General features: G+C 32.0%; 1 protein-coding gene and 3 long non-coding RNA genes across 4 annotated transcripts in view; 3 read left to right on the forward strand and 1 right to left on the reverse strand.

Moving 5' to 3' along the window:
- The first annotated feature begins 31,240 nt into the window (after window positions 1-31,240).
- LOC123689959 lies at window positions 31,241-72,466 on the forward strand. The gene is made up of 3 exons (XR_006750808.1): window positions 31,241-31,297; window positions 68,300-68,369; window positions 72,406-72,466. It is a non-coding gene; the product is annotated as an uncharacterized LOC123689959 (long non-coding RNA).
- Window positions 72,467-81,650: 9,184 nt separating this feature from the next.
- Window positions 81,651-106,765, forward strand: LOC111000027 (Down syndrome cell adhesion molecule-like protein 1). Its single transcript, XM_045632058.1, has 31 exons — window positions 81,651-81,699; window positions 83,416-83,501; window positions 84,641-84,732; window positions 85,035-85,189; window positions 85,639-85,729; window positions 87,713-87,931; window positions 88,334-88,502; window positions 88,670-88,805; window positions 89,750-89,869; window positions 90,099-90,275; window positions 90,557-90,701; window positions 91,678-91,826; window positions 92,144-92,309; window positions 93,271-93,410; window positions 94,057-94,209; window positions 94,962-95,052; window positions 95,740-95,822; window positions 96,510-96,638; window positions 97,010-97,162; window positions 97,651-97,780; window positions 98,146-98,324; window positions 98,645-98,824; window positions 99,126-99,317; window positions 99,751-99,948; window positions 100,545-100,705; window positions 101,576-101,741; window positions 102,942-103,059; window positions 103,842-103,996; window positions 104,684-104,797; window positions 105,747-105,827; window positions 106,253-106,765. Exons 1-31 carry the CDS (start codon window positions 81,651-81,653, stop codon window positions 106,279-106,281), a joined length of 4,206 nt encoding a protein of 1,401 aa, XP_045488014.1. The 3' UTR covers window positions 106,282-106,765.
- Window positions 106,766-126,361: 19,596 nt separating this feature from the next.
- On the reverse strand, window positions 126,362-128,178 carry LOC123689962. Its single transcript, XR_006750810.1, has 3 exons — window positions 128,149-128,178; window positions 127,638-127,744; window positions 126,362-127,106 (listed from the first exon to the last, which is right to left on the reverse strand). It is a non-coding gene; the product is annotated as an uncharacterized LOC123689962 (long non-coding RNA).
- An 8,641-nt stretch (window positions 128,179-136,819) lies between these two features.
- The window catches only part of LOC123689979, a 25,110-nt gene continuing 17,750 nt past the window's right edge, over window positions 136,820-144,179 (forward strand). The window contains exon 1 of the long non-coding RNA XR_006750824.1: window positions 136,820-136,906. This is a non-coding gene — a long non-coding RNA (uncharacterized LOC123689979). The remainder of the gene's footprint in view (window positions 136,907-144,179) is intronic.

Here is a 144,179-nt window from a genome sequence, read left to right on the forward strand (position 1 = left end):
GGAATCTGAGTTGCATTCAAGCAAAACCGTAGCGCAAACTTGCTTAAGAATATAACGTACTTTAGTTATTCAGATGGTGTGGCTTCATTGATGACGGTTTTTAAGCTAAAATATGGTTTGAAATGGGATTGATTTGCTCCAGTTTAAACAATTTGTATTAAAATCTTGGCGATTGAAAAGAGTGGCGGAAAGTTTCTTGCCAGTTTTTACCCGCTCTACGCCCTTGACTTGAACTGGTTGTAAATGTAAATTTACATTTTTTTTGACGTTCATAAGTGTATATGTTTACCTATATGAATAAAGATATTTTTAAGTTTTGAAGATATCAGTTTTTAGTTTTACCTATTATTGTAGTTTTAACTATTTTTCTATATCATCGTTGACAGTATTTATTGATAGATTTCTGTTAATAATTACTACATATGAGACAATTTCCTATATTATATTACTCGCTATCACTCGCACTGCAAACACTAAAACTTGGTCATTCTTAGAATACTCAAGAGAACACTTATGTATTAAGATTTCAGCTGAATATAGAAACTATGTGCTAACTTTCTAACATTATACACACTTGTTGAAGTTGAGAAATAATAACATTATTTTAAACAATTTAACTTATGCGATATAAAACATTCCTAACGAATTTTACAACTTTTTTGACCTTATGTAAGTATCATGTATATATCTTATGTGAATCCTGAGTCATCAGGGTGCTTTTGACGATTTTTTTCAGTATATATAAAACACTGGCCGCAAATAAAGGAATATAGGAGAAATAAGGAAATGGTAATTGATATGTAACGAATGAATGCAATGTAACTTGCAGTTGAAGAGAGTGCCTATTTTTGGCTATACTCTCGGGGCGTATTTCCGACGATTTAGAAAATCTCCACGCTTATAAAACTGAGAAAGTTAAAAAACTTGCCTTAGCGAGTAAAATATATAGCCTTGGATGGTACACGTTGAATATTAAGCATAAAATAATTATTTGCAAATTCTGTTACGCAGATATTATAACACAACAATTTCTCAACACAAATTACGCTAAAGGCCGTGTGCTCCTGAAAAAAAACTTTTAACAGATAGATCATTCCTAAACCAGTTCCTTGCTTTATAACGATATGTTTATATATTAATCCTCATTTTATGAATTAAATATATTCCAATAGGACATGTTGATACACTTATGTAACTGTTACTATATTTTTTCTTAGTTATTCTGAAAACAAAATCACAGACAAACAGATTGGTATTTTGTTCTCACTTCTTTGATTTATTAAGATATATTCAGCTATTAATGCAGTAACAACATTCCATTGAGAGATAGGGTAGACATATCTGTTCATTATTTTTAAATAAATCCTACGGGAAACTAAATCCCTGGCAAATCTTTCGTTACTTAAAACGTTGCCTAATTATCCACGTCACGGTATTCACTAACATCAAAGTCCACTTAGCACGCTTAAAGCAAGACTATACCAGCTTAAAAGGCTTCAAATAATCGATAATATTATACGGAAAAAGTGTCCATTCCTCTTTCATTAAAATTACAATACGGTGTGAATAAAACAGGTGTTTTGAAAATATTTAATATATGAGTAACATGGCATACATCCTAAAAAATAATGCTACGTTTACTGCCAGTTTTTGAAACAATGGCGCATGAGGAAGAGAAGAATTGGCTACGATACTCTTTCGTTTTTGCCAAGTTGTTTCTTTGTTGTAACGTAACTACTCTCTGGATACCTTTAATTAATATTTGTATTAACACAATTATTTGTTATATAAATCCAGCTTTGGCCAAAATTCTGTTAATTAATTATTTATTTCAATAGAATTACATTCGTTACTGTTTAAGCAAATAATTCTTAATCCTTTCATATAAGTGTTATTTCTGTAGTGTTATTTTTATGTCTACTAAGTATGTGTACTATCTTAGTAATTGTTCATATTCGACTATATTCAAACAGACTAATGAATGAACCATCAATTAAAATGCAAATCAAAGCTTTAGGCGCAGCACTTTAGTCATAATAGTACCATTAGTGGTACGAAGTCTGTAAACAATGCCTATTTGTACCAACTTCTGTCCCTTTACACAATATGACTCCTACTTCATACTGCACAGAGCAGGACCAATACAGATCTTTAATTCATTTTTCCCAAATATACTGACATATTCACTGATTGAATTTACTTCAAATGAAAGTTTAACAAATAGTTTTGACGATGTTAGCTTTTTGATAACTGTTTTTGGTAACACTTGTAACTAAATTATGTTTAAAATTTGCTTCTTAGGATACATTTTATTAGTCAGACTTAAATTTACTTAATTTCTTCTTTTGTCTTGCGCACCCTCAATACTATGGGGTGAGACTAATATAATATATTTAGTTGCACACTGTCAATTCACGAGAATTTTTAAGTCGTTATAAAAAGGATTAGGTTTTATGTTTAATGTTCTAAGTTTAAATTTATTACTAAGAAGGTTATATTGTATTAAGTTTCTATATGAATATAAAATAAATAAATATTGACTTTCTAAAAATATTTTTTTATAAATTCATTGTAAAAGACAAACGTTCATATTATTATTACTCTGTGATAGTCATTCATTTTAAGTCTCTTTGCGAATAACATTACTGTTCAAACAGCAAACCACAGTGCAATTAATGGCGGAATAACTTCTTATAATTTATGGATTTGTTAATTGTTTATTGTGAAATAAAAAGAGACAGTTGCTACCTGTAACTGTGTTTCATATTTATGTTTAATTAAGCTATTATACGATAATTAGCTGTAGGAATACTATCTTTTTTAGTTTAGTATAGATTTACTCAACTCAAACTCAAATCTTTATTGCATTGCTCATGTTTATATTTAAGTTCGATGTTGTATTTTAATTGTTTATATTATTTATGTTTGGGTTGTCTGGAAGAAACTGCTTTTAGCAGTCAGACCGCTGATGGTTTGTGTAATGTTATTATTATTAAAAATCATATATATATATGTGTGTTATTATTATTAAAAATCAAATACTAAGTAATCATTGCTACTCGCTAAGTCCCTAAGTCCCGATAAGTCCCGAGCAAGTAGCTTCTGCCGGTTTTATTCAAAACTTTTCGTTTAATTACAATTCATATAGGTACTTTTTTTATTTCAAAAGTACGTATATGAACTGTATTTAAACAAAAAAGTTGACTAGAATTATTTAAAATTAATAATGTTTATGTGCTGCAGAACTAAAAAATATTAAAAATTTTAAAACTAAAACAGCATATCTGTTTAGTGTGCGTATTGTAATATAAACGGGGTTTATCAAGGGAGCGAAGAGATGAGACAATGGGATGTTGTTCGTTACGATAAACACTATCCGATATATTCGGTCGCTTTATGTTCTATTTGTTAAGGATTATACATAAGAAACCATACAGCTAACAAAACACAGTTATGCGAAGTATCTACATATGGAATGCACTAAATTTTGAGTCTAATAAATAAATTGGCTAGTAACAAATTAAACAAAGATTGCACACCTTCAAAACTTATAATAGACACCAAAGAGTTAACTCAAACAACCGATATTTGTGCAGCTTTTAATACATACTTTTCTACCATAGGGCTGAAACTAGCTAATGAAATACCAACACAATTTCACACTAATTTTACATTAGCACTTCCTCAAAGTCTTAATGCTGAATTATCTAACTTCAGTCCATGCACAACACTTGAAATAACAAATATAATAAAAACACTAGACACAAATTGCAGTACTGGAATAGATGGAATCAATACTAAAACCATAAAATGCATTATCAATGATCTCTCTGAATATCTCTCGGTCTGCTTTAATAAGCTGCTGCAAAAAGGTGAATTTCCGGATTCTCTAAAGAAAGCCAAAGTTACTCCTATTTATAAATCAGGCAATAAAACTGACCCCGGCAATTACAGACCAATATCCATTCTACCTTCAATTTCAAAAATATTAGAAAAAATTATTTATTCAAGACTTGATACTTACTTACAAACTAACAATTTTATTTTTAAACGCCAATATGGTTTTAGATCAAAAAGCAGCACTTTATCAGCCACAGTCGATCTTATCAGTCATATAAAGGAAAACATTGACTCTAAAAAAATGGCGCTGGGTGTCTTTATAGATTTGAAAAAAGCGTTTGATACCGTAAGCCACAATCTATTGCTTAAAAAATTAGATCGTATAGGAATAAAAGGTTGTGCGCTAAAATTATTCAAATCTTATCTATCAAACAGAACCCAGATAGTCAAAATAGGTAATGCTCAAAGCTCAGAAATACCAGTAACATGCGGCGTCCCACAAGGGTCTATACTGGGTCCACTGTTATTTTTAATATATATTAATAACATTCACGAGCTCGGTTTACATGGCCAAATCACTCTCTACGCTGATGACACCTGCTTATTTTATTTCGGTATAAATATCCAGACTATGGTTGCTCGAGCTCAGTCAGACCTAAATTCTCTATATTCTTGGTTTCAACAAAATCTGCTAACCATAAATATCTCAAAAACATCTTATGTAATATTCAGAGCAAAAAATAAAATCATTCCTATGTTTCAACCGTTAAAAGTTCAAGACATTGAAATCACTAACAAAAAATGGGAAAAATATCTGGGTCTTAGAATAGATACATATTTAAAGTGGAACTTTCATATATCACACATAATTACCAAACTAAAATCACTTATAGGCAGATTTTGGTCAATATCAAAATGTATTCCTCAATCCGTACGTCATTTAATTTATAATTGTTTAGTCAAGCCACATTTCATATATCTAATTGAAATATGGGGTACGGCATGTAAAAACATAATTTCTAACTTACAAACACTACAAAATAAATTAATAAAATCATTATTTAGATACAATTTTTTAACACCGACTAATAAAATCTACCAAGAAACCAAAATTATGACAATTAAACAACTGTATGTATATAGCACCTGTATTTTGATAAAAAAAAATTTAAATAACTCTATCCATAGCTGCTTGTCGTTTAAAAAAATCAAACACACAACGACACGCAATACTCGTCGAGCGAGTTTGCTTATCTTACCGAAGCCGCGTACAAATTATTTGAAGAAATCTATTAGGTATGAGGGTGTGCAATTATTTAACCAATTACCATCTCAAATTCGCAATATTGGAGTGTTTGACAAATTCAAAAAGGCATTAAAGATGCATGTTAGAATGAACATAGCTGACTAAAATTGTTACGGCTAATGGCGACGTGTATCTCGCTCGTATATACTATATACAAATTAATATTAAGTTTCTCATGTAAATAAAATATTTCTGTTTTTGTAATGAGAAATAAAGTTCTTTAAACATAAATTTACAAAAGGGTTTTTTTTTTTATTAAAACACTTAAAAGGCATAACAAATATAGAACATATATAATTCGAGTTTTGTGTAAGTCATGGTATGTATGTGGGGTGTGCTCATGATGCAGTAATTAAGGACTATGACTATTATATTCAAATTCAAATTTAAAATCATTAATTCATTACACAATGTACACTTATGAACGTCAAAAACATAAGTGTGTATGAAATGCTTCTAATTTTATATTTACTGCCAGTTTTCTAATGGGCGTAGAACGAAAGACAAGAACTGGCATACGAAAGGCAAGAATATAATATTAATTTGATAACGTTTACATATTTTAATAATGTGATGATGTAGGTAGGTATAAAAAAATGACTATAATTATATTACTCATACGGTAATTACATATATAAATTCTATTTAAAATATTTTAAAAAAAATTTGCTCGCTATGTTTGGCTATGCGAACTTTAGATTGGACCGCCATAACATTTTTTTTATTATTACGATATCTATTAAAAACCATATTATAAACTAAAGAGTTTGGTAGCAGCGCTTATCACAGAGTGTAATCAGATTAAAGCATCCAAATTTAAGCTAATGAAACCGCATAGATAGTGCTACTAATATAACTGGAGTTTCGTTAATATCCAGATTTTCCGATCAAGTATCAAACAAGTAACTAACTGTAACTTTCCAACTGTCGGATACGTTGCGGTAACTTGACGTAGAATCGATAAACTAAGCGAGACGAACAGCTAATATTGATGTTTTTCAATTTACAACAGCTTAGCACTAGTAACTTTGTAATCTATGAACGGGACGTCTGGTCATAGATTTTTTAATACCCACGGATTTGGTATAATTTTTTTTTCGTTTATTTACTTAACATCAACAATGATTTTGTGGCAGATAAAACCACCTTCCTTATATAAGGTTTTTTAATTTGATTTTTATAGCTGTTTTGTAATGTCTTCGGTAGCACATTTAAAATAAATACATAAGCATTAATATATTTATTTAATTTAAAAAAAATATAAACATTTGTGTAAAGGTAAAATACAAATTAATCACAATTTCTTCGTCCATCGAAGCGTTAACATTGATTACAATAATATTATTATTATTGGTTCTCAATGTTACTTTTCAATGACGTATTGCTACCATAACTGGTGATCATAGCCGATACGTACTAAATTGTACTAATTTAATCTTCTGTGGCTGAATCTGAATCTATTATATAGTATTAATAGCTGAATGCTTTCACCCCTAACTGCATATATATGGTATAAAGTTTTTTTTTATAGAACAGGGGGCAAACGGGCAGGATGCTCACCTGATGGACACTCTCAATGCAAGAGGCCTTTTAAGAATTGATATGGTCTTCTTGAAAGACCCTAAGTTGAATTGGTTAGGAAATACTTCAGTGGGCAGCTGGTTCCACAAAGTGGTGGTGCAAACTTGTATTTTCAAATCCTCAATAATGAGTATAGGCATTTTTTTTTAATATTTAAAATGCACGATAAGTAGGTATGTATAAATCATAAGAATACGAGGATTAATGATATTAAAGCAAAATCTGTTACTTAAATTTTTTTATGTAATATGGGCCATAGACAATTACATTGCCAGACGCCATAGACAATCACGTCCATTGCTGGCCTTTTAAGAAAAGATTCTAGCTCGGCAAAAGCTGCCTTAAAAAGCGCGCAGTTGTGGAACTACGGACGTCGATGTGATACGGATGGAATTTCGTATTCTGCCTTGACGTCCGATGATGAAACAAATCGAGAATTATCGATTGAAGGTTTCACTTTTATATTTGATCGTTGTTTTAAATATTATTCAGAATTTCTTGTATGTATAGAGTAATTGTATAAGTTATTGAAATATTGTAAATACTATATTGAAATACGAGGTAAAACAAAAATGATTAGGTCTGTGAGATCAACTTGTAATTCAGTTCGACAATGATTGATTTTCCATTCTCGTATTGTCGATATGAATGTCTGGAAAAGCCTATATTTTATTTAAAGACTAAAGAAATATTTAAAGGAATCATAGGATTATAACATATATAAAGTAGTTCACTCAGGCTCTCAAACAAGTGGCGCTACAACCACTTTAGGTCTAGGCCTCAGATTTTTAAATCTAATAGGATATCGGCTTCCTGTGCATGACCCACGCCGAGATTTTATGTCTAAGGCATGCCAGTTTCCACACGATGTTTTCCTTCACCATATGAGCAAGTGTTAAATGCGAACTTAGAAAGAAAGTGGTGCACAGCTGGGTATCAATCCTACGACCTCAGATATGAGAGTCGCACGTTGGAGCCACAAGGCCAACAGTGCTCTTACTATTTATGTGTAGATGCTATAAACATATAGTTGTTTATTCGTCATAATTTTGGTTTCTCAGTAGATTTTATTAGTGTGTGTTAAAAAATTGTATCTAAATAGTGCTTTTATCAATTTATGTTTATAGTATTTGTAAGATAGAATTTTTTTTAATGGAACAACATATGAAATGTATTTTAGGCTACAGAACCCATCTAGTTTTTTTATACAAACAGTAATCCATAAACACCGCTACATCAGAAATCTCCATAATACCGGATCGTAATTTTCGATAAATAGGCTTCGCACTCACGGAATTTAATGCAAAATTAGTATTTGAATAATCCCCGTGTGATGTTGAATTACTGATTCCGGCATTATTTTGATATTATGGTACGATGTGCTATAAAGATAACAGAATACTGTTTACTTGTAGATTAAATAAATATATATATGTCGGCGGTAGTTGGTACAAATGGGACAGCGTTATCTACCTAGTACTAGTAGTAGTAGTAGTAGTAGTAGCAGTGTACCTAATGTCTTGCCCCACACGTTTTGTGTGTATAAAAACCCGCTTCGCCGCTGTACATTAAAAAAACTAAAGAAAACTGAAATTCAACATTTGACACAAGAAATAATACTTACAATTTCAAATTAATACTTAAACAAAATCTGAGTCTTCGCTTCTTCAAGTTAACATCTTCTTTTTTAGGCGGAAAAGATCAATATCCTGATAATTGGTGTATGTTGGTTAAAAAAGCTAGTAGCGAATCAATATTTGGTCCTGTTCTCAGTTTATGATATTACGAGAATGTAAGTGTGTGCTCCTATTTCACCATGGCTTCTGCTGATATAGGACAAATCTTTTTTTATTATTGAAAACTTTTAATTACTTAAGATATTAGACATAAATCAAGAATTGATAAATAAAAACAAAATGTTATAATTTTTGTTTCAAAATTGTTGAAAATGTGCACTTTGTGCACTATTAAAAATGTATAACAGTGTATGTATTGTATGTGTGAAAAATTTGTTTATACAATTATTCAAATGTATAACAAAACAGGAAAACTTTTTGAATTAAACTCGTAAAGCGATACTTTCTTCAAATACTTTATCCAATTTATAAATGACAGTTTTAAAGTATCGTCATAAAATATCCGCGTTATCCGAGGAATTGTAGACGCAAGATTAATTTTGTCGCGTTTTGCCTTTCAAATGTTGGGGATCGCGCTTGCGATGTTCAGAATATCAATTTCATATACAATTATGTATACAAGTGTTGCGATTAATAATCATAATTTTAAAATGTATTACGATGGTTTCTTTAAGTTGTATAAACGGGGAGCTGTGTTAGCTCAGTACCTTAGGGTAGTGCGTTCAAGTCCCGGCTGTGAGAATCTGTGTATATGTGTGTATATAAGAAATAAGGGGACTGAGAAAAATTGGTATGCTTTAGACGTAGAAGGCTAACCTGCGTGTCTATAAACGGAAATTTGAGAAACAAATTTAGTTTCATACTAGACTTATATTAGGGCAGAAAAGTTCGTAGGCTAACGAAGATTTTTTTTTTAATTTTAGTTTTTTATTTTATTTAGTTGAGTTATACGTTATTTCCATACTATTTGTACAGTACAATTTGTCTTTACTCTCAAAATAGTAATGTCGCACAACTGGATGATTATTATTGTATAAACAAATGAATTAATTTGAATATAAATTTTATACTTAAACACTTAGTAAAAGTAGAATTACATAAAATATCTACGTACTACACTTCGGTTTACTTATTTAAACTTCGTTACTTTAAAATAATTTTTTTTTAATAATTTTATAAATAAAATTAATTTTAAAAAATGCAACCAAAAAAAAAAAGAAAGAAAATTACAACTGAAATGTTTACGCTGTTAATTATATTTTTTATAAATATGGAAATAACTCAACATCTATGAAATTTAGTTAGAATATATTGTCACTTTAAAGATAGAAACTGATCGCATAAATTCAAACTGGAACGCAACAAACTATTAGCAAATTGCGACTGTTTGTGAATTCTGAAAACCCCCGGGAAAACTCAAGTTGTCGCCGAGTTGCGACAATTTATACCAATTCAAATGGATAAGTAAATTGTAACTGGCATTTCCGGAGCTGTGAATGGGTGTTAGGTAGGTAACGGAAACAGCTTTTCAGGCTTAGTTGGTAAAAAAAAATTCAAAATTCGAGCGTAGACCCTTAAACGCACACGCACGCACTAAAAATGGGTGTCTATGGTCTGCGACGACTGTCTTTTTGGGCATCTCGCAGGCTCGTTTGCCCCCCTATGATATAAAAAAAGAAAGATTATAAATAATTTATTTACTTCTATGCAAAAAAATATTCGAGCCGAAATCACAACACAGTGGAAACCGTGTGTTGTGCGTTGGGTAATGAGACTATTCGTAAAAAGACTATCGTGAACAATGTAGGGCTGTTGCAACATCTAACAACAACAACTACAAACAACAAAAACATATACGTAAACAAGTACAATTATGAATGTCAAAAAAAATTAAATTAATTGTAAATTTACATTTACTACCAGTTCGCAAGTCAAGGGACGTTGACAAGAACGTAGACAAGAAACGATGAACCGGCAGGCATCTTGAATGGAGACCATGGCAGAACAAAAGACCGCGCGGACACCGAGTAAGTGGAATGATCGTTATCGTCAAGACGGTTGTCTCCCAGTGCATGAAGACCAGTGGAGTGTACTGGCTGGAGAAGGTCTAAGTCCAGAAAAGCCTAAAGACTGAGCTGCCTGGCAATATTACTTCAAAAGTTTTATAATCCCGGTCACTCTTCGATTGCAACTTCCAGCTCAATAAAGTTGTAAGCATCTATGGCGCAAACTTTTTATTAACTTTAACAGTTCAACTCACAAAAGCTTGTAAATAATATTTTAGAAAGATATCTCATTTCTTTGCTTTACAACTTACATATAATTTGTCACTGAGTAGAAGAACTCAGTTTTATATATAAACTAGCTGACCTGGCAAACGTCTTTTTGCCATGTATATCATTTATAATAAAAAATAGGGGTTGATCGTAGAGGGCTGAAAATTTAGGGTTGTATGTATTTTTTAATGCTGTTGATAGAGTTGGTAAAAAAATAAAAATTTATCTAAAAATTAAAAAAATTATATTTAGGGGTGGGATGAAAAATAAATGTTGTCCGATTCTCAGACATACCCAATATGGACACAAAATTTCATGAGAATCGGTCAAACCCTTTTGGAGGTGTTTAACCACAAACTCCGCGACACGAGAATTTCATATATAAGATTAGTGTTAAAAATTACATTTACATTTCTTACGGGGATTTAAATAAATTCGCAAAAGAAACTCATTAGAAAGCAAAATGAAACTTAATAGTAGTCTTATATTAATTATAGTATGTTCTACAACTTTTAAACGATTTCCAGTTCAGGTTAAATACATCTTTGAATTAAGTTTAATTTTTTTTTTCTTTCAGAACCTACGGCAAAAGTTGGAACTTCAGCGCTTAGGTTCACCCGAAAAATTCTCGAAATTTTACAACCTAGTGCTTTCTTAAATACTTAATAAGTCGCTATATTTATTTTATACTTTGAGCATCATAAAGACCTATTCCTAAAATATGAGATAATTTAATTAACGAATCTGAGTATCAGTCAATTAATTATCGCACTAAAGGTATGCCTCCAATGAAGTACAAGATTCATTTAATTTTTGTATTAGCAGTATCTGTCTTACATACAAAATGAGATTCTAAGGGCCTGTTTCACAGATAAGTTCCAAATAAGCTATTTATTACTTATTGGTAGGATAAATAGTATTTTTGCGTTTCACGACTGTTAGATAGTTAAATAGCGCTATACGTCATGAAATGCGAAGTATCTTATTGGGAACTTTTATCTTACAAATAATTTATGTGATGCATAGCTATTTGGCACTTTAACCATACATTGTGAAACAGGCCCTTAGTATAAATATAAATAAGATGAGCTAAAAAGAAAAGCGATTTGAAACCTAAAGTGCCTCGACAACAGTAAGTTAGATTTGTTATTTAAGAATTTTATTATTTCGCTACAAACTTAAAACGAGTTTTCAGTAGGACTTTAACACTCTGAAATCTTTTATTTCGTTTTCATAATACTGTATGTGTGTATGAGAGGTGTGTATGTGTTAGTTTGTATGTACCTGTGAAACTATTATTTTCATGGCAAGCACATGGCATAGATAAAAGAAAAAGATTTTGGTTAAACTGTTAGTAAGGTTTTAAACATTCATTTGTTTACAGATAAACTTTATTCAGTCCAGATTTTACTTTTTCGGTCGCAAGTTTTATAAAAATAAAATGGAATATTGTATTGGGAAATTGAAATATTTAGCTTTTACAAACACTGCCTGGTTTGGACAGCTATCACCGAATAGTTTAAACAGTTGGCATCTTAAACAATATTATTCATTTCATTTAATGACATTATGAAAAGTTACCAATAAAAACAACTCATTTGGGTCAAAAGATATGACGTATTTAAAACATAAATAAAATTATTATCGTAATGGTGGGTTCTTCAGGAGTATCTGTATTGTTTTTTCTTTCTAATGTCTTTGGAATTAGAGAAAAAAATAATTATAAACAAGCTTTATATCATTTATAAGCTATGTATCATCTATATATAATATAGTGTTAAACATAATGACTTTATATAACTTGATTTTATTTAGTAATCCTGCAGCTAACATAAAAATCTACAATACTAGATAGCCAAAGATGGAATACATAAAATATAGAAAAAAATCAAATTTTTACTAAATGTAAAAAATATATAATATTTTTAAATAAAACTAAGTGATACATATTAAATATTAGTACTGCTTTCTATTGTTATTTAAGAAATTTATATTCTAAGTAATTAACAGTTTGATATAAACAATTATTAAGTTTTGTACCACAAACTGTTTAGTGGTTATTTTCCATAGTGCAGAACGTACATATTAATTAATTTAATACGATTCTAAATTACATCAAAAACCTCTCAGTACCTTATCGCTTGTCAACTATTGAATTCAAACCTGTGGCCACTGATTCAACATCACGTCCAAATGCCATTGAATTTGTGATGTGTTCAAAACTGCAAGTGCTATTTGTAAATATTGGGAGCCGTTTAACAACAAATCTTTTTACTATATAAGGTATTGCCGTATTTCGGTAATCAAGCAAGCCTGCCTAGTAGATGCGGTCAGCCATTTTTGGAGAGACCGCCTTATTTGTCGAGGCCAGAGTTAATATGTTGGCTTGTAGATTTGCTCCTTGTAGTAAACAACTGAAAATCACCCTTTTCAATGCGTTATGTCAAAACTCTTAAACAACTGACTACAGGGTGGGACTCTCATCCCTGAGGTCGTAGGTTCGATCCCCGGCTGTGTAACAATAGTTTTTCTTTACATTTTACATTCGCTCGAACAGTGAAGGAAAACATCGTGAGGAAACCGGCTTGCCTTAGACCCAAAAAGCCGGCGTGTGTCCGGCACTATAGGCCGATCACCTACTTGAATATTAAATTAACTGATTATGTAACAGATACAAAAATCTGAGGCCCGAACCTAAAAATGTTGTAGCATCACTGATTTGTTTTATTTATTTTATTTGTGTTTTAGTAAATTGTGTAATTCCTCAAATATAAATACTTTTGTGATAAAATAAATTTTACTGTAAAAACAGTTCATATGACGGAGTTCGACTGGTGACAGAGGCCAGACCATTGCAATGATTGAAAAAAGCCCGCTATAAAAACGCGTCACAATTTATGAACAGCAGACATTTTTAAAGTGATTTAAAAAGCAATCTGAGATAGCTCTCGGGACGTGTAATCAGAAACCTTGTAAATATTTGATTTACAGCTAAATGACGTCTCCCGCAGTTTGGTATTAACTTAATGATATTTCAGAAATGACAAAATTATAAAACATGCTATGAATTCAAACAATATCATTAGTCAAATATATTTTGAAAGATTATCTGTTCTATATTGAAAACGGACTTAAATACTATTTTATTATTTTTCCGTCGTGTAACAATTAATGTAGTTGCACAATTATTATTATTATGTTTCTGGACAGCGACCGTTATTAGGTAAAAATATGTATCTAAATAAAAAAAAATCAATGGTCAACCTTTTTAGATCTAGGCCTCAGATATCTGTTTCATGATTTTTTGTCAATCGAATAGGCAAGCAGGTGATCAATGTCCGTTGCCTGATTACAGGCCGTACACTTTTTGGATGTGGAAATAAATACATAGAAAGTCTATTGGTACTCAGCAGGGGATGAAACCTATGACCTCAGAGATTAGGGTCGCACGCTGAAGCCTATTAGTATGAAGTATGAATAATATAAAGCGAAACATTATCCTTCATCATTAAAAGCCTCGAAAAGCCCGCAAAACTTTCGATTCGTAATTCATGAAATCATTTAAAACTTTCCGTCAAACTTAAATCGACTTGCCTTGTACCACGTACCAAACTTCTATTGCTCTCATAAAGTTTTATCTAACCTAAAATGAGTTTTATACCTTGAAAAATAAGGTTGATATTATTGTGACTTATATTTTGGTGAAACTGTATTATTGTGTGGACCATGTTCTGTTCTGGCAGGATTTAGCGAGTAATGATTTGTAAAACCACTGTGCATTAGTAAAATTGACTGTACATTTGTCGGGGATTTAAGATAAATTTGATATAGTTATGTACTATTACATGTCCAAAACCTGTAAGAACAAAAATTTAAACTTAAAATTTAGACTTTTGTATACTTGTTTAATAATTAAGGTTACAAAAAATTTACTCTAAATACTAAATTGATTTCACAACTGTAAATATAATATACATATAAAAATGAGCTCATGAGATTTGAGATACATACATAGATATTTATATATTAAACTTAATATTTTTTAGAAATAAAAAATATATTTACTGAATCCTAGATGTTAATGAAACGCGCTGTTTTACTATTTTGTGATGATATGCTGTGCTGAAATAAATATAAAACCTTATACAACATGTACACTGCTTGTGACATAGTTATTTTCATTGATCTGTATAGGGTTATAATATCTTGTATATAATGGTTCTATAACTGTCCAGGCAAATAGCTTTTTCTATATCAACATCAGACGAAAAGCTAGCATTGTTTAGCGATCGTAGCAAGAATCGTAGCCCTGTAGAGTCAACTCTACGCCAGTGACGCGCAAACCGTTGCATAGGGTAGTTGTGTTTCTAACGACTACTGTGCGCGGGAAAAGTGTTATCTCGATCGTATAATAGTTTAATTTGTGTTAATTTGGAATGATATGTTATAGTTTAAGTTAATTTTGGTAAGTAGGGTAGTTTTTATATTAATTAATTGTTTAGTTTAAAATTTTTTTAGAGTGGAAAAATGAAACATCTTAGTATTATTTTTCGATTAAAAAGAGTGGCGGAGAGTTTATTGCCAGTTCTTTTCTTGATTTGAGAACTGACAGTAAATGTAAAATTAGAAGCATTTAATGTATATTAGAAGCATATAATTTTTGACGTTCACAAGTGTATATTATGTTACCTACATGAATAAATGATTTTTGAATTTGAATTTGTTAACTTAAAGCTTAAAGAACAAACCGATTAAAGTACTTCTGTTTCGGTATTTTGACATTTATTTAATGAAAATCATTATTTATTATCGAATAATCTAAATAATATTAAACAAATACATATAAGCTACCATTTTGAATAATCTATTTGTATTTGTGTGTATGTGTAGTTTAATCAATATATTAAGGACTATCATTATTGCCAATTATTATCCTTGAAAAGCTAAATTAAACCTTATACAACTAATACAGTAAGTTCTAAAGAGCTCGAATTTAATGTCTAAAGCATTCAGACAAAGGCAGCTGATTGGATAATTGTGATGACGACTTTATAGATTGGCAGAACTTCAGCTTCAGCAAATGTTGAACAGTCTCTAGAGATTAGAATGTCAAATCTTAATGGAATGTATATATAATAGATAATAATATTATTGATTAACATAGTAATATTTAGTTTGTAATAAACAGTAAAAGCTCTTTGATGTCCTCCCCTTACACTTAAAGTTGATTTTGTTTAGGTGTTGCAATTTTTTTTTGTTTTTTTTTATATTGGGAGACGAAATCATAAACTAGAAAAGTCGGAAAATAGGCTATAGTTTAAGTAGCTAAACACGGATTAATAACGAAATTTTTTTAATTTGATTATCAATCGTATAAAATAAACTAAATTTTAATACAATATATGTATATATTTATGGTAAATAATTAAATTGATTAAAGTACATGAATAATTTAACTTTCCGACGTATTAAGATCTATTATATATATATCGTACACTTGTATAAAAAAATTGTTTAAGTGTACGCTTACACATGCAGCGACTACAAGTTACAAGTTCGAACATGTCACAAATAACAAATGAAATTATACATTTTCTTAGAACTCACGTTCAATAGAGCCTTTTCTTAGTAAAATGATTTATACTACACTCCCGGGGTTTCAACGAATAATACTATTTTGATGAAATTGCTATTGTATGCCATTTGTATAAAATTATTGGAATATGTTTGTTATGATTTAAATATAGTACCTGGATGGCCGATATTTTTATTTTTTTATAAATTGTGTTTTTTGGAAATTATATTTAAGTACGAATTACATACTAATAAAATGATGAAATATGAACAGTATAGAATATATATGCTGAATTGCTTTAGTGTTGTTGTGTCGTTAAAGCAATTTAAACAAAAAATAGTATTATTATTCGCCGATAGATGTCAGGAAGATACATTTTTCAGTTTAAATTGGGACTACTCAAACACCACCTTTTTGTTATTTTCTATCATTTATTCCGTGGAAATCGTTGGAGCGAATCCCGAGATTCCAATTATAATATATATATATATACAAGAATTGCTCGTTTTAAGATATAAGATTAATATGGTACGAGAAATGTAGACAAAAGTAGCTTAAATCCTTGAGAATGTGCAACATAATGTTACGACTTGCAAACACTGCAAAATTTCCAACGTATGACTGATCGGCTTGATTCTCTCTCTTTACGCAGAGCCGGCTTCCACAATCTGCTTTACAAGACACTATCGTTTGCGAACTGTAGGATCGGCCCCTGGTGGGGATCTTTAATGAGTGAAACTACTTTCTTTAACAAGCAAGACTATAAGTAAGAGTATACTCCTCACTTAAAAGCAGTCAACGTACCCCAAAAAATTGGTGTCCATAGGCTGCAATGACTGTAGTTTTTGGGCATCCCGAATGCTATTGTAAATTAATAATAAATTTTTTTGACGTTCATAAGTCTACTTATTTACCTATAATCATCAATATATATTGAGTTTGAATTATTTGCTACCCATTTTTATAAAAAAGAAACAATATTTGGCTAAGTTTACACACGAGTACTTAATTACGTAATATAACGATTAATATTTAGTATATTAAATTTAAATAAGTTTTTAAATAAGACAAAGTTAAAGGCCGTAACTATAGTTCTACGTATTATACATATAGACTGAATTCCAAGATTGGGTCCGATTGTTCGATGCACCAATAAAGCTATTGTAGCGCTGAATTATGGTATTCTCTTATATTTTAAGATGGACGTAAAGCGCTGTAATATACTTGAATTGAAATGATAGTACAATATACCAAATCTGACATTTTTAACAAAACTTCTCACTTTAATGTAGACCTTTTGTCTGTGGATAATTTAGTAGTATTATATTCTGTGGCATTAGTTACTGTAGCAACCGATTGTATTATCTCAAAACAATGAACAATTTTAGCGACGTTAATGTATTTCTGTCAAATTTCTGACAAGGGTTTGACAATGTACATTATAAGTACGTGTCGTCTTTAATTACGTCACAACAGGAAAAGCGAAAGATAATTTGTGTATTATGTTAATACATGTTTAGAATTGTACGAAATAATAATATTTATTTATTAAAACCATTTTGATATTAAATAGTTTATTTATAATGTAGAATAAGCTCTTTCGTCAAAGATTGGTTGGGTACTTATTTTATTTGACAAATAATTAATCATTATTTAGGCTACATAGGCTACCAGTATAAATATTGTTATAGAAATATTTATCTAATATATACTGAACTAATCTTACTATACAACTACTTTTGATACTAGGCACTGGCTTTGAGCCCTTTAAAAAAACCTTCGTATAGACTTTCTCTGTATATATGCATTCTGCATATATCATTCGCTCGTACAGTAAAGGAAGGAAGGGAAACATTGTAAGGAAATCGGCTTGCCTTTGACCCAACATGTCTATGGCGTGTGTCAGGCCCAAGAGGCTAACCACCTGCTTGCCTCTATGATTGAAAAAGGATTATGAACCACACTGCTTTTTACTTACATTATACCTTAAACTAAATTTAAAACTAAAAGTAAAAAACTTTCATTCATCTCCAAGCCTTCCCAAACCTGCCAAACTGAGAAAACGGTTGGCTTAAGTAGCAGAACTATATACGTAATTGGCAATTGCTGGTGTAGGACGATTGAGAATAGAAATATTTCTAATGAACAAAAATTATTTATTTAACCTTCCATTTTATGAAATGTATTTGAATTCTGCGATAAAGACTTTAAAGATGTCAAAATTTGACACTCTATCTGTCAAAGAAATGACAAGGGTTGACATTTTACGAGATGTGCTCTTTTATTATTTCACTACATCTTCACTGAGATAGGTTGACGCTGATTAAAGTATAGCTGGATTGAAAAGAAATTTTATTGGACCGAAAGTAATCGCAAAGTGAGAATGGCAATACTTTGTAATGCTGGGAATAATGCACTGCAATATTTCCATCACAAGAATTTGCTTTGATGATAGCAAAATAATTTATTACATTTCTTATTATATTAAAAACATCTCGACTAAATAAGAAATACAATTGGGGTCAAAATTTACGATTACATCAGAAATAATTGTATCAATGATTTAGTAAATAGATAAACTTAAAAAACAGATGCAGTTCACTGTGGATTTTTTTAATACTAATATTGGAATTTTTATAAGTACTGGTGATTAGTACCGCAGCTCTTGGGCGAGGTTCCAGTGGCTTTATAAGTAACATCCTTGAAACGTCATGGCGAAGAACGGCCCGCAGTTCCTGTATGTTATAGGACTATAACAAACCATCAGACTACGACGAATATAACGCGGAAAAAACCACGAGGAAAAACTGGTGTTAGCTATAAAAACACGGATAAATAAATATAATAAGCGAGGATAGAGGCTTCTATAATTTATCCAACGCTATCGGTTTATGGAGACAATATTAAAACCAGCTTCAATAAATCATGTTCCGTACACTCTTAGCGCCAATAATTTCCCCAGGGCCAAACGGCCAGTTTATCTTGACCCCTCGATACTAACGCAGTTTACACAGGATATCTCGTATATTTTAAAGTATGCACTTGTTTGAACATCTTTACTATCGATAAAAATAGTTCCTTATAAAAAATATATAACAGAGACTTTTAAATACAAGTGCGGACTAACTATTCATAACAATAGGAAAATAATAGGGTAAGATGTAATATATCTCTAACTCCAAGTCATGCGTTTGAATCACGTCCACAAAAACACTCGCTCGTATGGTGAAGGAAAACATTAGGAGGCATCACACCTTATATCGAAACTAATTATGGACGTTGCTTGTTAAATCGATGCTTAAATATATAATAAATAATGTATATATATTTAAATATTTATACGCTTTAAAACAATCTGTTTGCTAGAAAATACAAGAAAATGTGACATCACAAATTGTATATCACATACATTATATTAGAACATAAATAATCTATCACAGGAAAAAATCAAAACAAACAAATACAAAAAACAAAATATCACAACTTAATAAAAACTAAAACTAAAAACATAAATAACAAAATTAAAATAAGAATAATAACTTAAACTAAATGGAAAATTTAAACTAATTATTAAGGGCATATTAAACAAGGTATAACTTGGCAGACTTTGTAAAACACATCTACGACCATACGAAATAAAAAAAAATCTTCTCTTAAAGTATTTCTCGGACCACAGCTCTTCTTAAATTGTCCAGTGTTAATACATTATACGTGTGAAAAGGCAGTAAGTTTTGTTTTTATAAACTTTCCTACATAAAGATGTTTAAGCAATATTTATGAGGGGCGATGTTATTAAATAGACAACAAAGTTTTGAAGTATTTTCTTAAAACCGAGGCCTCGTGAACAAGGCCGTTTTGGTGTTTATTAACTGAGATTAACAGACTGAATTTGTACTGAGCAATGTTATAAAGAATCTCATGATATTCTATAAATTAGAATCTTATATATAACATTCTCGTGTCGCGATGTTTGTGGTTAAACTCCTCCGAAACGGCTTGACCAATTCTCATTACATTTTCTGTGCATATTGCGTATGTCTAAGAATCGGACAACATCTATTTTTCATCCTAAATGTTAAGGGTAGTCCACCTTTTTTATTATAAATGATATACATGGCAAAACGACGTTTGCCAACTCAGCTAGTTATTCTATATATTTCCTACAACCATCTTTATATAATTCTACTGTATGTGTATGTCTGTGTTGTGTTGTGGCTATGTGCACTACTCTTTAACGTCCAGTCTGAGTTTTGGTGGCGACCCGAATGGTTTAGATTTACAAATCAGCCCGGTAGATGGCACTGCAGTCAGTACTTACATACTTTGTTTAATATCATTATCATTTGAAATATCTTGCAGGACAATATTTTGAAAGAGAAATGAAATTTTCGTCCGTCGTCAACCAGTATATAATAAAAAATTCCGTCTTAAAAGATTAATTTAAAAAATAAATGCTGGTTTGTCAGCGCAAAGTCATGCGATCTTTAAGATTTTGATGTCTGGAGAGTGTTCGAATTGGGATACTTTCTAACCTACTATTAAAAAGTCTCTCTCTAAACTAACCAGAGCTAATGGATCGATCGAAAAGCAAAAAAATGCTTTACGTTCTAAAAATGATATAGCCCCGTATGATGACATGTTGTCATCTGAGATGCACATCGGTTGCCTAACTTTTATATTTAATAAAAAAGTAAATTCCGCCCACACGGAAAACTGGATTTATTATTTGTATCCCATGTTATAGCTGGCCAATTAGCTATATGGTATGCCTGGGGCATAGCGGCTAAAATAACACGAATGATATTTTAGCTACGCTCAGGTATTGCAATATTATTGTAGTTCGTCGGTGGCAAAATTAAAATGGAATTCGAATTTCGAATTAGATTTTGTTACATCGTTATTTCAATGATTTGATAGAAGCAAGTAGATGATCAGCTAACAGTGTCAAACACAGTTTGTCCATGTTTTTTAAGACGTTCCTTATTGATTGATATTGATTAGTGATATCACCGCCGCCCATAGACACTTACGTTTTCTTTCAAATGCATTGCCAGCCTTTTAAGGATTAGTAAAGTCTATTCTTGAAGGACTTTTAGTTGAATTAGTTCAGAAATACCTTAGTGGGCAGCTGGTTTCACATAGTTGTGGTGTGCGGCAAATGCTGCTTCACAAACGTCCAGTTTTGGAACGACATGATACGGGAGGAATCTGCCTTGACGTTCTATGATGAAACACAGCTGCAGGTAATTAATCAATGAACACCTATAAACATTCTCCATGGTAAATACAGTGGCAGATGCCGAGTAAACCTACATCTCTACGCAATTACAAGGAATCAAGCCGCTCGAAAAGTGACGTCATATAGCAGATGGAGCTGGTACTGGGAACTCCCACCCAGAGGTGAGAACAGTACTCCATGTGGGGCCGAATTGGCAAGTTGCAAGCGGTGACCCGGAGTGAAGTACCATCTCGCCTTGCTGAACCAAGCTTATGTGTCATTCGATATGTCAATGCAAAGTATTTATAGGAGTTGCGCAAAAAGTTGCGTTAACAAATTTCAATAGGCGTTAGCGCGAACAGCTACTATGCAGAAATGGTACGAAGACTTAGCTGATCCAATAGCGGGGCGTAGAACGGTGAAGGCTATTCGTCTAGTACTTGTTGACTGTGGTAAAGTGGTACCCTTACCTTTCGTCTTGTGCAGGTATTGACAGGACATGGATGTTTTGGGCGATACCTGCATGACATAGTGCGGCTGGAACCAACAACTTGCTTCTTGGACTGTGGCGCAAATGATGACACTGAAGAGGCGTTAGTTAGTTACTAACTATATTTTTTGTCAAAAATTAAAAAATATCACAAAACAAAGTGTGTATTGATATTTAAAAATATCTTCGTAAAAGCGAGTGTTTACCTTAATAAGTTTTAATAAAAAATCTAGTTATAAAAATATGTTATATTTACAAGCTCAATTTCGGTAGTAAACAGTTTGCCATAATGAAAACGCAATTTCGCTTGAGTAATTAATGCTTCCACGGGGAAAACCCGCATTGAATTCTTTCCCTGCTAATTAGTTCTTGTTGGTTAACGTTATGTACTTGATGAGGTTTCGGAGCTTTTTATATATTCATTTATATACCTAAACCGTAAATATTGCAATCATTTTAGTTATTATATACAATAATATAAGGCAAATCTAGGAAAGATTTTGATAATGTTATTTTTTTCTATATAATTTTCATTATATTATAATGTCTTTATTCTTCTATTTTAACGAAGAACACAAAAAGCCGCGCAATCTTTAGTAATGTAATATTATAATGATAATACTGGTCGTGCGTGACGCGAGCTGTGTGCGAGTGAGACGATGATATTATTTCCATCTCGTTTTGTTTAATCATACGTCTGTTTCGTTAAAAATGTTGTTTATATTTGTCCTGTACATATAGTATTGGAGAATATTGTTTAATCCTTGCGTAAAACTGACGATAAAGCGATATTTTTTTTTTTCTGAAGTGTGACTTTTGTCTGTCATGATGTATTTGTATTTAAACCTTTTATGATTTTTCTACTTAGCCTCTCATTTTAGATGCTACATACCAACATATGAAGCATTTGGTTATGTTTTCCCATAAAGACTATTCGCTTTTACGTATCATACTACAACACATATAGCTAAAAATTATAATCGTACATAGTATTTTAGATTCAAAGAAAAAATATAAACAGTTTTAGAGCCAGTGGATTATTACGCCTAGCATAAAACCACATCAAATATTTACTAAGGAATCGAAGCATTAAAGATCAAACCCGAAAACATGCACAACTCCGACACGATTAAATTGATTCGCAATCGCACTTGTCCCGAATATCAATCGGGGAATGATCGAAAAACAAGTCCATACTGCAACATGTTTTGACCTAAATGTGTCGGAAGGCAACGTCAACAAAACGCTTAAATTTTTAAAATTCAATTTTTGTGCTAACTGTACCTGAGTGTTGAAATTTTAATGTATGCACTGTTAATCTAAAAACTTTTTGAAATCACTATTGTACGAATTTTTAATGTTTCAAAAACCGGGTTATATAGTTAGAGACTAATGTGTTTTTTATTCGTTGCGTCGAAATATTTTAGTTCTTTTTAATTACATGCCGTTTGCCTAATATAATTAAAGCATTATTCTCTGACGGAAGTTTTGCATGCCTGCACTAGTTTATATTAAATTAATTATTTATTGAGAAACTAGTGCCAGATATTATTCAGGAACATATAATATTTCGATAAAAGAATTGAAAATATACTAATAGCAATATTATAAAGAGGAAATAATTTTTGTTAACTATTATTATGAATAAAACAAAAGAATAATAATTATAAATAAATCTGTTATTAAGTATAAGCCTCCTCCAATATACTCCATCTCCCTGTCTTGAGCAAGTTTCTCCCAATTCTCTCCCCCAACTTCCTTAAGATCGTTAGCGGTTTGAGAGGAATTTAATTGTATATTTTCATGTTTGTAGCTCAAACTTGTCGTAAAATCCTTTCACCTTTACAATTTATCAGTTTTATTTATTTTACAAATATGGAGTATTTCCAGTATTCTGAACCTATATACATACATCAGTGGCACTACAACCTCTATAGGTCTTGGCCTCAGATTTCTGAATCTGTTTCATGATCATTTTTAAATCTAATAGGCAAGTAGGTGATCAGCCTCCAGCGCCCGACACAAGTCGTCGACTTTATAAGACATGTCGGTTTCCTCACGATGTTTTCCTTCACCGTTCGACCTAATGTTTAATGCGCATATAGAAAGAAAGTGTTTTGGTGCACAGCCCGGGATCTAACCTACGACCTCAGGTATGAGATTCGCACGCTGAAGCCACTAGGCCAACACTACAGTAATAATAATAGGGCGATTCCGCTATAGACGATTTTTGACATGAATTTCTAAATCACGCTATTTGTTACTTTTTTTTATATCGGTACAAAGAAAAAGGTATAAATTTATTAAAACATTTTTTATTTTTTATTTTACTTCATATTTAAATTTTTGGCGCGCTTGGAAACATTATCATTCGAAGAATTGGCTGAATCTGCAAAATCACAACGTGGCAACACTGGCACGAAAGAGCTGTTACCGACAGTTTCAGTTTATGTTCTACCGGCTAAATGTGTAGTGAAAATATTGTTTTATTCTTATGTGCAAAAAAATGTAAGTACTTGTTGTTATTTTTTAAGCATTATTGAATATAAAAAGTCACTGTTAGCTTGTTGCACCCGCGATACAAAAGATATAAAAGTTTGTGTTTTTCACAGAAATGAAATCCTATAGTTTTCAAACTTTGTAAAAGTAAAAAAAAATCAAAGGCAAACGTATTTAAATCGTTTTTAGGAGTATAATGTTAGTTGGATTGAAATTTACTTAAACTTAAATTGGTTGCACCCGCGATCGTGATGTTAGGATCGCGGGTGCAACTCTTTGACAAGTAACCGTATTGCCTGATTTATCACATATTTTATTTTTTTGTTATGCTTTAAATATCTAGGATGAATCAAGCCCGGCCATTCTAATTAAAAGTCATGATTCCTTCACTAAATTGTCTTAATTGTTATTACTACTACTAATTTGTTTGTTTATCATTGCTTAGTAAGTTACTTGATCAATTTTTGTTTTTATATACTGAATCACACGTTATTTCCACAATGATTAATATATTTTATCAAAATGTAAACAGAATTCGTAGCAAGTTAACTCAATTTTCTTTAAATCTGTTAAATTCTAACTTCGATATTATTTGCTTGACGGAAACGAACTTAAATATGAGTGTTTTCGATGGCGAAGTTGTTGACGCCCGTTACAATCTCTTCAGACGAGATCGTGCGGATTCCTCCAGTGCTAAAACCGAGGGAGGTGGAGTTTTACTCGCCGTCCATAAAAAATACCAGGTCATCCGTCAAGCATCGTGGGATAGTGATATGGAGGATGTCTGGGTTACTCTTATTCCTGAAGCACGTGACACTTCTCGCATAAATTTATGTGTTTGCTATTTGCCTCCTGATATTAGAATTAACAAGCTTGAACTCTTTTATAGCCATTGCCAAAATTTACTTCTTAATCGTTTCCCTTTGGATAATTTCTTATTAATTGGTGATTTTAACACACCTGATTACTCTGATTCGATTAATCCCTCTCTGTCAATTTCCCCTAACCCGAGTAAGAAGCTCCTTCTACTAAATGAATTAATGTCACTGTGTAATCTAAAACAGCATAACTTTATCACAAATGCAAACGCTCGCTTGTTGGATTTGGTGCTTTCTAATATAGATTGTATAAGTGTCAATGAAACACTTGCATTAAGTTTGTTAGATAAAAATCATCCCGCAATTTTGATTACTCTTTCTCCGATTCAGATTTCTAAAGGGCTTCAACGCGCTAACATTAAACGGCTTAATTTTGCTAAATGTAATTTTGAAAACATTAAATCTGAACTCCAGTCTGTGAACTGGTCCGAAATCTTATCGTCCCCTTGTATTGATGAGTGCACCGAAGCTTTTTATGAGCTTTTATTTGAAATAATATCAAGAAATACACCAAGTTGTTGTAGCAAATTCTCATCTTATCCAGTCTGGTACAGCAAATCCTTAATTAAATGTAATAAAGAAAAAAACTTATATCATAAACGGTTTAAGAGGTTTGGGAATCCCCGCGATTACGACGTTTTCTCTTTGCTGAGGGAGAGATGCAAATTTCTTACCAAGATTTGTTACGACAAGTATATCGCATCCATCGAGGACTCGTTGGTCAAGGACATAAAATCATTTTGGAGATTTGTGAATAATCGTAAAGGCCATATTTCAGTGCCTCACACCATGACACTTGAAAATACTTCTGAGACAGACGGTCAGGGGATATGTGACCTTTTTTCGCGATACTTTGGTTCAGTTTTTGACGATAAAACTAATAAAACTATATACACTGACCAATCTGGTGCTGTAAATAACACGTATTTTAATATATTATCTGGCTTTTCTATTACGGTAACAGATATCAAACGTAAAATAGATAGTTTGGATATTAACAAAGGGGCGGGTCCTGACCTTCTGCCTCCTATTTTCATAAAAAGTTGCGGAAAGGAGTTGTCCATTCCATTATGTGTTCTCTTTAATAAATCGTTAACTAGTGGTGTGTTTCCTAAGCGCTGGAAAACTGCCCACATAATACCTATTTATAAAAGTGGTGATAAGTCCAATTGTAAAAACTATAGACCGATAAGTATTTTATCTTGCGCTGCTAAATTATTTGAGTCAGTGATGTATACTCATCTGTTCAGTCATTTTAAGCCTGTTCTTTCAGACAAGCAACATGGTTTTGTTAGAAACAGGTCTACGGTCACTAACCTTCTGGAATACAAAAACTATCTCTGTCAAGTGTTTGCCACAGGTGGCCAAGTTGACTCTGTTTACACTGACTTCTCTAAGGCTTTTGACAAAGTAAATCACCATCTGCTCTGTCATAAGTTAGCGTCACATGGTATCCACGGCAGTTTATATAGATGGATCTGCTCATACCTAGACTCTAGAACTCAGTTGGTTGCGTTAAAGGGCTTCATCTCTGCACCTATCGCAGTTACATCGGGAGTACCTCAGGGTTCCCACTTAGGGCCATTATTCTTCGTAGTTTTTATTAATGACCTTATTCAACAACTGTCCTGCAATTGTCTCTTATATGCAGATGACTTAAAAATATTTACTTCTATTACTAATTTAGATGACTGCTTAACATTACAGCGTGATATCAATACCGTATCACAATGGTGCAAGACGAACTACATGTATTTAAATATAGACAAGTGTTTTGTCATATCGTTTACTAATAAACGAAACAAAATCGTATGGAACTACGTCATAGATGGTCAATTAGTTAACAGATCAGATGTTGCAAAAGACCTAGGTATCCTGTTAGATGACAAGCTTTCATTCCGTGCCCACTATAGTCACATCACGTCTAAAGCAAACCATCTACTGGGTTTTATTCTTAGATCCACAAAAGGTTTTAAAAATCCTCGTAGCACCTTGTACTTATACTTCAGCCTCGTAAGAAGTATATTAGAATACGGTAGTCCTATATGGTCGCCGAATTATAAGGTGCACATTGACGATATTGAACGAATTCAGAGGAAATTTCTCAGAATTTTATGTTATCGTATAAAACCTGGCCGGTCTAACTTAAATTATTGCGATAGACTCCTGAAATTTAAAGTTCAACCATTAGAATCCAGACGCATAGTCTTCGACTTAGTTTACCTTTACAAAATCACCCACTCCATTATAGACTCTCCCGAACTACTAGCTCACATTAGCCTTAACATTAGATTTAGTGCCCGTAGAGCTAACGAAGTCAATTTATTTTCCCTTCAAACTTATAAGAATAACATCTCTTTTTACAACCCTTTGACCAGGATGGCTCGTCAATATAACGAGATGGCAAAGAGCAACCACTTACTTGTGGACATATTCTGTCGCAACATCAATAAATTCATTAGTGTCGTTAAAGACATCCTCCATCGTAGGTTAAGTGCTGACCCTTGTGGTCCTGGTTAACGTTACGTTAAATTGGTGTCGAGGAACTTATTATTATTATTATTATTGTTTTTTTTTTACTATGTTACCTTTGTTAGTTATGAGCCTTTTATTGATGTAACATTAATTTTGCAGTGTGCACATGGTTTTACATTAGAATCCTGTTCATAACTATTAGTTTTAAGTTTATTTTTGTAAAGATTATAATGTGTTTTGTGCACCAAATAAATAAAAATAAAATAATAATAATATGGTGTGCATGATTGGTGACAAATATGTAATGTGTGGTTATATTATATTCCGTATTTTTTTACAGATTTGGCACGCAGTCTGTCTAAAAACATTTTCTTTATATTCGTAGCAAAAGAAGAAGTTAAAGAAAAGATGGCCATGTTGGATGCTAAATGAGAAGCACTGAAAAATATTCCAGGCATTCAATAAAAACATTTCTTCCAACCTGAAGTTGGGAATGATAGTATTTCCGTGGCGCGAACTTCACTGTCTCATCTCATATGCAGACTAGTTTTGAAATCTCCGAAAACCACTACTGAAACAAAAAGTGATTGGGATGACGATGACTTGGAACCACTTACAAATAAAATACAAGAAGGAAATCTCTGTCCTTCAGTATCAGATCAGAGTAAATCTTTTGTCCCACTTAAAACAAAATTGCGCATTTCAGATGTTTTCAGACGACGAATATCCTCTTCAACCCTCAAAAATACTCGCAGAAGCATGCCCTGAAACTGGTTCTGCCTGTGCTGATGTCTTACCAAGAGATATTAGCGCTGGTTTTTACGTGCTCGTGTAATTGCTCTGTAAGTCTGGCAAAAAAAGTACTCAATACCGCTATGTAGGGGTGTGTCAGAGCGATATGGACGAAGATGGAGAGGTTAGAGTACAATTCCTGACGACGGTTTATGGCAAGCATTTCACTGAAATTGTTAATGACATAGCAGACGTACGATTTTAAGATATTATCGCGAAGTTGGAAGCGCCAAAGAAAAAGATTGACGGAAAAAATACGTTTGTAGAATATTCGGCGAATATAGACGTATTTGAAATGAAATAATTAATATAAGTGACAAAGAAGTGTTCTGATTAGTAATAAACATTGATTGATATCTTATTTTATTCCTGTAAAGGTTTTATTGATGTTTGTATTCACTTAAATTAGACGGGTTGCACCCGCGATAATTTGATGTTGCACCCGCGATTGCTTTAAAAGTGAATAATTCTGTGTTTATTTTTGTTTCCTATAAAAAAATATATTTGTTTACTTGGTTAGTTTAACGCCTTACGAAATACGAAGGCATAACATAATAAAAGTTTCACAATTAACAGACTTTTGTGTTTTTGTTTAATGATCTAGAAAGACTCGGCCAACTTTGTTGCACCCGCGATAGGACTTTGAACCTCATTCCTGACTATATTAATTATTTCAATAAAATTCTTTTTTCGAAATATAAAGTGAACTTGTTGAAACGTAGCACTTACAAGAAGATGTTTATTTAAAATATTTTTGGTTTTATTATTATGAAACTTAACATGCGTCAAAATGTTGCACCCGCGATAATGGAATCACCCAATAGTATAAATAATAGGTGGAGATGACACACTTATATTTATATAACATTAGTTTGAAACATACATAACTTGTATGAAATCTCAAAAGCCTAGAGTAGCGCGAGCAAAATAAAATTAATTAGAAAAAATATTCTACTGCAACTAGAACAAAAGACAAGAGTTCATTACCCCACCCTAAATGTATAAAACTTATAAAAGTCCTAGCATTTAAATGTTCTTTAAACTTTTTTACGTACAAAACTTTTTTGAACCTACGACCTCAGGTATGTGAGTCGCACGCTGGAGCCACTAGGCCAACACTGCTGTGAACCTATACAATGTAATTAAAAATGGTGAATTAGAAAATTTAATCAGATTTAAAAAGATTGTTGTGTGGCTGTGTCTCTTACGAATGTGTATCTTTAATTTCCTCGCGAAATTGCGATACTTATTCGTTCATTATTAGAATTACATTAATAAAAATAATAACCCGTACGAAGCTGGCAAAGGTCGCGAGGATTTAATAAAAAAACTATGAAAATGTCAATAAACTACTTTGATTCCTCGTTTATTTGTTGAAGTGTTTCCTATGAACATCTTTCCAACAGTAAGCTACAGTAAGCTAGAGATGTCTACGTACAGTAAAATAAACAGACCGAACCATAAACACAATAATAAAACCACAGGCTCTATCCGAATACGATCAGCGGCTCATGAATAAATTTGCAAGAGTTTTCCGACTGATAACGCTCTGTAATGTCTTTGGCTGACAGTCGGGTGGCTGCGATTTATGTAAAACTAGGACAAACGATAAGTTCCGTGGAAGTTTTAAAGAATGATAAATTTCAGAAACAGGATGGAATTGGAATTTTGTGAAAAAAGATATGAACAATGTTAGGATTGCTTTTAGAGTTTAATTTTGGGATGTGAATACGCAGTATGCGTTCTGTCCCACTCTAACGCGTATTCGCCGAACCTATATTGCGTCATCGTGTGTTAGGTTTTTATTTTCGTTACAGAATTTCTTGATTTGGTCGCCGCGCTCAAAGCCCGCGATAAAATCTATGCTTTGAAAAAAATTTGCGCGCTTTGCTAATTCAATCTTTAGCTTTGCTAATTCTTTAGTAGTTTCGATGATTAAGTCACCGTCCCCTTCCAGTCCAGTTTCTTCCTGTTGCTTCCATCCTTCCTTGACCCCTCAGGTCTTCTCAGAAGCCTATGGCGGACTGAAGACTTTTAACGGTTAGCGAATATGATTGTCACCCTTTGGAGAACAGTAGGCGATTAGGGCGTATTGACCTCGGCTGGTGAAAAGCCTCTGAATTATTAAGTTTTTTAGTTTCGTTATCATTCTCTTAGATACTGAGTGAAAATGTAGAATAAAAAGAAATTTGTATTCAAAGAGCGGAAATGGGCTTTTGTTAGAAGAATATTTTGGAGGAATATTTTGTACATTATTTACTCTTGATAACTTTCAACTATTTCTGATAATATGAAAGAGCTGAATTGGCCTATTGGTTTCGAATTACGGCCGTAAATTTGAATCAGGGCTCTCCAATAAACTTAGTATGTTTAACACTCGTTTATAAAAATCTAATGGAGAAAAGTGAAGCCGAAGAGGAGCTGGTGATATATGAGTAAAATCATTAGCATTAAGGCCTAATATTCTACATACTTGTGTTATATTTAATTCATAATGATATTTTGTAATAATAATAAGAAGATATTATTTCATAATAAGATATTATTATTATTAATTTAGATCAAGGAGAACATCGTCAGGAAAGTGGCAGCCAAAAATCGAGTGCGTTTGTCAGGCACACTTGACAGACTTGTCAATTGTTTAATGAATTGATTATTCTTGTCTTTTCAGGTAGACATCTACAATGAAAGCTGTAAGCGTCGTGGTCCTAATATCAGTTCTTCAGAATGGTAAGTATTAATACTTAATAACTGCATTCATCTCTCGGCCTACACCCTCTGTCTTCTTTGGCGATGAGTAGGGATGCCTACAGCTTCGAATTTAATGACGTTGAATAAGTGATACCTGGATGATCTTATGTTCCAAAATAAACGTATTTTTTTATTTTTTATTTCACTTTGCAGCAATCAATTACTTTTTTACTTCTATCGGGTCTAATATGTACAATTATGTATTTTATATTATAGAGCCATATACCGATGTATTTCTGCTGTATTGCGAAAAGTTTATTGGGAAATGATGATAATTTAGCTTTTAAATTGTAATCTTTAAAATAATCTCATAAAAGATATAAAATTGGTTTTGAATATAATATAATAAGGCTGTAACATTATTGTCGCTTAACACAACAATACAATACTTCTACAGTAATAATTATAAATAAATCGGTGGCGCTACAGCCTACTTAGGTTTTGGCCTCAGATTTCTGAATCTGTTTCTAGATCATTTTTTAAATCTAATAAGCAAGTAGGTGATCAGCCTCCAGTGCCTGACACACGCCGTCAACTTTTTGGGTCTAAGACATGTCGGTTTCCTCACGATGTTTTCCTTCACCGTTCGAGCAAATGTTAAATGCGCACATAGAAAGAAAGTGTATTGGTGCACAGCCCGGGACCGAACCTACGACCTCAGTATGAGATTCGCACGCTGAAGCCACTAGGTCAACACTACAGTAATAATAATAGTATAAATAATATGTGGAGATGACACACTTATATTTATATAACATTAGTTTGAAACATACCTTACATAACTTGTATAAAATCTCAAAAGCCTAAAGTAGCGCTAGCAAAATAAAATTAATTAGAAAAAATATTCTACTGCAACTAGAACAAAAGACAAGAGTTCATTAACCCACCCTAAGTGTATAAAACTTATAAAAGTCCTAGCATTTAAATGTTCTTTAAACTTATTACGTACAAAACTTTTTTTAAACAGCCTCAAAGAATGAAAAGCTTTAAATATCGGGTTGGAAAAATCCTTGAAGATGTCTCAGTTTTTAATGAATAGAAATTGCAACTGAATTTCTGCATAATACTTAGTTTAAATTTCAGCGGGAATTAGCCTAATTATAAAGGGAATAAATAATACTTCCAAGTTTTACTATGACGTTTAAGGCAATGTTATTGTATTTGGGATATATTCGCGTTAATTCGTTAGATAGTGGTATTTGGGATGTTCAAATAAATTAAACTCATTGGTGAAAGTTAATTGCAACTGTTTTAAATCGTTTTAAACAAGGGCTTAATATAAAATTAGGGTTAGTGGTTTTGCTGGACCAACCAAGTACTGTAATTTATTTATGGGTTCTTAAAACTAAGTGACACATCTGTTACCTATATAGATCGATTTGAATCTATTGTACACGTATTGTACGAGTATGTTATATTTCAATTTATGAATGACCTGTCGATCTTCGTTCCGCCTAATAATATAGTGTTAATTTTAGTTAAACTTAATTTAGGATTCCATTAAGGTTAATAATATGAATACAACAAGCGAAAGTACTTGCGATACTGGATATGAAGCACTTTCTGATATACAACATTTTTTGATGAGGTAAAACAATATGTCTTCGGCTTGTTTTGAATGTCCTCATTCAGATATCGGTCCGGCCGATCTTGAGTGATAAGTGGTGTAACTAACACGGCTTTGTTTTATATATTTAGGTGAAAAACTAAAGGGATGATTTATCAAAACCAAAACCGACGTTATACAATTTATTGGCTGCAAGTTTAAGACGATTGTTAACATTTCGTTGGCGCTTTTTAATAGTTATTATAAAGTAAGTATATGTAACTTTACTAATTCATGACCATGTATAATGTGTATTTATTTGGAAACAAAACAGATACATCCTTACAATAAAATAAAGTTAAAAATAAAATAAACACGGATGTATCCACGATAGGTTTCACTAATATAGGTTAATGTTAGGACATTAACAGTTGTTTTTTTTTAATAAAGCAGTAGAGGAGTGCGAAAAAGGGTCGATGTTTTTGATAGAATCTAAAGAAGAAAAAGATTTTATATAAACCTAATACCGTAATAGGTATACCTGTTTGTTATTTACGCTTACTTTATATTCTGACAAGAAAAATCGTTGTTACTCAAATGCAACATTTCTTTGTGTTCTAGAATAATGATATGTATTAACAAAAAATACTTCGTTAGTCTAGCGAAGCCCGAGCTCATTACTGCTTCAAATGAACAAAGAACAACTTGTGAATAATGCGTGAACGAATGAATGAACAGCACCTCGATTATTCCGACATGTTATATGATTTTTTTGTCTACTTTTGTTTGAGTTATATGAACCGATTCGTGTTCGGTTTTTCCATCGGTTTTATAGGTATCGAATTCGATAACATTCTTTATGTTACAGCATAGTAAAAATGCTAAGCTTTTCTTTTTTTAAACTAATACCTAGTTCCAGTATTTGTTTTATTCACACTATATTGTATGTGAACTAGTTTTTCAAATAAATATCAAATAAAACTAATTTTGTATGGGATTGCTTTGTTTCCTTGTTTTTAACGATCTATTTATATATAAAATATAAATAGATCGTTAAATTTTACTTTTGATAGTGGATTCTATGGAAGCTTTTCCCATGAACTTTTCTCTAATATTTTTAATGTCAACATCTAGTAGCGTAGAAGTAGCAACCCAAATTTTGTGTTTACTGTTTCGGTAATATCGTCGACGGTTTTTATGCGTCAGTTTTAAAACCGGTTTAAACTACTTTGTGTCATATGACGTAGATTTTGAATTGTTACATGAGTTTAAATATGTGGTTTCATTTGCATTGCTTGTTTAAGTTTCCCTTCGTAATGTTTTACGGGTTTTTGCTTTGCAATGTTTTTTATATGCAATGTGTTGTTGGAAAAAGTTTCCGCGTTAAATAAAGGTTTTGGTTCTTTATTAAAGCTTAATTTATGATTGATGGGATTGCGATTAATTTATGCTTTTCAGTATTAACTAGTTGAGTGTTTATTGTTCATAATTTTTAATCGATTAACCCACGATCTTATTCACAAACGTGGTGGTTATTAGTTAAGAAATATTTTTCAGCAGTTTAACATATTTGTTATGAAACTGTAGGCACTTTGTTGGACAGTTAAATGCGAAATTCAAAATCATTTATTCATATTGATAACACTTATGAACGTCAAACAAAGAAATATATATATATATATGTTACAGTTAACACTAGTTTTTAGTTAAAACTCGTTTTCCCTAGTTAAAAATAGTTTTTACTAAATGCCTTTGTCAAAACTAGAAATAACAAGTGAAAACTAGAATTTACCACTGATATAATTCATTTTCTGATAAAACTAGTTGTCACTCCGAGCTTTAGTTACAACTAGCACTAGAGAAACTAATTTGAATTTTGGGATTGAAAACAAGATAATGTTTTAAAAATATTTATTAAAAAGATCTAGGGTATATAAACATAGTACCGTACCTAGTAAAAAAAACTTACACTAAAGGAGCATTTTAGGGAACATCAGCATAAAGTAGTTGCCAAGGTGACAACATTAATTAAAAGTAAATAAAATAATCAAACAAATCAACAGAATACAACCATAAAATTTATAAAAGGAACATTATAATAATAAAATAAATGGTAAATTTGTATTCGGAACGTCTTCTTCATGCAAAAATTTTTCTTTGCACTTGTCGAATTCTGACCTGTAAAGCAATTTTTAAATAGTTAGCTTTTACCTAAAGGCAATATAATTATATGATAACACAATTAAGCAACACATAGGTAGGTACATACCTGCAATATAATTTGTCGAGCATTCCATATTTCGTTATTCGACCAATCAGAATAAAGTAGCCTTGGTCGGAACAGTTTTAACTGACTAACTTCGAAAAAACGCGTTTTGTCTAGTAATAACTAGTTTTAACTGATATTCAATTGTGAGCATTAGTTAATTCTAGTTTTAACAAAGGCGTTTAGTAAAAACGCGTTCTAACTAGGAATAACGCGTTCTATCTAAAAACCGGTTTTAACTGTAACATATAATAATAACTTACTATATGCGATGTATATATATATATATACATCGCATATAGTAAGTTATTATATATGCGATGTATATATATATATATACATCGCATATAGTAAGTTACGTTTAACGAAACTTTGATAGGTAGTTGAACTCAGTAGTTGACTTCAAAGTTACGCGTAACTGTAAACCCAACCCCATCCCTAAAGACCAACGAACGGCGAGTTTGAAACTGCTAATACTAAGAAAATTATTTAATTAGGCTATAATTTCATCGGTTACTAATACACAGCTATTGTATAAAGGAACTTTAATATAAGTGTCAACGAAGTCAAAAATAATTTATTACCTATTAAATTGCTACCTTATAAAAGTTTATTTAACGCGTTTATGTTAATGTAATTCAATAAAGTTTTTTTTCAATGTATCGCGTATTATTTAATAACTGTCAAGTAGTAAAATTTTGAAACTGTACTATTAAATTTTATTCATTAGACATTAGATTAGTGAAATATCTTTAACTTTTGGTATTTCAACTGGTCAAGTAATTGGGCCATGTGTAAGTGACGGCATATACCAAGATCCTTACCGAACTGACAACCTGGTGTCAAGAAAACCCCCAGTTGACTGCGTTGGTGAGATGGAGTTGTCAAGGACCTCGAAATAATAGGGGTTCGAAGTAGGCAAAAGGGGCGAAATAGATAGCAATGATTATTAATTGTCACATTTTATTTGGAAAGCGTAAATATTTCTAGTTTATCATAAAAAGCACAAAAACTTGGTATATTGATTTAATTCAACGTTTAAAAATTGATGAATCAGTAGTGTTAGCCTAGTGGCTTCAGCGTGCGACTCTCTTCCCAGAGGTCGTAGGTTCGATCCCCGACTGTGCACCAATGGACTTTCTTTCAATGTGCGCATTAAACATTTTGCTCGAACGGTGAAGGAAAACATCGTGAGGAAACCGACATGTCTTAAACCCAAAAAGTCGACGACTTCTGTCAGGCACTGGAGGCTGATCACCTACTTGCCTATTAGATTTCAAAATGATCATGAAACAGATTCAGAAATCTGAGGTCAATACGTAAAGAGGTTGTACCGCCACTGTTTTTTAATTGTTTAAGATTATAAAATAATTAGGAATACGAATTATTCTCTCAATTTCCTGAAGATTTTCATTCTGAACGAGATTCAAGAAATGAACGGATACAATAGAACGAAACACAATTAAGACCTCTTTCTTAAATCTTTAAACAGTTCTTATTAAGTTTAGTTAAAAAGTTTAAAAGAAAACTCACAGTCTTTATTAAAAATGGTTTGAAATAAGATTATTATTAGACCCGAGTTAACATTTACTAGCGGGCTTCGCACAGCTGTTCTTTTTAATAACTTGGATAAATCTTGTATCATATATAAGAATATTTTAAGCATATATGTGGGTATAGGACTTAGAAATAAGTTCGATACCTAAGGCTAAATGAAAGATTCAGGCTTAGGTCGTGTCACAAAGTTGCCTAAAGAAGTTCTAGCCTTTTCTTTACTTACTCTGTTAATTTTTTATTATTCTTTAATATTTCTTTTGCGTCTGTGGCGAACTCTATCTGCTGTCGTCTCCTGTAGAATGACGTTAAGTTATACTAGTAGTATAGTGCTCTATGTATGCATAATATATAACTTTTATATAACTGGGGGCAAACGGGCACCACTCACCTGATGTTAAGTGATACCACCGCTCATGGACACTCTACATGCTAGAGGGCTCGCGAGTGCGTTGCCGGCCTTTTAAAATTTTTTAACGCTCCTTTATTGAATGACCCTAAGTCCAATTGGTTCTGTTTTGTGGTTTATGCGATAAAAGCTGCAGAGAATCTCTCACATCTCTCACACTCTCGCTCTCACTCAACGCCAAGGGATCAACTGCTCGGAAAGTGGTCGTCGACGATTCTAATACTACGTTAAAAAACATAGTTATAGTACCATTGCATCAAGGCATGGTTGAATATTTTTCAACTGTCGAAAATCATTTGGAAGATTAACAATTGCTGATAAAGTCTGTTCATACAGCATCCAATTTCGAAAGTCTAATGGAATACGTTTTTACATAAAAGGCACGTATTTAGGACTCTGAACATGAATGGTGCTAGTTAGGCATTCGTTAAGCTATATTGTGACGAGTAGAAGCTATTTTTAAATTGCGTATAAGCCTAAACTACTATAAAAAGATTTAAGCTGCTGTAACAAAATTTAATTCACATTTTTTATATGTACTCAACTTGCATAATTTGATATACAGATTGAGCATTGGTTTTGCTATCGATAATTGTCTCTAATACAAATTATATTCATTTTGACTGAGAAAGCAGGAACAATAGCAATATATAGGTCCTTAGATATGAAATTGGCGTTTTGAATGGGAGGATCAGATTTTAGCACATCGGTGCTACGCATATTATGAAGATCACAAAAAAATTGCAAACAAAATCTTACTAATACTATCTGATCAAATTACGTATGAAGTTAAGAGAGTAAGTAGAAAGTGGTATAGAAAGAGCGCTGGTTGCATAAAAGTGTTGATAAAAATGTTTTAAAATGATACTCATAGTTAATATACAGATTTCCTCTCAATTTTCGTTTTACCCTACTAAATGAAAATCTATTGAAGCAGCGTTTCCTGTCATTTATAAGTCTGTACGGATAGATCAAGATACGACACGTTTAGCGAAGTGGCTGCAAGTGAACGTGCATTAATGAAGCGACAGGAATAAGTATAGGTTTATCAAGATTTGTATTATGCATTGTTTGTATTTATTAACAGAATATGTACCAATAACTATAATATATAAACTAAGTTATGTACTGTTCAGAGGAGTTGTTTGGATTACCTAAAGCAGAGTTTCTGGAACTAGCTGCCCACTGAAGTATTTCCGAACCAATTCGACTTAGGGCCCTTCAAGAAAAGAGCGTACCAATTCTTAAAAGGCTAGCAACGCACTCGCGAGCCCTCTGGCATTGAAAGTGTCCATGGGTGGTGGTATCACTTAACACCAGGTGAGCCGCCGCCCGTTTGCCCCTGCTCTATAAAAAAAATACGAAATTCCAACTGTATCACCTGGATGTCCGTCAATGAAGCGTTTTTATGACGATATTATTAATGGTTTAAAAATGGATTTTAATGTTTATAACACAAAGATGAAATAAAACTTTTTATTCGAGTGAATAAAATCGCCGGGCAGTTCTAATTAGTTCATAGCTAACTGAAATCCATTCGAGAAAACTATGAGAAAGTAATTGAATAGTTCTAAACTCATAGTTTCCGGCCACGTAGTGATGAAAAATAATATGGCGATTTAGTAGATGTTTCTACGAAATACCAGCGTGGTCAAAGTATATTTGTATATAGAATATCTATCAAAAGGTTAAAAAGTCATAGATTCACTTTCACAGAAATGGATGTTATGGTATACAATAAAGTAGAAACAAGACGGGACTTGCAGTTTTTATCTACTTAATGTCTTGTGCGGGGCGGTAAGCCAAAGTCAAATAATATATTTCAGCTATACCTTTTGAAATATAGTTGCCCTTTCAAAAAGGTAGTTTCATATGGTGAAGTATGGATATATATTATACAATACCATATTTACTCTTTCAAAATTTAGCTTTTACAATATATATGTGAAGACCGCATAAGAAAAAGAAAGGCATACTGTCAAACAGTGTAAGAGCAATCCAAGTATTCTTCAAGAACTCAGTTTCTTTGAAGCTAGGGAATATATGTGATGGCAAAGGTACGATGTTGTGTACATGGTAAAGGTGTTGTGATACCAAGGACCAGAACCTGGCTATTGCCCTGACACTCTTTATTAACAAACATTTACCGACATCTATATAATATTATGTTGGCAGAGAGTTGACAGTAGTTATCTACTGTATTTTATGTATTTAATTATTATTTGAACATTACTATATTGGCTTTGTATTTATTGTAAGGATAGTGTATCTATGATTTAAAAAATAAATAAAATCTATTGTAATCAGTTCTCAGAGAAAAATCATTATTAAAACTTCCTTTCATTCATACAAGTTAAATCAGTCCAATTGCACTCTTTACTAGAGAACTCTTTTGTCTTTTGTAAAATATGTGTTTAAGATGTGATGAAAAGAGATATATATACCGATAATTTATGAGGAGGTTAGTTATTGTTTACCACTGTAGATTGTATACACTGTAACCAGACAACGTTGTTAGTTCATACTTTTATGCAATATTCAGCGATAGAAGTTCAATTTTATTTTCATAATTGGGATAGGGATAACAAGCATAACGCATAGGAACGTTCGTCAAGTTTTTAAATATTCTGCTGGAATTTGGAGTAATATTTTGGAAATTTTAGAGATTTTTCTTTACTTAAAATCATTTATTTATTATATTTTCCTTGTAGGAATAAAATGAAATAATTAACGAGAACAGCGTCACACAATACGTGTTGTTACATTGATGCAACCTACATGCAATTTTATATAAAATATTGTACATCATGTTAGCAACTAATAATTTTATTTCATTTTTTATTTTTAAATAGTTTCATAACTTTAAACTAAAATTTATCACTCTATTTCAATGTAAGTCTTTGAGAAATAAAGTATCTTTGAACCGAAAACATCGTGAGGCAAAAGGTTAAAAGTGAGTTGAAAGACGGGGTGTATCCGACAGGGCTGATCACCTACAACATATAGTCAAAAAAGAGATACAGGCTTTGAGGCTCAGAACTAAAAAGGTTGTAGCGCTGGCGTATTAATATTAGAATCGGTTGTTTAAAACAACAAAGTACTATCTGACCCATCAATTGTTTAACCGGGCATATAAACACTTGACCAAATTTAAAGTAGCGTTGTATAATAACCACGGCCTCAATAACTCACAGCATATTGGTTTAGTCAAATTACTATGTGCCGAGCTTATCTTGTTTAATCAATGCATGGCCTGCAGCCAAATTATTAGCCTATACTATATAATTATAATTATTAATTAACATATAGATAATTCTGTATTATGCTAATGTATAATTAACGTTAGATTTATATGATTTTGTTTACAGGTACATATTTGCATTATCAATGAATTAAAAAATACAGTGGCGTTTTTATTGTCTTTGTTCTTTCATATTAGGTTTACAAACTGTCACCCGTCAGTAAATTTGTTTATAAGAATATGCCTTTCCCACTTATTGGGCCAGAGAAGTTATTTTAAAATGCACCATGTACCATGGATTAATTCTAATCTATACTCTAAATTTTTAGTTCCCTATAATTCTGACAGCTATCATTGTTTGACATGTCAGACACTTTCTTGGCCGAGGACATTTTTCAATTTCAAAACAAGTCTGAACATGTGACTCTATACATCCATTTTATGTTGTATTTCTAGTTTGGGGACTAGCGATAGATATATCATAATCAGAAGTTCCTGTCATGAATAAAGAATTTATTCATTATTAAAAAAGACAAAGATCCCATCCTTGACTAATAACAGTTATGCAAATAGAAATAGTCGCTATTTTTACTGTAAAGTAGCGTTCCAAATTTGAAAAAAACCATAGCGTGTTCGAAATTTAAATATTTCTTTTGTATTACTGACTGCCTACAATGGTAAAAGGACTACAATTCGAAGTCCTTAGTAATATGACGTATGTCAAAATCGGAGTTAAGATACAGAGGTCACAGTTTCGCCTCTGAATCTTATCCTTAAATCTTTTTGATTTTTTAAATTGATCTTCCACATAAAAGTGCATTTAAGTAAAATGCAAATATCGGTTTACAAGGCACTCGACACTGCTAAATATGTATGGCGCACCGAGACGCATCCAGGATCTTGTTTAAGCGGTGCCCGACTAACTTTGCACTAATGACTTGAATACTCAAACAGTTTATATTTTACCGTATTTATATAGGAGGTAGAATTTTATTTACACAGAACATGAAGTCGAGTTTAAACGGAATGAAATTATTTAGCGTTTACTATCGTTTTTGGTGTTCGCCAGTTTTGAAGGAACTTTATGATCTAACCTAAGGCTAAATTAATTGAACTCTAACCTAATTTACTAATAAGGATTTTTAACATAAGAAAGTGTCCAATAACTTTTAGTCGCTATTGAAGGAAAGGCACTTTGTTCTTGTGTTCTATTTCACTCACTGTTTAGCACTAACGTGCACTAACACTAATTCACTGGTTCAAATGGTTTGTCCTTTTCAGCCTCGTCACTAGGACTGTGGTGTCAAAGAGTCGAATAGCCATGATATTCACGTGATTGTAAAGCCTTTGTTCGTGGATCCAGTAGTTTGTATTCCTCCTGAGTTCTCTACATTAAGATCCCGTAGAAGGTCCTTATTGCGTATGTACGAGGGATCGTAAAACATACTTAGAGATACTGAATACCTATAATTACGAATAACGTATAATTGCTTCCCTGGAAGACTAATAATAATTATTTTTTCGGCATCACGGGAGACCGAAGAGCTGGCAGCTATCTCGGACAATGAAAGTCTAGCTATTCAAAGGGGGAACGCTGTATCTTCGGAACATCTCTTAAAGGGTGGGAATGTTATATTGATATATATTTCTGACGTTCATAAGTGTACATTGTGTTACCAATATGAATAAATTATTTAAAAAAATACTTTAAATTAATTGTTCGTAAATAAAAAATGAAGTTAGGTGGCCATATAAGTATGGAGAATTTATTATATATATAACAACTTTGTTATTAGCTATTGGAAAAGTAATGTCCATATTATGGCGTTAGTCTGTATTTAAAATATATTTTAATTAAAATTATGGTACAAAACAACGTAGAATCTAGAGAAATCTCCAATTTCCACATCAAGAATCGATAACATTCCAAGCCCATTAAAACTTTTCAGTTTTATCATGTGCAAAAACCGAAGTACCGGAAAAATTTATTCGAACCACGGAAAGTGATTTGCGAGATTTACGCCTGACTTGCATTAATTTGTATTGTAAAATCTCATTGCGTACATTTAGAGTACACATTATAATCGTAGGAAAACGCCTCGAAGGCTCGTTTTTTAAACACTCGTATCACTATTATATTCAAGGCAGTTTTTGCCGAACGCACTTTATGGAAACAGCGGCCCACTGAAATATTCCGAACCAATTCTACTTAGGGTTCTTCAAGAAAAGAGCGTACTAATTCTTTAAAGGTTGGCAACGCACGCGCGAGACCATGCCCGGCGGTATCACTTAACATCAGGTGAGCCTCCTGTCCGTCTGCCCCTTGTTCTATAAAAACAGCATAACATTAAAATATATAGTATTTACAATTTTATTAACCTATAGTAATAATAAAAAATAAAATTAATACATATTTAAAAAGTTTGGTCCGTGTGTACCTTTAACGCTGGCAACATTTCAACTTCATCATTAGTTTTGGAGTTTACTCTGATGCCACTTAAACCCGACAGACGCTTTCAGCTCAGTAACTGTGGGGACAGTTAGCAGCTAAATCCTACATGACGCATCCTATTCATGAGGGAATAACTTCAGAACAGGACCATTTCCACGAAGCAGCTCTTGTTATAGCAGTTAATCAAATATGCCAGCAAAATACTTGTTTACCAAACTTTGATACTACATTACCTGTGATGATTAGTGTTTGATATATACATATTGGTATTGTGTTTTGTACTAATCAAATGTTCCTAAATTTTGTTATCAAACCTTTTTATACCTTTGTTTATCTATTACATTGATTCTTTATAGATAGCTTCCCAAATTTTAATTTTCTTACGATATACCAGCTGCCCACTGAAGCATTTCCGAACCAATTCCACTTAGGGTCCTTCAAGAAAAGAGCGTACCAAGTCTAAAAATATCCGCAATTCATTTGCGAGCCTTCTAGCTATATGAGTGTTCATGGGCGGCGCTATCACTGGTCATATCATACATATCTGGTGAGCAAATATGCATGCAGGGTTGATGCGCAAACGAAATCCTCACACAAATTATTTTAAATAAATAAAATTCGAAAGCCTTTCGAAAACCAGTCTAAAATTCACAAAATCTTTACAACTAATTACTTCAAAAGCTCTCAAATTACTAGAAAAACGAACAATAAAAGCTTTTTGGCTTCGTGATTCCAATTAACCGTTTCTTTGTTATTCGAGCGCTACATTAATTGCGCGCTTTATTAAATTACCTAAAATGTTTCATAATTTAGACACACTTAATGCTAGACAAGTGGTGTATAAATACAATAATTTTAAATTCTAATAAAATATTGCAATTAATTAAATTAACAAGCGGAAAAGTGTTTTTTATACGTCTAAGTGAATCTTTTATGTGTACCTATTGATATTTTCCACATCACCAAAGATGTGAGGAAGTATTTGACGAGGCGGGCATACTTACCTGTCTGAGCACCGCATTTGACATTCGCTCTAACGGTGAAGGAAAACATCGTGAGGAAACCGGTATGCCGTGGACCCAAAAAAGTCGACAGCTTTTGTCAGGAGCCTGATCACCCACTTGCCTTTACATTAACTGATCATGACACAGAAATCTGAGGTCTATACCTGAAAAGGTAGCTCCTCTGATTTATTTTAATTTTTTAGTATAACAGTAAAGAAAACATGAAAAAACCTTCGTGCCTCAGGATTGTACTTTCTTGTTTAACTAAACAATTGATAACGCAATACAATTAATATAAATGACGAAATGAAGTCATTAAAACACAGAGAAAATAAATATTTTTCTACCTTACATACTATTACACTATTAGGTCAAGCACTCAATTCGTTTTTATTACAATTTTCGAGTGTTATTTTAAGAATCCGGCTGTCTAACATTCAATCCAAGAACTCTTACGCATTGAATGTTAGACAGCCGAAAAAGATTTCCGTGCGAAGCGAGTATTGAACTTGTTCATGGATTGGCATTATCCACAGAGTCTTAATAATCTAAGGTAATTAATGTATTGGATTTTATTTAAACTTTGTTATGCTTATAGACATAGGTTGTCTAGAATAAATCGCTCGAAAGCGATAAGATCGCCAGTTGCTTTTCTTTAAATTATGTTCAATTTTTTTTCTTTTTAATAAATAAATAAATACATAATTATTGATTTAAATTAATTAGCGTTGTAAATATAAGTTAACAACAAGTTAAATCCGGGTGTGATAGCTAGATTTCGGTATTGGATGTGTTTAAATATTACAACAACGCATTTCGACTTGAAACACGTTCTGATAAAGGATGACTGGCGTTCAATGAGGGTCGGTCGGTGAGCATAAATTCTGATACAATTTAGAAACAATTAACTCCATTTGTGTAAAAATCAAATCAAATCAAAATATCTTTATTCATATAGGTAAACATGTACACTTATGAACGTCAAGAAAAAGAAATTAAATTAATTGTCAATTTACATTTACAACCAGTTCGCAAATGAAGGGCGTAGAGCGGGTAAGAAGAACTGGCAAGACACTTTCCGCCACTCTTTTCAATCGCCAAGTTTTTAATACAAATTGTTTGAACTGGAGCAAATCAATCCCAAGGATTAGGGTCATTTAAGTATTCGTCACATTTATAAACAAACAAAACATCACCTGTATTACTAAAATGCGCCTGCGTTATTTATAATCGAATTTAGTTAATTGATACGTAATTATTTATTGCACGCAAGAGGGTTGGTTACTTACATATTTCTATCGTTGTAATTAATACCGTATAAGGTCGAAATCAGTCGTTTCACAACTAAGTGTTTTTTAATGCAGTTTTGACTCGCACTATCACACTGTAGAAAGCTGCCCACTGAAGTATTTCCGAACCAATTCGACTTCGGGTCCTTCAAGATAGCGTACCAATTCTCAAAAGGCTGGCGACGCACTTTTGAGCCTTTGATATTGATAATGTTCATGGGGTATATCACTTAACATCAGATGAGCCTCCTGCACAGTTGCACCTAATTACAGAAAAAATATATATATGTCGGAGCAGTGGCAGCTGACAATACACCATTGCTTCAACATAAATAATAAAGACTAATTGAATTACTACATACTATCAAACAGCCTGTAAATTTGTCCATCTATTAATATTATATGAACCATATTATAACTAATTTGAACTATTTGACTTTGAAGTTACTAAATAATGAAAATGGCAGCTGATACCAGCGCCTTTGCTGCGACACATATAAAATATATGTCTCTCTTTCTATAATAAAACCAACACTGCAACCTTTTTTATGTACAATCTATTTTATTTCTGTATCTATTTCATTATCATAAGTGCAATAGGCAAGTAGGTGATTAGCCTCCTGACAAAAGACGTTTCCTCACAATGTTTTCCTTCACCGTTCGAGCGAATGTGAAATGTGCACATAGAAACTTATAATATTTATTTGTGTGTAGTTCATTATTATTGACTTAATACATCCTATGGTTAACGGATCACTCAATAGTAATAAAGTTTAATGATTTTTTCATAAACCCTCTTCCTATATATATGTATTTACGTGATAAAAGAAATTGGTCTCGTATATAAATAAAACATTCCGATATGAAACACAAGACAATCACGTACAGCATCAAACGATGCATCAATCGCGAAACTTAAGAACACCCTACTGAGTTCAAAATGAACTGGGTCCTATCGGTGTAATGGGGCAAATAGCTGCCGGCAAATCCTTTGTCGACTATAATTCGTGGCCACCCTAACCATAGTCGGTTGTTTGTCCCTTTCAATTCATACTTTTGATGTTAGGAGTGATTAATTTTTGAATAGATCGTTTTACGTACTGTGTAATGGAGAGGAATGGTATAAGCATTGTCTAGAGCCCGGGTTTCTATCACCCGTAATTATAACGAGTCGTAGATCAAACGGCCTGTTTGCCGCCTAGTTTTATAAAAAAAAGGAATCGCTTACATAATATGGCTTTACGAGACTTTGGAAAAATTCGCTAAAAAGTTTTTTTAGAAACAAATAGAATATTTAAACCAACGACAAAAGGTTGGACAGAAGGAGAACCTCGCTTAGTTTTTGCTTCATCATCACCAAATTATCTTGGCTCATACAAACACAGTTTAGTCAATGTCACGCGCAACAGCTAGTTTAGTTTTGGATTTTATTGAAAATAAACTTACAAATATTTCATTATGTTATATTTAAGAGTTAGTATATTTGATAGATTTATTAATCTATTAAATATACTAACAGTTTAATCCATTTGATGAAAAAATCACATCATCTGCCCATGGGCAGCCACAATGATGATTCTTTTTTTGAAATGAAAAAAATCACTTAAAACGATAATAACTAACGTAACCTCAAAACAGTGGCTTAAGAAAATAAATTATTCAAATAAGTAATTTGGAAACTTAATTAAAAATTCAAAGTCTTGTCAAATGAATTAACGAAAAAGCAGGTTCATTAATATTTTCAGAGAGCTCTTTGTCTGGTTAAAGTTGGTAAACTTCAGAATTAACTTCACTTGTTTGATTAGCTATTCGTTACACAAAGTTAATGTAACCGCAATATTTTCTTGGGGTAAGATTTCAGCAATTATACGTCCATTTTTATCATACAATCTCTGATGATTCTATGAAAATGAGGATTCTCTCATAGGTACCCATACGAACAGCGGCTTAAAAAATTTAATATGCTTTCACTGTATGATCGGAGGACTTTAGCCGGTGTTACTTTTTTACATAAATTGCTGCATAATCATATACAGAGCAGTGACCTCTTACAGGGTATTAAAATTGTAGTCCCATTCGTTCCCTAGGTCTAAAATCATCAATATTTTCCAAGTTCCTTCTGCCAAAACCAACCTAGGAGTTCAGGCACCTCTCGTTCGAATTCTTCGCAACTATAACGGATTGAACACAGCTTATCCGGAGCTGGATATATTCGGTAGTGGGCTGATCGGTTTCAGAAAAAGCATTGTTGGGTGCCTTTCTCAAACCCGTAGGTACGCTAACTAGCTACGTACGTAATTCGCTGTTTTGCTGATGATTTTTCTTTTTCTCTATTTTAAGTTCCAACCTTCTTTGTTATTTTATTTTATTGTGTAATTATCTTATCTTGTTTATGTTTTTAATTTTTTTTAGCATAACTTATGTTTACATGTATTGTCATACATATTAGATATAAGATTTTATAAAATTATCAGTAGATTTAGTAATATGTATGATGTTGTAGACTTAATAAATAAATAAATACAATGCGCAGAGTCGATGAGTACTTGGAGAAACTGATAGTATTAACACCGATGACTTATCATCCCGAAACTGTACACTGTTAAAGAGAGGCGTTGGCCAGATACTGATGGTGCGCTGCAGATGTTTCCTAGCTGACCACGACGGAGTGCGGAGGCAGTGGAATGAAGAGAGATACTTCTTTATAGTCCGTTTTGCACGGGTATAAAGAAGTATAGGTATACAGAGAAATACTCTATACCTTATTGATACTTTAATAAGTATATTATGTAGATGATAATACACCTTTTAAGGAAGTGGTACATACAATAATATGTAAGTGAAAGTATTGAGTACATTTCCAATTTCAAAATTTTGTTTAAAATTCAAACCCAGCCGTCAAAATTTTATTCGTCTTACGAAAGATGGTTGACATCGAGGGACATATATTCGTCACAGCATAAAAAAAATAAACAATGCATACAATTCTCTTTGGACCTATCGTGATGTTTCTTGAGTTGGCTTTAGGGAACTGGTTGTAAATAAATTTAAAACCTAAATTAAAACCTCGATACTAAAAATCGAAGCGATCGCCATCCTACAGTTTTTTTGAAGTCGGTAATTAAATAGTCAACGATCGCCAACGAGATGTCTCACATACGAATTATTTTGTTAAATAATATAACGATTACGACAGGAACTAAATGGCTTTAAAACAAAATATTACGATCTTTCTGGAATATTTGAATTAAAAAATTTATTTCAAATTGGCAACTCAATTATTTTAACCAGGAGAATAAAATAGTGTAACTCGTGTGAGGTGTGTCATTCCATACGTAAGGTTATATTGATCATAAATAATAAATACCTGCACTTTCTGAATTAATTAAAAAAAGTTTCACCTTTATAATATTATGAATAGATTTTCTTTGTCATATTGGAAATGTAGGATTTCTAAGAACGCATAGTTAGCGATGGAATATGCAAGGAATTGCAAACTTCGGCTCATAATACCGATGTCTGAGATCGTATTATTGGAAATAATTAAAGCGGAATTTGCATTGCATTCTTTATGTATACGAAAGTTTGTTAAATAAATATTAAAACAAAGATAATATGTAAATATTTTATATGTTAAAAAAGCAGAACATGTGACTTTTCAAATTCAAATCCAAAAATCATTTATTCATGTAGGTAACATAATGTACACTTATAAACGTCAAAAAAAGGAATATACATTAAATATAATTTATAATTATATATTATAAATTATATTTAATGTATATTATATATTATATTATATATTATAATTTTACATTTACTGCCAGTTCTCAAATCAAGCGGTAGAACGGAAGAGAAGAACTGGTAATAATAACTCTCCGCCACTCTTTCAAGTTTTTTCTTTTACACAACGTTTCTAAGGATCTGCCACCATTACACCATGTTCCATATGAGATCTTAAGCATAATAAAATAAATTAAAAACAAAGATTTGTCCTCTATCAGCAGGAGGCATGGTGACATCTTTGGATTAGATTTCTGTTCATAAAATGCTTACACATTTAATGAATATATTTATTTATTTTATTATTTCTTATTTTTACAGCATCTTAATACTAATACAATAGAAATCTTAAAATTATAAAAATTAAACTAAGAACATAATAATCAAAACAAGAAAAGATCTAAACCTAAATTATTATTTCTTTCTTTATTTCTTTCTTTATTGTATAAATAATCTTAAATTGTAGTAGTTTGTGTGGTGGAAACATAAACTGGACACAGTTTTATAACTAATTATATTAATGCAATGCAGATTGTGGGAGATGATATAAATCACGCTTAGTCAATATATACGAATTCAAGTTTATAAAAAACCAGTCGTTACAGTGTTAGCGTATTGTATCTCTTACATTTGAGAGTCTTTTGTATTAATAATATTCTGTATACGAAAGCATAGTAAACAATAAACGCACAAAGCTAACTGCTTGATATATTATAGTCACTGCCAGAGCGATGTTTGTGACAAGCAATTTGACGTGACGCCGGAAACGCGTAGCACGTATGGATAGTCTAAGAGCTGTTGACTGACTTTTTGTTATTTTGTTAATGCCTAAATAGAATTGGTCACCCAGCCCAACATTTAGGCGAATACAAGTTCCATCAAATACATTTGCTGGGGCATCATCAGATCGGGCTGTGAAGGAAGCTCAAGTATTAAGTCGTCCTAATGGTCGGAGACCAAAAGTATGGTAAAACTGAATAGATTCAGTATAGGAGCTGCTACAGCCTAATGCCAGCAATCGACTGGAGGTAGCACAGGACAGAGAGCGCATCTCGACAGCCGTCGTTCTAGAATTGAGAGTTTTTAAAGACACTTTATGAAACTAAAGTTTTTCCAAACCAATTCGACTTAGACCAACAAAAGAGAGTACCATTATTAAAAGGATGGCAAGCCAGATGAGCTTACGTTATTACAAAATACCAATTATAATTTTAATTAATTAGACACTTAAATAGATATATTTTAGAAATTAGGCTCTTAAACTACGCAGTTATGTCACTCTAGCAATATGGCGTAGGGTTTAAACCTTTCAGTGTTAAATGGCGTCAAGTGACGTCATATTTCTATACATTTTGCGTTATACACCAGTGTGGTGTATAACGCTGATATAGCGAATGTACTTGCTGTATTTGGGAATAGGAATTTTGTTATTTATGCATTTGAATAAATACGAATTCATACACAAAAATTACTGGGTGTTACTTAATACTGTATCGTTCAAAAGTCAACGAGATCTTTTGTTTTTATAGAACAGGGGGCAAACGGGCAAGAGGCTCACCGGATGTTAAGTGATACCACCATTCATGGACTGGGACGTGGACACATTGTCAGAAGGCTTTTTGTTGCCAGCCTTTTAAATTTAAGACTCTTAGTCGAATTAGTTCGGAAATACTTCAGTAGGCAGCTAATTCCACATAGTGGTTGTGCTCGGCAAGAACTTAAAAACTTAGCCTGATAAAACTTAGTTGTAGAGATATAATCAATTAACTAAGACATAGTTTATATCATAATAAAATAATGTCTAGTATACGTATGTATTAAATACTCATAAACAAGTTCTTAAACGGTTGATGTCATTGAACAAAACCAAATTTATCGTGGATTCAGTTTTCACATTTACGTTTGGCTATCTTTAGACGTTTCCTAGGCAGGCAGGCTTCAGGGAGCTCACTACTCCGGGGATTTCTGCATCCCAGGACTACGTGGGTGACACCGCTGCGCTGCTGTCTATCTGTACTGTCTTTCGTGCCAAGAAATACTTATTTAGGAGACAGTAGGCTGTCATTTTCCCTATCAAATTGTATAAGTAACAAAAGGTTAAAAACATATTGGAAGATGTTGTAAACAGTTTAAAAGAAATCTAAATTGTAATTGAAAAAATAATATTGCATTATTATACCTAAAGAAGAATAACAGTTTATTTTTATTTATTTATTATAAATAATAATATTACGTACTAGTAAAATTTTCAAACAAAAGGTTTGTTTTACGCCAACTTTAAAACCTTACTTTAAACATATTTTATTTGTAAATTCAATACAGGTTTTGCTTAACTAACGTAAGGTAAGCAAAACACCGAGGTGAACTCATTATGTCTGACCTGGATTTAAATTCAATCTTAAATACATAATAAGTGTAAAACTTTTTTAATTAAATCCATGATCATCTATTTTCTTTGTACAATTTTAGAAAATATAAATTCTCGATACTGATTTGACGTTTTCAAGACTTATTCTTAAAATGTGTGTGTGTGAGTGATGGCACAGATTACTGTAGACGTGTTCGCTAACGTACTGTAATATCTATTTAATATTGATAGTGAGAGGCACAGACAAAAATTCAAATTATTTGTATGATAAAAGGTATTTCGACCACTGACTGGCCTAAAGCTTCAATAAGGTTGAGATGTAGATAATATATCATCAGCGCTTGGAATAAATTTACTAGCGCATTTCATAGCTACGTCATCGCTGTGATTGTAGCTATAGGTATTGTTACAAATACGGATGTGAAAGAAACCAGAGTAGACGAAATAAGATAGGAACGGGGAAAGGTTGGAAAATAGTAGCTTTGTAATAGCTAATAAGTTTCTTTAATAATTCAAACCTAACTAAAAAGTTTACTTAAGTGTCAATGTGAGTATCATGTATTTACATAATAATTTAGTTATGTACTGCATTGTTTTTATAACACCATGTGCATTTTTATGTAGTTCTTCTTCTATATAATTATAAAATTTTAAGGTTAGTTATTAGATATATTTTTAGTTGTAATGAATTTATGATTGTAATAAAATTGTCCTATTATAAAATTGATGTTGTATACGATAATCTTTATTAACTATACATTAAAAATAATACCACATTGTTTATTAACATCGTAAAAAACTATTTTTTAACATGGAGTTTCTGGCCCATTATTGCTCATAGCTTTATTACAACTATCTCTATCGATTTCTTTCTTCATTCACTTCCTGCTACTGCTTTTTATACTTCTATGCCCCTTTTAAACAGACATTGTTGGAAAATCTGGAGGAGGCCCGTGAAGGGGTTCCTGACCCCTTTTCCTGTTCCTGGGGGGTACTCAAGGTAGCTGGGATAAATTATAACAATATATTTAATCAATGAAAATGAACGTGCTTTTCTGAGAATTATTTTAAAATAAATTTTATTAAATAAACAATGAAATGAAATAAAAAATAAATAAAATACGCGAAAATGGTTTAGAAATAACCGGTTAAATCGAGCTCTTGAAAATCGTGTCAAGCTTACGTCCCGTTTGATTGAACAAATGAAATTGGGTTAAAACTTCGCTCTGGTTGTGAACAATACTGTAATTTTATTCCATTAAAGCTTTATTATATTTTAATTATGGAGAGAGATTTTTCACTTGCTTTTTTCGGGATATGAAAACAAACACAAATTACATTGAATTAGCTGAATATATGTTGATGTAAACGAAAAGCACGTATTTTTGTATTGTCTTATAGAAGAGGGGGCAAACGGGCAGGAGGCTCACCTGATACCGCCGCCCATGGACACTCTAAATGCCAGAGGGCTCACAACGTTGCCGGCTTTTAAGAATTGGTACGCTCTTTTCTTCAAGGCCCCTATGTTGGTTCGGAAATACTTCAGTGGGCAGCTGGTTCCACGAAGCGGTGGTCCGCGGCAATATTGTCTTGTCAAATTGAACATGTAGTGGTCTATGATTTTCAGAAGATAGAAGACAACGTGTTTTAGAAGGCCCGATCATATCGAGGGAGGGAGGGTTTTCACGTTAATAGTTATAAGTACTATACTTATTAATTGTTACTTTTTTACTGTTAGTTAAAAGAGGACGTAATGACAAGGATGCGAAAGATAGAGAAAGAACAAAGAGGGTTAGAGTTTTGTTTTGGATAAATAAATGTTATTTATCCATCTACATCTCTTATACATCTTAATAACTCGAGAACGACTGGACAGAATGTCATGGTTTTGAGTAATGTTGGAAAAAAAATAAAAGAAAAATGATCCAATACAAAATGTTTATGGCTTTCTTAACTATTAAATAATAAATATTTATTCCGATGCGGTTAACTCTCAAATTATCAACGTATTTAAAAAAGGTTTTTAATCGATAAGATATAAAAAACTTTTTATTTTTTATCTATAAACTATCAATTATATATATATATAATCTGTAACATTCATTGACTGTTTGGTTGTACGAAGTTTGTCAGGTCAGCTACTCGAATATAAACAAAAGTATTCATCTTCCGTTTTCAATTCTGAGTAAATAGACCATTATTATATAAATATTTAAATAAGTTCTCGTGGAAGTATTTTCATAGATGATACACGACAAATCTGTTAGGTACCATGATTTATACATAAAACATTTTACAAAACACAAATGCAATGTAAATACTCTTATGGAAGTATTGTATATATGTAAATACAATAATTTAATTATATAACCACAAAATATAACGACTATGCAGATAATAAATCAAAATATGCAGAATGTGCAGCATAATTTCCCAGTGCTCTGTGAGGCAAAACCGCACGCTGTGAAACTTTTGATGTTAGTATTTATAATATGCTTAGATAGTCATTTTCTGTCAGCAATTTAATACTTGTGCGATATGTGAAAATTCTCATCTACTAGCTGTTTTTTTTAATGGAATCTGTTTGCTAGCATCGCCTTGATACCTCGATTTGTGGGTATCTCAGCCGAAATGTCTAGAACGTCACCATATTCTAGAGCCAGAAGACCGGCAGTAGGTCTAAGGCGTCTACGCAGTAGACGAGTAGATGACTTCAATGGGAAGCCCCTTCAAATGACAGCACCACAGCACTAGCTCAGGCAGACGTCTTCATTAAAATAGAGTTGCATATAGTTCTGCAATAACTTTTAGAAGCGTGTTAAATTAATTAGCAAAAGTAAAAAAAAAATCATTAATGAATGAAAAAAAAATTATGAGGATATTTAGTTAAAAAAGACAGTCTACTAGCCACTCAAGGAAGCCCTGTGTCGTGGGCAGCTAGTCTATTCCTTTTGATATATTAGCGATACTTGCGCCATAATAATTTCTATGTAACTTACAATTTTATAATTTAACTCTTGTTGCACTAGAAAAAAACTTTTCGCCATTAGACAGGTTGAGAAGAATTATTTAAGTTTAACCAATAGAAATACATTTTTTAAGTTATACTTCTTTAGACACATTGTAAATGTATACGATGCGCACGCACAAAAAATCGACACTCTGAAGTGTCGGTTTTTTGTGACGATTAGACTTCTACATATATGTATTTATAGTCAACATTTAAGTTTTTCCTATTGTTTCGCCAAAGAAGAACTTCTAACGCGTGTACATACAAGTACACACACGTGGTCAAATCAGTCTTGTAACCAATAAACCCATCTATATAATATGTATGTGACAGTACCCATTAACAAAATAAGTACAAAAACGAGGGTAATTAAGTCATAAGCAATGTTATTCGAAACCGAAATTTTAATTACGCGGAAGCTCCGGAAATGAAACATTAATTATGCAACAAAACCGAGTGTCGGAATTGTTTCCAAATTATGCAACGCCATTTTCAATTCAAACTTGTATCTAAACAGGTTAACTATATCGGGTTCGCGGTAATTACCTACTCGTTTTGAAAACTAATTTCAAACTAAATTTGTACCTACACTTCAAATTTGTCCGTAAGCATGGATAATTTTTTATTTTCAATATTTCCCTAATGGGAAAGGCAAAGGACTTTAGTCCATACAGCCAAGTCTTATTTTATCACAGGTAAACAATCAATAACAAGCATTAGTGGCATTCGCTGATCCATACTCACTATTTGTCTCATTATTATATGGTCAATATTACCCTATATTCTTGGATCGTTTAACAAACATGGATGACTTTTGATGTTTCGCGGGTAAACTATCAATGGCATGCGTCGAGAATATATACTTTAATTCAATTATTATGTAGTTGAGTAACGTCGGATCACAATTTGTAGTATGATAAGTATTCTCAGTAGAAATATCATAGTTAAAACTGCAGGCAACATCTATGTAAAATATAGCTTCCGTTATAATTAGTTTCCAATAATTGAATTTCAATACCGCATATTACCTTGTCATTTGCCGGCGCTGTATTTATTATATTAATTTTCAATATGCATGAGAATATTGGCCACGTTCGTTCTAACGCTAAACTTTATTCAAGCTTTTATAAGTTTTTTTACAACAGTTGAATATATTTTTAAAGTGATATCTTTTCAAGTATACTGAATAATGTAAATAATAATAAAAGATTATTAGAGAATTTGAAACTGACGAAACTAAATCGTTTGTTCAATTTTGGGGGCAAATCGTCGTGGTTCATGTAACATTCCTCCCTCGCTAGGGGGATGCCTAAGCCCATTCGGGGCATATGCCCCCATCGGGTAGTGTATGGATTTGCACCCTGCTGATACTGGGCCGTACGGGGGCGGGCAATATAGTCTTTTGTAGGGGCTGCAGCGCGCGAGGAGGCATAGGCTCGCTACGCGCAGCCGATGGGGACAAAGTGATGTGGCGTCTTTTATAAAGCAACATCACCATTTTAACTTGCCCCAAAACGTCTGGGTCTACGTATCATACATGAAGACTAATCACCTCCTTTTTTGAAATCAGTGAAAACAAGTTGGATTATTAAATGTAAATATTAGTAACGCTAAATTATTACATTGCTAAACGCGAGAAACATTGGGGCGGATTAAATTAATAAATGAATTTTAATTTGGTTAAAATGTTCTTTTAAAAGAATTTGTATCTAAAAGCAACTCAAGGGAAATGTAACCAAGCTGGCCCTTTAAGATCTATTTTCGTCATTACTTCGTCACTCAAAATTAAATGGTTTAACTGGAGTAGAGAGAATTCGTTCTCAAGTGGTTTCAGTAATAAAACGAGCTATTATACTAAGGAAGCAAGAGCGGTTTGAGATGCCAAATTATACACGAGGAAAGTATGTTGGATTAATGAAATAATGACGTAATAAGAGAAAGTTTTAAATTTCGAATAAAGTTGTTCTTTTGTATTAGTTACTTTTTTGTTTTATTTATTCATTTGTTTTAGTTATGTTTTTATATTAGTTATGCTTTTGTTTCAGTTATTTTTGGTTGGTTTGTACAAAGCCTTCCTTTAGAAGCGTGGCATCGAAAATTAAAGTAGCCATGATGATCGCCAACCTTCGAAATGAGAAGGCATAAGAAATAAGAAGTTATTTTTTGTTTTAGTAATTTATTTGAGTTATTATTATGTTTTAGTTATAGTTTGTCACGTCAAAGTGTAATATCGTGTACTGTTAACGAAGCTATCTCATAAAACAGAGTGTAATTTCAAGTAATTGTAACCTTGTTACACAATGAAAACAATTCCCTCGTAATGACACCAAAGAAGTAGATGGAAGGATAACCGAAAAGCCACCACTGCAAAAATAACAAGGAATTTTTACTAGTCTTTTTCGTATTTTCCTAAATAAACTAGAAGTTTGTAACAATGCGAACCTAAGGAAAGTACTTAGCAACAAAAAGGCTGTGCGGGCGAAATGGTTTGAAACGAAAGATCGACCCACGGTACGAAGATAAGGTTGCGGTTATAAAGAACATGTTTAGTTTTAGGTAAAGAATTATTTATGGAAATGTTTCCTTAACATTTGCTGTAAATAAAAATAAATCATTTGAAGCAGCTGCTTACAATATAAAAATCACATAAACCGAATTCATTATATTAGTTTAAAGCTTCAGCTAGTTCATGTATGTCGGTGCATTCAAAAGTTGTGGTTTTTTAAGCTATTGTGTGCATATAACTGTTGTCTGCGTTCCTATGGATAGACCCAAAAATTAGTTTTTCTTAATAATAACCAAAGGAACCCTATAACTATTGTGTGTGCTGCCAGAACTCTATTTTTTTTGTGCTCTGCTGGTAAGTGCTCTGATAACGCTACCGGGACCAAACTTTTAAAATCTACTTTAATGTATGTTAAGAGAATTGTAAATACTTGTGGCGACACAACCTCTTTAGATCTTGGCCTCAGATTTCTGAATCTGTTACTAATCATTTTTAAATCTAACAAGCAACTAGGTGATCAGCCTCCAGTGTCTGACACACGCCGTCGACTTTTTGGGTCTAAGACATGTCGGTTTCCTCACGATGTTTTCCTTCACCGTTCCAACAAATGTTAAATGCGCACATAGAAAGAAACTCCATTGTTGCACAGCCGGGGATCGAACCTACGACCTCAGATATGAGAGTCGCACGCTGAAGCCACTAGGCCAACACTGCTTATAATTCAAAGTTCATTCAACAATTAAGAAACGTCTGTTAATCGTCGAATTTCATTATTTTTAAGGCATTATTTGTGGCCTTTTGAAAACATTTAAACGAATAAATTGTATATACTTAGAAATAAAAAAAAGGCGTGATGCTCACAGACTTACTCTGCGGATAGCCACCGGTCTAATGAACATCTTCCATTAGACGAGATTTTACCATTCCAGCACGTCCCGTTCTAATCTACCTGATACCGCTCGCTTTTGATAAAAGTTAATTAAACACCTGCTTATTAAGCCTTGACCGTAATACTAAATAGAGAAATGAGTCCGGGGATAAATCAATAATTATAATAAAGGCCGTTTATTTTTCTTCAGTTTAGTGGTGTGATTCAATTTATATTGATGTTTTCGTAAATTTTTGAACCTTTTGTATATTTTACTAACTGACCCAGCTAACTTTGTTCCGCCTAACAGTCTAATAATATCGTGTTAAAATCAGATAAACTTAATTCAGGATTTCATTAAGGTAACTTGTCTATATCGCCAATATTGCGATATTGCATGTTAAAGCACTTTCTTACATACAATTTTTTTTATGACGTATCTTCGATCAAGATCAAAGCCTGGTTATACATCTCTTAATTCACCTCAAGATCTTGAACTGACACATATTCAATGTAAAATGATGGTACCATATGCCTTTTGCATTCATAAAATTATTTATTTTATTGACTGTTATTCGATAACTTATCCGATATTTTATTACTTTTTCTGCTATTCGGTGAGAAGAATCCACCCAAAAAACGATAACTAACATTGGTTCAGCCAATCTTGAGTGGTGTAACTAACACGGCTTTGTTTTATATATTAAAATATAGTATTAATTTAACAAAATAAATAAATAGATTAACGGCTTAGAATTATCAACTAATATATACACATACATTTACACCAGTTTATTTGTACGATTCACCGGCTATTCCAATGGACATCAATAATCTGAAGACAAAAGATGACATTCAGAACATAAAATATTTCTAATACATATATACGAAAAGATATACATAATAATGTATCAATAACCTGAGTAGCCTAAACACGTTGCAAAACTTGATTCACGATTCAAAGTTATTGTTTTCAGTTAGCAATTAATTACAGTCAAAGTTAAATACCTTTGTATCTGGGATTCAAGTTTAGCTATAAAATTATTCATGGCTATTAGTTTGGTTAAATTAAAGTCCGCATTAATACATATATAATTCAGTCGAATATTTTTTTAATTAGTATTTGACATCTTTGTCGCTACTCCCCTTTTTAATTTACTCTTCTTAAAGCCCCAGGTAGCATCGGAATACTGGGCGTTTACATATCAAATGTCAATGGGCCCCACTGCTCACATGGAGTATTGCTCTAACCTCGCACCACCACTATTGAAACCCAGTCGTACAAACAAAAGAGCGTAGCAATCATAAACTACGGAATTAATTCTACATGACATATTCCTGAGTTAGTTAGTTATAGATTTTTTTTATCATTGTTATTAAGCAAAAGCGTAAGTTTATATATGTTATTAAAAATTAATTATTTATTACCGTAACCAAGAACCAGGGAATATATTCATGATACGAATTCTTAATAGGCCGGCAGCGCGCTTGCGAGCCTAGCAGACCAAATAAGATTGAACGATAAGTATACAAAGTTCTTTAACACTCCAGTGTCCATTGGCGGCCGTATCACTTAGCATCAGATGAGCCTTCTGCCCGTCTGCCTCAAAAAAATAAAATAAAACGTAATAAATAACTTTTAAATTTCATTTTACAGATGCAAAAATAGATCGCTATATTTAACTAACAAGACAACGCCTCTACTCTCAACTCGCTTAAACTGTTTAACTTTTGTCTAATTATATAAAAAAAATAGATTTATTTTTAATTAAAGTAGATTTCCAAAGCGTAACAATTTAAAACTTCGACATACTGTTTCAATGAAATTTTCCGGTTCCACTCAGTCGTAGTTATGTGGAACCAGCTGCCCTCTGAAGTATTTTCGAACCAATTCGATTGATGTTCCTTTAAGAAAAGAGCATACTAATTTATATAAGCAATCCCTCCGGCAACGTGCCAATGGAGTGAAATGTCCCTTAAAATCAGGAGCATTCTGTCAGTATGCCCCGTGTCAAAAAGCAATAAGGTCATTTTTGCGGTTGCTATAGTTAGAAATATATACGATAGCAATAGTTATGACAGCAATACTTACTATGACTACTGCTATTGTCTATTTATTCATTTATAATGGAAAACACAGAATACAAAACAAAGTAAAGGAAATCAAAACATGAACACGTCAGTGTAGTTATGTGTGCGATTTAAAGAAAACTCCATTAGATTCCAAGTTGGATTGGAAGTTGCATATCTTCAGAGTTCAAGAAATAAGCTTTAGTTATTTCTTTTTTAGTTAAAATGCCTAGCTGTATTCTAACGATTGTAAAAAAATCCTTTATAATGATTGTCATGCAAACTCTAAACTTAGTGGCTTAGTTATGTCTCCAAGCGTCTAAAAGTGTGGCCACCTTAAAGTTGAATACAACTTGTTACCGGGTACGAAAATTGAAAATTCAGTTTTCAATGTTGAATTCAGACCGCTGAATGATGCCTCATTAAACGAGATGCCAGCGCAAATTGCGCTTTATTGTTAACGAAACTGTCGGCTGAAACTTTTATAAATTTATCCGCGTTAAATTATGGTCAACGCTTTACTAAGTATAATTTGTGTAATTAAATGGTCGTTATAATTACGCCTGCTGAAATGTGCCTTGATATTACTGAATATTGAAGCCTAGTTTGTTGTATGTTTGGTAGAACTGATACCTAGCGAAAATAAATAATACATTAAATTTGCCGAAGATTGACATAATTTATGAGTTTTTACTTAGTTTGACTTAATGTTCTATAAACCCAAATGAGAAAGATGGTGTTTTTAGTAAGTTTCCATCGCTTTCGTTTTGAGTCTCATATTTCACATCCCTCCGAGTCTTCCCGGCTCTTTTTGCCTCATCTACAAATGTAATAGGCAATGTATGTTTCATGATCATTTGCTAATGTAACAGGCAAGTAGGTGATCAGTCTCCTGTGCCGCCACGCCATTGACATTTTTGTTCTAAGCAAACCCGTTTCCTTTAACGTTCTAGCGAATGTTAAATGCGCACATAGAAAGTCCATACCACAGCCGGGGATTAAACCTACGACCTCGGGTATGTGAGTCGGACGCTGAAGCCATTAGGCCAACACTGATTTTTAAATGGCATAATTGATATTTGATATATAAGTGTGTAAAATGTGAGAAGTCATTTTGCCTGTATGTTTTAAGCATACATTTACGACTTATAAATTAAATAAATAAAACCTTGGTATTCAATTAGTATAGTAGTATTTTAATATGATGTAGACTGTACATTTGGTTCAACCAGACTTTCTTAGTTTTGAGTGGCGATTTTCTAAATCGTCTATGTTACGCCCGGAGAGTATAGCCAGACGCAAGCACTCAACTGTTATTATGCATTCAATCCTTACATAGCAATTAATAATGCAACTTACACCCCGAAAGTCTCTCTCTAGTCAGACGTAGGCCTTCTCTTCAATTTATTGCATTCATTCGTTTTTTTTAATGTAGAGCTTGAGGGCTCGCAAGTGCGTTGGCGGCCTTTTAAGAATTTGTACGCTCTTTAGAATTTTCAATTCGTTAGATAGGAATTACCATTTTAATATACCTACAGTAAAACTAAAAGTACCCGATAACCCCACAATATATATTTAAGTATATCCATTACTTTTTTTATATTGCGGTATATTTTATTGAACCCATATTTAGGTCTAGATAAGTACTAAACGAGTATCCAGGCAAATGTTTCAACGCCCATTAGGTCCGTGGATGGGTCAAGCGGACTCTCTCTACTAATTACTAATGTTGTGTAATTTTGCTGCACGCCAAAACTTTGCCTTCATTCGTAAGCAATTAACGTTAAAAATAATGTACTATTAAGTTTTATGTTATTAGTACTCTTAATGGTATGTTATTTCGTATACACAGTAAAAAAAAAATAAGTAAATTAAGTTTACAATGGATAGACGATCGTGTATTTGTTATAAATTTAATTATTTTGTATTCCTACAGATAATACTACACTATTTCCAAACCAATTAATTGTCATAGGGTCCTCGAAGAAAGTCCTTGCGAGTGCGCAATCCCTCTGGCATTGAGTGTCCATGGGCAGCGGTGTCACTCAACATCAGTACAGCCCGTTTGCTCTCTGTTCTTTAAAAATATATATATATATATATTAATTTTATTTTATTTAAGATATGTATATTGTCTATAATTCGTGATACTTTGTTCTCTTAGGTGTAACTTTCCTCACCCCCGATAAACGATATATGCAACACAAAAGAAAAAATAACAACTTCTACTTGTTCCTGAGATAAATAAAATAATATCAAAATACAGTTTTTCTCGCCACGCCATGCTCAACGATTTCATCCGCCGCAGACTGCTTTCGTCAATGTTGCAGCCATTTTGGAGCCAAAAATTCAATTTAAAAGTTATTTATTTATTTAAATACAATTTGTACACATGCAAGTCAAATTTGCGGCATCCGATCATTAGTCTAAAAGGAGGCCTTGATCTGAGAAGAAAGGGCAAAAAGCTCAGCAAGTTCGTTCTTGCCTTTACAATACTTACTTTTCGAGCGTGATATATTTGGTAGTGGCTGATCAAATTAAAAAAAAGCTTGGTATGTATTATTAAATGCGAAATTTAGTAGAAACTAAAATTTATAATAGGAAGCGTAATATTTTTCTTAATTTTGTAAAATACATGTTATGTATTTTAGGATTTATAGATTGTACGTATATACTGATTATACATTATATATGATGTGGTTTAGTTTAATAAATAATTAAGCACTTATTATTTCTATGAAAGCAATGTTGGCTTAGTGCGGCTCTCATCCCTGAGATTGAACCTACGGCAGTTTCAATCTCCGGGTACACCAATGAACTTTCTATATGCGCTTATATATATATAACATACGCTTGAATGGTAAAGAGAAACATCTAGAGAAAACCGGCCTACTGTAGACTCAAAAAGTCGGTGGTGTGTCATGAACAGGCTGATCACCTATTTGCCTATTAGATTCATAATCTTGATACATGCAGACCTAGCAATGTTGTAGCACCACTGAATTTTTTCTATGTTCTCTAATTTACAATATATGTGCTTTAAATTACAAAGTAATTAAAAATTTAATTAACATCTGAATCATTTTGTTTAACATCACTACATCAAACCCTCCGTTGTTTCATGTTATCGTGTCAGATTGCATGGAAGACCGAATCCGTAATTTTGGTAATATCTAGTTAATTTCAACTCGACCCAACGTACGGAATAATTTGTAAATTGTGCTACGATATATGAGGGTTGTGTTATGTGTTAATTAATTCGTCTTAGCCGTCAATGCAAAACTACATCCTTGTCAATGTTTAGAATATGTATTATGTAACGCAACCAATTATTTTAAGTTTACCTTGCCCTTCATTAATATTCCTTTTGCACATTTCTTGTACTTAATCTAAGAATAATTTGTTTAAAGTATTCACGAAATATTTAGTTTTAACAACATCAACCTACTCAACAAACGAAACGATAATGAGGTTTTTGGTAACTTTCCCAAATATCACCATAAATGTGTATTCATTTACGTCTTCAAACATTTCTGATATTCCGTAAGACGAATCGTACGTGTTTTATTTATGGAATGTCAAAAAATTCAAATTTAGAATCACACCAAGTTTTAAGCTTAAACACTAGTAACAAAGATAATATTATTTCTATTAAACGTTAATAAGGTCGAACACTATCGTTTTTTGTTACATTTCCCAAATATATGCGTTACACACTTAAGTAATATAATATTTCTATTAAACGTTAATGAGGTCGTATACTTTAGATTTTTTGGTAAGTTTCCCATATCTGCAAAGATATGTTCATTCGTCTTTTGTTTATAGAACGTCATAAAATTTAAATTTAGAATCACACCAAATTTTAAGCTTAAGCTCCTATTATGACAAAGATACAAAATTCGAATTACACTAAAATTTTTAGATCTTAGTAATAACATAGATATTTCAACGTATTCAAAAGGGTATTGCTGATGGTACATACAGATGTTAAATCGAGAGAGCTAATGTATCGCGTCATTAGCTAATGTACAGGAAACCACAACGTTCGCTCCGCTTTTTGCACAAATATCTCTGTTTTGCTCTGTGTTCACCTCCGACCTGAATTGAGGGCCAAGATCCATATTACCTTTTGTGGCATTGTTCTAGTTGCGTGAGGTATCATTTTAGTTAGAAATAAATATCGAGTGTAAATACGCTTTGTTAAATTCGTCTTTGTTCAAAGCTGGTATGAAACCAGCCAAATAGATAGATAGATTTTTTTAAAGGACACTAAGATAATATAATTTCGAATTTAAAGGACAGGATGTTCAACATTAAATTAAGAGGCATCTTTTTGGGATTTGCTCTAAAGGTAATACAAAAAGTAGTTAAAAGAAATAGGTAGTAGTGTTTTATAATCCGAGTTAGGAATACAAAATGAAATAAAAAAAATCGTTTTAATTTTCTCGAATTTATAATATTTAGAAAAAGCAATATTATTAGCGTAGATTATTATAAATGTCACAGTACAGAAATATAACGTTTGAAATCTAAGCGTCATATGGGGGGATTTCAGTCCCACATATACTCGTGGTATATAAGGGGCTAAAATCGCGTAATATGAAATTACTTTATAAAAGTACCATATTGTAAGGGTTACTTACTGCATTCATTTAGGTTCTAACATCGTCTAAGTACGGTACGTTTTGTAAGTTGGTATATCAGGCCAATAGCGTGATACCGACAAAAAACTTATATATGTATGTAACTTCTATTGGGATAATAAATGGGATTAAAATCAATACATGTATTATTTTAAACATTTCTACTCAGATATGAATTAATTAATAAACATATTTTCCATAAAATTTTCATGACACAAAATCGGCGGAAAATCTCATTTCCCATCTCAAACCCAGATCCATTTAAATTTCATACTTCTCTTTACGAGCGACGTAAATGTTTAATTTATCTCAGCCGTGTGAATTTTGATTACCAACGACAAATTATATTCAACTTTCGTGTTTAATTACTCGTTAAAATGTTTCATTGCTTGCTTGATATTACTAAAATGTATGTAAACCGACAGGCGTTGTTCGCTTTCATATTGATATATGTATTACGTGTAACGGGCCTTTTTATTGTTTATTTATTTATTCAGGTTTTACCCTATACTATATCTACGGTATATATATAGACACAATATTTTTTATCTCTAATGTATCACAAGTTAGGTAAACATATATGTTAGAAAATAAAATAACTTAATTTTTTGTTAAGCAGAACAAAAATTACCAGCAAAAAATTATTAGGTACGACACAGGCAATCAAAATAGGGTTTTTATCCTAGTCTGATCTTGCTTCTCCACGGCTATCCGGATTTATTGAACAGGTCGGAGCCTTCTACGGCCTCTGGGAAGGTTTGAAAGTTTCTTTTCCAAAACACTATCTATGTATTAGTAATTAGTTAAATTTTACAATTAGTGAATATTGTCTAGCTTGTTTTTCCGAATTAATATCTTGTTTGTTTTTAATTCGTGCGTCATTTTTATAGGCATATTGTGATGTATTTACATACAAGAGATACAGACATATCAAGCAATTTTGTTTTATTTTATACATAGAACGGGGGGCAAACCGACAGGAGGCTCATCTGATGTTAAGTGATACCGCCGCCCATGGACACTTTCGATGCCAGAGGGCTCGCGAATGCGTTGGTTTAATAGTTGTAGGAATGATAAGCAAGTGATTGAGATATAATTTCGTCGTCTATTTCACAGATATTTCACTTATATGATAGGTCCCTTTATACGTTTATTTAGTTAGGTAAAGCTTACGCTTAAGTTAGCTTCTCTAGTCCCCAAAAAAAGGTCATATAGGCATACCTTAGAGCTAAAAAGTCAACGGCGTCTGTCGATAGAAAAAATAAATGAACACGAAACAGATAAGCTAACCTTTTTGTTGAAGAGTGTCTGGAATTTATTTACGGTAAAGACAAGTATTAGTTTAATTTCAGTACCACGGCTGGCAAATAAGAGGCTAAATTGAATTAACTTTCATATATAATAGCATAAATATGTTTGAAGATGAAGATGCACGTCTCTTAAAAGCAACCCAAAAAATCTGTTTCATGCTTGTAAAACTTTTGCCGAGTTCGCAAGAAAAATGTTCTTCTTTAAGTTGTACTAAAGTACTCTAAAATATTACCTTAAAACCAAGTGATAAAAACGTCTTAAGCCTCACTAAGGGCGTGTTCACATTATTCTGTAGTATTTAATATAAATGCTATCCTAGCCTTTTGAAATGGGACAGCCTATTAATCTAGATGTATGTAATTCTACGACCAATACTCACACGGTACCAAATTAAAATAAAACACATTAGAAAAGCAACTCCAGACATAGTTTTTTTATATATCAAACGGGCAGAACCTGTTTTTAAGTTATATGATAGTGCCCATAGACACTCAATGCCAGAGTAAACCAGTGCCAGAATAAAGTCATAAACTAATGAAAACCTGGCTGCTAATTGTTTTATGTACGAAATTAATTTACTCACTATATTTTTAAATTAATTACTACTCATACGGTAAAACAAATCTTACATGAGAAAACACTAATCACGCCACCATCTGTATTGTCCAACCTTGCCTTTTGATTCTATCAATCGTCGTCAATCGCCAATCCTCATGCGTTTTTAAACATCAGCATGCAATAGCCCTAACTTGTATTCGTAGGTTCTCAGCAGTAGACATAAATCCTTTTTATCCGTTAGGCGAATTGAAAATCTGCTCGTATTTATTGACAATCTTATCCAATAAATTGCTTATTTATTACTCTTATGTTAAAATATGAACGATTAAGATTGAGAGAGAAGAGATTTGGGTCTGTTTCACGATGTATGGATAAAGTACCAAATATCTATGCTATTATTCGGAAGGTAAAAGTTCCGAAGAAATTTCGCGAGATGTTAGATACCTAACAGTCGTGAAACGCAACATTAGTGTTTATCATACCAATATGCTTACAGCTTATTTGGAACTTACCCGGACATTCTGAAACTGGTCTGTTTCTTCTGTTCAGAGTTGAGACTTATGTCCGAAGATTTGACGGAAGCACCTCTTACCATTTTCCTACTTTATATTATGTGAAATAATTTAAATATTTCAATAGAGTTAAGATGAAAGATAATAAGAAGAAATTTTAAAATACACATAATGTAGGTCAAAATTTTTTATACTTTAGATCGTAGAACATTTCAGTAGGTTTTCAATGTTTGACAGTATGAAAAATAGGTGCAATCTGAATAAAACATCGCTTTATGAAGCGTTATCGAGACAAAGTATTAAATAATAATTAATTTATAAGAACACATTAACAGAAAGAAAGAAAAAAAAAATTTTTAGACACAATAATATATAGGAATATATTATATAGATAAAGTAAAGTGCATTGGCCCCCCAAACTAAGGTTCCCTGTCTTGTGGGATTTAAACTATTTGTGTACAATAATAATATTTTCTATTTCAGCATAGGGCTGGTAAATCAAATATTATATGAGTTTAGTAAATGTATGTAATCGTGATTTCTAAATGTTAGTAATAATTTTGTTCAGAACGAAGTGATTAAAGATGAAAGGGCATCGGCAGGAGAAAAAGCGTTGGGCAAAGAAAGCGCGATTGTATGTATGTTAGGTTTTCGTTTATATAAATATAATTGATTATTATTTTTTTATATTTCTATTATTCATCACTAGACATAAAACATAAAAAACTGATGTATTTAAAATATATAATGGTGGCAAAATGTATACCAAGGTGCTCAAAGGTAAGTGGGTAACTGGATATCTACCGTGTAGGCAAATAATTCTTGAATGTGAGCAAATATATATTTATATTAAATATGTCTCTCGACTTTAAAATATGGAAAACAAAATGGCTGACCACAAAATTGTACGGTTCATTGCACTTTAGCGTCGGCCATGATATAATTCGACGATAAATTATAACAGTTGTTTGTGAATTATTTAATTATTTATGAATGTTCGTTAACCACATTATTTCAGTGGCTGCGTACCGATATAATCTTTATTTTAATTAAATGAAATGAGAATCTTTTTTAATGTTTTAAATTTATCCTTATTTACCCTATTTTTTCTTTGATTACTACTTTTCGATAAAGGTTTTGAAAATATAGATAAAGATTAAATGTTGTATTACTGAGCTAATTATGTTAGGGCCAGCGGTGAATCCAAAAAAACAATGTATTTAAATTGCCTTAAATATATATATGTATTTTTACTACTATAATAATAGTTATAGACTACTTACTAAATTGAGGATTTGACCAGACCGATATTTAATCAAACCTCATGTCTGTTGTACGCTTTCTATTATAATGACGTTGCGTCATAAGGGTGTAGGTATTGAAAGTCAAAGGTAGTGCAATGGATATGTAATAAGCTAATAGAAATTGTAAAATAATATCTATGAAATTAAATGTGCGTAGAAATCCGACTAATCATCTGAATGTAAATCTTGTATCAAAACGATTCGACGAAACTCATTGTTATAATAAACTTATTAATTCGTAAAATTTTATTTTTACAAAAAAATGTAAAAATTACATTTTGTTTCAGTTGCAGCGATAACTGTGATCTTCGAGGACAAATACAATGACGTCCAGAACCGAATCTTTAAACAATACAGGTATAGTATAAAAACATATTCAATTAACATAAATAATAGAGTATACTTTAGATATATTTAATTTTGTATTAAATTGTAGCAAGATTCTCAAGCAAGATAATCTCTAAGAGTCTTTAAATCACAGATAAGTTTTTTTTTATAAAAGTATGAGTAACACGACTGAAATAAAAAAATACAGTATTAGTATTATTATTTATTCAGTATTAATAAAAAAACACGGTGCATATATTATGTACATAAAACGTTAAAATGTCTGCGAAAAAATTTAGTAAAACATTTTTTTGGCTAAATTTGTAATTTTAACTAGTTTGCTAGTTTGCTTCTATCAAGCGAAGTAGAAACGTAAAGTGGGTGTTACTATTATCTTCACTTACTACTAACCTCAACTTAAGGGACTTCATTTATAAATTTTATACTTCCCTCTCTTTTTATTTAATGTTAAACGAGGACAACATTAAAGGAGACAAAAGGACAGAATCGTCGTGAAACGCCTCAGTAATGTTGGACAGTGAAATAAAAAAGCGCTTATCAGCTGTTTCGCTGGAAAGTCGCTGTTTTATTGCCTTTAAAGTTTTATGGTTGCGACTGTACAGTTAATGCCGGTGATACACTAAGCTTATTAAAGTTTAGGTTTTCTATAAATTACTTTAAAAAATATATAATAATAATAGAATACAACAAAAAAAATAATAACAATGTTTCGTACTTTTCATTCGTCTTATTTTACCAAGAGAATTAAATAAATATGAGTATTTATTTAAATACAATTTTATTGATCGGTTTTTATTGAAGTTTATTTAAATAGAAAGTCATATTCAATTACTATTTTTTATAAAAGTTTCTGTATATGCAGCTACTATATTATAGTAGTATATTATTATTATTAGTATATATTATATACTTTTTAGAACAATTATAGGAAGGGTTTCCTAATTAAATTTATTGATATAAAAGTTCCATTCTATATAATGAGAAATATATACGTGTATATAATGCGAGTGGCAAGCCTATGAACATTTTTAAGGGCATTTTCTTTACGTAATATAATTCAAGCCCGCTGTAAGGCAGGTCCCACCTCGATCAGACAATGATAAGTACATTTTTGCTCAGTATGACTGATTAATATATCGAGTGTTTCATATTTTAATAGCTCCTTCAAGCTTTCTCAATAATTTAATTGCTTATACTGTAAAGTAATGAAATTGCATTTATCATATTCTGACATATGGCCACATAAATGTATGTGTACTTTGCAAAATAATAAAGATGCAAGTATTTAATTAAAATTTTAAAGTATGAATAAAAATTATTATATTTTAATTTCCTCCTCAATAAACGTGCTATTTTAATGTAATTAGCAGTTACATCGAATTTCGTGATCTCATTGCACCACTAACCTTTAAATTTATGAGTAAGAGAGTGTCAAAGTAACAACCTAGCTAGATGCTCTATTGCGGGTTATATTAAAAGCTATGTTAAATTTGATTAGACTCTGTTGATGATTGAACCTCTGACAGCTAATGGGTCATATTTTTATAAATTTATTTATTTTACAGAATAATGTTATAAAATCATAATATGTTATTAGAAAACCGTCGTGGAAAATAAATGTAACCATAGCAGTCTTATTTAGGAGCGATCAAATGCATATAAATGTAGGTTTTCAATTACTTTTTATGTTGGGCTATTTAAAGTTAACGTTAGGCTATCTAATAACTGACTGGGTAGTGTATTTATCAGCCGTGGTAGCAAATAAATCAACCTTATCTCGCCATATACATACGTTGCTTGATCTCCATGCCGAAATTGCGTTACCGCTTGTGTTAAACTCGTGTTTTATGTAATTTTATAATAATAATTTATTTAATCCAAGAATATGGTACAAAATGTTAAGGTGGTACAATCGTAAATCGTTCGCATATACTGCCACACACAATGGCGCGCAAATATATCTAAATTTACATTTTACATTAATAGTCAAAGTCAATTCTTATATCATCTGTGATCTACATACTTTGCATATTACTTTTTTAAATGTGTATCAATTACTCTTATCTCACGTATCAATTATTGAATAGTATTTTTTTTCAAAAGAAATGCGTTTTATGAATATAAGCTGAGGTTCTAGACCGTGTTTATTAAATAGAATTTTGAAAATTTCCACATAATTGCGAGTTCATTGTATTTTAAGGTTTATTTACTATTTATTTATTTATTTACATGTTTCTACATTATTTTATTTTAGAATTTTTAATTTACTTTATACGGGTGATTTATGTTAGTTAGTATAATGGTAGTAGTAAGTAGTACACCTAGCGTCATCTAGTGTGTTATCTAAGTCACACGTATTTAGACATATTATTTATTACAAACAAAACACACACACATAAATACACAACACAGCAGTAATCAAAGAGAAAAATTTAAATAAAAGATATAAAGAGAGGTATATTATTTTTTCCCTTTCCCCTTCGGTCCGTCTCAAGCATATATTGCGTGTGTGCTGTGGCTGTAAATGGCCCTGGCTCAGCATTCAGCAGAGTGTTCCACAGCGCTGGTCATTCTGCCAGAGACCACATCAGCTAGTTTTTTAAGTGTCTTTCAATAAATCAGTACAGTTCGTTCCAAGTCAAATAACAGACGCACATTGTTTCATTAATGTATATTGGCGTTAAGAAAAGTGTTAAAAATATTACTTGAAACAAGTTTCAAGTGACTCAAAACATTTCTTTGCCAAGCATATAACAATGTTCTTTTGTAGCTAACATTCTCAATGGTGTGGGGTTTTAAAAAAGTTCTTTGAAGTATACCCCTTTTAAAACTCGCATCCATTAAGTCGTATGAACGGAAACCCGCAAGAGATACGGCGTTTCCAAACGATTGCGTACGATTAAACTGCATTCGAGTAATTTTCACAGGAAAGGGATGTGACATATATTTCTTTTTATAAGCAAGGAAGCCGTTTAAAAACGATTCGTAAGATTTGGGGTGAGAATGTAAAATAGAGACGAAACTATTCGTTTTATTGTTCCGTTTGTGTTTCCTACACACTGGTGTATACTTATTTTTTGACATATCACAGCCAACTAGCTTAATTAGCCGTTCAATTAAGAGCCTAGCTGTTTAACTTAACCGCTTGAAAGATGTTGATGTGATGATTTTGAGTGTGAGATCGTGATATGTACTAGTAGGTACTAGAGATAGGTAGGTAGATAGTAGAGAAGGATTTCTCTGACACACCCCGTCTAATGGTTAGGTCTAAGTCATGCCGGTTTCAATATCACACCTTATAAAATAAATATTAATTAAAAAAAACGTCGTACAACTTAGGCGTCTTTGGAACTTAATCAATAATTAATTTCTGCAATCATATGCCTATATTCGTTCATAAGAGTTTACTTGTTAATCCTTAAAATGGTTGCCATATAAGTAATTATATAAAACTCTTCACGATTATAACGGATTAAACAATACTTATCCGGAGCTGGATATATTCGGTAGTGGGTTGATCAATTTTATAGATGGCATTGTTAAGTGCCTATCTCATAGCTAATTCACTGTTTTGCTAGTATTTTTTTGTAACATTTATGTTTACCTACATCGTCATATATTTCTGATAAAAGAGTAATAATAATAATAATATTTATTTATTTTCTCACAAAAACTTACAAAACTTCATAACATGATATGTTAAAGTAAAGTTATTAAATAATTGTCATTCTTCTTTGGAGTAATTGTTATTGTTTATGTGAGACTGATGCCTGTTAAAGGTTGTGCACCTGTGTTACAGGTCATCAGGCCTCCACCACTTCGGATCGACAATACCGACGTAAAGAGTGACATATACCGTAGATATATTTTATTTTGATTTGGTAAACAAAATAAAATATATTTTGGAAACCTTCGCCCCTTGCAAATATTTGGTGTAGAGTATCGATTACATAACAGATAATCTGTCAATATCTTATACAATTCAATTACTACTTTCATCGGGCAAAAAGAAATTATCTGAACCTCTATAATCTCGCTGTTTCAGGAATCTCGCATTTCCCGAGGCCGGGATTACCGATATCCCGCCTGACGGACGGCATTACGGTGAGTAACAAATATATTACCACGAGATATTCTATCGAGTAAGACAAAAGCGAGGGTAGATCAAAAACCACATAAAGTTTTATATTAATGAGATATACACATTTTGTGTTTATAACTGATTGTAAAACCTCATTCTCATTAAAAAGTTTTTATATAAGAACTTTATTAGTATAAAATTGCATGGCATTGGACAAGTAATTAAAAATAATATATATATATAATGACGACTGTGTAATTGACTGTGATGATTTTGTGTGTATGTGTATGGATTAAGAAAAAAAATATATTAAAGGATTTAACAATGCTTCTGTTTTGTTATACATATTTGAGTATACCGAGCCAAAGGTTTAAAGTTGTTTTACATTTGTGGTATGTATGATTATGCAAGCAAGGGTTTTATTTAAGCTATTGTAGCGGTAGAGCGTTTGTTGTATTGATTACGTGGATAGACAGTCTTGTAAATTACGTATCTAATTATATTATGTTGGGTAATATAATTAGCGACGCAAATTGGGTAGCACATTGTTTCTACAGGTGTGATACTTTTTTGACATTCAACACCTTTTTTCTTCAGTCACCGTGACTACGCACGCTGTAAACCACTCGAAACGTTGGATAAATTTAAAATTATGTTAAATAATTATAATTTTACTATAATACATAGCTTCAATCCGGTAAAAAAGTGTCTTCTTTAAATGTAAAAGCTACGTTAATAAAAGACAATACTACATTGTTTTTGGTTCGTATTTTAGTTGAAAGATTTATTAGATAAAAAGTTTATACAAAGATCTCCATCTCATACGCATCTCCCGTTGCTTTGGCCCATATGTATACATCTCTCACTTTCATGACATGACTCTGCGGTTATTGGTACTTTTTCACTTGTCCCCTTAGTACCTCCTGGATTTGGTCCAGGACGACCAGGACTACCCAACTCTTACACCATAGATGTCTTCAAATTAAATTATTAAAAAAAATTCACAGTCTTGATTTTAACTTAGAAACTTTGCTTTTACGTAGTTTAAAAATAAAATACATTACACAAGTAGTACGGGAAAAGCTTAAGCAAAAAAGATAACGAAAGTTGTTTCAAAAAGTATAAGGAACATTTATGAAATGATGTTTATATTGTAGTTATGTATGATTCTCGACAATTAGCTTTATGTATTTGAATTAGGTGAATGTGTTGGTCTATTATATATAGTTAACCTACATAGAGCAAGTCGGTGATCTAAAGTTTTATCTATAGTAGTTATAAATTATTCGTATATATATATATTTATTATTTCATTAGTGCTTAAAAATACACGAAAATTTGACGCTACAAATTGTACACACAAATGAATTATTTGTGTGTACAATTTGTATAATAACATAGAAATTGAAAACGAACAAGAAACGAAATGTAGGCAAATAGAAAAATAAAATACGAGTAATAAAAAAGGGCGATTAAACAAAACTTTGGTAATGAAGATAAAAAATAAAAAATTAATTGTATTAGCGTTTTAAAAGCTATTTTTGCCGTACTACGTGGAAGCAGCTGCGAGTATTTAAGAACCAATTAGACTTAGGGTCCTTCAAGAAAAAAGCGTACCAATGCTTAAAAGCCGGCAACGCGAGCCCTATGGCATTGCGAGTGTCCATCATTGAACATCATGTGAGCCTCCTGCCCCTATGCCCCTGTTCTATAAAAAAAGGCAGCGAAATGCACTAATCATAACATTCTATAGAATTATTTTCGATTGGTCGTATCATTGGTATTATTAAAGTCGTTATAAAGCGTGAATTAAGTTTATTGCCATATTAATTGCGATCATAACGATTTAACCAATAAAACGAAAGGTAAACAAACGCATTATAATACTAATGGCACATGTGCCTCAGATTACTGTATCTGTTCCGTTTAGTGTTCAGTCTTCTGTGCCTGACACACAGTGTCGATTATTTGGGTCTAATGCATGCCGGTTTCCTCAAGATGCATGCACACATAGACAGTAAGTAGGTACATTGGTACACGCTGCACAGTCGGGAATCAAACGTACGACCCCATGGATGAGTGGGCAACACTACTCAAATACTGTATTAAACAAACAGTACTAGCATTCGGCCGTGGTTTACATTAAAATTGACTGAGATTAGTTAAGTAGTAAAGAAAACTAAACTGTCCTGTAAATATTTCCTTACATACAGTGCTATATATATGTTTTAAAAGAAAACAAAGTGTCCTTCCAAAATATAGAAAACACCAAAGTGTTTCAAGTTAAGCGACGCAAAAACTTAGTTCATTTTCTTGTTGGTAAAGTATAAAGTTCCGAGATAAAATAGGTTTTAAAAAATTCCAAAAGTTTGTCTTGTGCCAGTACATTTCGCTTCTTGCAGTTCGTTGATACAATCGTATACATATTTTTACGACTACATTTGGTCACGTGACATTTCAAATAATTATACTGTATACTTATATACCTATACAATAAATTCTAGATACGAGTACTTGATGTTTCCAATATAGCCGAGTGGATCTGGTGTCGCCTGTCAAAGTGTCTGTTTCGCGTCACGTCAAAGTATATTATTTCTACTCTGTTCGCATATTATCCTATGAATGATAAATTGTACATTTACATACGTAAATTTACCTACTTGTTAGTAATACCGGTAGTGGTCAAGTGTTAGAATAAAGTAATTCCAGTTTTATCATCAATATATTATCTACTTATCAAAAATGGGAGAATTATCTGTCTTAGACACTTTAGATATTTAAAGAGGATCTTTCACAAACAAAAAAAGGCCGAGCGAGATGCGTATGTCGACGCTGTGCACAAATTATTAGATATATTAATTATGGGTGTACGACTATTTTGATAGTTTTTTAACTGTAGTAATTTAGATCCATGTTATTATATTGCCCTGTTGCACATGGGCCTCAGCTAAATGAGTAGAGTTATTTTTATTTTTCTTGAAAGAATTGGAGTGTTATTCTTGCTACATTTAATATTACTAGTCTAACAATAAATAAATAGATTTGTATGACCGTTTTGGGATTATTCCAATAAAAGCCAAAAATAGATTATCATGTACCAGTATATCATATATATATATCATATATAATATGATCAATCCAATTCTCACTGTTTACTCACTTTATACGTACTAATGATAATTTGAGTAAATAAAAATCTGCGTTTACCTCACAAGACGTAATACGACCAAATTTCCATCTAAAGTTCTAATATGTAACTACTTAACGAATACTTCAACCAATAGCGTGTGTTTTTTCTTGATCTCCCTTTCTCACTCTCTCTCAATTAGTCTAAATCACTCTCTCCCTTTCCTTCGACAAAAACGCTGCACATCTTCGTGACTTTTCATCCGTAAAAATCCGTTTTACTTTATTTTTTATTTTATTAACCGAATACCCAATACTAACCGTATATTCGTTGCAAATATATAAGTATATATGTTATAACACCTCTGTTGTATATGAAAATGAACCCGGCAATTTGACCCCTACATGCACTTTGCTGAAATATGAATTTTCCGCTTAAACAAGTCATTTTAACCCAGTGTTGCTAGCACAAAATATTAATTAAGCATTTTTATTTAGCATTGTTTAAAACAATGAATTGTTTTTAAATGAGACAGCGTTGTTCAGTCTGAGTCCTAAAATTTTCGAACAATACCGCTGTTATTATGTCCCAACCTGCGTTTAATATTAAACTGGCGTCTGCCACAGTATATTTCCAACAGTATCTCATTTCGAGACTACATTCCTTTCTACGCATAAAGTTAATGTCTAGACTCAATGATAATCGCCTGCCAACCACCCTAGCAGTTAACATTCCAGCCCTTAATGGCCCGTATGAATGCCTGAATGACATATGTGATGGTTTGTCAACCAGTTACCAATATTTAAGCTTCATTTGTTTAAGCTATCGTTTAATATGGTTAAAAGTAGTATTAAGTATATCCACAGCGCAAAATCACACCTACACCTACGTACGGGTATATAGGTGTAGGTGTAACGATAGATATTAAAATTAATCAAAAAGAATTTAAATAAATAAATTATTAGTAAATACTATCACCCTCGTATATGAAATTAATTTAAAAACATCAAAATAATATTTATTTATTCACACTGTTTAATTGTTCTATTACGAAACACGCGTTCTAAATATAAAAATACTAGAATATACAACTTGAACCTAGTTATCGATTTGACACCTAGACCTAACTTTACGATGTCGAATTTAGATGTTGGTGTGCGCGCGCATCGTAATAATTCACTCTCATCGTTTTTCTCCATTCCGCCAATAGAAGTATAACTTCAAAAAATAGTTTTTTGTAAATGGGAAGTATCCGACTGTTTTAATTATACTCTACAATTGCAATTTAAAGTAATGGAGGTGCACTACTTGCTTATTAATTAACTCCTAAAACATTCGTAAAGTCTGTTGTTTAATGAGACTGAATAATATAATTTTAATAAATGTGTATTGAATACACAAAACATTATCGTTTGTAATATATGTGATAACTATAACGTAACGTAGAGTTTTGAGCATTGATTTATGTATAAATAATAATAATAAATAAAAACTTTATGTCCGCTTTATGTATGCCTGAATGTATGAGTATATGAATGGGTAAGTGTGCGTATGTATAGAGTGTAGCTGAGAGTTGTTATAAGCGTGTGCAATTAGTTTTTTGGCAGCTCATACTAATGCCTAAATACCTAAAAAGTTTACTGTAGATTCGAAAACAAATTCTAGCGTTATTTTTACTTTATGATAACAGAATTATACCTTCTTATAACATCGATATTCATTACGATTTATGTAAAGCGTCAAAGTTGACATGATTTATTGTGCCATGCAAGCGATTTCAACTATCGAAGGAACGTGAAACGTTGGAATGTGATTTTCGTGGAGCCGAAAATAAATGTATGAAATCATATGATTTGGAAATTGTTTATAAAAGAACCGTCAAATTAGCATTTGAATATAAATATGTCAATATTATACACACATTTATTTATATCTAAGTGATTTTACAGCTACACATGTATCATAAAAATAAACACTTGAACAATATACAAGGCTAAAACACATTATACTGATAGACGATCAATCAATTCAATTAGGTAGATGAATAAGAAAAAGAAAACTTAAATTAAAAATTAATAAAATTAAAACTACATATGAAAAACAAAACTACTAATCTAACTAATAAACTAAAATCAAATCTTCTTAAAAATGTATGTAACATGTTATTAAATTGTATTGTAGTTAGCTAAAACCCAAAGTTATTGGCAGAGTATTGGCGAGTTACGCAGATAATTAGTGTTCGTTAGAAACACACTTTCTCGCAAATTATGAGTTTTTATTGAGTTCAAACAGATACATTCTACGCCAGGAGTAATACTGATTGTCTTTCCCGTTATACTATACCACAAAGTTAAATTTCCGATATAATAATATGACTATACATTCCTATAACACACTTCTAATTTTAAAATGCTTTCTTAAACACTTTGTTTATTTCAAACAACGTTCTCAATAGAGCTATTGTTCGTGATTTAGTTCACCGCTGAATCCATTTCCGTTTTTCTTTTTAACTTAATTAATCGTTTTTTGTTCGACTCTATCTGCCGCTTTGTTTAAGAGACTTTTTATTGCTTTTTCCGTACAAATGAGTTTCTATAAAAACTAATTGAAATGGAATCGTATATGTATAGAAGCAGTGGCGTTAAAACCTCTTTATGAGTTGTCTAAAATTTTTGTTTTTCGCTTTTGGATTCTATTAGTCATGCTGCTCCTCCTTTCTGCAAAAAATATTCTTTTATTATAGTCACTCATTCCACCGGCATCTGAAACGAGAATCTTTCAGCGCTCGTTATCCTGTGTCAGCTCCAGCTAATTGCTGGCTTGAGTGCAGCAGGTCCTTCTCCACTCTGTCCTCTGTCCTCTTTCCAGCAGTACCTAGGCCGACCTAGTGGTCTTCGAACACTAGGCCGTTCAGCTCAGTGATCTTCATCGCCTGATTCTGGCCTATGCGTAGTCAATTTGAGAGAAGAAATAAAGATAATAATTATTATTATTATTAATGGGTCTTATATATGCGTTGTACTGTATGTGTGGTATAACCCTGTGTAATGTGTGAAATATGTGCGTTCAAATCATTATAAATTTCACAGTGTAAAAATAACGTGTGGAATCCCGTATTTTGGGTTATCCCCGCGTAGGAAGAAATATCCGTGTTATACGAGGAAATGAAATCGCGTATTAATAAATTAAATCGTTATAAGTCGTTACATAGATAATAATATCGTTATAATAAGGATAACTGTACAATGTTATTCCTAGTGTAGTATATATAATATATAGTCCTAAAAAATAAATAATAATCCTATATGTACTAAGAATTCGTTTATATCAATAAACGAATACTCAGTACATACATATGTTAATTTCTGACAGTTTGTACGTGACATAGTTTTCAAAACGAGGTAGCCATGTTTGTGCTTCACCGAATACATATAGTATTTGTATTTCTGTTAAGCTATATCTATTTAGCCACAAAACATTGACATATAAAGGGGAACATTGATACACTTATTATTTATTGACGTATAAAATACATACCGTCATACTCCATGTGTTGTGGAACAACTTTGCCCAACTACAAAAACTCAGACTTAGTGAAGTGCAACTCAATGCACTTCAAACTACAACTTTAGCTTACTCTGTAATCCGCACCCGCAAGGCAATACCAACTTTAGCCCCTTAACAATAAAGTTTAATTAACGGCGGAGTTTAATTTTTCAATTCGAAAACGGTATTTCGTTCTTCGGGAGTTTTAAAACTGCTTATGCAAATGACTCTGGTACCGTTTGATTGAAAAAGTTTTAGTATTGTTTTTTTAGTTTAGTGGAATTTGTTAAGAGTGTATAGCGGGTTCATATAATCCAAATGTTTTATGCGCCTATAATTGGGGTAGCACTAGGATTGTGTTTATGTTAGATGCTGAGTCAGTGCCTACTTTGTTGGTGCAACAAATAAATAAAATAATATAAAATAGCTTGTTCGAATTTTGGAATTTTCCAAACTCGATTGAAAACCGATTAAATTCAATTACTTCAAACATTAATTATGCTCTGGTTCAAATCGTTGAAGTCGGTGAAACCGGAAGACAGCTGGTGATACAAGGGTTAGGCCATACCGAAGACTAGGAATCACATTGTATAGTTATCCTCAATGATGAATGATGTAAAATTAAACAAATAACTAGACAAAAGAAAGTGCATGCACCGTATCGTATTGCAATTTTTGTCGAATTAGAGATGACAGCTTAACTTATATATTAAACCTGATTTGTTTTATATTTTAATCTTTATATTGTTTACAGAATCACAAAAAACAGAAGTTTGTAATAGAAATATATAATATAATATAAACAGACGAACATGATGATATGTATGTGAATGAAATTCCACAGTGTCTCTGAACAATTTGAATTTGAAAGAAGACTAATTACTTAAAGAATCTAATCTCATAAAAAGTATTTATTTCGATCTTACCCCAACAAAAAAATAAAATTAAAGTCCCATTCCATATAAATGCTAATAAGTTTAATACGGAATACGTTTGATTCAATCTTCCTGAACTATTCCTGGAATATTACATAACATTTGTTTCAGTAATATAAGAGCAGTGTTGGCCTAGAGGCTTCAGCGTGCGACTCTCATACCTGAGGTCGTAGGTTCGATCCGCGGCTGTGCACCAATGCACTTTCTTCCTATATGCGCATTTAACATTTGCTCGAACGGTGAAGGAAAACATCGTGAGGAAACCGACATGTTCAACAAAAAGTTGTCGACGTGTATCAGGCACTAGAGGCTGATCACCTACTTGCCTATTAGATTTAAAAATGATCATACAGATTCAGAAATCTGAGGTCAAGGCCTAAAGAGGTTGTAGCGCCACTGATTTATTTATTTTTTGTTTTAGTAATTGATGCATTAATGGAGATTCCATTTGTTTTTAATTATAACAAATTACATGCCATTAACAATGTTGAATGTAAAATTAGTAAATTGCTAATATATTATTAATGGATACTGAAAGCTACAATATCTGATAATTAATGTTTATAAATTCATGTATTATGGTTTCAGGTATGCATCGGCAGAACGTAATGTGAGTATTGGAGATAATTTAACCTCATAAAATAGTGACCAGCCAGTACCTACTGTGCAACTTCCAACAACAACAACATAATTTATTTATAATTAATTATATTAATCTTACAGCTCCAAATGTACATATAATAAAATATCGCATTTCGATTACAAATCCAAAACCGATTTTTAAACAAAATAAACGAAGCATAAGTCCCTTAATATATAAACGTAATTAAACATTAAACTATAACTTAAAATTTTAAAGAAAAAAGAAATCGTTAAGTAATACTGCTTAGTGCAGTACTCTTACTTACAGTTCACTTAATATATAGAAGCTCATGTCACAACTTTGTAATCTAGCGGGACAAATACTCAATATTGGAATCGTTATTGGAAGTTCCAGAGTAAGGTCTCTGAACTGTTTTGAAACTTATGCGCGACATAAAAACTTATCTGCGATAAAGGCTGTTAAAACCTCTTCCATTATAATAGTGGTAGTCTAAGTCAAAGTATTGGAGTATCAAATGCTTGTAATCGTGCGGGACATTTAGGGAGTTACAGAGTAAGGTCTCTGAACTGTTTTGAAACTTATGCGCGACATAAAAACTTATCTGCGATAAAGGCTGTTAAAACCTCTTCCATTATAATAGTGGTAGTCTAAGTCAAAGTATTGGAGTATCAAATGCTTGTAATCGTGCGGGACATTTAGGGAGTTACAGAGTAAGGTCTCTGAACTGTTTTGAAACTTATGCGCGACATAAAAACTTATCTGCGATAAAGGCTGTTAAAACCTCTTCCATTATAATAGTGGTAGTCTAAGTCAAAGTATTGGAGTATCAAATGCTTGTAATCGTGCGGGACATTTAGGGAGTTACAGAGTAAGGTCTCTGAACTGTTTTGAAACTTATGCGCGACATAAAAACTTATCTGCGATAAAGGCTGTTAAAACCTCTTCCATTATAATAGTGGTAGTCTAAGTCAAAGAATTGGAGTATCAAATGCTTGTAATGGTGCGATACAAATACTCAATATTGGAATCGTTATTGGAATTACAGAGTAAGGTCTCTGAACTGTAGTTGAGTATTCACGAGTGGGTTTGTCTAAGTGCAAGCTTTTGCCTTTTATCCTCTTATATTAAAGCAGGAATCAACTGTCTTGAAATAATTTTTAACATTTATCGCAGAAGTACAACAAACAGGCGTTCAATGTTTATTTTAATACCAACTCAAGTTTTTAAAAGTCAATATATGTTCACTTAAAACTTTTACATTAAAACTCGACAAATATTTGAGTTAAACAAGCGACGGTCAATAACAAAAAGAGAAACAACGCACTGGCGACCGTCCAAACCAAAGTAAAATAAAACAATGTAATTACATACACACACAGTTAGTTTTAACTATGCATAAATTTAGGCAGATTAATGAAATTAGCAGTGCGTGGCTGTGCATAATCCACCTACTAAATTTATGACTTTACGATCTCTTCGTTTAGGTCTAGTTTTACGTGTTAAATTAAATAAGAATACCTTCATGTATAAAATTTATGGTGAATTTTAATAATTAAAGGTTTTTGTATATAAAAAACATATAAGGTGTACAGAAACTATTTGTAAGTTATATTAAAACTTAACTTTTATTTAAAATGTAAATAAACTATAATAAAATTAATGAACGTTAGTTTAATAAAGAAAACACTCAATAATTAATCATTAATATACAGAATAAAAACCTAAACGTACATATTAATAATAACAGTTAAATATTTATAAATAGAAAATAAAAGAGTCTACACCAAATTGAAAAAATCAAAGTTGGAGACTCTTATATTTAAAGCCGTTTATTATTTCCCACCTGCTCTGCCGCGCCAATCTTTGCAAATCAAAAGCGCCGAGAGAGGTGAAATGGGACTCACGTGTCCATGTAGTATCCCATACCAAAACTCATCCCATTGACCAAGCTATCAAAAACATCCAAATAATATACGATTTTAATATGCCCATTACAATATTTCAGGTCGCATTTTCACAAGAATACTAGAAGAAAAGAAGACGTATATAATAGCGCAAGGTCCTGGAAAAATGGTACGATTTTATAATTATATCAACAACTAATCTTGAGGCGATACAATATATAGGTCACATCTTGGAACTGCTGTGCTGGTTGTGTTTTGACTACTGCTACAATTAAAATATTATTAATTTAGACTTACGTGATGAAAAAATACTATTGTTACAAGCTAGGAAATCGGATACAAAGCGCCGTAAATCTCTTCCAAGGATTATTTAAACTAATCAGCTAGAAACTAAATTGCAGTAAAACCACAAAAAATACACAGAAAAATACTTTAAAAATGTACAAAATACTGTCACTTCAATTACGTATACACGTCACACAGTACCTTTTCACGTGTCTTCAGTATACATATTTTTTATCACTTCGATGTAAATCACAAGAAGTCGCACTCAGAACTGAATTAACTGATTGCAAACACAGTTCTCTATTTCAGCCACCCGAAAACGTGTGAAACTTTATGTAAATTCCAATATTTCAATGTATTAATTTTTGCGCGTGTAAGAATAAAAAGAGATCTGGGGTCTGGCAACATTATGATTACATATAATTATAATAATCTTGTAGCGATACAAACCTATATAGGTTTTGCTACACCTTAAATCTGCTGCTCTGACCCCATGGTGACAACTGTCAAAGTTACAGAGATTTTTAATTAACAATTCACGAATAAAGTATTTTAAGCTGCAACGTTTTGCAGGTGTAAGAATAAAAAGAGATCTGGGGTCTGGCAACATTATGATTACACAGCATTTTGGTGACAAAATTGTAACACCAGGCGAAGATGTGAGTACACACTTTTAACTAGCTTTATGTGTAACGTTTCAATAACTCTTCTTACGCAGATTGTACACACTCGGCGAGACACCCCGAGACAGGCTGAGCGCGAGAGTGTATAATAAAGCTCTCGTCTCGTCTCGCTTCCTCGCAGTTTGTCTCGCCTCTCTCGGTCGCCTGGCAATGATTTGTGCACGTGTCAAAGGTCTCGCGAGTAAAACGAGAGCGGTCTGTAAACACTCGTTCAATCACTTGCCCGATGACTATGGTCGTTACCTAATTAGCTATTTCTGTTGAGGTGCATACCATCCACCATTTTCTTCTTCGTATTTATTATACTTATTGCACAAAGACAAACAGCAGCGGTTTCCACGTCCATTAATAACGGTGATTTAAATACAATTAACGTAGCGAGTGTGTACAGGCTGCGCTCTTCACACGGCGAGAGGTTCTCGCCTAGTGTGTACAGCCGGCATTAAAAAGCCAAGCACTCGCAAGCTTTCTCACAGTGACAGTGTCCATGGGCGGCGGTATCACTTTACATTAGGTGAACCTCCTGCCCATTTGCCACCTGTTACTAACTACTCACTTGGTTTGGCTTTTACATTTTTGTTTATACATATTATTATCATATATTATTTTTTTGGTATTTTCTTTAGATTTACTTATTTTTAGTTATAGTAGATATAGTAGTAATATGTTGTGGTGTGTAGTTTTGTTATAGTTATGCATTTATGTACTTTACAATCTGTGTTTCTTTTTTATTGTTCCATTAAAGGTTGCCTGGAGGAAATTACTTGTTAGCGATAAGGCCACCCGTTGCCTATTTACTTACACAACCTATTTCTTTTTATATATATTTTTTTTCGTAAAAGGTAACGGAGTGTCAATAAAATAGAATAAAATAAGCACTATCTAAAAAAATGTTTGCACATCATATACATATAATATTGTGATTGAAAGTCATGAAGATAAAATTGCTTGAATCGATCGAATACAAGAGTACTCGGGCAAGTCTTATCATTTTAGACAAATACTCCATACACTTGAGAATTTGTCTTTTGTTGGAAGTTGTTTAATACTTCGATCATCACAATAGATTTACAAACGGTTCCTCCTCATAAATAAATAGCTTTTGGTATTTCCAGATAAGTCTACACTGTACAGCAACTGGTGACAGGCCACCGAGATTCATATGGGAAAGAGATGGTGTCGTAGTTTCCACAAATACTGACTCAAGGTATTTTCAAAGTTTCTATATTACGTCGTTTATTCTATTTTCAAATATGAAAAAGTATATTAAAGATAGATAAGATCAGTTTTACAACCTTTTTAGGCCTCAGATATAAATCTGTCAATCCAATAGGAAAGCAGGTGATCCTCGCCCGTCGAATGCGCCCATAGAAAGAAAGTACATTGGTGCACAGCTGGGGATCAAACATACGATATTATCAATCAAATATACGATCAGAACTGCACTAGGCCAACGACGAACGAAAACCTGCAGAAATATTTTCAAAAATTTGACTTTCTTAATTACAGATACATTTTAGGTCAGATGATGTCGTCATCGGGAGTGGGGGTGATATCCCATCTCAATATATCCAGATCTCGCGTCGAGGATGGAGGCCTATACTCTTGCGTTGCGTATGAAAGCGACTCCACTTTACGGCATTCAGCTAGAATTGATGTTTACGGTTAGTAGTGTTCGATTTGCTTACGACTATAATTGTTTAAAGAACATTGCGAAGAGAATGAAATAATCTCTACTTTTTAAGACCTTCTGTCTATCAGTGGTGGAGGCTTGATGACCTGTAATACAGATACTCTTACCTTAAGTAGGCATCAGTCTCACACAAACAAGCATTTCCCTCAAAAGAAGTAAGAGAATTTTGGCGAGAGAAATAAATGAAGAATTTTATTAATCTATCTGGTGAAGCCCCCCCCCCTTCTGCCTAAGGGGGGGGGGAGTAAAGGAACCGGTCTTTCTGAAAACGTAGGGGAGCGGTCTACATCCAGGATTGCGTAAAGTCTGTAAGGCAAAAACCGAGATACTATATATATATATACTTACTTATATGCTTAGCATATAAATTTAGTTCTAAATTAAATTGTTTTGTGTTTGAACGCTGTTATTTCGATACAGGTCCACCATATATTAGAACACTTCCTCCAATAAAGGTGCAGAGTGGTGACGGGCTCAAACTAAAATGTCCTTACTACGGATATCCTATAAGGTTTGTATAGCCTTAAAATATCTATATAACGGTTAAAAATATGTATTTCTTAAGAATATTACACACTTACATGAGATAATAATAATTAGGCGCATTAATAAATTGTATGTTAAAATTAAAAATACATCAGTGGCTATACAAGTATGGACCTCAGATTTCTGTATTTATTTCAAGATCTTCTATGTACGTCTATTTTAGATAAGAAGGTGATCATCCTGTGCCTGACACGTGTCGTAGACGAATTTCATTGAGCGAGGAAAACACCAGTTCTGAGGTCACCGGTACTATTTACCAGGCACCAAGCTGAATGTTTTACTAGCGCCTGTGCACTTGAATCCCACGGCCTTAGACTCTCTATTCCAAAGGAAACAATATCAGAGCTGAGAAAACAGTTATTTTGGCCGTCAATTATGTTTCGCTTGCTCTGCGGTCGCGCCAACTTTTGCTCTTGTACGACGGGGCTAATTATACAATAATTAAAAAAAAAATTGTTATCAGACAAAAACTATGTAGAAATACATACGCCCTTTACTGCCGTGTTGTATTTAACTAATGGTAATTACGTCGCGTAATTCACATAGAGATCGGGCGCTCATTGGCTGAAGAGGCAAGTCCGCCGTTCCACAACTGCGCGTTTCTCATGGCAGTTTCTGCCGCGCACCACCACTTTGTGGAACCAGCTGCCCACCTAAGTATTTCCGAACCATTTCGACTTAGGGTCCTTCAAGAAAAGAGCGTACAAATTCTTACGCACTCGCGAGCCCTCGAGCACCGAGAGTGTCCATGGGCGGCGGTATCACTTAACATCAGGTGAGCCTCCTGCCCGTTTGCCCCCTGTTCTATAAAGAAAAAACTAGTATCGGTAACATTTCACAATGGGGCCTGATATTTTTTTAGTTTCGTTAATTGATTATATCACATCACTCATGGATTCGGTTATAAAGCTCTAAGTAAGCGTGTGTCGGGTGTAGACTCGTACGCGTAACCACCAGGTAAAGGATGCTTATAAAGGTTTAGATAAATAATTAAAACGAAAATTGTTTCAATAGAAACCGTTTAGAAAATTATTTGGCATACAGTTCATACCTGTTCCAATTTATAGTTATGTTCGACCTATTTGGCTCCGCTGACTATACGCTGAGAGGTGCTATAAAGTTTCTAGTTTACCTGTACAAGAGCTTTTATCAACGTACAAATTGGTATTTTTCCTCAAACAGGTTCGAGGATCATTAAAAGTAATTTTCTTACGCTTTTTCCACATAAAAATGTACTTAAACTAATTAGATACATTTCTGTGACTGTAACATTAATATTTACAACTGATTCATATATACATACTAGCTGCCCCCGAAAATTTCGTTTCTTCTTTTGTGCCTTTTTAGTACACACCAACATAGATCATTTTGCTCCGCTCCCTTGTGAAAAACCTTAACTATCAAAATATAAAAAATAGGGGTTAATTAAAGAGGGTTGACAATTTAGGGCTGTATGTATTTTTTAAGGCTGTATCATAAAAAAATAAAATTTATCTAAAAATTAAAAAAATAATAATTAAGGGGTGGACTACCCTTAACATTTAGGCCCTAAATGTTTTTCATCCCCCTAAATTTTAGGGGGATGAAAAATAGATGTCGTCCGATTCTCAGACATACCCAATATGCACACAAAATTTCATGAGAATCGGTCAAGCCATTTCGGAAGAGAACTACAAACACTGCGTCACGAGAATTTTATACATTACAGTTTTAATATTGTATTTCCTTTGCCTTATATTTACTTCAACGTTAACTTCAACTTTGCTAAAAAAAATTGGATTCTTCGTTCTAAGTCATGCCATTATATGTATATATCTTTCTTCATAGTAAGGGAAATTGTTTTAATTTTGAACTAAAATTCCAAATGCTAGACAGAGAATCGCTCTTAAATACTATTTATGTAAATAGATAGGTTTTCTGAAATATTATAGTAATCATGCTATTGCAGTAAGCTGGAATGGGAGTACAAGGGAAAGAAAATCTTGAGCGCAGTTCTACCACAACATAGCAGATACAGGCGTACCAATATGAAGAAAATACGAAGAAAACGACAGATATTGGATGCGGGCGAAGACGGGGTACTCCACATACCTCGGATACTGAAAGAGGAGAATGGGGATATGTACACTTGCATTGTATATAGTCCCTCGGGAGAAATGGCTCGAAGGTGATTTTTTTACCCGTCATATTTATTTCATAACTTTTTTTCCTTACCAGAGTTATATGGAAGAAATTGCTTGTTAGCGATAATGCAATTTAATCATTTTTGTTCGACTTCACATTTGGGGTTTAAAAGACTTGCTCATGTATCAAAGATTTAAAATTCAGTGTTAACTCACGAATGCCAGTTCTTCTTACCCGCTCTACGCCCTTGACTTGCGTACAGTTTGTAAATGTAAATTTACAATTAATTTAATTTGTTTTTCTTGACGTTCATAAGTGTACATGTTTACCTATATGAATAAAGATATAAAGAAGAAAGAATGAGATGGTTCAAGAGCAGCGTTCACATTAAAATATTGTATTTTAAGTAAAATTTTTGTTTAGTAATATTAGAACGTTTTTCCAGGTCCTTTGAAATTCAAGTGGTGGAGGCGCCGGAGTTGGACGAGCTGCGAGTTGGTTCAGGCCTGAAGGAGGGTCAAATTGTCCAAATAACTTGTAATATTATAAGTGGAGACCCACCTATATTCTTCTCCTGGTTGAAGGATGGTATGAAAATGCCTCCAAGCTTAAAGGTATGGTGATTTTAAACATAGTACGTTAAAATTCGTCCAATCTCATATCCTGCAAATTTTATTTGATACTTGTCAAATCAGAGATATATTCTGCAAAATGGCCTTTTTAAAGTGTACCATAAAATAATTTACTCTGTTATAAAAAAATACGCTAATTGTGGTTCTAGATAACAGAAAGAAGTTCGGAGCTTTTCAGCGTGCTGATAATAAAACGTGTGTCGTTGGAGCATTGTGGAAAGTATACTTGCATTGCTACCAATCACGTTGGGAAAGTAAATCAGTCAACAGAGCTATATATAAATGGTAAGTATATAATATTAAAATATTTATAAAAGTAAACAAAAATATATAAAAGTCAATTTAGACTCAATTTATACGATAAACTTTATAATAGTACCTATATTTAGTAATGTATTTGAAGTAAAATTGAATAATTGTACTTTGAAAAACTTATACTAAATCTTTAGTTTTTAGTCTCCCATCATATGAAATTAATAAATCTAAGTGGTCAGCTGTCCCTTTTCCTTATAGCGTAATCTTTCGTCTCTTACACTTTAAGTGTTTTATAAGAGACTAGCTGACCTGGCAAACGTCGTCTTGCCAAACTACTACCTTTAATTCAGCGCCATCTGTTAGAATTGTATCAAATAATAAACAAATGTTAATGTTATCGTAATTTTAGTAAGGATGCCTATTTTTTTGAAAATGAAATATAGCCTATGTCACTCAGGAATGATGTAGCTTTCCAACAGTGAAAGAATTTTTCAAATCTGCCAAGTAGTTTCGGAGCCTATTCAATTCATACAAACAAACAAACAAAAAATCAAACCTTTCCTCTTTATAATATTAGTATAGACGAAAGATTAAAGTAACTTCAGTAGTTAAAGAGTTCAGATCATTGATTTAGATTTTATGAAAACGGTAGTTAATAACACAAAACATTCGACTCCATCATTTCATAGACATTTTTTTTTTAGAATAAAATCTTAATACGCCCTTGATTAGAGAACTGGCAGTAAATGTAAAATTAGATTAATTTAAAATTTCTTTTGACGTTCATAAGTGTACATGATGTTACCTATATGAATAAATAAATTTTGACTTTTGACTTTTGAAATATTTAGGCTTAATTAGTTCAGATGAACGTGTACAGTGCGTGACAGTGAATAATAAAATAAAACAAAAATAAAATAAACAGTCAATAATTAAAATATAAAAAAAAATACAAATTTGTTTTACGCCCACAGTTGCCCCAAAGTGGATAGAAGAACCTACCAATACGTCTCTGTTGTTGGGACAACGGGGCGTCGTGTACTGCAACGCACAAGGCTACCCCATACCACAAATACATTGGATGAAACGAGATGGTAAAAATTATCGCTATCCCTATCTTTTTATTTTATTTTATACAACAGGGGGCACACCTCGTCATATCGCCGTCCAAGGCCACTTATTTCCAGAGGGCTTGCGAGTGCGTTGCCGGCCTTTTATAAAAAATGATCGTGAAATAGATTTAGAAATCTGAGGGCCAGATTTAAAAAGATTCTACCGCCAGCGATTTTTTTGTTTTAACAAAAAATTATTACATTCTTTCAGCAACTCTGGGAATTTGGCGACCAGTGTTGGACCTGGCTGGAGGCGGTGTCAGCAGTTACCCCAACGGAACTCTTATAATTGAAGTAGTGTCCCTTGCTGATGAGGGATTGTACGCCTGTCATGCTGATAATGGAGTTGGGGAGGCTTTGAATAATAATCTCTGGATAAGTGTTAATAGTAAGTGTTTCATAAGGACTTTTAATGTTTTAAAACGCGTTTATCTTTGAATAATATTATTATAATTGTAACAGTTTTTATCCCAAACTAATCAATACGGCTGATTAAGATTTTATATATCAAGTGTCTTTGAAAATTTCATACAATATCGATCGATCAATATAGCCCTTGGTGGGGCACATGCAGCCGATGAGCCTGCTTATTCCCCTGTTATATATAAAAAGATTTGTGTTACTCATAATAACAATGATGGAAAATAATTCTTAACGTGTTATTTTCAGAACCAGTCCACTTTGAATCAATGGGAACCAATTTGACTACTAAAGTAGGGATGCCGCTCACACTAACATGTAAGCCGCTGGGCGATAGTCCTATTAGAATAAAGTGGACTTTGAATGGCAACCTTATTGAATTGTCTACTTCCAGGTAATATTTTTTTTTATATAATAAAGGGGCGCGTTTGCTCCGAGCCTGCGGGACGCCCAAAAAGGGCAGTATTCGGCCTTTAAGGGAGGAGTATGCTCGAATTTTGAATAGTTGGAGGTCGTATATCTTAGGGAAGACCCCAACCGAAAGTTGATTCCACAGCTCGCTAGTTCGCAACAGAAAATGAAAATCGCAAAAAATGCAGTGTGATTTATATTTTTATAAAGTCAGAAAAGTTATTTTTTGAAGTCAAATCGAGGGCCGCGTATCTGTCTACGGTATAGATGTTTGGAAGAACAAAATTTAAAACATTTATTCTTTATTAATATTAAACAAATATTAAACATTCAAATATATAAACAAAGCTACTGAAATTTTGAAATTAGCTGATGCAAAATGCAATAAATAATACAGTATAAATAAATAATAAATAATGAATCTGTGAAATCATTTAGAATTTGCAACAAAATTGTGGAAAACGGTGCCATGTAATTGGCTCCTTTAAAAGTTTACATTAATACCTCTAGTGATTGTAATTTTTTTCAGTGTCACTTGTAATTCTTATTCTATTCTTTGTTGATTTGTTTATGAACTTCTTGCAGTTTACCCTTAGTATTTATTATTTTAGTTATTTTCAGTGGTTGTCTGCCTTATTATTATCTGCTTATTTTAACATGTCTGATTGAGCGGGTTTTTAATAATAAAAAAATCTGAATGTACTGTTTTCTTTGCAAATTAAGGATATATTAATATTATTAATGACTGGAAATAAATGCTTGTTAGCGATAAAGTCACCCACATCATTTATGTTATATTATTATGTTAAATATCGATATAAAAAATAAATAGTAAATGAAAACTTTGATTGGCGCCATCTTTTGGTACATTAAAAAAACTATGAAAAACTGGGCAGTGATGGCATTGACTTCTGAGTACTTTCTACAGATGGCACTATACAAGATTTTTCTTCTTGCAGAGCTACACTCTCAGAAGGTCCTTCGACTAGTGGCATGAAGAGCACAATCAATATCAACTACGTAGAGGGCAGAGACGGGGGACAGTATGAGTGTAGAGCCAGCAACCCATATGGAGTAGCAACCTATACGATTTACGTGAAAATTCTAGGTATGTTTCCTTATTAAGAACTATTCTGAAGCTAGGAGCTATTAACAGGCAAGTAACAGGTCTAAGAAAAATATTAGTCTGAACTAACGAACTGTGAAATCGACTCCCATAAAAAAGCTTTTATTTATTTAATGGGACGTATATAGTCAATATACGTAAAATATTGGCTATATACGTCTAGGCCTTTTCGAATAAAATACAAAATCTAATGAAACTGTAAATATTTGGGTATTCCAATCGTAGGTTTGATCCCCGGTTGTGCAAGTTAAAATAGAATTTAAAACTAAATATAATAAGCAATACATTTGACATTTCAGAGCCCCCTACACCCCCTCTCGACCTTCAAGTAGACTCCGTATCCAGCTCATCAGTGAAACTGTCGTGGCGCGACACCATAATAGCACATGTTCAGTATTATACCGTGCAGTATACTACTAACCACTTCAACGGTTGGGATACTGCTAAGACCATCAATATAACACGGTTTGTGATATACCTTGGTACAATAATGTATGATTGATTTGATAACTGGCAGTAATCCTTGGTACTAATAATGTAATTGAATTGAGAACTGGCAGTAAATGTAAAATTAGAAGCATTCAATGTATATTTCTTTTTTGACGTTCATAATGAACACTATTTACACTACATTGTGTTACCTACATGAATAAATAATTATTGATTTGTAATCCAGTTGTCCTCTCGAACTTGGTTTCACCTTAATTTTTTTTATTTATCTGTACATACCATCATATTGAATATATAAATTTTGCTATACTATACCATAAAAACTGTTAGCTTTTCCGGTTTTTAGTACTGAATTTTTTTTCTTTACTCACAGTATTTGCCTGGAAGATTTGCCGCCAGTTGCCCTCCTTTTCATTTTATTATGTTTAATTTTTATATTGTAATGTGAAGTGTTAATAAATAAAAGTTATAGTTTTCAAATATTTCTGTCGATAAAATCTTTCCGCAGCGTTTAGAATATTTTTTTTATTACTCGAATCGGTCCAGCCGTTTTCAAGTTCAGCAACATATATTGCAAGTTTTCGATGATAACTCAGAAAAGTAACATATAGTCATATACACTGATTAGTTAAATATTACTGTACTATACCGCATACCACCATTATGTGGATTCATTACGACTTAAGCTCTTTTAAGAAAGGAGGGTACTGAATTGTAAAAGGCCGGCAACGCACTCTTGAGCCTTCTGGCAGGATGACAGTCCATTACCGCTTTTTGAGTCACTTTAAAGAAATAGGAATCGTGAAATAACACTAAAATATTAAAACAAAAATCAAATGCAGAAAATCTAATTATTTAAAATTTGATTTTTTGCATTTGATTTTTTTTTGAGAATTAGCTAAATTTAGATCTAATATATAAAATATAGTGGAATAACTGTGGTCAAAGATTACAAAACCAAATATTATAATTTCAGACAAGAAACGGACATTCGTCAAAGTATAGAGTTACGTGAATTACAACCAGCATCCGAGTACAGAGTGAGAGTATCTTCAGGAAATATGGTCGATCTCAGCCCTTTTACGATGCCTGTTCACTTCACTACACTACAGGAAGGTACATATACATATTTCTAATTCTCTTTCAAAAAAATATTACGTAGTCACAAGTTAAATATGGTTTTACACGCCTTTGAAATGTGAATGTACAAATTAAGTATTACTTAAGCAAGGCCCATTCTCATGCATTATAATAAATTTTTGATAGTTATATTATATTACAATTAAAAGATTTTTTATTTTAATAAAATTATTTCTCTCTGTATTTACAATTTTCTTAAACTACAAAGTAATATTAAAAAAAATAAAGATTATTAAAAAAAAACAAATCAAATTTAAAAAATTTGGTCTTTGTGGCACCTTTAACGCTGGCAACATTTCCTCGCTTTATTGCGATACTTATTCATTGCCAGGAAAGCAACACCTCTGGGGTTACCAATACTATCTTGCAGGCGCCAAGTTAAATCTTTAAAAAGTGCCTGTGGTTATGGTTGTGTGTTTCTGTCCTTATAAATCTGGTCACTGGCCCTCAAAATTAAACAGCCTCATACTTCACGAGTTGGTGGAGCCTATGTTTGTGGGCTCTGGCAATCTATTTTAATTATTGTGGCGACGTCTTCTACATTAAGGTCCCAATGGAGGTCGTAATGAAGAATCGTAATGACATATCAAGTCTACAAATATTTAATTTATTGTCTTTGCAGCCCCATCTTTAAGTCCCCTGAGTATACAAGTGCAACAGACCGACAACCCAGGGGAGCTACTCATAACTTGGTTGCCTCCACCAAGGGATTCACACAATGGTCTCCTGCAGGGCTACCATGTGAAGGCAGTGCCAAGGATTGCAGGGGAAACAGGTACAGTAAATAACTCCATTCCAAAAAACGATTCGTAATTTGTTAAAAATTAAAAAGCGTATTTCAAAAAAAGATTCGTAATTCGTAAAACAATAAAAAGCGCATTTAGTAAAATAACTATACTGAGAAAATTACAAGAATTTGTACAGTTTATCAATCGACAGGAAGGAAGGAAGAATTCAAAACAAAAAGTTTTTACACCCGTTAGTCTCAATTTACTTTTTTTTATAGAACATGGGGCAAACGGGCAGGATGCTCACCTGATGTTAAGTGATACCGCCGCCCATGGACACTCCCAATGCCAGAGGCCTTTTAAGAATTGACAAGCCATCATTGTTTCATTCTTACTTTCATTTGATTGAATTTTAGATCTTAATCCTATATTTAATCATAACAGTATAAAGTGTCCATGGGCGGTATCACTTAACATCAGGTGAGCCTCCTGCCCGTTTGCCCCGTGTTCTATAAAAAAAAGTAAATTGAGACTAACTGGTATAAGACAATTTAAACGTCAGCTTTCTCTTAAGTTTTAGCCTAGTTCAATATTTATATTAAAAAAATTCTGTCTTTACGATAAAAACTTGTTTATTTCGAGGTGCAATGATAGAGGCCATTTCACTTTGAAACAATAAGTATTGCGTTATTTTTTCATAATTACATCATGAAAATTAGATTTAGATTTTTTTCTATTAGGTGTAATATATCACAATATATGATAGTTATATTTTTTAAGATTTTTTACCCATTTTCAGTTCCTAATGACACACAAACTAAAATGGTGAAAGTGACCTCTAGAAAAGGAAAACAGGAAACATTACTGAGTGGTCTTTTGAAAAATACCAGGTAATACGAAGATTTATCTAAAATTAAAATAGCACAGCGTTATTATAATGTACTGTGTATCTGTAGTTTGATGTGTATGTTACTGGAAATGTATGTAATCCGTCATTATACACATTTCCTAGGAAATCTATACATTGACTAAATAGCAATCGGAAATCTTTAATATTTGAGATATGGGTATGCGGGGATAGCGGAGAGAGGGGTTGTCTGATCAGGCGATTTCGCTAAGCTTAAATTAATTTTTCAGTACAAGTTTTTATTAATATAAAATAACATTATTTGTATTGAACATGGTTAGTTAGTTAGGTTAGGTTAGGTAATTTTTATACATTTCCTTATACGATATTAGAATCACATACAATTGTCAAAGATGTCGGAATTATATATATTTCCTAGGATTTGTATACAATTCCTAGATATCATTCATTTCCAGTAACATATATTTAAATAAATAAAAGACTCAAAAATCCATGAAAATCTGATAAAATATATAATATAATGGTTGATATTTGAAAACGATAATAAGAAAACCAATATCTAGCAATACACAAATCTCATGGATATGTCGCAGCCAGATTAATTAGACGTTAAATGAATAGCATAGCTTTTTAACTTCACGGCGCCGTTTAACTCAGCTTGCTTCTGTTGTTTCAAACGATATGATAGACCTGTATTCTTTTGTGGTAGATATGCTGTATCGATAAGCGCTTTTAACTCAGCTGGGAATGGACCCTTTTCGTTGGCTGTGTATCAAACCACTCGAGAAGGAGGTGAGTGATCTAAAATAGTTTTATTAAAGCCTTTTCACTAATCACTAGTTGTAACGTATTTATTCTCCAGGTAAATATTTCACATATTGTGAGTGAAGTGGAGTAGCAGTAGTAGATATGTTCTGTTAAATGAAACTCTTTGTTTCAAGCTGTTTAAATGGCTTTAATCGTTTATAACTTATGTTAACACAGATGGACAAAAAACGAACTTTATGTATTGAAGGTTTCTTGTGACACTTAAATATAAGAAAGAAAGTAAAAGTTAAAAGTCTAAAATTATTTATTTATATAAGTACCTAACACAATGTACACATACAATTTTTTTGTATAGTATAATAAAATACATGAAATGCTTCTAATTTTACATTTCTCTTTTTATCTCATTTTGGCTTCAAGTGTGCGATAGCTAACATTTGGTTCGCGCCTTCTAATTATTAACTAAAATATATATGTAACTGAAGTAATGTTCGGTTACAAAACTAGTCTTTCAATTAATTTTTTTTGTTATTACAAATATATATTATATGCTCGCAGTATATTTTGTAAGTAGTTTAAAATATGGAATATACGGCTCCATTGTTATTAATTTATACAATTTAATGTTGTTATAAAAGTGTTTATTCCTAACTAACAACTTGCGTGTCTTCACCTCATCTCAGTCTCTCATATATCTCTTTTGTGTTACAGCCCCAGAGAATCCTCCGTCTAGTGTAGAATGTCGTGGGGTTTCATCGACTTCGGTGCGAATCGCGTGGCAGCCCATCTCCAGTCAGGGAGCATCACTACTCGGATACTCTGTGTATTACAGTACTGATGGTTAGAACTAATCATGAATCTAATCATTTTCACTAATTACTAGTGAATACAGGCCTTTATGCGAGTAAACTGCAAGTAGACACGTCCCTACCACCTCACTCGCAGCGTGCCAGCCAAAACATGATTGACAGCTATCGACTACTGAATTTACTTAACAGAGCCACTAAACAAGAATTGGCCTCTACTTACACTACACGCCTACACTAATCATCCTCTCGGCACTAATCAAAGTGAATGGCCTGACCTTTAACTATTCACAAGTTCACTAGTTTTGTACACTCAAAAGGTTCAGAATTTCTAGTAATAAGTAATGTGATTTTTTTTTAATTTTAAGTCCTAACAATGACATTTAAAATCTATGTAAATTTCAGATGGTCCGTGGCTAAACATGACGTCACCACACACAGAATTATACCTGCAAAACCTTATGAAGTATACTAATTACACCATAAAAGTATCAGGTTTCTCCAGCTACGGCATGGGACCGTTTTCATATCCTGTTGTATGCACCACATTGCAGGATGGTGAGTTTCTGTTCTATTGTATAGTGTTATATGAACACATTTCGAAAGTTATGAAGTCTCCCTTCGCGCGATCTAGTGAGTGAAACAAACCTATGCCTGTCGTTCGTGTGAGATGAGACGGACGATACAGTGTTTCGCGGATCAAAAGTGACGTAAACGCCAAATGCTTTTATTATACAAACTAAATATATAAAACAAATTCGTGTTGTTCACCCAGGTGATTTTAAGCATACTACTACTTAAAGTTTAAAATATCGCTAAAAGATTCTACACATTTAATATATGATATAATATAAATATACGCAGCCAACTGTTTAAGGTTGGTTAAATTCCAATTAAACGTTTAGATTAATTTATTTGTAAAGCAATAATTTGATGATTATGTGCATACGAACCCAAAAACAGAATAATAGATAGCACAAAAATATAGAAATATTATTGTTTTATATATTTATGAATTCTTTTTAATAAATATACTTCCATTTTAGTTCCAGGCCCTCCTTCAGCCATAAAATTGGTAGTCTCTGCACCGACGTCCATTATTGTGAGCTGGAAGCGACCAGACCAACCGAACGGAGATATCACTCATTACAATGTTTATGTAAAACCAGTTTCAAGGTTGGTAATCATCTACTTGTGTATCATACATATCATAGTCATCTTTTTCAAGTTGCAATCATATTATATGTGCATCATATTTTATTTGATATAGGGAACGCATTGTCCAAAAGTATATTCATTATACTTACTCCAATGCAGCGACACAAAGTGTACCTTTCACTCCAAAACTAGAGAACGCCACTTTTGTAAATTAAAGCTCTTGTAGATAAAAAAAATACGTTCATTTTCGAACATAAGATCTTCTAGGTGTCACTTATTCTAAAGTCATTACTAGTACTAGTAGTACTAATAACCTGATACGTATTACGTGGTATAAGGAATATAAATGTGTATTATTATTAGAACTATCTTATTGATTCCAGTACATCATCACCGCAGACCTATCGCGTGGAGTCGCAGGACAGCAATCCCTTACGCCAACATAGCTTCACAGTCAGCAACTTGCGGACTGGTTCTCAGTATGAGGTGTTCGTTCGGGCCGTTACAACTGCCGGAGAGGGTGTTGCTAGTGATAGAGTGCATGCTGAATTGACTAGTAAAGGTACAAAAATAGAGTTCAAAGGTTTGAAGGAGTCTTCCACTGTCACCTTCACAAGAAAGAAGAAGACAAGAAACTAAGGCCATGCCAGTTTTCCTTCGTCTTCCTTTCCTTCCTTCTGTCTTTTTCGTCAATTGTTTTTGTCCTTCCTCCAATTATAGATGGCCAATTTGTCATGTTATACGCTCAGTTTTTATAGAGTGTTAGTTCTATTATCGAGGTCAGATCTATTAGAAAATATCCAACTAAGTTAACGAAAAAATCCATCGTCTTCTATTGTAGATATTACGAACCTTTTACACTTAATACAAACAAAATTTCAGTGGTTGCTGGAGTATCATCTCTTGGTGGGTCAATATCAGTGGGAGTGGGATCATCACTACTTCTATCATGTGCCTGTGTGGGATCTCCTGCTGCTCGCACGGTGTGGTACCACAACCACAATATCATCACACACCATCCCCGCTTCACTCGGAATCATGACGACAGTCTACTTATTAATAGTGAGTTATTTTTAACGTATAAAAAAATTAATTGATCTTGTAGAAATTCCTGAATAAGAGTTTCTGTGTCATAGATTTAGGATCGTTTTAACATTTTTTATGTACAATATTTATTTCAAACTTTTATACATCTAAAATTGGGAGTTAAAAAATTAAAAAATAAAGAAACGATAATTATATTGTAACTACATACGAGTGATGATTTATATTTTGACATCTCTTCTATTTATTATAATTTATCTCGCATAAAAATAAAAAAAAATATTACTTTTTTATTGGTAAGGGGGTATCTTAATTTCAGATATCGACCACTCCTTAAGCGGCAATTACACGTGCCTCGCGAAAAACCTGTACGGATCAGACTCTGTATCATATGAAGTGACAGTTCTGCCTACACCAGATCCACCAATTCTAAGAGTAACGTCGCATAAAAATGCGATATATTTACAATGGGATTATCCTAAAAAAGCTAATGGAAAATCACAGAAAATCAGTAAGTTAGTTACATATACCTTCTTACTTACATACGCTTCTCATCGTTTTAAGCAGTACTTAAGCACTTGTTTATAACGCCAAAGATTTCGGATGTTTATAACAATATGAAAATTGACGGTAGTAGAAGATACGATATGATTTTATCGGAAATAGTTTTATTTTTAAAAATCGTTTAAGGTTGTAAGCTGTTTTAGCGGTGGTTTAAAAGCTACTTACAATATGTTTATACAAAAGTATTTCCTATTATATCCAGCTCTTTATATACGTACATCTTTTTTAAGGCCCGACAAGGTTCTATGCTTAAAACTGTTTATTTTTAATTATTTTATTCATGTTTCATTTAAAGTGTTCCCTTTTCTACTCGCCAGCAAATATTGATCTGGGATATCAAACATAAAAGCGCCTATTTTTATATCATTCCTTTTTTTCAGGTTACAATCTAACATGGAAAGAAACAAATGGCATCTGGCAAGACGCCTGGGCTGACAAAGGGACATTCCTTCAAGGCACCCAGGAGTTTACTTTGCTTGGCCTGAAGTGTGGGACGAAATACTCGCTAAGGATGACAGCGTCCAACAGTGTGGGTACTTCACAACCAGCTTATGTTGACGCTACTACTTTGGGTGGAGGTATGAAATAATAGTTCTCTTTAAGGCAGGAACACACATTTATTGACAGATAAAACACAATTCTCTTAATTACAGACACATATTTACATATATTTATTAATAAACTAGTGATAATTATCATACCCCACTATTTGTGACAGATAGCTTCCAATCCTTGATTTATATAAAAATAAAGGATACATTTTATCGGATATATTATTTATTTATATTTACCACTGATAGGATATATCAGTGGTTGCCTGGAAGAGAGATCCTTCCATCCAGATTTAATTATCTCAATTGTATCATGTTACTAATATTATAAAGAGGAAAGATTTGAATGTAAGTATGTAATGAGTTTGGTCAAAGAGTACTGGACCGATTTTAAAATTTCATTCGCCATTTGAATGCTACATTATCATCGATTAATTTGGGCTTTTATTTTTATTTAATTGCAAGAAAAATCACTGATGTTCCCTACTAAAACTACAATAATGTTACCTAAGGTAAAAAAATGCCAAAGAACATATCAGTACCTAAAAATAAACCCGTGCGAAGCCGGGACGGGCAGCTAGTTAATAATAAATTAATAATTGTTTTTAAACAAATATTTCCAGTCCCAATATCACCAACAACAACTGAATGGTTTTGGAGCAACGCTTCACACATTTACATACAACTCAGCGGTTGGGATGATAATGGTTGCGAGATTACCAGATGGGAGGTGGATTACAGGGAGTACGGCAGTAAGATATGGAAACGGGCAGAAAATCGACTGGTAATATTTTACATATTAGTATTATTCTTGACATTATTTATTAGTATTTCTGACATTGACAGATAAATTGTTTTAGATTTTTAGACATTTGTTTAGAAATACAACGCGTTTTCCGTCCCGTATGTAACGCGGAGATTTCTCTTGTTATATTTCTGTAGTGTTATATTTGTATCGATTTGTCAAGTCCATAATTAGTTTTGCGTACCTCTTTCAATTGTTATTATATTAAACTAAATAACTGTGTTCAATTCGAGTTCCTAGTTTATGGATTGTTCAACTGTTGTTTATAGGAATACTCTTACAAAGCCATTTTATATAATGCGATTTGGGTTTACCGCGTAGGTAATAGTGTGGATTGCTTTATATTTTTTATTTTGTATACGTGTTAGTTTTCCATTATTTTTAATTAATTTCTTTAAAGTTTGTGCCATAATTTACTGTTTACCTTTCTTTTAGTCTTTATTTTTCAAAATAATTTAATATTTCACAGTATGTTACATTAGAAAACCGCTGTGGTTTGTATTAATGTAACCATAGTAGTCTTGTTAAGAGCGCGAAAAATGGATACAAAAGTAGTCTTTTAATTAGGCTAGGCGTTAGGCTATTTAATATCTGTTTGGGTAGACTATTTATTAGCTAAAAATCTAGTTCTTTAATCGGACATATGCAATCTTCTGCTTACCATAAATCCTCCGTGACTGTAAAAAGCAATTTAATGTGTTTCGAGTTTATTAATTTCTAATTATATATTGCTAACCCTAATCTAAGCTAACCTGCTAACAAAATCAAATTTAGTTACTGTAATATAACAACTACCAACTATTGAAAAACAGAAAATAAAAAGGCTTATTATTATTATTATATTTCCAGCCAATCCTAGATGCCTGGTCATACACACCTGTACTGAGTCAACCGAACTCTTTTATCCTGGCCGATCTTAATTCAGCGCAGTGGTACCAAATAAGAGTCTTAGCTGAGAACTCTGCCGGGGTCTCAACATCTCTCTATATGTACGCTACAACTACGTTACATGGAGGTATATAATGTAAACTAACTATATTTAAAAAAATATATTTATATCTCTATAGACACATTTTTTAATTAAAGTTGTTACAAATTAAATAGACTAACGAGTAAGTAAAGTAAGTAAAGAGTACAGCGATACGACAAAGAACAAAAATAATAGACGCGGCAAAAATGGTGTGCCTGAAATGGCGTTGGGCAGGGCACTCAGCAAGGAATAGTGACAACAGATGGAGCGAGAGAGTGCTGCACGGGTACCCGCGCGGCGCGAGCCGGCCGCAGGGGCGCCCACGCCGACGCTGGGAAGATGACATCATCGCAGTCGCCGGGGTTACCTGGCCGCGCCTGGCCCGCGACAGACGCGAGTGGAACCGGAAGGAGGAGGCCTATGTCCAACTGTGGACAAACCAAAACTTAACTGAATGACGTTTTATCATCACTAAATTTTAAAGTTTTTTGGAAATAAAATGAATATGAAAATATGAAAAAAAAAATAAAGGCTATTATTATTATTATTAACACAATAATGAACTAAAAATGAACCCAATTTCAAGTTTTTTAATATTATTTTATATTGACCCCCGCAAACAAGCCTATGGGACGCTCAAAAAGGGCAGTCGTCTCAGCTCATGGTGCGTTGCTGGCCTCTGCCGTCAGAGGAGTTTAATCTTTCTTTAAACAATTGAAGGTTATCTTCTTCCAGGGAAGACCTCTACTGGGAGTTTATTTTAGTTCTCTAGTTCCCAAAAAAATTGGGTTTCCAGCCATCAAGGTGATGCTGATGAAAATAGTTTCTGGTACTAGCAATACTCATTGGTCCCATAATGTCTTGGAGTGCTGGAGTGCTGAACTTCATCTGCAGTCTATCCCTGTAGCGGTGTGTTTGAATTCGGGTCTGTCTGACATTCACTATGTGGAAAGTTACCCACTGAAATATTCCGAACCAATTTGACATTGGGTCCTTTAAGAAAAGGGCTAACCAATTCTTAGAAGGCCGGCAACGCATTCGCGAGCGCATGGGCGGTGGTATCACTGAACACCAGGTTAGCCTTCTGCCCGTTTGCCCCCTATACAAAAAAAACGCTTGCTCGTACGTAAACGTATACCATAAATCGAAAACGTCAAATACAGAAGACTACTTATTATTATTATTAAAAAAAACAGCATAACATTATTCCTCTAGTTCAAGCGAATTTTCATTTAATTCTTTCAGAGGCAATTGGGCCGCCCTCGGAGTACCTCGACCTGAATATGTTGGTGATCATCTGCAGCTCGATCCTACTGACTATCTGCCTGTTTACGTGTATTTATATTTTCATCAAGCGACATAAGTAAGTGTGCAATTTGAACTGTTTATTTAGTAAGTTGCAATAGCCATAGCAATGCAATAATAATATTAATTTATTTGCAAAACTTACAAAAATATTATGGTTGTTCAAAGTAAACTTCACATATTATGTCACTTATAATGGCAATCATATTTGTCTTACATAACTAAAAGGCAGAATTTTACAAAGTAGATTACATATACATTATCAATCATATCATCAAAGTCTATTTTATTTCTATTTTTCGAAAAAGACGTTTTGACATGGATATTATTTCTAGGAAACATTTTTTTGTTCAATAAAAATAATTATCTACTATAATAATATAAAATTGATCGTAGAGGGGTAACAATTATTAAGGGTTGTATGTATTAAAAAATGTTAGGATAGGTGAGGAACACCCATTATCACTTAATCGTGAAATATAGATAGTAGCCGATTCTCAAACTGAATATGCACAAAAAAATTCATAAGAATCGTCCGTCCGTTTCGGAGAAGTATGGGAATGAACATTATGACACGAGAATTTTATACGAGTATATATAGAGGATAACGTTTCACTCAAATAATGATAATTAGAATTCTAAGAGTAGAATATTCAGTAGATTTTAAAAAACTAAAAAGGAAGAGCTTTAGTAGAGCTCTCAGTCCTCCGCTAATCTCATCTTTATCAGGTTTGGTATTGATCCCCATTCCCCATACAATATCTCCTACATTGTAAGTCTCAATAGATAACTGTGTTACATTATGTCTTTGCCTTATTTATCAATAATTAACATTTCCAGCCATCAACGACTCACAGAGTATAGAAACTCACTGACAACAGAGTGTAAATCTGAGCGTAGTAACGCAACTGTCAACACGCCACAGAGTATCCCCACTGACGTGAACAACAGAGTATACAGCACGCCGGTTCATCTGACAGCTGATAACAAACATGGTGAGTTTATTTTTCTTAACTCACTCAGTCTTAGCTCGTATTTATACAGATTGATATAAAAATATGATAGTAGAGTAGAGAATAAAGTTCGGTGTTAACGTCTCAAAAAATCTTAATTCGTTTAAGAGTTTATAACTAACGTAAAGTAGTGGGGTTGCGATGCTAGACTAACAAAAACTAACTAGACTTATTGAAGCATTCCTAATTATCTGTGGACACATCTGTATCTATAACGAATCTAATATTTTTAATAGGTATTTATTAAACCTAAAAATAATTTAAAACAAGAATAGTATATTTTAATTTTTGAATATATACTAAAGAGCTCATGTATTACTACCATAACTATATAATTTATTAGTATGCTATTTCTTAAATGCAATATTTATATATATGTCTCTAAACCAATGTTAGGTTACATAACTAGAGTTAAACTAAAAATGTAACTATTAATAACTTTCTGAAATGTATCTCTAGTTCCAGCCAAAAAGGCAGAGGAAAAAACTTTTCCTCTGCCTTTTTGGCTAACCATTTTTTTATTAATTTCTCTTCCGATAATAAGAATTTCCAATTCAAAATTAATTTGTTAACCTGTTTATAGAAACACAATATTATATATCATTGATTAGAACTGATTTACTATCATCACATTATTTTCGTGATCAAAAGCAAGTTGTTTTATTCCAGAACTATATGAAATTAGCCCTTACGCTCAATTCGCGATTGGCTTCCGCACATTCGGTCACGTGGACAACCAAGAGGCACCCAGCAGACTTGCTGGAAAAGCGAGATATGATAGTGGTAAGATGGTTATAAAGATTATTGGTTAGCGAGGCGTCACCCACATGATTTATTATTTGATTCATGTTTACTCTGATTTTTAATTCCGTAGAATTCTGACAGCTGTCATTTTTTGACATATCAGAGATGGCAAACCTTTTTTCCCGGGGTTTAAATACGAAGCTTAACGTCTATACATACATTTCTTTAAATTTTTGTTTGTTAGTGAATGTATCTATTTTATTAAAATCGGTGCTCTTCATTAAAAGTAGTTTAACGAGTGATAATTTCGACCCTTTTCACACAGTATAAAAACGCACGAGTAAAGATAATTTTTTTTAGGATTTACTAAACCTGGAATTAGTAGCAGTGACGCCTGCTAACTAAATAAAATAAAGTAATTAAAGTTTATTCGATACATTGTTCGTGAAATTTAAATATTTGTTATATTTGTATTAGGTCATTTGCCTTTTTGTAGGTAAGACAAAAATATACTACTATACTACGAATATAATTTTTATTGCCCTCAAATGGGTAAATTTTTCCCGTTTTTGGTGGAGATTTTTTTTAGTAGCAACACTTATGAAATGTTAGAATTCTACGAAATAAAAGAAAACAGAGTATAATAATAAATAAATACGATTTCTAATGACGTAGACCTATTTGTTTGTACACTGGCTGAGATCATATTAAGAACTCCTTACGTTTAGCCTTACGTTAAAATGATAATTACTGTATTTATGTAAGATGTGGCACTTATTACAAATGTCCATGATTTACTATTACCACGCGAGCGAAGTCGGAAAAACGGCAATAAATATATAATAATATAACTCATAAAAAATAGGTAAATTATATTAATTGTCTTAGTTCCATTTCTCTGGATAATACAGTTTATATATGTTAATCATAATTATTTATTGTACGTATAATTAAATAATAATAAACGTGATAAATTAAATAATTACAGAAACGAGTTTTCAAATGCGATCAGAATCGGAAGAGAGCGATTGCGTGTCGCGTACCACTACTTTAAAAAGTGCGCCCAGAAGTAAGTTATTGTGAAAATTTTAATTAAAAATATGTATGAACCATCTGCCAGTAAAATGTACGAATATATTTGTAACGAAATTCACAATGTTACTCATACCATACTCCTCCGAATGGACTCAACTGATTCTTATGAATTTTTTCATACATATTCGATTTGCTAGCTAGGTATGAGATTTATGATTTTTAAAGTTATTTAAATAAAATTAATAAAATCTTAGGATTTATGAGAAGGCACAACATATTAAAAGGCATTTTAGAGACACGAAATACTTTATTAGTATAATTAGAATTATTTAGATTGTAATATTTTAATTGGTTTATATATTATAATTTTAATATTTTAATTGGTTTGAGGTTCGTTTTAATATTCGTTAGAAGGTTTATTTAATTTCTAAAATAATGTTTTCTAAAAATTATTTACAGAAGCCTGCCGAATACCTCATCACAGGTAGCTGAAAATAAACTGCCAGAAGTAACTTTAGAATAATTAATATTCATATTTTATACAGTTGGTTTCTTCTAGTAATTAAATTTTTACAGATGTATAAATAATTTTTTTTAATCATAGTACATGTTTGTGCCAAACTATATTTCTTAGTGACATGTTTCCCTTAGTCGATAGCATTTTTAATATTCAATTATTTACAGTTATACATATTATTTTAAAGTATTAATACTTTTTGGAGGCTACCCACAACTCTGCTAATCCAACTTGGTTAATGTATGTTGCTGTTCTTGCCTGCTATTTTCCTAGTATTTCTTTTATCAAAAATTGACCTCTTTCCTAACACGGAAGAGACTTAGATGTACATACTGTATTTTGATGGAACTAGATTACATACAGAACTTCTTGATGTCACAGGTGGCAATAGTTATTGAACTATCCGTTCTCATAGATCCTCCAGGTACATTCTGTGTTTGGAGGTAGGCTTTGTTTTCCGTGTTCGTGCTTGGATGTGCCTACGCCGGACGTTATTGCAGCCTCTTTGGCTATTGCAACTGCATAAATACAGCTTATTTGACTAGATAATGTTAAAAAGAATATCAAAATTTTTCATCATATTCCATTAATTGTCTAAATTGTATCGTTCGATTTCAAGTTAAGTAGAATTTACCATTTATCTTCCAAAAGACTGATTGTTTGTTTGTTTTATAATTATCTAATAATGTCTAATTTTATTAGAAATGAAATATTAAAATATAAACGTTAGTAAGATATGTTGTTTTATTATAACCCACACAGTATGTTAGTCGCTGGTCATTAATTTTTAATTATTAATCTAAAAATGAAGGGTGATAAAGGACCCGTAATTTTACAGGTAAGTAGAATACTATTTGTACAGATATTACATCTTCGTAAGGGCTAACTTCATATTATTATTCCTCCTTTGGTGAATGTGAAATATGGACTACATTTAAGAGTCAATGCAATAAAAGTTTATAACGTCGCGCATTTATAAACTCCGAAGAGAATATTTTTAAGAAATAAAATCGTTTATTTGCTAAGATAGTGGTACAATTAGATACAATTATTATAAAAATCCGTAGAATCCGCCATAATTATATAAATCGGCATGAAAATGTCATTGATTTGGTTAGAGCCCTCAAGTAGAAGAAAGGTGAACTACTATGAACAACTAGGATGGCAATAGTTTGTTAGATTTTAATGACCTCTACTAGATGGCGCTCTCGACGTGTTAATGAACCGCACAAGTTTCTCCACTCTCCCGTCTTCGGCAAGCCTCGGCGTGGGTGGGTGATGGAAAGACCTGTAGGGGCTGCTTGATCGGTCTAGCGAGAACGGGATCGGCTTCAAGGTCTGGTGCCCTCCAGTCTGTCAGTCACGATACTTTTTTCTAAATTTTCTGGATCTCTGCGTTAAACTGACCAAAAACCATCTTCGTATATTTTGAACACATTTGTTTCCCTAAATGTCCAGGGAATCCTAAGCTTCCGCGTCCGACACTACATTTCCAAAGCAGCTATTTCTCCTTCCAGATGTTCGTATTATCTAGCACACAGCGCTATAAAGGAAAACTGGGTCTTCTGGGTTCTTTTTAGGATTTCATTTTCACTTCCTCCTTTAAATTAAATTATTAATAGTATCATGAAAGTTTACAATAAAGGAAAACTCTTCAGATTTACTCAGTGTTCCTACAGCAAATTTAATCGTATTTAGCACATGGATTACAAAAAAATAGAAGTGAATAATAATTCATTTTGTTTAAAATTAATTCAGTAATTAAAATAATAGTTCAGTACTTATAGAAATACAGTTCCTGCGACGTTCGTGATGCTGCTTTAAAACTCAATCTCTTCCTAAGAAACGTAAGAGATTGAGAATAGATTAAGGGTATGCAATCTACAGACTACTTGGATTATACACTAACTTAATACAAAACTTTAACTCTTTAACATAAACATTAACACAAAAGCACTTATGCCCAATAGAAAACCCGTTTCAAATGTTTAATCAATAGGAATTTAAACTACGAGCCTAAAACTTACAAAGTAGTTTCATGACAACCTTGAACCTTATCAAAGTGTCCAGACGAAGCCTCATATGGGATCCAACCCAATTTTCCACACGACTTCTTAGCACAATCGTATAGTTTGATGCGAAAACTTTGGAAATTTTATCGAGTTACTAACTTTATCGACTCGCATCATTATACGAAACTTCGTATCATCTAAATATTGTTTACTTTCACTGTTGTATACGTTGTAAAATTGTAACATTTGAAATAATTTATGGATTATTAAACCGCTTTATTGATAAGATCTGTCTGGACTATTTTAATAATAATAATAAATCACAAACATCTTATGGTGGCAACAAATTAATAAGAATTATTTACGCAAATAATCAATATAAAATATTTTTTTTTAATAAAAGTTCTTGCTGGGTTGTGTTTGTAAGTTATCAGATTGATCTTGAATTTGATACCCTATTGTTATGTTATATATCCCTATATTTTGAAAATTATGATTCCTACCTATCATGGAATTCATTTTATCAATACATATTTATATTAATCAATCAGAATTTTTCTTTTAGAATTATAAAAAAAACCATATTTCGCTATCAACTCTGATCCTATGGCGTACAAGAGGACTAGGCCTAGTTACTAGGTCTGATGGTTTGTTAATGCAGCATATTAACAGATCCCTATATCTAGTACATCACAAAAACAGTTGAAGAACTGTAGCCTACTTCCTAAGTGTGTGTGTCTCTTATAAGGGAAATATCGTGAACAAACGTCGTGTTCGGCACAGAAGGATATGTTATGCTGCCTATGAAAAAAATCATGCGACTGAATTATTATTATACTTATACTATTGCCTCTAGTGAGTCGGAGACACCAACAACCGATCTGCCCAACTTTGGCAAAGGCCTCCTCCATTTCTTTCCACTCTGCTCTGCTTTGAGCTTTTCTAGTCCTTATTTTCCCAGTTAGGGTTTTTATTTCGTCTCCCCACCTTTGAAACTGTCTACCTCCTTTTCTTCTCTTATTTCTTGGGTACCAATACATGTTCCACTTTTCTATACCTGTTATATTACCAAATATTAGTTAATACTAATTAATATATTTTCATAGAACTGCTAATTAATATCACTATTATAATAAATGTTATATATACATTTGTGTAGCGTTTTCCTGTTTCTGATTAGTTAATAAACAAAGGCTGGAATTGGGCCATCAGTTCCTTCGATCTGGAAGAGCCAATTTCATACATCACCGCCTTATCCCTTTACAAAATCCCTTCCACGAACTACTAAATATTCGTTTGATTATAGATCTGTATTTACAAGCATTTCTTTCTTATTGATGACTCGCATGAGTTGGTATTAAATACGATGCTGGCTGCACCAATTGGAGGTTTTTTTCAACTCTGAAGGAGGTTTTAGAATAATTGATAAGTTTGTATTCTGGAAAAGCGAACAGTCCCTGTGAGGTAGCATAGCAAAATGGTCCATACATTAGTATGTAGCTAAAAGGTGGACAAAGTAAATAATAACATATTAAAGCGATAAGAAGCTTGTACAGCCAGTTTTATATTTATATAGGAATTAAAGGTTGTTTAAATGCCCAATATATATAACTGCATTACCAACAGATTAGAAGTGGTAATTCATTTTAGAACTTCAAAGAAAAATCTCGAAACACAGTAGGATTAAATTAAACCTATCTTACTCTGATCGTTCAGATTATATAAGAAAACTCATCATCTATCTCACTCTAACACTAATAACATCACGCGATGTATCCCTTAGGAAATAACTGGCATTTTCACACCAAAAAACAGGAATTCCCCTGATTGCAAATGTCGTTAGTAAGTTTCGCTTACTTGCGAACATGTGTGGGTTAGAGTTGGGTATGGGCTAGGATTATATTTGACAGTATGTTTAAACAAATTACTTACAATTTCTGCCTCTTATGGGTTTTAGTAGAAATTAGAGCAGTGATTCGCAAAGTGGTCTATATCGACCCCTCGGGGTCTATGACAACCTGCAAGGGGTCTACGTCAGCGAAAAAAAAATTTGGAGTCCAATGAAAATGGTGGTCCACGATAGTGCATCTCAACACACGCACTGATAGTACCTATTTACTTACATCATACTATCTAATAATATCAAAACATACCTATACATTATTTATAAAAGTACCCATGAAGTTAAAAACATTTATTTTGAGTAGTTTTCAATCTAAATTCAATCGATAAATGTATGAATTAACATGTGTTTTTACTGTAAGTTTTTAACTCTAAACTTCACTACAGTTAGAAATTTACAGGGAATCAATATCAGGTAAGTAGGGGGTCTACCCAACACGGAAAAACATGGCAAGGGGTACGACACAAAAAAGTTTGGGGAACTCTGAATTAGAGCAATCAGGATGACCAGAATGCTATATATATATAAATAAGTGCTATACAGCTAGCACAGGAGTTACCATTACCTCTTAATGAACGACTCTGAGTGCAGTTAGTCCCCGTTGAAACTATATAGTTGTACTTAGAGACTGCTATCATGTGGAAATAAGAAAGCGAAGTTAAGCATAAACAATGGAAGTTCCAGATACATTTGTCCTCTTGAATTACTTATTAATTATTTATGACTAACAAAATTCGTTGCGTACCTTCAAAGAATACTTTATAATATGAAATCATCAAACTGAAACGGTAATTTTAGTACCCAGATATTTTCATAAAAGCCTGAGGTATAATGGTAATGTTTCTATTCATGGCTTCATCTGAAATGTGCTACAATGCGTATAATATGTCTGAGTATTTATGTAAATTAATTTGTATATGCGTTTTTCTAAGAGCGAATTGTTTTTTTTTTTAAGTAGTAGAGAGGACTCTGACTGACATGAAGTCTTTTAACTCCCTTATAGGTGGCGCTACATATTTCTAATTGAATGTCGCTGTTGATCTGAAGGATATTGACAGTTCGGGCTGTTTTCGCCAGCGTAGCTCATAATGGAATAGGCTTTTCTTGTAATTAGCGCAAGGACGAAACTCCGACCTCGACCAGGGCTGCCGCGGAATATCAATAGCCTAAAAGGCAGAATAAACAAAATTTTTTTTATTTTACTTGAAAATAATAACTTTTTTTTAATAGAACAGCAAACGGGTAGGAGGCTCATCTGATGTGATACCGCCGCCCATGGACACTCTCGATGCTAGAGGTCTCGCCAGTGCGTTGCCGGCCTTTTAAGAATTGGTACGCTTTTTTTATTTTATCCTATTTCTTTTATAATGCAAGCTGTTCAAAAAAACCTTTGAATTAAAATTTAAATGACAACCCAAAACTAGCGTCATTTCCTAACAAATAGATTGGCGAGAAGATTTTTATTTCCAAAGTTAAGACTTTTTGGGTCGCAAAGCCGGTGGAGTAAGTGAGTGTTTTATTTAATGCTGGGTAAATTTTCAATGCGTATAATTATTGTTGACCTATCTATGTCAACAATAATTTTTTTGTCAAACTCAAATCGTTTATTTCAATTAGACCACCTAAAATAGCACTTTCAAGTTAAATAAAATATAAAGATGATTCTAGTTGCCCCTTCTAAAAAGTTTTTTGTGGAGAAGAATGGACCAGAAACTCCACATTAACAATTTAAATATTCGTGTATTTAGTTTTAATACGTCACAAGGTATTTTATTGCAACAGTTAATTCATCTCACCGCAAACATAACGTATATTATTGTTTCATAATTTTATCAAGGAATTTAATCTATTCCTTTTAGCATATAAATGACAAAAATTAAAAATCTTAACACCGTATAAGTCCACGACAAGCGCCAACTCTGAATGGTGAGTACTTGGCTATTCATAAAATAATTTCTATGCAAATAAGCTTTCAAAGCTCTGTTAATATAAGTCTTGGTTTCGCAATTCGCTATAGAGTGCTTTTTTACAGCTAAAATATTTGTGTTTTCAATGATATTTGGGGACTGTTTTCACTAGCAATAAGTGGAAGTAGAAAATAGTAAATTACTTCATATTTAGCGTTTTCGGCGTGAGTAAGATTTGTTTTCATGGACGACAAAGCTCACTTCGTCTGGCAATGTGGAAGCGTAAATACAAGTAGTTGGGAGTCGTCGTTTAGATTGGCCTGCTGAACCTCAATATACCGTGTCTGGGGCGTTCTAAAGAAACGAGTAAGTCCTGCTCCAAAAAATATGACGGTGCTGATATGAGTAATTGCAGAAGAGTGGGATCGTATTCTCAAAATGTTATAATAATATCACGAAACGCATGTCCAGAAGAATTCAAGCTGTGATTTTGGCAAAAGATCATACTCGGTTCTAGGTTATTACATCTGAAACTTTGTTTAATTGAAAAAAAAAATCTTCTTGATCGCCGGTTTCATTTTTTTTGACTAAAAGAAACTTTAGAAGGTAAATTTCTTTAGGTGGCCCCTTTTTTCGCACTATTTTATTGATACTAAATAATTTCAACGGTCTAAGTCAACACGCCATACGTTTCGATTTAGAAAAAAAAACTTTAATACAGCAATATGCAGAATACGTAACATTAAAAATCATCTCAAAATTTTAGTTACGCTTATTTCCTGAACCCAAATAAAATAAATCAATGGCGCTACAACTCCTTTAGGACCTGGCCTCAGATTTCAGAGTCTATTTCATGATAATTTTTAAATCTAATAGGCAAGTAGGTGATCAGCCTCCAGTGCCTGACACACGTCGTCGACTTTTTGGGTCTAAGACATGTCAGTTTCCTTACGATGCTTTCCTTCACCGTTCGAGCAAATGTTAAATGTGCACATAGAAAGAGAGTCCATTCGTGCACAGCCCGGGATTGAACCTATAACCTCAGGTATGAGAGTCATACGCTGAAGCCACTAGGCCAACACTGCCTGAATCCAAATACTAGCTGTGAAACAATAAATATAATATTTCGTAGATTCACAACCTGTAATTCTCATAGTAGGTCAATAGTTACTTATTCTCAAGCACTCAGGAGCCGAACAATTAGTGAGGCACAATCAGAATATATAATTGCTACGTCCTTCAAACGTCTCATAATGTATTCTCTTTACTCGTATATACCTTCTAAATGACAAGTCTCTCTCTCTTTAATCGGCAGCTATGCGTGACGTGGTCTGCAAGGAAGCATCTGGAGCTATCGGTTACACCGGTTTATTTTTAGCGCCTCACCAAATCAAACAAAACGCAAATCTATAATAGCATTCTCTTACAAAATGACATTATATACATTAACTAAAAATCTTAAACAATATCTTGTTAAACTGTCTCACAAAAAAATAAATCGAATCAAACTTCATCGACAAAAAAGGATAATAGAAAGAATCTCAATTATTAACCAAAACTAGAATAAAAATTAGTCTATTGAAGTTTTGTTGTATTGTTGAGAATTTATAAAATAAAATATTTATCACAAAGAGTGGCGGAGAGTTTATTGCCCATTCTTCTCTTCAGTTCTACGCCCTTGATTTGAGAACTGGCTTTATTTTATATCTAATTTAATGTATTTTTTTTTGACCTTCATAAGTGTACATTATATTACCTGTATAAATAAATGATTTTTGAAGGCCACACATGGTTCACAATATCTTACAATTACGTAATTCGAATGCTAAATGTAGATGTAACGTAATCGACATAAGTTCTTAGTGATGTATGGAGATTTACAAATCCAAAGATAATGAGAACTGCGGAGTGACGTCAAACGTAAACGTAATCGTGGTGAGAATAAATTAATATCCGTGAAAGCCTTTTGACACAGTTGGAATGGATGCGGTATTTCGGTCATAAAAAGTATGATCATGACTTTGTATTGCAATTTTTATATATTGACAACTTATATATATTAGAGAAAATATAGAACGGAAAGTCTATGTTTTCTCTAATATGTGTTTTATTTTTAGAATACAATTAACGAAATTCATTGTAAGTTTATATTTGAAGCAAAACGGAAGTTCTTAGACAATATCCGGTACACCGGATGTCGCCTACGCTTGCTTGAGCGCTAACATGAAAATGAAAATGAGTAATAATCTTTTTAATACGTTTTAAACGACATTGTATAGAATTTTCCGAACTCGTTTGATAGTGTGCAGAAAATGTGCCTTTTTTTCATGTTAATTACGATTTTGGTTTTATAATTAAATTAAACGTTGTTTTTATCCAAAATTTTCAAATTGTATATTTGACTGTATGACACAATGGTCTCCTTAGAAGCAAACACCAATAATTAAAGGGAAGCATTAAAAGAAACGAAAAATACATTATACTATTACCGCTTTATTTATTAGTTTAGCTTTCCACACCCTCGCTGCTGTAGACGTTGAAAAAAGCTCACATAGATTTAATACAATATAAATTAAAAACACATTTCATTCTCTCTAGATGGTTCTATTGTGTAGTTCTCAGGAGCATATTAATATTTACATAGCTCTAAAATAAGAAATTATGGAAGCTTTATACACGACTGAAAGGTATCAAAATTCATATATCGCTACCCCCCCCCCCCCCACACTAACAGTCCCTGTGTTGTGGGTAACAATAAAACAATTAATCAGTGGGACAAGGTACATATTTTCATGTTTTTGGTATGTTTTCTTCTTCATCATTCATCTTGCGAATAGATTTATGATAGTAAATAATATTACCCTATCCAAATGTAATAACTGTGTGTAATAATCAGAGCGGCTGTGACGATGTCTCATACATTATTCAAGTAATGAGCACACACAGATGTCATTCAACTCGAAACTCAGGAATCTGATCTATTATTCACTGATCCAATATTAACACTTATTGTAGCTTAAACGAAGAAAGGTCCTATTTATTGATTTACACTAGTACAATACATTTACGACTCGCGATGACCACGATTGCTAAAGCAATTGGTTCACATGAATTTAGTCAAGAAAGTAATCCCGATAAACATTAGAAAGTTAATCTGAAATCGAATTTATTTATTTATGTTACTAAATATAACAATCGAATATCTGTAGCAGTTATTTATTTATTTTTGTAGGCAAGGATCAGTTGTCTGTGTTTGACACATTGATTCTTTTTTTTTTATAGAACAGGGGGCAAACGGGCAGGAGGCTCACCTGATGTTATTGACACCCTCAATGCCAGAGGGCTCGCGAGTGCGTTGCCGGCCTTTATGCCATCCTACGATTAGGTTTGATTGAACACATATAAATAAAAAATGCATTGCTATGGGACACACGACACAAGGGTTGATGTTTACTGTGTGTACTAATTAATACTGCAGGTCTTGTATATGTGAAAGAAGGATGGTGAACTCTTCCTCAGACCTAATGGATCCTCTGCCTGATTGACTTGAAGGCAGAGGCCGATGTATATGCATGGCAGTTGTTGTTACCTTCTTAGGGTATGACAAACTTTTCAGGGTAATGCTAATGCTGTTACATCATGTATTCTTATATTAAATATTAATAAACTTTGGCGTCAACGACTTGCATTACTAATATGTATTAAAATATAAAGTATCTGCAATATTCCTAACCTACATAGTACATATAACTATCAGATAAAAAAAGAACTCAAACAAATTTAAAAATTAAAAACCTGTAAGGTTCTAGGAATATCTTTTTAATATTGATAACAATTAAGCAAATCGAATAAAAGTTAGTATCGATTGTTTGAATCTCATACCATTTGCAAATAAAAGATCGCAACATCTTCTGAAAGTACAGTTAAAAGTAATTAGGTCAAATGTCCTGGGTGTGATTAGTTCTAATGTGATTAAAGTACGTGACTCGTTCTTTATCTTTCGAACTCTAAAGGAAGCTTTTATTTCATTGAAAGCTCTATATTCTTAAGTTTTTAATGTTAATGTTTAGTTATAAATCTTATCTTATAATCGTCTACATTAGATTTTCAGGAAGCAAATATCTATGTTTAGATATTTTTCGTTAATAATTGTAAAATTGAAGAGGGTTAACAAATATGTGTGTTTGAATCTCCACCAATGGATAACTGATGTACTTATTTTCTAGCTATCACCTACTTACTAATATCGAAGGAATAATTTCAGGATTTTAACAATCTTATATAACATTTATAAAATTTGCATAAATTATATATTTGAGACTATATTAGTAAATATAAGTATAGTAAAGTATTGATTTAAGTGTTACGTATTATTTGTCTAAAAAGTAATGTTTGCAATTTTTTATATAGTTAACAGGAGTCTTTTCGGATTTTTTGCAGTAATTAATGATGCTATCGGATGATAAGAAACCTTTAGATATTTTTTTTATAAAATCGAGAGACCGAACCAAAATTAATAATAGAAGTTTATAAATACTTAACAGCACTGTTACTCTAAAACTCCCAAAAGCTATAACGAGTTAAGCTAAGCTATGTACTAATTTGTACAAAATAGCTAAACTCTAATGTTATTAAAACTACCAATGAGAAACTGTTGGTACGACCTTGAAATCAGGTGATTGATCATAAATTTCAATCGATCTAATAGATATTTTTTTTTCATGTTACTTTATTATTTTAGTGTAAATTATATGTCGGTTTAGGCCCAGTCCTCAGAAGTAAAAGACGAGATATCGTAATAACATATCAGATATTAATAATTTAACCAATTTAAAGTGTATATATCATTTTACAACATAGGCAAGAAATATCTTCTAAGCCATTAATAGTCGACACTGACTAGCAGTGAGAGAGAGAGGTGAAGAAGAGAGTATCTGAAATGGTAATAGATAAAAACTAATTCAGTTTAAAAAAAAACTAAGTTTCTTTATTTAAAACAGAGAGTAGAATCAAATAAACTCTCAAAAGCGCTGAAAAAGCATTTGAATAAAAACTAACGGACTGAGGACAACAGACCCAGTTTTCAGAAAACTTCAGCTCGCGTTTCCAATAAAATTAACATACTGCCCCCATATAACTTCTGTCAGCGATAGTTTAAAATCGAATGTTTATTTCAAACAGCTTCCAGTCACTTAAAATAAGGTCAAACTATCGCAGAATATGCTTAGGAGTATTAAGAATGATAAAGTATTAAGAAATAAATACATAAATCATTTCTTTCATCAAATAAAATTTCAAGGAAAATAAAATTGTCAATATTTTCAATAATATTAGTTAATCAGTTGTAAAAGCATTAAATGTATAATGGTTCTTGTAATTGTTTTCATTAAAATAAGTATATTCGGAATAACCAAATCTAATTCTAAGTCATAGAACTTAAAAATAAACTTTCTTATTTTTTTTAATACGTTATTAATAAGAAATAATAGTATACAAGTAATACAATCATTATTGCATATATATGTGTATAAAGAGATGGAGTATTTCGATGACTTCATTAAAAAAAGTTTTATTTAAAAAATATTTCCTGTTTTAACTATTACTAGCTGTTCTCCGTTTTCAAAGTTTAATAAACGTGTATTCATTAAAAATCTGCGCTGCTATTGAACCATTAGTTTGTAATGAATCTAATTTTAAAACTAAGATATCTATCAAAACATTCATTATCATAAAGTGATGTGAAGTGTGTAAAGCTTGTAACTTAAAAAAATAATGTATTTGGTATTTAAATTACCTATCACTGAAAATATTTACCTAAAAAGATTATTGCTATACACAGTGTAAAATAGTGCTAGCATATTGCTGATAACATTACATTATCTTAACACATTAAGTGCTCTTTTCTTGGATCCGAGTGGAGCGGGGTCATAGTAGCGGTGCCGGCCACTCGTTTTTTAAAACATTGCCATTCCTAGCTGTCGGATCCGAGTATTCAGTGACCGACGTGCTATATTCCGAATCGGGTCCATACATATTTTCAAACATTCATTTTCATTTCATCAAATTTGCATTAAAAGTTTTGATTTCCGGCTATTACTTTGTATCCATTGTTTAAGCATTCAATATGTAAAAATTAAGTAATTGTAATATTATTGAATCATTAAATAACGAAGCTTAAAATTCCCCTTCCATAAACCAACAAAGCAATATAGCGCTTGAGTTAGACCGTATGCTAATATGGTCTTTATATTCCTCACACGGCCTCAATATTTCACCGAGATCTGCTAACGTTCAGATAAAGCGATTATTATAGGAAGCCGGATTTATGTGGTCGGAATGCTTGAATGCGCGGAATATTAACTTCACCTGAGTTTAAAATAAATGATTTATAATGGGGCACAGAATTTTTTTTCGACTCTGTGCTTTCTTATTGATCTTTTCGCCCTCGTCCAATTGTTCTACAAGCAGTAGAGGCTTAAATAATACCCAAACATCAATGAAATATACTGTATTTACAATTTTTTAATGTGTATATAGTATAATTGTATAATATATAGTAATCATTATAATTAAGACAATTATAAAACGTTTGGTCCCTGTAGCAGTGTTCCTTTAACGCTGGCAGCATTTCCTTGTTTTATTCCGATACTTTTTTGAAGAGTAAGGAAAGGTAAGGGTCACCGGTATTATCTACCAGGCGCCAACTTAAACTTTTTAGTTAAACTTAAATTTAAACTAATTTAAAAACTGTTTCGTGTTGGTTACATAATCCTTAGTTACTGCGACCCCAAGTTGAAAAATATTGAACTAAAATTCAATCTGCTCAAAAATAATAATATATCTACTTCTTAACATTTATTTTATTTACTATATACTTTTATACAAGACTTTATTACTAACACTGCTAACTTTTACTAATATTATTAGGTTTTTTCTAACAAGTATTAGTACTACTACTACTACTATTCTTCTTCTTTTCTTGCCACTTAATAGTCTGCTACTCAGCATAATACTGAGCCAGGGTCAATTACAATCATAGCACACACGCATTACACACTTAAAACATACCTTGTTGTTTAAAATAAAAAAATCTCTCATTCTTTATTATTATTGTTATTGTGTGTGTTTATGTGTGTGTGTTTTGTTTTGGCTATGTCTATGCAATAACATAAGATTGATAAGGGTCTTCTATAGAAAGTCCTACACCTCGACGTCCACCGTTCCACAACTGCGCGTTTTTCTAGGCAGTTTGTGCCGCGCCCCACCACTTTGTGGAACCAGCTGCTGACTGAAGTATTTCCGAACCAATTCGACTTAGGGTCCTCCAAGAAAAGAGCGTACCAATTCTTAAAAGGCCGGCAAGGCACTTGCGAGCCCTCTGGCATTGAGAGTGTCCATGGGCGGCGGTATCACTTAACATCAGGTGAGCCTCCTGCCCGTTTGGCCCTGTTCTATAAAAAAAAAAGTGCTCAAATAATTTACGTGTCTGCTACAATAGTCCGTTGCAGCTACGCCGTAGAACAACGCAAAAATAATTGTTATTGGCAACCTAAGAACTGCATCTCAATATCATCAATCTACAGACATTCCACTATGCAGGTGCTATAAAACGCTCACTCCAGGAATTTTTACATCAGTAGTTAATAGAAGTTAAAGCCATCTCCATAGATTTCAAAACACCTGGATATCAGACAGATTGCGACTCACACTTACAACGATCCCGGTTATTTCACGCTTCAATGCATTTCTCGTATTTGCATTCTAAATAAAAATATACCTTACCCCTGAAGATTAAAGTCCATTTTAAAGTGAACGTAATAATTTGGTTTGTAATGAACAATTTGTATTGCGTTTCCATTTACTGAAAAATGAAGTTTAATGTACTGGGAATAAGGATTTTGGTATTGGTACAGTCAAAATTGTTTCTATGGCTGTACGTTTTGGCTTTTAGCTTCAAATTACAATGCTGTTTTACCAATATCGCTTTTATTTCTATAGAAATAGGTGTTCTTTGGAATGGTGATTTTAAAAACACATTTGTGATACGTTTTTGATAGCACATCTTTTATTTGCTTTTACCTTTAAGTACTTTGAAAATCATTAGAAGTTTTTTTACCATCGAGTAGCATTCTTCAGGGACTTTATTTATAAGGAAGAACTTGCTTTAAAAAATCTCAACAACTTAGTTTTTTATCGACTTCAAAAAAGATAGACAATAATATTTTTCTGTTTTCAAATATGTCAGCTTTAATCGACGCCATTCTTAATATCACTGACTCCTTTCTATACCTACACTTTTGAATTATTTGCTAGAATAAAGAATCCAGATATTTTAATACCATAAGTTATAGACTAACATCTACAAACATTTTTTATGGGGTACTATGTTAAATATTATTACAAAATACCATTTGACATATATAAACAAACTTAAGAAAATGTAAAACTTTCATTAAAAATACACTTTGTAGAAAAGAATGTTATCAGGGTATTATAATAAAGTAGAAGATAGATTATATTCAAGAGAAAAATGCTTGGAAACATCCTGAACTTGGTACCGGTTTTTTTTAAAAATCAATATTGACGTAACTCACAGACAGTTTGACTATATCTTAAGTATTTCTTTTTTTATAAAGAATAATGTAAAATCCACAATATGTGCAATACCAATTCATAAAAGGCCGTTAACGCACTTGCACACTTGTGTGTGTGTCCATGAGAGGTATCACTTAACATCATGTGAGCCTGTTACATTACACAATACAAAAAAGAATTAAATTTAGTACCTTACATTTTTATGATCACCATACTTATATTATATTTAGTTCAAGCAATTAAATATATTTTATTTATTTATAGCCTTATGTCAGAATAGAAGATGTATACATTACAGCTTTTGTTTTTGCCCATGGGCAAAGGCTTCCCCCATTTTCTCCATTTTTCCTTATTGTATATCAATCTCGTCCAGGTCTTTCCAGCCATTTCCACAATTTCGTCGGGCCACCTTTTAAATTGCCTACCTCGATTTCTTTTATGGCCTCTTGGTTGCCATAGTGTTACAATTTTGCTCCATTTATCTGATGAACAAATAAATCAAATATACCAAACAAATATAATCCTCTTTGAAGTCACTTAATTATACAAACATAGTCAATTTATTTATTTTTGTTATACTGATATTGCAAATGTTTAACATCCTTTTTAAATAATTTTCCAAACGAAAATCGTTTGTAGTATAACGTTCTATGATATCAAAGAGCTTCCAACTCGCTTTATGCATTCAGTCCGACCTAACGTAAAATCCCGCCATTTGCTATGATATTTAGATCCTTTTGATTTATCTGTGTGAGATCGATAGGAATCGGAGATTTTGAAAAGCGATTCAGATTTCATAGTTTGATAAAGCTTTTACTATGAAATTTTCAAAGGTATATAATTAATATATACCTTTGAAAGTGGCGGCTTAATTCAGGAATAATATTTTTTTTAGTTAATACAGAAATACACACATGATCAGCCTATGCCAATACGATAATGTCGAGAAACATTTAATGAAATTTAATAAAGATTTAAATTTAAATTTTGATTTAACCCCCCCCCCCCCTTTTGTGTTCTCTTTAACGCATATTGATGAAAGCCTTTTTGTGCCGATCTAATTAATGCATTTTAATATTATCTTTAACTTGAAGCTTCTAATAACCTTACATAATGATAGACGCTAGTTTGAAAGTGCTAAAGACGCTAGTTTGTTGCTGAGTTTATATCCTTTTTCATGCAGCTTGAGAGAAAGTGTAATTGACGAATTATATGAGAAATAAAAATCAACATACCCACTGTGGACCATAGGTTACCTGACTGTTGATGACTATCCTTTTTGCATGTCCCGTTGCAACTCTATCCTATAAAAAAAAACATCTATTCTTTGGTTAGAACACCTGTCAGTGTATTTGCATAATTACAAAACACAATCCATGTAGCTGGCATAGCTCAAAATAATACGTTTTGGAACTGTGCCAAGCCAGATTGCGGTGAAATTACAAAAATGTATACTGAATATTGTATTTATGGCTTAGATTTTCAGCTTGGGTAAACTAAAGACTAGTGTATGTGAAAGTTGTTAGTAAATAATATAATTATGTGACAGAATTAACAACGGAATTATAATACTACTATTTTGCGCATAATTTGACGTTATGCAAAACAACTTGCGTATTGATTTGCACTACAATTTGCGTAAATCCATTTTTGGTGAAATTGTAAAATACTTGACGAGGAAAGAGAAGTTGTAATGGAATTTGATTGGACTCACGTGTCAACAAGCAAACGGAATGCAATTTTAATTTAACATTCCACTGTTTTTTTGTGTCTTGCCCCGCTCTTTCGCCGCCTGTGTCAGGTTTCAAAGACATATTTCTGTGTTTGTGTCATTATTTTTATGTACTTCACTAATATGTGCCTAAAACTTATATATTATATTAAAATCTTCGATAATGACTGGTGACATTGATGCATTTTTGTTTAAAACAAATAATTAAGGTGTAAGTCAAAATATTTTATACGTAATAAATTTTCAACACCTGTAATGAAAAGGTAATATGTTTGTACTAATAAATAAACTCACCAAAACTGAACAATAAGCTATATTTAGTTACCAAATATTAAAAATCATTACCTAGTCATGCGAAGCTGGAACAGGCCCTAGTTTTTTAAATATAATTGTGGTACGTAAATCAATAGAACAGAAGAACGGATACACAGAGGAAATTAAAGCGGCAACAGCTGTCCGGACGTACTGTTGACATTTTTCATATTATTTTTAAATGCTTTATTTATTAGTGATACACGAGTTCAATTTCTGTACAAATTTTATAAGAGGAATTGGAATGTCAAGTTGATTGCAGACACAACTACTTGAAATTAAGATTGATATTGTATATATAGATCTAGAATATAAAAAAATATCTGGAATTGTATGGGACCACAACTTACATGACAATCAAGGTCTACTAATTTTATATCAACTTAATTTCGAAATAAAATATTATTTTTTAATGATTATATATATCAAATCTTATAAATAATATTATTTTGATATTAAAATATTTTAATAATGATGATGTTAATACGATTGATCATGCAATGTCATGTTAAAACTATGAAAAATTATATGTTTTAATTTTGTGAACATATTTGCACGCCATTTTGTGGGGTGAATATGCGAAGTTATATTCTTAAATAAATTATATTACAAAATTAATACGGATTAAAATTGCAACAACAGATTTTGATGATCAAAATTATTTGTTTCAACTAGAATAGCAGAAGTTTTAAGAGTGATTTACAAACAGGGCAGAAATATAAGCGATCTTGCTAAAGCGTTCTTTTGTTTTTCTTGGTAATTTTACTGGAATATTTCTTGGTAACTAATAATAAAGTGGGTTGTGTGGTGGAAAACGGTACATTTTAAAGGTTACATACATAAATTAATAACTTCATTCGTTTATTTTCATAGAAAGTGGTTTATTTAGATCGATTAAATATAAAATATGTGCATGTACTAGTCGTACTTCAATTCGTGTATGCGGTGATATTAGTTGTTTCTATTTACGTATTTATATGTATATACGTATTTGCGTATTGTTTCACCTTGCCTCCTGCTGATAGAGGACAAATCTTTGTTTTTAATTTAATTTATTATTCTTTATTTGTCAAGATTTCATATGGAACATGGTGTAATGGTTGTAGCTCCTTAGTAACGTTGTATAAAAGAAAAAGCTTGACGAAAAGAGTGGCGGAGAGTTTATTGCCAGTTCTTCTCTTCCGTTCTACTCCCTCGATTTGAGAATTGGCAGGAAATGTAAAATTAGAAGCACTTAATGTATATTTCTTTTTTTTTTGACGTTCATAAGTGTACATTATGTTACCGTATGTAAAAAAATACCGAATTTAACGTCCACATACAAATATGATTTTAAAGCAACTACATTATTTTAAAAATAAATGCAATATTAACAAAAATAACAGTAGTAGGGATTCACGGGTTCTGCCTCAAGAGGCAGAACCCGTGAATCCTCGCGTGGGTGGCCAATATCAGCGTCACGGTATGACACGAAACTAAAAAAAAAAAAAAAAAAAAAAAAGTTTGGTCTCTTTCCCCACTAAACAGACCGTGCTGAGTCGATAGCACTCACTCCCGAAGCGATATTTCTCTCTGTTTCGAAGTTAGGTTTTGCTATACGTTGCAAATTAATCGATTTACTAATCACCTCATAATAAGAATGTAACGTCTCGTCCAAATCCTCATTTACTAATCACCGAGTCAGTTTCGTATCCATAATTAGCAAATTACCATGCGCATTTACCTGCAAATGCACCAGGACAGATGGGAAAAGGATTTACTGAACATTAAAAATATGATTTCCGTGTTTTATGTGTTTATTTGCATTATGTTACAATACAACTTTACTAGTGTCATGTCATTTCTTGGCGAGTCATACGAAAAATTTCTGAGGTAATCTTCCAAGCTGAAACCCCAGAACTTGTAGTACAAATATACTACACAATACTCCCCACAAAAGGCAGAATAGATGTCCTGAACGCTAGCTGTATTATAGCTCCATACCCGACAATTTCTTCTTAAAAAATCCGCTATTACTCTAATAGGTTTACGTCCAAATGAATCAAAATATTCTCCAACTTTTTCGTGGTTGATATGAATAGCTACCCAATGAGATCCTGGTTGTGAGTCAGGGTCAAGATTGCATATAATAAATGTGGGTAAGTGTACGTGCATTGGTAGGCGATTCGAGGGGTACACGCTATACCGGATGCTGGGATGTATTTTATGGAGACTCATTTGCAGGTTTAATGTATTCATTTTTACTCCAACGCGTTTGACCTTCTACTCTTTGTATTTAACAAAAACGGAAAGGACCCTTGAGAATCACGTTGTGCTTACTTAGCAATTTAATACTGTCTTCGAAAACTATCGGAAGTTTATCAGAGCGAATTCGCAAAAGCGACATTAAATCCATAACTGTTATGATACTTGTATATTTAGAAATAAATAGATCTGCTTACGTTCAATATTTATTCATGATTTGACAAACTTACAATATTTAAAAATTACACAAACACGGATAAAATCATTACATTACTTATTGTACATACGTTATATGACTGTTGTATTATTAACAAGTTTGGTATAAAAAAATAAAAACATTTTGATTACAATACACTATGATAAGAAATAACAATTATTTTAGTATTCAGAGAAACTTATTTTATATCAAAACATGACTTAAAATGAGTAGACATACTTTTATGATTGCATTAATTATGACAGATTCACATAATACTTTCTCTTTTCATAAAATACAAAAGTAGAAAAGTTGCAACGGAATGTAACAAAAATGAGATTCTGTAGTTGAAATATTATTATATTATCCCATACATTTTGAGATAATGAATCAGTCATACATAATAAAAACTTACAAAATGTGATGTATCCTAACTTTAGTGACAAAAAATAGCATTTTTTCTTTTAAACATTATGTTTGGCGGTTAAATAGAAGCAACATTTACTAATAAAATGTATTAAAATAGACAGAAATTATAATAACATAGGGCAGGAGAAAGTAAATTAGATATTTAATTATAAACTATAAATTCTTGTTAAACAGTAAAAATATTAACAGGATTAATGAAGATCTAAAACAATAACAATACTTGTATTTTTAGTAATAAAAAATCAAAATTGTTATACAATTATAAGAAGAAACTAAAAAAAATTAAATACTATTACCTATTTTAACACCAACAATAAGATTTAAAATTTACATGTTGTAAATTAATAAATATTTATCCTAACTATAATTTTTTCAGAACTTTACAATTACTTATTTTACAATTTAAAGCTAGTCATTTGTCAGGTTATAATTTTTATGATACATTGAATTCCTAATTACCCTAAGACCATAACTTTGATTACACTACTTATTTATTAAAATTATGATACATTTATATATAATACAATTATAAATCTTAAATAATCCATAATACTATTATTGGAATCTGTAATTAATTATTAACCATAAATATATTTATGTTGTGTTGTATAGATCTCTCAAAATCCTATAAGTAATTAAAATGTCATAGAACATAGACAAATCGAAAAGTGTATGTAGATAAAACTCATGTGCGTATTCTAAAATATTTTATCTGAATTTTTTGGAGTTTAAATTATATAGGTACTGGTTTCGAATAAGCCTCTTAGACCTTTAATGTGAATAGCAGAAAAATAATAGCAATAGGTGAACAAACAGTCTACTAGTAATAAATAAGACGCAAATGTTGACGATTTCTTAACACAAAAATAATCACATAATCTGGAGTTCCTCTTAGAGTGGAATAATATAGTTTTATACACTTAATTAGTTCTTATAGTGTTTTAATGTCATCCACCAAATTAAAACTTACACAAACTACAAGGTACATACGCGAATGTAAATACAGATATTAGTTTTATAAACTGTTCTATTAAACTGGCATTATTACAAGAGTTACGTTTAATTTTGATACAGTGACGTTAAATATAAGTGGGTTATTTGTTTTAGTCTTTCAACGTCACATATTAATTTTATTAAAAGTTATTTATTTTTTCACATAACTGGCCGATAATAACAATGGAACACAACGGTAGTTTACCAGGTCACGTAACAATAAATAAATCAAAAAATAAAAGAACAAACAAATGATTGTGATATGTGTCAGATTCATAGGTTACTCACAATTCGTATACATTTTAAATAATAAATATGGATTCCTGGTGTGTGATTAAAAAATCGGTAAATGCGTTTATTGGTCCGATAGATTGTAATGAAACATTTCCATCCCGCGGCCATAGTAAATTGGGCCCGAAGACCACAGCTAAGTTGCTGCTTGTCATCTTATTTAGGCAGCTACGATCTTGTACCTATAAATATTATCTCTAGTAGGACATAAAACTTAACAATTTGAATCTAGGATTTATTTAACTATGAGAATGTGTGTATATGTTCATGGCATTTCATAAGTAGTTGTTCAGTGCTTTCCAAAACTTTTGCTGGAAGTATGTACGAAATTTGTCTAAGTAATTTACTTTTTGAGGGATTCGTTATTTACTGATAAAATTTCTTCCAAATATTTAGAAGAAATCTTTGTATTGTAGGTAGTAAAAAAACTTAATGTATTGAAACATATAAAAATAATACTAATTCTTTTGTGAAATCCTTCAGTGTATATATTTCAAATTATTTTAACTTTATTGAAAGGTGTATGTATTATATGTATAACAATCTAAAAATAATCAAAGAAATACAAACAATTATTTCATTTAGGTTTGAAGTGCCGCAAATATTAATCATCATTTTTTTAAATATATAGCAAACGAGCCTGCGGAACGTCCAGTAAGGGACGACTCGATTTATTTTTATATGTTATAGTAAAATTAAAAAAAGACAAATACCTTCCACAAAAACTGCATAATATACTTTAAAATCTTGTAATTGTCTAGAGGTAGCTTTTCGAGAATCAATATTTTCACCTTTCTTGCCTTCCTAGGTATTACCCAGGCTGAAAATATAAATTAAATACATTCCTTTAATTATAACCAACTTCATTAAAATTAGATTAACAATTCTACTCGTGTTTTGTACATATATTTTCTGTTAAGAAAAACTAATATTTTTATGCCTAGACAGAAATAGTTGTTTCCTAGAACTTTAGGACGGAACACGAGGGTAGTTTATTATTTTATATGAGTAAATATATTTTAGGGATTAACCTTAGCTTTATAGTATATACAAGTAAATACACAAATATACTAAACATGTATTTAGTAAAATCTGTAGTACATTTTAATCACATATTATTGAATTTTCCATCTATGAGTTTTATTCACTAATTGATTTAAATAAACTCGGTTATCATGTTATAAAAATGTAACAGATTTTAATGTATTGAAAACATTTACTAACCTTCATATTTGCTAACTACGTCATATAAATATTGGTTTTTTATGTTATTTATTTCTGAAATAATAAAATTTGTTTTTTGTATTATGAACATACTATCATAATTGTACTTAGTGGGTATAAGAATTTGCGGGTTATCTATGCATATTTTAAGTAAATTTATTTGTAGTTTTCAATACATTAAAATCTGTTACATTTTTATAACATGATAACCGAGTTTATTTAAATCAATTAGTGAATAAAACTCATAGATGGAAAATTCAATAATATGTGATTAAAATGTACTACAGATTTTACTAAATACATGTTTAGTATATTTGTGTATTTACTTGTATATACTATAAAGCTAAGGTTAATCCCTAAAATATATTTACTCATATAAAATAATAAACTACCCTCGTGTTCCGTCCTAAAGTTCTAGGAAACAACTATTTCTGTCTAGGCATAAAAATATTAGTTTTTCTTAACAGAAAATATATGTACAAAACACGAGTAGAATTGTTAATCTAATTTTAATGAAGTTGGTTATAATTAAAGGAATGTATTTAATTTATATTTTCAGCCTGGGTAATACCTAGGAAGGCAAGAAAGGTGAAAATATTGATTCTCGAAAAGCTACCTCTAGACAATTACAAGATTTTAAAGTATATTATGCAGTTTTTGTGGAAGGTATTTGTCTTTTTTTAATTTTACTATAACATATAAAAATAAATCGAGTCGTCCCTTACTGGACGTTCCGCAGGCTCGTTTGCTATATATTTAAAAAAATGATGATTAATATTTGCGGCACTTCAAACCTAAATGAAATAATTGTTTGTATTTCTTTGATTATTTTTAGATTGTTATACATATAATACATACACCTTTCAATAAAGTTAAAATAATTTGAAATATATACACTGAAGGATTTCACAAAAGAATTAGTATTATTTTTATATGTTTCAATACATTAAGTTTTTTTACTACCTACAATACAAAGATTTCTTCTAAATATTTGGAAGAAATTTTATCAGTAAATAACGAATCCCTCAAAAAGTAAATTACTTAGACAAATTTCGTACATACTTCCAGCAAAAGTTTTGGAAAGCACTGAACAACTACTTATGAAATGCCATGAACATATACACACATTCTCATAGTTAAATAAATCCTAGATTCAAATTGTTAAGTTTTATGTCCTACTAGAGATAATATTTATAGGTACAAGATCGTAGCTGCCTAAATAAGATGACAAGCAGCAACTTAGCTGTGGTCTTCGGGCCCAATTTACTATGGCCGCGGGATGGAAATGTTTCATTACAATCTATCGGACCAATAAACGCATTTACCGATTTTTTAATCACACACCAGGAATCCATATTTATTATTTAAAATGTATACGAATTGTGAGTAACCTATGAATCTGACACATATCACAATCATTTGTTTGTTCTTTTATTTTTTGATTTATTTATTGTTACGTGACCTGGTAAACTACCGTTGTGTTCCATTGTTATTATCGGCCAGTTATGTGAAAAAATAAATAACTTTTAATAAAATTAATATGTGACGTTGAAAGACTAAAACAAATAACCCACTTATATTTAACGTCACTGTATCAAAATTAAACGTAACTCTTGTAATAATGCCAGTTTAATAGAACAGTTTATAAAACTAATATCTGTATTTACATTCGCGTATGTACCTTGTAGTTTGTGTAAGTTTTAATTTGGTGGATGACATTAAAACACTATAAGAACTAATTAAGTGTATAAAACTATATTATTCCACTCTAAGAGGAACTCCAGATTATGTGATTATTTTTGTGTTAAGAAATCGTCAACATTTGCGTCTTATTTATTACTAGTAGACTGTTTGTTCACCTATTGCTATTATTTTTCTGCTATTCACATTAAAGGTCTAAGAGGCTTATTCGAAACCAGTACCTATATAATTTAAACTCCAAAAAATTCAGATAAAATATTTTAGAATACGCACATGAGTTTTATCTACATACACTTTTCGATTTGTCTATGTTCTATGACATTTTAATTACTTATAGGATTTTGAGAGATCTATACAACACAACATAAATATATTTATGGTTAATAATTAATTACAGATTCCAATAATAGTATTATGGATTATTTAAGATTTATAATTGTATTATATATAAATGTATCATAATTTTAATAAATAAGTAGTGTAATCAAAGTTATGGTCTTAGGGTAATTAGGAATTCAATGTATCATAAAAATTATAACCTGACAAATGACTAGCTTTAAATTGTAAAATAAGTAATTGTAAAGTTCTGAAAAAATTATAGTTAGGATAAATATTTATTAATTTACAACATGTAAATTTTAAATCTTATTGTTGGTGTTAAAATAGGTAATAGTATTTAATTTTTTTTAGTTTCTTCTTATAATTGTATAACAATTTTGATTTTTTATTACTAAAAATACAAGTATTGTTATTGTTTTAGATCTTCATTAATCCTGTTAATATTTTTACTGTTTAACAAGAATTTATAGTTTATAATTAAATATCTAATTTACTTTCTCCTGCCCTATGTTATTATAATTTCTGTCTATTTTAATACATTTTATTAGTAAATGTTGCTTCTATTTAACCGCCAAACATAATGTTTAAAAGAAAAAATGCTATTTTTTGTCACTAAAGTTAGGATACATCACATTTTGTAAGTTTTTATTATGTATGACTGATTCATTATCTCAAAATGTATGGGATAATATAATAATATTTCAACTACAGAATCTCATTTTTGTTACATTCCGTTGCAACTTTTCTACTTTTGTATTTTATGAAAAGAGAAAGTATTATGTGAATCTGTCATAATTAATGCAATCATAAAAGTATGTCTACTCATTTTAAGTCATGTTTTGATATAAAATAAGTTTCTCTGAATACTAAAATAATTGTTATTTCTTATCATAGTGTATTGTAATCAAAATGTTTTTATTTTTTTATACCAAACTTGTTAATAATACAACAGTCATATAACGTATGTACAATAAGTAATGTAATGATTTTATCCGTGTTTGTGTAATTTTTAAATATTGTAAGTTTGTCAAATCATGAATAAATATTGAACGTAAGCAGATCTATTTATTTCTAAATATACAAGTATCATAACAGTTATGGATTTAATGTCGCTTTTGCGAATTCGCTCTGATAAACTTCCGATAGTTTTCGAAGACAGTATTAAATTGCTAAGTAAGCACAACGTGATTCTCAAGGGTCCTTTCCGTTTTTGTTAAATACAAAGAGTAGAAGGTCAAACGCGTTGGAGTAAAAATGAATACATTAAACCTGCAAATGAGTCTCCATAAAATACATCCCAGCATCCGGTATAGCGTGTACCCCTCGAATCGCCTACCAATGCACGTACACTTACCCACATTTATTATATGCAATCTTGACCCTGACTCACAACCAGGATCTCATTGGGTAGCTATTCATATCAACCACGAAAAAGTTGGAGAATATTTTGATTCATTTGGACGTAAACCTATTAGAGTAATAGCGGATTTTTTAAGAAGAAATTGTCGGGTATGGAGCTATAATACAGCTAGCGTTCAGGACATCTATTCTGCCTTTTGTGGGGAGTATTGTGTAGTATATTTGTACTACAAGTTCTGGGGTTTCAGCTTGGAAGATTACCTCAGAAATTTTTCGTATGACTCGCCAAGAAATGACATGACACTAGTAAAGTTGTATTGTAACATAATGCAAATAAACACATAAAACACGGAAATCATATTTTTAATGTTCAGTAAATCCTTTTCCCATCTGTCCTGGTGCATTTGCAGGTAAATGCGCATGGTAATTTGCTAATTATGGATACGAAACTGACTCGGTGATTAGTAAATGAGGATTTGGACGAGACGTTACATTCTTATTATGAGGTGATTAGTAAATCGATTAATTTGCAACGTATAGCAAAACCTAACTTCGAAACAGAGAGAAATATCGCTTCGGGAGTGAGTGCTATCGACTCAGCACGGTCTGTTTAGTGGGGAAAGAGACCAAACTTTTTTTTTTTTTTTTTTTTTTTTTAGTTTCGTGTCATACCGTGACGCTGATATTGGCCACCCACGCGAGGATTCACGGGTTCTGCCTCTTGAGGCAGAACCCGTGAATCCCTACTACTAATAACGTAGGAATACTATTCTCAATAAATTATCCAATACAGCTGCGCTAATAAAAACAGGACAATTTTAGCGAATCTTTCAAACTGTCCAGTATACAGCGTGTTCCCAATTAGTGTCGGCTTAGTGTCAGTGTCGCAGCTCGTTCGGTCACTGGGCATTTTAGTGCTGCACTGCACATTTCAAATATTCCTTCCATATGTTTTTAAAACCCAGATGCCTCGTACTTAATATGCAGGTGAAATAGGAGTGACAAAAATGGGTTCTGGTTTTCCATGCTTAAAAAAACGTGACCCATTTCGTAGATACTATTTAAACGAATTTTATTAATTTTATGTGTCTGAATTTTTATACGATTGAATAAGGCTAGGTATTAAGTAATACGTAGTTATGCAACTACAGGTTTGAATTGAATGGGGAATTGAATAAAATGGGAGTAATAGATGCTCCCACATGGAATATATTGTGTAAAAGATTTTACCGTACCAACGGCCCGAAGTGGCGAAGTGAGCATAAAACAATACTAGATTTTAACTTTCGATGTAGGACAGATTTGTCTAAAATCTTATAATAAAGTTGGCTTCGTACTGACACATGCAAAGCATTTTATATATACTGTGAGAGTTCTATATGAAACGTTTGTAAACTGTCATATGACATTAATGCCGAGAATTTGCACTTATTATGAACTTAATAAAATAGTTACATGCAACGACGGCAGTACTAGTGTCTTTCAATGCAAATGCCTGACGTATACTTCATGTGCCGACAGGTAGGACTAACCTTCTAATTAGGGGTAAGATATATGAATTTAGTTAACGAATTATATAGAGAACGGATTTTTATTCCCGTTAAGTAAACTGATATAAGTTTTACTATTTATTAGTGCAGGATAACTTACTACTATAAAGTTAGCAAGTTAATTTGTAGTATGTAAATCAATGTATGTACTTACTATTTTATTTCACAAAGCGTCAAATCAACATTTAGCACTTTGAATGGTGTTCATTAGACCGAAATCAGGTCAAAGTTTGCATAAACTTTCGATTCCTCCCTGTATTAGCATTTGAAACCAACATAAACTTTCAGTCAGTGGTCGCTTCAAAGGATCACCAACTTTTGACGATACTTATGTATTTGAGGTTATAAGAGGAGCTGATAAATGGAGTATAATTGTAACACAATGGTAAGCAAGAGGCCATAAAAGAAACCGAGGTAGGCAATTTAAAAGGTGGGCCGACGAAATTGTGGAAATAGCTGGAAAGACCTGGACGAGATTGATATACAACAAAGAAAAATGGGGGAGGCCTTTGCCCGTGGGCACACAGAATCAGTTATCGTAGATTAAAAAAAACAATAGCTGTAATGTTTATATCTTGTATTCTGATATAAGGCTTTAAATAAATAAATGTATTTGAGGTTAGAAAATAAGAGTCGTCTTTGTGCACCCCCTTTGAGGATACACCTTAAACAGGTGTAAATGCTCAAAGGAATGTCCAATTAAGGCATAATATGAATTTATTATGAATAAAATGGGCAGCCAAGTAAATTGAAAAGGGTCTTTTCAGCGCTTTAACTCTCTAAATGCTCAGTAAGTAAGTAAAATGTCTTCGAACAGTACGTCCAATCAGTTACGTCTCTGAGAATTACTTCAAGCCTTCTACTACTACTATAAGCTCCACGTCGCGTCGATTAAGCAGATATTACATACTCGAAGTTTTCTACGCGAATTAAAAAATCAGGGATCGGTAGAAAACTAGTCACTGAAAGCAAAAAAAACGAGTGTGCTTATGACCACACGACTAAAGTGAAACACCTCTGTTTCTTCTTTCTTATAATAATTTGTTATTATTTATCCGAAAATTCACAAAACATGAACTGACCGTAGATAAAATAAATAAAATACGTTTATTATAGAACATAAGATAGACAGGTATCACTTATTTCATTTCAAAAAGATACTGCAATTCATCAAAGTTACTGCTTCATAATATTTTTTATCACAATTATCAAATTCAGTTTAAATAAAGCAATAATTATTGTTCAGTAAAATTTATTAAGTGTCATTCAATGCACGACTTGGCGTTATTCCAAAGCACTTGTGGCACACTATCAAGAACAATGACTATTGCAAAAGTATTTTTCAGATTTTTTGAGAATGAAAGAAAACGTAACTGGGTTCGTATAAGAATATTTTAGTTGACAATTTTACAAGCAACTAATAATTTAGTTCAACATGTAGATTTTTAAAATAAAGTCTTATGTCTCTTTTTGTGGCATTGAATTTACTTTGTGATAAAAAGTGATGCAACGAAATTTTGTATTTGCCGCACAGTACATACTACAAATTTATATTATTTTATCAAATTATTATAATTGGGCAACTATAATATCAGAAGCTGAAAACAAATCGTATTTTTAACAGGATATTAAATCTAAATTGCAATCAGAATACTATAAATTAAGAGGGGCCTAAACAAACAAAAACTGGTTTGCAGACTGCAGAATAATGAAACAACCTAAGTAATTATGAAAATTTTCACTTCAATAAAAATTTAGTTTTTACAATAAATAAAATATTATGTTTAACAAAGTGGATTAGTCACGTGAGAGGTGCTTAAACAATGCTTTTTTTACTTCACAAATTTATAATATAAGTCGCAACAAAATACGCAACTCTACTTTAAGACACATACGTCTATAACGCCTTAACCCAATAATAAATGCACAATCTCAGATTGAAAATAATCTGAGATCAGATCCCAATAACCGAACCCTACGAAGACAATCCATTTTTGGCGACTGATAAAATGCAATCTCTTCGATCTTTACACTCATATTTGATAATCAATAAAACCAAACAAAGTAAATAAAACCGTACAAATAACTTTAAAATATACATGTCTATGCTTAAAACATATCAAATAATTTAATAATTAAAAAAAAAACTGGTGTAAGTTAAAATCTTAAGAAAGGATATTTGAACTGTCATTTTCATAAAAAGGTCTATTCCACATACACCGATCCGACCTAACATAATAAACATAATTAAAATGCAGTGAGATAGGTTATTGGATTTGGGCGTTAGACAGTATTTTAGAACGTTGATCAAATTGAAATGTATTTTCAAGGGCTATCGAACTAGTTTTTTTTATATGAAGATAGGGCTCAAATCGACATGATTGAGCGGTGGATGGTACGAATTCTTTCTTTGTAAACCTAAAGTTACTAAAACTAAAAGTCTTTTGTACGTCCTACGACTCGCGTGAATATGTTGGCTGTCTTACAACTTAATTACTAATGAAAACATTCATAAATTTTATAACAATAATATATATTAATGTGTATCTATATGTGTGTGTAAAATTTGTTAAGTCATATTTTCTTGTACATTTAATGCATACTTGTTGTCGTTTAGACTTATATGAGTAAATAATAATATGTAACCTAAAGTCCAGATTTAGTGCTAAATACATAAGATACGTCATAATTCACGCTAAAGATTTCTGAATTCTTTGACACTGAGAAAAGATAGTATTGCCAGCTCTTACGATAAAATCACCATTAAGAACACCACAGTACAAGCTATCCACTATCCAGGAATTGCTCCAAATAGCAACATTAGGGATGAACATTTCCCGAATTCGGTATTCCTGATGGCTTTCCTTCCGCACACAAATTACTATGTCCACATGAGATTGCCCGAAACACATTGTGACACCCCTATTTAATACAATTAAACTATTATAATTCGTATATCTTTGGTTTAAGGTTGATTATTCAATGCCGAAATTGAATTCCATACTCAAATGAAAACGGTATGGTATTGTATGAATATGGTATGTTTGTGAAAAATTTATCTTACGTACGGAAATTAATAGATTTTATGAACGTAATCCAAAAACATTATGTTGATTGATAATATAAATTTTTATCTAGAATCTTAATTATATTTAGGTGTATACAAAATTTAGCTTTTAAGTGTCGACTACTTTGGCTGAGGAGTTTTGAGCACATGGGCCAAGATCGTAAAGGCAACAGAGCAGGCCTAACGGTCGGAGACCACTTCGCCAAGACATTGTTTGGTTCGCAAAGCCGGCGGAGTGAGTCAGTGAGTAAGTTTTTTAAGTGTAACGAATCTTAAATTTTTCGCCATTGAGGCTGGCTCGTTCATTATATCCCGGGTTTAACTCTCGGTGTTCTGTTTTGGCCAGATACAAAAGGTAAAAAAACGAAAACTTAGAAAAAAATAAAAATGTTAACTATAGCTTATTTGGGTGTCGGATTTTTGTGACGTCATATTTCCCTAATGCGCCAAAAGAAGTACAACTTCAAAAACAAAATAATTGATAATTGCGCAAAAGTATGTACCCCGTTGAGGTTTTATTAATATATAGTTAACAAATGACAAAATTTTCAATTACAGACACCTTATATTTTTCTACCATGCCTCAATGAATATGTTTGCAACGAGTGATATCTGGGGAAATTCGCTCAGTGTGATCCTGAACGCGATAGGGGGCGGTAGTGTTCGTGACTGCTCTGAAACTTCCCGCGTGTGTTCGAAATTTAAACTTGTGGGACTGATATGTGACTGTTGGATTTATGAGGTTTGTTTTATTTAAAAAAAATATCACCGTATATTTTATTTAGATGTTTTTCTGAACATAATAAAAACTTTGCGAATACCAAAGCTTTCATAATTGTTTACGATATATAAATTTACTCACTTTTTATTCTTGTGTTTCTAAATAATTCTAAAAAAGTAACATAATTTTTTTATTTATTATACTTTTATAGAATTTAATAATATAATGTATTATAATATAATAAATTTAATAATAATAAATTTTTACTAGTGTTACTTTATATACGACTATTCAATTTTCAGACTTTTTTACGAAAATTAATTCGCAATTAGTTTTAATGACTTAAATAAAAACTTTTTATAGAGGTTACTATTGGGTCTGTGGCGACTATCACTATTAATTTATTTAATACATTCATAATAAAAAATATAGTGTTTGTATAAAAAACAAAGAAAAAGCTTTTATAAACGTAAACTACAAAATCGTATTGCTTGCTCAATTTCATCCTACGTGACTGCTACGCCATATCTACGCGGTATCTACGCTTGCAGCTACGTGGTGGATTTATATGTATAAATTAGACAATGCCTTGCATATAATTTTTGCCTAACTTTTAATTAAATTTACCGGTGTTTTCGATTATAATATATACATTTTAAGGAGTAGAAATATCTATCAAAAATAGTTTTTACACTAAAACTATAATGTGTGTTAAATATGATATCTTAAATACCTTCATTTGTTTTTATTTATGATGGTTATTTGTATTAAGCAGTGCTGGCCTGGAACTCTCGTATCTGGGTATGTCAGACCCCGGCATCAATGTTCTTTCTGTCTATTTGCGCATCTAACCCTCGATAGTACAGCGAAGGAAAACATAGTGAGAAAACGGGCATGCCATTGAACCAAGAACCAACTTGGCTATTATAAGAGATATAGAAAAAGGTACACTAATCTGAGCCCCAGAAATAAAATGTTGTAGCGCGACTAGGATTATTATTATTATTAATCTGTATCAGACCCTCAAAGTTTACAGATTTTTTAACTGTGTATAGGTGGTTTTGGCGTCGATCGAAGTTGAGCGTGTAATATGTTCGCTTTGCTATTTACAGAAAATGTTTTTACATTTATGTAAAACCGTGTGTACATTATTATATAAATACATGGACTTAAGTATGTAAGAGTAATAACAGATTTATACATTTTTATTATTGTTGACGTCTAAATGTTAAAATCAAGTGTTCTGCGATCTCATCTCCAAATGTTTTTGCGTTAGTACTGATGGTGAATCTTTCCTTATAAATTTAACATATATACTCATCAAAAAAAGCAAAACAGCAATATAATGACGACACATGTCGTCATTTTATATTATTTCTACTTCTGCAAGTGAATATAGAAGAATACTACAGCTAAGAATATGGTTATACTTTTAATAATACAATTAAGTAAGAATAAAATACGTGTACACATTATTTACATAGGTAGATATTAATTTTTTGTTAGATTTATTTTTCCTTTCATTTTTATAACATTCTCCTCCTTTTCCAAAGGTTTTCATCCGACTATTATTTTTTTTATTTAAAATTATGTTATAACAATTTTAAAAACGAAATGCATCTTATATAAGTCTCATCAATTATTTAACGGTTATGATCAAACAACCAACCATGGTTGTTTGAATTCATAAAAATCATAACTGAACACGGCATTCATTAGTCAAGATAATGAAATAAATCCTAACCAAGCGTTAAATAATTGCAGCGTTGGATTAAAATTTTCAAACATCACTTAATTATATCCGCTAGTAATGAGATCAACATTTGTAATTGGATTTCAGTAAATAACGCATCTCCAATTAGTTATTTTAGTGTTAATATTTAAAATAGTTACCAAATTTTAAAATTGGTATACAATTTGTTCTGGATTTAAATTTTTGTGTTTTGAATTAGCACTGTGTGTTTTTGTTTAGTTAAAACAATTTCCTGTATTTTAATAATTTCATCAGATGAATACCGAACATTGTGTAGTTATTTCCCTTTTTATGCTATTTTACCAATATTAAGTACTCAAAAAGTTTTTTGTTTTGTTATTTAAATGTTGCATATGTAAGGATCAATTTCCGGTGAAAAATAATAATTACGAGAAGATCACGATGTGCATTTATCTGCCTCCAAACTCCAATTGAAGCTTATAATTATAAATAATAATTAATATTCCGCTACATTGGGTTTCGGAAAAGATAAATTGTTTATTTAATTACATATGAAATAAAAATACATAAGACCCTTGTTAAGCGATCTCATCCAGGTAATAAATTTACTAAACAATCTGAGTAAGTGCAAAAGAAATTTATTGCTTTTGTTAGGAGCACACACTTTTTGGTCCCCAATCTACAAGAAATACGTTGAAGCAATAGAGAACATTAAAACATTAATAATAATAATAATAATATATTTATTTTATTTCTCACAAAAACAAAAACATATACAATAATTGTCATTCTTCTTTGGAGCACTGCTATTGCTTAAGTGAGACTGATGCCTGTTAAAGGTTGTGCACCTGTGTTACAGGTCATCAGGCATTTTTCTTAGTTATGAGGTTTTCCGGAAGTATAGCTCTCTAGATTCCTGCATGTACTTTGGTATTGAATTCCTGGAATGTTAACGTTAACAATACGACCCGATATTTTTAAAATTATCGCTTTAACTGTTTCACACACCTTCTTCATGCAATACAAGATAAACCCAACTATATCAAATTCCTCGTTTCTAAGACAAACTATTTACGTATCTCAGTCAAGAAATATATATTCATTCATATTTTTTCATTAAATATAATATATTCATTGTAATTAATTATAAATTCGTAAATACAGAGCACACAAAAACTTAAATGGTCGGAAATGCGCTTCTCTGTGAAGATTTATGCAAGTTAACGCCTCTCGCCCTGCTTCTATGAAAAATACTAATTATTAGAAAAAAATATTGTTATCGCTGCAGTCAATTGTTTTATATATAACGAGGTTAATAAATAACAAATGCAATTCAAATTAAAGCTATCCGATGTACAGAGTTGAACAAGGCATTATCTAGTTTTTTAGAAAAACAATTCAATAGAATTGTTCCGCTGAATCATTAAAAATATGTTACTATTGTGATTTCGTTTGAATGTACGTTGAATTACTGTTGTGTACTTCAAAAAAGGTTACATTGATCTGTATGTGATATTGATGTTATGTAAGTATCGCGATCTATTTAGGCTTCCAATGCTGTTGCTTTCATAAGTCCATAAACTTGGAAACTCAAAGTCATATCAAATTATTAAAACGCGTATATATTCTTCTAGCTTCAGTAGTTATTGAGATATTATTAAGCGTTTATTGCTGACACCCAGTATAATACTAACACTTATTTAAGTTGCATAAAAAAACTTAATACCAATACAAAAATAAATAAAAATAACACAAACAGCGTGTCCTGTGACACGTAGGCCTCTTCCAGCTGCTTCCATTCTCTTCTGATGTTAGCTTTTCTTGTACAAACTGTGCCTCCTATTCTTATTATATCCTCTGCCTATCTCTTGATTTGCTTACCCCTCTTTCTTTTTACATCGCATGGTTGCCATTCTGTAATTATATTTGTCCTATTAACCTGCTATCTTTCGTCATGTGCCCACTTCCGTGCCATTTAAATGGCCTTATTTTCTTTATAATGTCCTTTACTATGGTTGCTGATCTTTTCTCTTCTGCTCTTTTTCAATGTCTCAGTGTTATACCCATGTTATTAAGATATGGTTGAACGCAATTCTAAAGTATTTGTCGGTCCTGCTACATAGAATACGGAATATTAAACCCATAACTTGTGGGTAAAATACATTTGCATATAATGAATGCCCCCTCTTTAGCGTATGTCACTTGGTTACTTTTAAATAAACTTTTCTTCTTGGAAAACTATTGAAACTCGATATATTTTTTAATAAGAGTTCGCGCTTTTAAAACTTTGTCAATGGAAAATTGAAGAAAACTTTTGCTATAGTTACAGTTTATTGCAAAAAGTTTTTATCCATAATAAGTGAAGATATCTAAAGCGAGTTTTATACATAATAAGATTGTTGTACGTATAAGTTTTAAGAATACATTATTCTTAAACAAAGCCTATATTAATTTGCGAAATATTAAAACAATCCTAGTTTGGTTGTTTTATAGAAGTTCAAATATATGTTAAATGAAAGTCTTTGTTTGAAGCTGGGTGTCAACTAGCTTAAATCGTTTGAGAATAATTACTGGGGTGCGACGTTAGATTAAAAAAACTAATTTGACTCCTTGAAAGATTCATATATCTAAGTAACACTTACGTTTCCTTTAGCTGAAATAATATTAAGCTAGTCTTAAATATTACATTAAAAGCGAATTATTTTAAAACCTCGAAGCCAGTTGTTATGTTTATAAATTCACGGCAAGAGATGGCGTTATCTAAAATACAATAATGTAATACAATAAAAGTAATAATATAATATAAAATATAATAGTTATTATAGTTTTACACTCACCGATTGAGTGGCCAATTCAATAGTACTTACTAATTAACAAGATTACTAAGATATATATCTTGAGCAGTGTTGGTCTAGTAGCTGTAGCGAATACTGGTCCTCTTAAGTGTCCGTTAGGTGAGGGGTACCGGGTTCGATTTCCGGCTGGAGCACAAATTTATTTATTTAAATTTAAGCTTATTTTATGCATTTGGGAAGCGGTACCGGGCAAGTACCTTTAATGAAAACTCTCAAAGCTCTACGCCCTTGACTTGCGAACTGGTTGTAAATGTAAATTTACAATTAATTTAATTTCTCTTGACGTTCATATGTGTACATGTTATATATGAATAAAGATATTTTGATTTGATTTGAAAAGATCACCAAGATAAAATAAATGATTACCAAACACATACAGAATTTTTAGATTTTTTTTTTGACATAAATTACTTGTAATAATTCAATGAGAATGTCTAGAGTTCGCTTTAAATATTATTCAATTTTCATTTTAAAATCGTCCAAAAGTGACTGGACTTAAACCCTTATTAGAACACTTAAACGGTCGCAACTTTTCAAAGGCTGAAAAATATTATACAAACTTCTAAGTATTGAACTTTCGTCCGGAAACATTTGAAGCTTTTCGCAAGCTTTGAAGTTTTTTATATTTTACGAGGAAAATAATTTTAAACATGTTGTATAATTGCTTTACGTTGTAAGAGCCAACTAAAAACTATATATAAAATATACTTAATTTTACCTCGGATCCTTTCTGACAAATTTTAAATATGAATTTTTATTTGTATTTATTTATGAATATATTATTTTTATTAAGTGATTATTTTACCACCTTCCGTTTGCGATACTGATATCTTGTAATTCCCATTAGCGAAATCGATTGGGATTCCGATATAAATAGTAAATTTTGGTAATAATAATATAATATTGACACTTCTCCCTCAAAAGCCGGCAACGCACTCAATAAAATAGGTGACCATAGGCTAGAGCTATAGGTTTCTGGGATCCTAAAAAATAAATTACAGGTATCACAATCGCAATTCGTTACAGAGAACGGTAATAAATAATAAAAAAATATAAACTTATCTTTGCTATAGAAAAGCACTAGAATACTATAGATTTGATGTTAAACTTTTACAGAATTGTTTTTGGCGCGTGGTAGGCATAAATTTTCCTCTGAACCTAACATTTCCCCATTTTATTATTTACAATTATGCACTCTATATACACATATAATATACTATGTATACTGATATATATAATAAGTATAAAATATAATTGTAGTTAATTCTAATATACCTAATAACTAACCTTTAAATTTAATAATTAAAATACTATATTATTAAAAGGAGTCCCTTTAGGCAAGGTTCCGTAGATGCTGCCAGCTCTTCGTTCTCCTGTGGTGTCGACTAACCTTATTGATATTTACCTAAAAAGCCTTATATCACTAGGACCCCACGGGCCAAGGGTCTCGATACCGAATGGGACAAAATCATATTCAGAGCCTAGACCCCTGTATACTAATTTTATACGAAAACCTTTTCATTACTTCATTGTTAGGCAGTTTATTATTTCTACAGTCGTCCTAATTGTTAAAACTTCTAAACCCCATTTGAAACCCACAACATTCTCTTATTACTACTTAAAAGTCCGAACAAAATAAACAATATGCTATATTAATCTAAAATAAACAAAAAAGACCCGTTGTTAAAAGTCCCAAACTTTACCACTGTAGAAACTCTAATTAGCAAAGTTGGTACCACAGTACCGACTCAACACGTGTTCAACTTACTTTGTCCATGAGTACATTTTTTGTTGACTTTTTGGTATACATCTATTTTTAAACTTCTAAAAGGGCCTCATTCTCTGGTCAACTACTCCCATATCAATCCTGGATAGTTAGATTCGATTAGTTTTAAATAATAAAGGTAGGGCAGGGAATAAAAGATAAGTACGGATGGTGATTGTCGTGTATTGGACGACGTTTTCTTGTGAAATTATATTTTATTTTGAATGTTAGGAATTCTATTTAATTGTATTAGGGTTTTTGGAGTTTATGTATTTCTTTTAAGTTTGGGAAACGCTCTCAAATGACGGGTGCCATTCTTAAGTTAAATGGAAAACAATTTATTTATAAAGGGTGAAATTTTCCACATAAAAAAACGGTTGTCTGTAAAGTCCGTTTACTGAAGATAGATGATCTAAATTATTATAATACAAAATGACTTATCACAAAGGAGAACAGCGGTTATAAAGTCCATTGCTGGCCAAATAGGTACTACTTACTGATAATTAACTAAAAGTATATGATTGATATTTCGATAACAAATTAACTGTAAATATTGATATTATCGTATATTATGAATATATCGTTAAATATGTTTATTATTGTATAAACAAATTAAATTCATTAATGCTTAAAAAGCTGTAAAAATGAATATACTTTTTCGGTCTCCTACATTTTGTATGGATGTATCGTCATCGTTAGTTCGGTCGAAAAGTTGTCCTCAAAAACCAAACTTTGCTTTTAGCTGTGTCGAGCTGTACTAATTAATGAACTTTGTTACATCACTGGCCATGTGGTTCATATCTTCTTTTTTAGTTCACCTGAGTGGCCTTACGCAATAGCAAAACATAATGTTAAAGATACAATATTCATAATAATAATAATAATAGCCTTTATTTCCAAAAAAACTTTAAAATTTAGGGATGATAAAACGTCATTCAGTTAAGTTTTGGTTTGTCCACA

Source organism: Pieris rapae, chromosome 18, assembly GCF_905147795.1.
Source record: "Pieris rapae chromosome 18, ilPieRapa1.1, whole genome shotgun sequence".
NCBI classification, from domain to species: domain Eukaryota; kingdom Metazoa; phylum Arthropoda; class Insecta; order Lepidoptera; family Pieridae; genus Pieris; species Pieris rapae.

Coding starts and splice junctions, on each gene's coding strand:
- LOC111000027 (XM_045632058.1), top strand. CDS start 81,651: ATGGTGCGATACAAATACTCAATATTGGAATCGTTATTGGAATTACAG. Junction 81,700..83,415: donor ATCGTTATTGGAATTACAGA/GTAAGGTCTCTG, acceptor AACGTTTTGCAG/GTGTAAGAATAAAAAGAGAT. Junction 85,190..85,638: donor AGCTAGAATTGATGTTTACG/GTTAGTAGTGTT, acceptor ATTTCGATACAG/GTCCACCATATATTAGAACA.